Source organism: Bos javanicus, chromosome 6 (assembly GCF_032452875.1).
Source record: "Bos javanicus breed banteng chromosome 6, ARS-OSU_banteng_1.0, whole genome shotgun sequence".
NCBI classification, from domain to species: Eukaryota; Metazoa; Chordata; class Mammalia; order Artiodactyla; family Bovidae; genus Bos; species Bos javanicus.
In genome coordinates, this window is record NC_083873.1 from 64,868,644 (window position 1) to 65,012,822 (window position 144,179).

Sequence of the window (144,179 nt, forward strand, 5' to 3'; positions counted from 1 at the left end):
TCTGATGGAATCTTTAGGGTTCTCTATATATGGTATTATGCCTTCTGCAAGTAGTGAGAGTTTTGCTTCTTCTTTTCCAATCTGGATTTTTTTTTTATTTAATTTCCTTCTCTGATTGCTGTGGTTAGGACTTCCAAAACTATGTTGAATAATAGTGGCACCCTTATCTTGTTCCTGACCCAACAATTCCAATACTGGGCATATGCTCTGAGGAAATCATAATTGAAAGAGATATATATACCCAAATGTTCATTGCAGCACTATTTACAATAGCTAGGACATGGAAGCAATCTAGATGTCCATCAACAGATGAATGGATTAAGAAATTGTAGTTCATAAATACAGTGGAATATTACTCAGCCATAAAAAGGAATGCATTTGAGTTAGTTCTATTGAGGTGGATAAACCTAGAGCCTATTATACAGAGTGAAGTAAGTCAGAAGGAGTAAAACAAATATTGTATATTAACACATATATATGGAATCTAGAAAAACCGTACTGATGAACCTATGTTACTGATGAACCAGCAATGAAGACACAGATAGAGAACAGACTTGCAGACATGGTGGGGTAAGAAGAGGGTGGGATGAATAAAGAGAGTAGCACTGAAACATATACATTACCATATGTAAAATAGATCAGTTCAGTTCAGTCGCTCAGTCGTGTCCAACTCTTTGTGACCCCATGAATCACAGCACACCAGGCCTCCCTGTCCATCACCAACTCCCGGAGTTCACTCAAACTCATGTCCATCGAGTCGGTGATGCCATCCAGCCATCTCATCCTCTGTTGTCCCCTTCTCCTCTTGCCCCCAATCCCTCCCAGCATCAGAGTCTTTTCCAATGAGTCAACTCTTCACATGAGGTGGCCAAAGTATTGGAGTTTCAGCTTCAGCATCAGTTCATCCAATGAACACCCAGGACTGATCTCCTTTAGGATGGACTGGTTGAATCTCCTTGCAGTCCAAGGGACTCACAAGAGTCTTCTCCAACACCATAGTTCAAAAGCATCAATTCTTCAGTGCTCAGCTTTCTTCACAGTCTAACTCTCACATCCATATGTGACTACTGGAAAAACCATAGCCTTGACTAGATGGACATTTGTTGGCAAAATAATATCCCTGCTTTTAAATATGCTATTTAGGTTGGTCATAACTGTCCTTCCAAGGAGTAAGCGTCTTTTAGTTTCATGGCTGCAATCACCATCTGCCAGTGGGAATTTGTTGTATGACACATGGAGTTCAACCCTGGGCTCTGTTACAACCTAGAGGGATGGAATGAGGTGAGAGAGGGGAGGGAAGTTTAAGAGGGAGAGGATGTATGTATACTTATGGCTGAGTCATGTTAATGTATGGTAGAAACCAGAACAGTGTTGCAAAGAAATTATCCTCCAATTAAAAATAAATTTAAAGAAAAGAGTATAGGTTCTTTCTTTCCTTACTCATCCTTGAGAAGAGACAGGGAAGATGGGAGGGATTATGCACACAGTACAAATGGTTCTAATTCTTTTGTGATAGTCCTTAAAATCCAGAGTTTACATTATAAACACAGAACTTACAAGCAAAAAACTTGAACCTGACATGTGCCATGTTATCAGGGTCACCCAAGCTTATGGTTTCTAGTTAACCAAATGAAATGCTTACTATTGCTTATTCATATGGCATAAGCTTTTTTACTTGTCAGCTGAGAGTATTAATTTTAAAATGTGTAGCAAAAGAGTATTCTAATACTAATTATTAAGATTAATGTAAAGTGAGGTTTTCACAGTTTCAAAATTTTATTGAGAATAATCTTTTAAAAAGACAAGCCATAATGAAGACTTGAAATTTTTGCACAGTAATTTGAAGGTAAACAGTAAAAAATTAAAAATCTAAATCTTAATATGAATATAAACAATTTTTCAGTAGTGTACTTGAATCAGTATTCAGAGATTTGATTTATGGTAAATGATGAATATGTCATTATTAAAGTTACCTATTATGTAGTATTATATTAAAGATGCTTTCCTATTTAGTCAGAGTATAAAACTTTTAACACACTAATTTTTGTGACTATTGGAATTGTAAATTTTAATTATTGAAGTGCACATACTGAAAGGCAGAGAGAAAGCACATGAATAATGTGCAAAGTAAATCAAATATTTATTCCAATAAAATTATTCAGAAAGAGCTGTTCAGATTTTGATACTGTGAAAAATGTTAAAAGCAAGATAATACATTGGCAAAAACAGCTTTAATGAAGAAACATCCTTTATGCTGTCTAAAGGGGGAAAATATTACAATTACTTTAGTAGTTGCATTTATCACTTTTCTTGTACTTAAAGCATCATGTGTCAATTTTAGTGGTAGCAGCACTCTTCTCTCTGGATTAATCTACTTTATCTACTTCAGAAAACATTGAAATAATTATGAAGCATGCATTTGAATTAATAAAACAGATTCACAACAGTTTTTTAAGCAGATTAAAAAAAAAAAGATCATAGCTGTGATTAATGTCTCTGAGAGGAATTGAGACTGTAAAGTACAGCGAAGAGCAATGAATTGCATTATTGGATTGGCCAAAAACCTCATTCAGATTTTTCTGTAATATCTTATGGAAAAACTCACAAAAACCTTTTGGCCAATGCAGTATTTTTTAAAAATTAAGAAAACGCATTTAAAAACATGTGGTGCCTTTTAAATAGCCCAATAAAGTTATTTCAAAAAAAAGGGGCCAATTTCTTCTGTAAAGTGCCAGAGGGTAAATATTGAGGCTTTATGGACCACTTGATCTCTGGTACCTACTCAACTGGGCTTCCCACCTGCCAGTGCAGGAGACATATAAGGGCTGTGGGTTGACCGCTGGGTTGGAAAGGTCCCTTGGAGGAGGACAGCATGGCAACCTATTTCAGTATTCTTGAGAATCTCATAGACAGAGGAGCCTGGTGAGCTACAGCCCAAAGTTTTGCAAAGAGCTGGACACAACTGAAACTCTTAACACATATGCACACACACCACTACTCAATTCTGACAATACAGTGGAAAAACAGCCCCAGACAATACATAAATGAAGGGGTATGGCTGTGAACCAATAACTATTGCTGTGATAGAGAGCCACCTTCTTTTCTAAAAGGTAAATGTAGGCATAGCTCATTTTATTGTGCTTTGTCGATCTTGTGTTGTTTACAAATTGAAGATTGGTGGCAACCCTGGGTCAAACAAGTCTGTTGGTGCAAATTTGTCCAATTGCATTTGCTCATCCTATTTCTGTGACACGTTTGGGTAATTCTCTCAATATTTTGAAACTTTCCACTGTTTCTTTTGGTAATCTGTGATCAGTGATCTTTGCTGTTACTCTTATAATTATTTGGTGGTGCCACAAACCATCTCATATAAGGTGGCAAACTTGATTGTTGAAATGATAACAAAAAATTGAGAATATTACACAAACCTAGTTGACAAAGCAAAGGTAGGGTTTGAAAGATTAACTTCAATTTTGAATGATGAAGACGTCTTCTGTGTGTAAAAAGCTATCAAATAGTACTCCCTACCCTGCTTATTTAACTTATATGCAGAGTACATCATGAGGAACGCTGGGCTGGAAGAAGCACAAGCTGGAATCAAGATTGCTGGGAGAAATATCAATAACTTCAGATATGCAGATGACACCACCCTTATAGCAGAAAGCAAAGAGGAACTAAAAAGCCTCTTGATGAAAGTGAAAGAAGAGAGTGCAAAAGTTGGCTTAAAGCTCAACATTCAGAAAACGAAGATCATGGTATCTGGTCCCATCCCTTCATGGGAAATAGATGAGGAAACAGTGGAAACAGTGTCAGACTTCATTTTTCTGGGCTCCAAAATCACTGCAAATGGTGACTATAGCCATGAAATTCAAAGATGCTTACTCCTTGGAAGGAAAGTTATGACCAACCTAGACAGTATATTCAAAAGCAGAGACATTACTTTGCCGACAAAGGTCCGTCTAGTCAAGGTTATGGTTTTTTCAGTGGTCATGTATGGATGTGAGAGTTGGACTGTGAAGAAAGCTGAGCACCGAAGAATTGATGCTTTTGAAGTGTGGTGTTGGAGAAGACTCTTGAGAGTCCCTTGGACTGCAAGGAGATCCAATCAGTCCATCCTAAAGGAGATCAGTCCTGGGTGTTCACTGGAAGGACTTGATGCTGAAGCTGAAACTCCAATACTTTGGCCACCTCATGCGAAGAGTTGCCTCATTGGAAAAGACCCTGATGCTGGGAGGGATTGGGGGCAGGAGGAAAAGGGCACGACAGAGGCTGAGATGGCTGGATGGCATCACTGACTCAATGGACATGAGTTTGAGTGAAATCCGGGAGTTGGTGATGGACAAGGAGGCCTGGCGTGCTGCGATTCATGGGGTCACAAAGAGTCTGACACAACTGAGCGACTGAATTGAACTGAACTGAACTGAACTACAGAAATATAATTCTTGAAGAGTAAGTTGATATGGAGAACTCCATTTTTTGTCTTACTTTAAGAAATTGCTGCAGCCACCCAATCTTTATTACACCCACCAGTTCAGTCAGCGGCCATTAATATCTAAGTAAGACTCTCCACCAGGAAAAAGATTATGACTTGCTGAAGGCTCAGATGATGATTAGTATTTTTAAGCAATATTTTTAAGTTAAGGTATGTACCTTTTTAATAAACAAAACTATTGTACACTTAATAGACTACAGTGTAGTGTAAATATAAGCTCACTATTAACTGTATTGGGAAACCAAAAAGTTTATGTGGCTCATTTTATTGCAATATTCACTTTATTGCAGTGGTGTAAAACTGAACCCACAGTATCTCTGAGGCATGCTGTGCAGTCTGTATTATATTTGATTAGATATCAGGGTAATTTTTTAGAACACTTTTAGCACCTGTTTAAAATGTTTCGGCTGACATTACATCCATATTAGATAAAGATTATGTTCTTACTGAATAATATAGGATTTCTGTCCCTAAACACAATTGAGTAGATGTTTTTTTCTTAAGTTGAAATGCCTCTTTCGGAAAGCAATCTTGTTCTAATGTTGAAATGTGAACAATTATGTTGTCATCAGAGTAGTTCCTTGTAATTGAAAGAGAAGCATCTGTACAACTTAAGGTACATATGTTTCTTTAGGTATATGAGCTTAGAGAATGCATTTAACATATTGATCCTCAATTTTTCCATCTGTTACATATAGCTCTTTACTTTGAAGACTAGGCTATTCATATATAATGCACTTAAAGTTTTAGACACATGGCAAGTGCTCAGAAAACGCTAAAACCTCCCACATTTTATTCAGTTTTTTATAGAAACAGCATTGGACGTTAAGGAAGAATCACAAACTCCCCTCCTCCGTTTTTTAAAGTACTATATTTTAGTGGTAGAGAATTTTCCTTCACTAGCTGTTTCCTCGAATGAAATAATACATTTTCATATCAGGGTATTTGGAATGGCCTGGGTATTAATCCTAGCTAATACATATTGTTCTCATTGATTCATGTGGGGAATACTATCTGGCTGTTCTGATTAAGATGAAATCACAGGTTGTTAAAATAATCCAGAGATTCATTGTCTTTGCAGTGAGAATCATGCATAAACATTAACTATCTTTGCCTAAGCTTTTAGTTCATTTAGCTTAATTCATTTTCAGATCTCTGTGTCAAAGAGAAACTCTTAAATTTATTTCCTTAATTGGAAAAAATGTGAAATGACATTATCAGAAATTAACTTCTATGCTAAAATCATCGTTACAGATTCAGAACCAAAAAAGTGACCTATCTGTATGAAAACTGCAAAAAAGACACACTGTAAGAGAATGTAACTTTTTGTTTCATAATAAGTTACTGCATTTATTTGCACTTAGAATCATTAAAGGACAGAAGGCTGATAAACTGAGATACTTTTGGCACACACTCACAAAATGCTCCCCAAAATGATGTCAGAAGCTGACAACAGAAGCCATTGCAATCACAAGCCATAAAATTTTATTATACAAAGTGACTACGTATGTACACAAATAACTGTTATTACAGTGGTTTATCAAGATCCAAACCATTTATATTTAGATCATCTATATCTTAAAAGTCTTTTAATTAGTAACTCTTTTCAGCTTAACTGCATTATAGTTATCATAGGCTCATCTTAACTATTCACACAGATTCAAAGGTACCAGGTACATTCCATTATCCAACTATAATTTATTTTGAGACAAATACTTCAGAAATTGTTTGAGAATCAGAAATCAACTTCCTGGATTTGTCTGGTCACTCAGCCACCTATTTCTACTCACGCTTCTCCCTCCTTCCTCTCTTTGTCCAAATATAATATTTTTCCTTAGTTAGAGAGAAAGAAGAGAAAGTTACTTGAAGAGAAAGCCCTTTCAGTGAAGGAACAGATTTTTACAAAATAATAATAATTTGGACAGATTGTACTTCAGGAGATTATTCTTTTTTGTCATCCCTAATGTGGGAAAACCTTAGATCAGTAGGAAAAATAAGCATGTGATTAAAATGTTACAAGTAACAACAAGATCATAATACTTCCAAAATTACCTTGTAATGTTTTACTGTCAGTTTACACTCACATACCTACAATGCAATACAGGATCCCCTTTCCTACCCACAGCATGTCACTTAGTTAATATTGTCTGTTAATCACAGCTTCTTGTTTGCCTTTTTTTTCCTTTTATTTCAGGATCTATCTTTCCCCCTACTCCATTGAATTTCTATTCCTATTTCTATTTCTATTCTATTCATTCTCTCTCCTTCCATGTATTATAGTAGAAGCTTCCTAACTGGTTTTTCTTATTCTAAGCATCACACACCAGTAGGATGAAACTTTTATGATATTAATAATGATGCTTCTGTACTCATGTAACATCATAAACTCCTCAAGAATTGGTATCACCCAGTTCTGTTCAGTAGCTCAGTCATGTCTGACTCTTTGCAACCCAATAGACTGCAGCACGCCAGGCTCGTTTCACCCAGCCCTCTGAAATTGGTATTCTTGCCTCTCTATCATGGGGCTAGACCTATCTATCTAGCCTCATCTTTGCTTGTCCCTGTATGAATTTTAACCTTCAATTAAAACGAACTTTTATGTGTACCCAAATAAAAGCAAACTTTTATTTGATTCTGCTTCTTTATTCAAGATGTTTACTCAACTGGAAAATGTGTTCTCTATTAACCTCACCTATTGACATACTGAATTCTCAAACTCCCATTTCTAAGCACATATTCTCCAAGAAACTTTCTCAGAGTTACCCTCCCTCCCTTAGATTGTATAACTCATCTTCTGATGATATGATGATTTTCCTAAGAAAGTTCATTTTTATATTCCCTCTTGTACCTCATTACCTTATACATAGGAAGTGCTGCATAAATATTTGAATTAAGTTATGTTATTTTCAAAATGAAAACACAAGAAAAGCAGACCTGACCTTACATTGACTAGAGCAGTGTGGTCAATAGTGTCTGGAAACAACATTTAGAACATTTGTTAGAAGGTTGGGAATGGACTTTACTATGGTAAAGTAAAAGTAAAGCAAATGGACTTTACTATGGTAAAGTTTACTATGCTTTGTCAAGGGCTCTCCAGCAGCAAAAACCATGACGACCAAAAGAAACAATAGCAAATAAGTCTGGACTTTGTCTGGTGTGACAAAGGGAGTTACATAAATTTGATGATGTAAAGAAAAATAGCTTGGTCAGAAATTATTTTCAAAATGTTATTCTTGGGACAAATGCTAAATCATTAAAGGTCTATGGAACCACTTCACTTAAACTCCAGCACTAAGATCAATGAAATATTGTAATTGAAAATGTGGTATCTTGCTGAATTTTTCAAGAGTGAAAATAGGCACTGGTATAAAACTTTGGGGACTTCCCAGGTGGTTCAGTGGTAAAGAATCTGCCTGCCAATGCAGGAGACACAGCGGGCACAGGTATGGTCCCTGAATCAGACAGATCTGGAGGAAGAAGTGACAACCTGTTCCAGTATTCTTGCCTGAAAAATCTCATGGAGAGAGGAGCCTGGTGGGCTACAGCTGATGGGGTCATAAAGAGTCAGACATGACTGAATGACTGAGCAACAAAAAAATAAACCTATAATTTTATACATGCATTTATTTATTATGCATTTATTCATTTATTGGTAATCAATTTAAATTTTAAACTCAAACATATCATCTGATCTAAATCTCTTGCATAATCAAAGTACAAGATGCCTTTCTTCACAACACACTTGACTTGAATTACAATTTCACATCTTACAGTTAGGGGCCCTTGATGTGAGAGCCCTGTCAATCATTATTTTTGATGTTGAATCCTTGGAAAGGATGTAGCTCTCAATATGGGTCTTGTTATTAAGCTGAAATATAAGATATTTTATGATTAAATTTAATATCAGAATATGGGAAAACACTAAAGGGGGAAAAAACCTTGGGGATTGTTTCAATATTTACCCACATTTATTATGAAAAGTGAAATGTTAGTCACTCAGTCGTGTGTGACTCTGTGACCCCATCAACTGTAGGCTGCCAGTGTCCTATGTCCATGGAATACTCCAGGCAAGAATACTGAAGTGGGTTCAGTATATTTCATATACTGAAATACTGAAGCTATTCCCTTCTCCAGGGGATCTTCCCAACCCCTGCCTGCAATGGGGAATGAACCTGAGTCTACCTCATTGCAGGCAGATTCTTTACCATCTAAGCCACCTGCTGCTGCTGCTGCTGCTGCTAAGTTGCTTCAGTCGCGTCCGACTCTGTGCGACCCCATAGACGGCAGCCCACCAGGCTCCGCCATCTCTGGGATTCTCCTGGCAAGAACACTGGAGTGGGTTGCCATTTCCTTCTCCCCATATTTATTGTACTTTAAACTAAAGTTAATAAGTTTTAAAAACTCCTTAATGAAATCTATATCTTTAAAAGATGATGTATCCAATGAATTGTCTAATTTCTGCTTATATATACCTTCTATATAGCTAGATTTACTCTTGAATTATGCTCTTTCCCTACTGAATTCTCAGAAAATCTAAGTTTTTTTTTTTTTCAGAGATGACTTGAAATTTTAGGAATTTGATTTCAATTGAGTCTATCTATGCAATTCAAAAATAGATAAAATATTTTCATGCACTCATAAATCCAAGAGAATAAAATCATGCTAGTCACGATTTTCCTTTTCAATACTTCTAGATCCTGGTAACATATTTAGAGGATAGTGCTATGTGAATTAACACTTCTCCAAATTATTTTAAGTCCCTCTGGTCCAGTTATCCTTTCTCTATCTATATCTTTTTTTTTTTTTTCGGTGTATGTTATTCGGTGTATATTTAAACAGTCAGAAAACACAAGTACCAGTGAATCCAATAAAATCAAGATGTAACTCACATGGAGAAAGAGGAGGAATTATTTTTTAAGAAATCTTTCTTAAGATAATAAAAATAATACTTGAAAGAAGAGAGAAACAGGGATTAGACTGCATTTCCTTTTAAAGTAAGATCTACTTGATTTGTAAAAATAATCTAATTGTAACTTCTTTTCATTCTCATTTTTAGAAAGAATAAAATTTGTACACACTTCCCTTTCTGATCCGCATGTTTAAACAGAACTGCTCAGAATACCACTGGCTTTGAAAACAAATCAGATGTCTTGATGGTATATACAATGAATGTACATAGAAAAGCATGTCATATTTTTATCTAATTTTTATCATATTTTATTTTCTCTTATTCACAATGTGAAAATTGTTAATAGTGAAGTCGAGTTAATGGAACACAGTGAGAAAAGCAAAGTTGTTCATATTAATTTTTAAGAATTTTGAAGTATGGTCATGCTCAGATAGACTTGAAAGAAGAGCAGAATTAAAACTGCCCCCATGATAATGAGCAGGCCAGAGCTTAAAACATGGAAATACCCATGATACATTTTAATGAAATGATTTATTCTTCATTGGTACTTCATTTTTCATTTATCTTTAAATGAATGTTTACGTTAAGAATATCCTCAATATGCAATGTTATAAAAATGAAAGCATGAGCACTTTGTAAGTGAATATATACATGGCCAAAGTTTAATTTGGCTCTCCATTCAAAAAAAGCAGTGTCGGTGGATATTTGGGCAATATCACTTAATTCATGGTTACTTTTCCCCAAGATTTATAAGCAAAGTGAAAAAATTCAGATGTAGGCTGTTGATACAAAATGAAATATACTAGACTGAAAAAAAAACCCTATATATTCTCAAAACCTAAGTAATACCATGCCAGAGCATAATCATGTATTCACTAACCATGTGGTGTCAAGTGCCCAAGGGATAGCTTCCTCCACATACCATAAGATGGTCAGGACCATAAAACGCTTTGTCCTGATGGTTGCTGTTGACAATGGAAACAATTTTTAAAAGCTACCCTCAAGATCACTCTGGTGATTTTCCAAATGATTAGGTTACGGTGAATGAATAGGGAGTTCTTATAAATAACTGATATGCCAAACTAGTTACAGGAATATAATAATTAAAGCCTGAGTTTAACTTGCCTCTTAACAAAACAGACATTTGGAAACTATTAACCAACAGGCTCTAAACTATAGTAAGATTATTTTTGTTCCTGTCTCTCAGAATTGAGAGTTCCATACACTCATTTTCATTAGAGGTACCCCTAACAGAATTTCACCTTTAATATAATTTCTGTGCCTGCTCACATTTTATAAAAAAGAGAATGTCATTACAATTTGTAACAAACTCGTAAACCTGACCAAGTTGAAATTTAGGAACTGGAAAAGACGATATACAACACAGTCCTGAAACTGTGTTTCCAGAATATTACTGGTCTGACAAATGTTAATAGCATGTACTTAAGACAATATCCTTAAATTGAATTTCAAATCAATTTGCTGGATAATATTCTTTAGCCACATGAGTAAATACAAGCCCTGTTCCTCAATGTTTGTTGTTGTTAATTTAAGGAATATAACACTTTTGTAAAAGGTTAAGAAAAAGTCATAATTTCAAGGTTGGTAGATCTAAACATTTCAATATTAATTTCTTTGTTCTTCATAAATGCTATGAAACAAGAATAAAATGGTTAAATGTAATATTTTTCATTTATTTTCACCTTGTATTTAAGTGTCTTTGATAGTTTCCATCCTAGTTTGCAAGCCACCAAACCTAAATATTTCATCAGGAAATGAACTAGATTAAAGGTAAGCTAAAAACTGGCTTTTTCTTCTTTAAAAAATAAAAATTGTAAAATTAATTTGTTTGGAGGAGTAAAGCTTCTTAGAAATCAACCCAATGAAATCATGGTTCACTGTTTTCAACTAGTTCTATTCCAAACAAAGCATAAAAATAAAAAGCAAAAAAAAAAAAAAATCAAATTAACAATATTTTCTAGGCAAAAACAGATTACATAGTATTAGGCATTAGATTAGGCTACCATTACAAATGATTGATTAAACTTAAATAAAATTTGTAATAAATTATTCCATTTTTAAAATATGAATCACAGAACTCATAAATTCAAACTCCTAATAGGATATATGTAAAAATAAAGAAAATTAAAGTACAAATATACAATACTATTTTAATAGGCTGAATTTTGCAATAATCTGTTTTATATAAAGTACATTAAACTGAAAGCCACTACTTTATTTACCTATGAAAGCCATAAAATAGGTAAAATAACTATTCACATTTAAAACATTGGTTTCTCTGCATTTTAAATTCAAACTTCATGCAGTATTGAAGGACAGTAGATTATATTGGATTTAGTCAGACTTCTTTTTCATTTTTTCTAGTAAGTAGAATTTATAAGTAAAGATAGCCAACCCAATAAACCAGATTGAACAGGGCAAAAGCTGTTGGGAAAAATATTCGAGAATAAGAATCAATTTTGGCAATGCGTATGTGTATCCTCCCTTCCCTCCAAGATCCTGTTCTGCAGTCTTCAAAGCAACAGAAGAAGCTGGCACAATCTTTGCCCTCCAAACACTGGTAGCCATAATCATCTTCTCCTTGTGGCAGAGAAAGGCTATTCATTGGAATCAGAGTAGATCCAGGATGGAGTCCAGAGGACATCTGAGTAAGATAATAAATGAGTGTTGAGAAAAAAAATAGCCTAAAAAAGATCAATTTGTCCCCTCAAGGCAAACTCTAAGAGTGATATGCAGTAAAAAAAAAAAAAAAATCATATTTTTCAAAAATCAAACAAATATTCAATCCTAACATCTTTTTTAGACTATAATTTACTTTGTAGCATATACCAATATTATTTTATGGTCCAAAGATTTTGAGGGAAAAATACACTAAAAAATGAAATATATTTTTATACCTTTAAAAAGATGATCTACTAAATTATTATTGACCATGAATCTAATTCTAAAATGAGGATAAACTATATTTTCTATGATATTTTACAGTAAAATATTTATAATACTATAAACATCTGTTGGTTTGCTGTGGTTATATTCTATACTGTATTTTAGTCATAATGAAAACAAATAATAAAGATTCACAAGTTGGTATTGATTTTCTTATCACTTAATACCTGTATAGCATATGTTCCAATGTTAATCAGAGTGAAGGTGGTTAAAATACAAGATTGTTAGTATCTGATTTTGGTAAAGCAGAAAATTTTAAGAAGGTGTAAATGAATAAAAAATATTTGAGGTCTGGAGTTGTGGATAAGCACAAAGCATTGTGTTTGGGAGAAAGAACGTGCAGGAGTTAAAAACTCAGCTTGGAAACAACTGATATTCAAAATTTTGCTCATTCTACCAAAATTTGTCTCATTCCAGTCTTCCCCATAGCTGGGGAAGAATTATATTAATGAATGCTTAAATTAAATGGCAAATAAATTATGAATGAAAATTGCCATCTTTAGTAACCCTTATTCTTTAGGACATCCACGTATTTCAGGGGTTATTTTAGATGTGAATCTCACAATATAGTATAATCAGTGGTTTTATTTTATAAACACTGAATACAATGCTGAGATTATCACAATTGTTTTATCCTGATTTTCAATTCTAATGAGAATGTTTATAAAAAATTTTTCATCCTAAATTCTGAAATAAATCTCAAAACTATGAAAATTAAACACTGTATGAGAAAGATTTAGAAAATCAAGCACAAAAATGAGAATTTAAAAACATTTGGACTTATATTCAAACCCACTTTATTTCTAAAATAAACATAGAATCTGAACCAATAAACATTAAACATTCAGTAGATGCAAAAAAATAATCACATTTAATGATGTTTTAAAAAGATAAATCCATTACACAAGTTATACTATCCATATTAGAAAAAAACTGTGCAGCTCAAAGATAAACAATGCCCTAAAAACAAATAAATGTGTGACCGAACCTGTGCACATGCATCATGAACAACAGAGGCAATATATTATTATATGTTAATGATGATCTTCTGAGACTGTTACTTGGGTTTACTTGACTGGACTCCTAAATTTTAGAGGAGCACTAACTTATGTACAAAATTGAGATAAATTTGTATTAATTTTCTTATCACTTGATACTTAAATAGCATATGTTCCAATGTTAATAAGAGTGAAAGTGGGTAAAATATAAGATTGTTAGTATGCAATTTCAAGGCTATAAGACATAAAGCACATTCCCTTTATCACTCAGAACTGCCATAAATGGACACCGTGTGTTTGTTGGAAGATATCAATTTTGTATGAGAAGGATGATCAAACATAAAAGTGCACAAAAATGGAGGAAAACTGCAAATGTTTCACTTAAAATATGAACCAATCCCTGGTGGCCAAAATCATGGAGAACATCTATTGCAGAGACACTTCAGACTGATGGTTTTCTAGTTTCCTGCTATCTCCCTCAAAACACTACTAATCATAAATTGAAACTACACTTCATTGAATGATGAACATGACTTGAAGTGAATTTTGTATGTGCTAAGAAAAATAACTAAAGAGTTGATACAATATCAGTAAAATAAAATATTTGTGATATACAGATTTGTAATCTGGAACCACTGAAATATGAATTGGAAAAGTATAAACATATAAACTTTATTTATCTGAAGTACAACTGCATAGCCTACCTTATAATTTCTCAAATAAAGATCCTGATGTCCACCCAAAATAACAAACATTGAGAATATAAAATAGACCTGTTTAAATAATATAAAGAAAACAACAATCGAATAGAATTTTCTTTTACTTCAAATGATGTAGTTTTGAGAATATACCATCTTTTTGTTATTTCAAAAAAATCATTAAGAATATAGCTGAACTTAACATTTTGAGAAATCAATCCCATTCTATTAAAGATACATATGCATCTGGTTATATACTAAATACTCTATTGCTTATAGTTTAATCATATAGTTTAATATACAAATCATATAGTTAATATACAAAATATACTTTAAGCACCAAGGCCAATACTTTCTATTTAGATCATATACTACTACCATTGATAATATTTAGTATTAGCAATTAGCAGACATTGCAGACATTATTAGGTCATGTTATTGATATTATGAAATATTGACTAGTATCACTATTATTAATTTTTCATCAAAAAGTTACATATGAGAATACTTAGTTAATTATCAGTCAAAATTTCAAATATTATGAAACTATATTAGTGTTAAAATAGATGTGAGGTAGATTTTCGTCAGAGTTGTCAATCTTGGTACTTCAAGAATATAGAAGTTAATATAAATAATTATCAGAGGAAAGTAAAAAATAGAAAGTTAAAAAAATAAATAAATAAACCTAATTCTGAGGGTTGGGACCAAGGCTGATAAGCAGAGAACTGTATTTTCACTTGTACATTTATACATTGTTTGATTTGTTCATTTGTTTCAACCATACACAAGTAAGCTTCTTACTGTATTTCAGATTTCACCAATATCAAATAACCAGTCCTGGGAGCTTTGCCAAATACCATTATAGGAAAGAAAGTTTATAATTGGTGAAACTGTGTATTGATACAGCTTTTCATTATTTTTGTGCTCTAAAAGGTAGAGGATTGCTTATTTATAAAGATATGATATGTATTAGCTGAAGAATGGGCTGTGGGTTGTGTACTCTGGACAAAACAAATACACACACACAAGAATACCTTTCACACTGTATTTCCACTCTTATATTCTAGTGACATTCTCAGTAATATATTACATCTTGAACTTGTGCAGTAGTCTGTATCTCCTTGCTTCTTTGGTAATTCAAAAGTATTCCATGCTACTTACAATTGTCTTTCAAAAATACAGAAATAAATATGCCATCTTTTTGAAAACATTCATAGCTTATCAGTGCTGACAGGGCAAAATCTAAATTTCTTAACATTGTGCTGGAGATTTCAACATCTTGGCAATAAACAACTTTTCTATCCGCAACTTGGCTTAATTTCTTTCCTAAGATTCCTATTTTTAAACCAGCATTGTCCAGAAGTTTCTACTAGTTACATGTGGCTATTAAGCACTTGAAATGTGACCACTGCTACTAAGATTTAAATTTTTGGTTGTTTTTAGTTAATTTAAATCAACCTAGCTAGTGGTTATTGCATTAGACAAAGAGCTTGAGAAACACACCAGTCTACTTTTTATTCTTATATGTAAACCTCAACCTGGATTACATGGTTCCTTCTCTCAAAGGTTCTTACTAATTTGTTTCCTGAAAACTGCAATTTATTCTTCAGAGAACTACTTCAATGATGTCATGCTCTCTTTGTAGTTTTCTCTATCAAATTCCCACTTGGAAGAATTAGTTTACATACACTTTGAATAAATTATTTACAGTGAAATGAGAGAAGCCCACCCACTGCACTGTCACTCACAATGGTATAGCTCTTTCTCAACACCATGTGCTTGTTAGTGTTTCACAAACTACATTACATAATGTCTCAAGATTCGTTTTGTGCATGAGACAGGCAACTTAGTTTGGACTCTGTGGTGGCTATCTCTATTTCAGTATGAACATCTTCAAATATGCTTAACATATCTGTCGTAGAAAATATTTTGCTGCTGCAAAGGTATTTGAAACCAGTTATCTAACTTCTACTTCCTTACAGTGTCTTTGTTTACTTTCGATTTTTACATTGGACTGTTATTTGTACTGTATTTCTTATCTTCTGTTTATACTTCTAATTCATTTTTCCACAACTAGATTTACAGAGCCCTGAAAGCAGAGAACACATTCTGTCATTATTCTCTTTATAGTGTCTTGTCCATTCTTAGTCACTCAGTCGTGTCCAACTCTATGCAACTCCATGGATTGTAGCCCACAAGGCTTCTCTGTCCATGGAATTCTCCAGGCAAGAATACTGAAGTGGGTAACCAACCATTCCCTTATCCAGAGGATCTTCCTGACCCAGGGATCTAACTTGGGTTTCCTGCACAGCAGGGAGATTCTTACTTCAGAGCCACTAGGGAAGCCCATCTTGCCCACTGTTGGTGAAATAAACTTCAAACATTTAACATTTCCACCAACTAAGAGATTACAAATAAGAAAGTTCCATCCTCAAATGGGTATACCAGGCTCCTAAAATAGGTATAAAATAGTTTTCTGGTATTTTTATCATCAAAGGGCTGAATATTTGAGTTTTAAAATGAACAACTCTTTATTTGGATTGTTTATTACCATTGATTTTCTGAGATCTTTACCTCTTTCATAGGGGATCTTGATTCTATAATTCAATATATTTAGTATACTAGATTTAACTGAAAATGGATATTGATACAAACATACCTGAATCATATTCTCAATGAATAGAAATAAAATCCTATTAAAATATATTCAGTTCAGATGCTCAGTCGTGTCTGACTCTTTGTGACTCCAGGGACTCCAGCAGGCCAGGCTTCCCTACCGTCACCAACTCCTAGACATTGCTCAAACTCATGTTCATCCAGTCAGTGATGCCATCCAACCACCTCATCCTCTGTTGTCCCCTTCTCCTCCTGCCTCCAGTTTATCTCAGCATCAGGGTCTTTTCAAATGAGTCAGTTCTTCATACCAGGTGGCCAAAGTATTGGAGTTTCAGCTTCAACAACAGTCCTTTCAATGAATATTCAAGACTGATTTACTCTAGGATTAACTGGTTGGATCTCTTTTCCATCCAAGGGACTCTCAAGAAGCTTCAACACAATAGTTCAGTTCAGTCGCTCAGTCATGTCTGACTCTTTGTGACCCCATGAACTGCAGCATGCCAGGCCTCCCTGTCCATCACCAACTCCCGGAGTTCACTCAAACTCACCTCCATTGGGTCGGTGATGTCATCCAGCCATCTCATCCTGTGTCATCTCCTTCTCCTCCTGCCCCCAATCCCTCCCAGCATCAGAGTCTTTTCCAATGAGTCAACTCTTCGCATGAGTGGCCAAAGTACTGGAGTTTAGTTTTAGCATCACTCCTTCCAAAGAACACCCAGGACTGATCTCATTTAGAATGGACTGGTTGGATCTCCTTGCAGTCCAAGGGACTCTCAAGAGGCTTCTCCAACACCATAGTTCAAAAGCATCAATTCTTCAGCGCTCAGCTTTCTTCCCAGTCCAACTCTCACATCCATACATGACTACTGGAAAAACCATAGCCTTGACTAGACAGACCTTTGTTGGCAAAGTGATGTCTCTGCTTTTGAATATCCTATCTAGGTTGGTCATAACTTTCCTTCCAAGGAGTAAGCATCTTTTAATTTCATGGCTGCAATCACCATCTGCAGTGATTTTGGAGCCCAAAAAAATATACACAATCGTTACAAAGCATCAATTCTCTGGCGCTCAGCTTTCTTTATAGTCCAACTCTCCCATCCATACATGACTACTGCGGAAACCATAGCATTGACCTGGGTTCATGTACTGTTGAAGCCTGGCTTGGAAAATTTTGAGCATTAGTTTGCTAGCAAGTGAGACGAGCACAATCATGCAATAGTTTGAACATTCTTTGGCATTGCCCTTCTTTGGGATTGGAATGAAAACTGACCTTTTCCAGTCTTGTGGCCACTGCTGAGTTTTCCAAACTTGTGGCATACTGAGTGCAGCACTTTCACAGCATCATCTTTTAGGATTTGAAATAGCTCAACTGGAATTCCATCACCTCCCATAGCTTTGTTCGTAGTGATGCTTCCCAAAGCCCATTTGACTTCACATTCTAGGATGTCTGGCTCTAGATGTGTGATCACACCATCATGGTTATCTGGGTCTTGAAGATCTTTTTTGTATAATTCTTCTGTGTATTCTTGTCACCTCTTCTTAATATCTTCTTCTTCTGTTAGGTACATGCCATTTCTGTCCTTTATTGAGCCCATCTTTGCATGAATGTTCCCTTGGTATCTCTAATTTTCTTGAAGGGATCTCTAGTCTTTCCCATTCTATTGTTTTTCTCTATTTCTTTGCATTGATCATTAAGAAAGGCTTTCTAATCTCTCCTTGCTATTCTCTGGGACTCTGCATTCAAATGGGTATATCTTTCCTTTTCTCCTTTTCCTTTAGTGTCTCTTCTTTTCTCAGCTATAGTAATAAAGACCCCGTCAAAATGGAACTGACATTCACAATAAAAGATAAAGAAGAAAGAAATAAAGAAATACAGACATAAGAAAATGGTAGAAGGATGAAAAGAAGGATGAAAAGATAGAAGGAAGGAAGGTGGGGGATGGAGTAAAAGAAACAGAGAAGAGGTCCATTGTATAATATCACATGGAGAATAAGGTAGAAAGCATTTTTATTAACTTATACTTTTCTTAGAGAGATCATTGAAGCTAAAAATCTATTGTGTTCAAGTATCATCTCTTTCTCCTGGAGGAGGGCATGGCAACCCACTCCAGTATTCTTGCCTGGAGAGTCCATGGACAGAGGAGCCTGGATGGCTACAGTCCATAGGGTTGCAAAGAGTTGGACACAACTGAAGCAACTTAGTACTTACACATGCATCATCTCTTCCTAAGTAAAATAAATTGAACTTTTCAGGGATTCTCAGCTAAGCAGTCAAAGAGATCTCAAGAATGGCCTTGAGTATCATTGAAATAGACACGTTGACCTTTCAATGACTCTAGGCAAGATCTTTGGTCCTGGCCCATTGCCATGAATAATTTGGTGAAGGAAAGGAAATGCTTGGTTTTAAACTATTCACAATTTGGGGCCTATAAAATAAAGTAGAGTGTTGGCAGAACAGAGACATAGAGAATGAGAAAGGAAGATAAACTCACAAACTATTGAAACAGGTATAAAGGCAATGTGCTGCAAGATTTCTGGGTCTAGGCTTGCCTTTGATTCTCCTGGCTGGAACAGAAGAAAAACACAGATTCCACAAAGCCCTTAAATAGAACATTTTGAGACAACAGCAAACAGAGCTATCTATTCTTCATAAAAGTGTGTTCTGATTTACCTGATTAGCGAGACCATATGGTTGAACACTGAACTAGGCAGGGAGTCAGCTTTGATTAGTGATCCAGTTTTTCACTTAAAGTTTCATTTAGTATTGAAAGAGCGAATGAAGCATGTAACTGAACAGAAAGAAGATACTATAGAATTTTATTTTAGATAGCTCTAAATATATTTCTTCTCTAGGTAGTCAATTACATGTTTAACTTTTTGATATTTATAATTTAATGCTTTTAAGCACTCATTTATTTTTTATTCCCTACTATTTCAGCTTTAGTATTTAGCTTCTAGGGCTTGGTAATATATTGTAAATATTCAACATATAGATAATTTTTTTTCTTAAATAACTGTTCTAGAACAATACCTAGAACCTGGGTGTCCTTGATAAATATTTGATGAATGAACAATTATATGAACATCATAATTTTAAAGCTTGCACTCCAGTGTTTCAGCTTCCTGAGTGAGGCATCTGGTAAGGTGATTGAGAGCACATGACCTGGAGTCAAACTGTAGTTTGACTGTAGTCAAACTGACTACAATCTGTAGTCCTACAATAGCCTTAGACTATATTAGTATCTATATCACATATTCTTAGAATGAAATTCTAGAATCCTTGTGAGACTGTACATTGTTATCCTATAGTGTCAATTATTTTTATTTTAAACACTTTCATTTACAATGTTCAGAAATAAAATTGTCAAGGTAGTAATTGAGCATAGCTGTGGATGAGTAAATGATGAAATGGAAAATCCAGAGAGGATTCTTGGCTTGGATTAAAGGAAGAAAGTAGAAAACCTGTGTTTTTCTTTACTTAAAAAAATAGCAAATGGGTATTAAACTTGAAGTCATTGCCTCCTGATGCTTTGTCCATTCAGAGCCCATAGTTAATCTTATTAATAAGCTAAAATGACATCAGTTTGAGAGAATCACAGGCTAATTTTACCACGTAAATTCTGAAACATGTACCACCAACAATGTGTTCTTCTTCCTTGGAATATTGTGGAAATTTGGAAGCAAATACATAAGGCTTTGGTCCTTGGAGTACAACATAATATAATTTTAAAGCGTGGCAAAATTATATAAACAAACTGATGAAAAATGAGGGACAGGAGAAAAAGCATTATATCCTAGAACTTACAAATTTAGCACATAACCTGAAAAATCCCATGCTTCGTTATGTATCTGCTATGGTAGGCTTGGGCTTCCCAGGTATTGCTAGTGGTAAAGAACCCATCCACTAAAGCATGAGACACAAGAGACCCAGGTTCAATCCCTGGGTCAGGAAGATACCCTGGAGGAAGATTCCCCAGTCCAGTATTCTTGCCTGGAGAATCCTATGGACAGAGGAGCCTGGCTGGCTACAGTCCATACGGTTGCAAAGGGGCAGACACCACTGAAGCAACTTAGCACACAAGCATGCATGGTAAGTTTACAAGCTTGCCACTCATGCATAACTGTTTTATATACTTTTCAAGTATATTGCTATTATGGAACAAATCTGCTTGGAGAACATTTAGTGAAATTAGCAATGAAGTGTCTTATTTTTCAGAATCTTTTAAGAACAGACAACATAAAGGAAGGGTTACAAGCTTGACCTCTGGCACCAAAAAAGACCTGGGTTTGAGTCTTGGATTCTTCACTTTCTAAGGCTGTCTTTGTGCAAAGTATTTATTAGGTGCCTATGAGCATAAATGAAATCATGCATGTAAAATAGAGGAGTTCCTGGCACACTCAGTAAAAGTATTACTTTAAGGTTGTTATAATGCCATTATAAAAAGAAATTATAGTTAGTCATCCAATACTTAATTATTTTAGAGTCAGTAGAATTAATTCTAATTAACAAACTTGATGTTTTATAAGTTAAGGTAGACATATGCTTACGAAGGGGGAGTGAGAGAGTACAACTGTATCTGTACAAAAGCCAAACAGATATCTTTTCTCTGACATAGAAAGCTGTGTTTTTCAAACACAGTTGAATACCAACATTAAAGAGGGATATTAATCTCTAAAAATTAGGTTTGTGGGACAACCATATTAGAAATTAAAGTCCTATCACAAAAATAGATTCAAAGAAAGAGCTTAAATGAGGAGTTTTCTAGGGCAAAGGATTTACTGCTTGTGGAAAACTTCACAGCATAATAACCACTCTTTGCAGAGGTGATTCAAAAGTAATTTCTAGGGAAAAAATATAAGTATACTTCTGCTAGTAGGAAATATTAGGTACTCAGTTTCATTTTAGTATCTTTTGTCAGGGTACCTCTAGCATCTATATCAGTCTAAGAAAATATAACATGAGAACTCAAAAGAGTATCTCCAACAGTAAATTGTTTATAGAGATAATTTTTTTTTTCACATACCGAGGTCTTGATTTTTGGCTTTTTTTCTCTAGTAGTCTTAACTTTTTTGTTGCTGGTAAAATAATGCAAGGTGCCATACTCCATCAAAGCTGCAAAAACAAAAATGAAACAAACAGAAACAAAGAGATCCATCGCAGTCACATAAGAAACCTTAGGTAAGGACTTCCTGGCAATTGTACTCAGAGTTGTCATAGTCAGCACTGTGGTGATACCTGTGGAGGGAGCGAAGAAAAATAGATGATGAAAATGATCTTAGACCATTTTTGTTCTTCCATTTGATATGGCAATATTGTTTGCATAAATAAAAAATAGAAACAAAAAATATGATTATTCATGATTTACAGGGGAAAAAAATCTGGTAACCATAGCTACATTGTGTTCAGTGTGTTCTTGTATGACTGTTAATCATGTAAATTCTCTGGACTGAAAGTAGGTAACTCCGCATATCTGTCCTTGCCTTCTTCCAGAATAATAGACTATCCAATTTTCATCTGGCCTGTGCCTGCCCGGAAGTACACATTTATTTGCCAGCATCCTTTAGCTATGTGTGGCCATAGGCTGAAATGTAGCCAAGAAGAATCAAGTCAAGGGTGTAAACAAGGACCAAAAGATGTCCTTAGACATTAGAGAGATAGGAAATGCCCTTCTTGTCCTCTTTCTCGGTTGATTTCTGCTGGAATATGATGGCCAGACCATCAGAAGCCACGTTAGACCCCTGTCTAATTTAATCTACAGTGATTTAAGGTTTCCTGTCACACACAGTTCAAATTAATCCAAACTGCCATAACATTTTTATAACTTGTATTAAAACTATTTTTTTTAGTCTCACTAAAGAATACAGGCAAAATGATACCAAGTGACTATTTTTAAAAGACAAGAGTAAATCATATTTTGAAGAAGTCAACATATAAAATGAGGATGTCCCCCTGGACTGAAGCCCTGTGTGTGGATCTCTGAGGCTGTCTATTTCTCTTTATCCATGGCCTTCTTGTGTTCTTACCACTGCTCATTTTAGTCCCCCTTACAGATGCACATGCTCTACCTCCTCTTATCTAAACTACCTTACTTCTCATTCTTTGTCTCATGAAGCAGAGCACCATTAGTGGAACTGTTTTCTCTCCAAGAAGTACTAAATATAATGCCAGATGAATCTTAATTTGGGCAGTTATTTACACACTGGTAATATCTGGGTTGAAAAAAATAGCACCTCTTTTGTATGATGAAGTTAATAGCCAACTTTTTCTTTCGTGTCTACATTAAACCACACCTTAATAATTTCTTTCATATGCCCATCGTTTTATTTTTGTCATCACTTAGGATTGAAAAAAATTAAGGATGATACAGTTATGATGGATTGGAAGTCATGGAGACAAGTTAAGTTCAAATTCTGACACTCCCACCTATTAATTCTGTGGCCTCAGGGAAGTTTCTTAACTCATCTGTGTCCCTCAGCTAAAAAATTGACATGGAAATGTAATACATTTTGTTTAATATATTTATAAAAAATGTATTTACTTCACTTGGGTTTAAAGTAGATGTAAAATCTTTCTTCCCTTCTAATACTAGAGTTTAAATCTATAATTTCCCCCTCTAAGCAAGGCTTTAGCTGCATTTTAAAAATATTTATATGCTAATTTCTTACTAAAATTCAGTTTGAAATGTTTTCTAATTTCTCTTATTTAACCCAGGGGCTATCTAAAAGATCATTTTAAAAAATTCCAAATAAATGAGGCCATTATTAACCTATAAAAAGTTTTATTAATTTTTCATTTACTTTCATTTTGTTCAGAAAATATATTCTGGAAAATTTTAGGCTTTTGAATGTTGTCAATACCTTGGTTAATGTTTTGTATGCATTTGAACATGTTGTATATTCTGTAGTTAGGTACAGTGTTTTATAAATATCAATCAGGTAAAGTAGGTTGATTATTTCATTTAAATTTTATATATCTTAATTGATTTTTCCATGTAGTTATTCTGTAAATGAAAAAGAAAGGGTATTAAAATATCCAATTATTACTGTAGATTTTTTGTATTTCTCTCATTATTCCTGACAGTTTTTGCTTCAATTATTTTTAACCCAAAATTATAATTAAAGGATTTTCATATAGTAAGTGTGAAATAATCTCAGTGACTACCCCTCTTCTCTCTTCCTTGCTGAGTGCACTATTTTTTGTAATTTATTAAATCATAACATTCCTATGGTCAAAGGTAGATTTCCCAAGGTATCCCTTGCTTCCATTATTATGTCTCATTCCAAGTAGATTGATTTCATTATCAGTGATGAAATTAAATTTCACTTGACTAAAATACTATTACATATCTATTTCATGAAGTAAGGAAAACTATAGCAGAACTTAGCTTTTAGATATTTACCTATTTTATTTAGTGTTTATTATCACAGAGTTTAGCTTAAAAATAATATGGTGGATTTCCTATTAAAATATCTCTGAGTTCATGAAATTAAGAAAACATTTAGAATACCAGATATCCAACAGAGATTTCATTAGGTCTCTGCCACCTCCTCAGAGAGGACTAATCTAACTCCACAAGATAACATAGCAAATGAGTATCTACCCACATACCTTGTCATTCTCTAGCCATTTACTTTGATTTTTCTTTATAGCTGTTATTACTCACTGACATTTTATCATATGCTTTATACATGTGTACATCACTTTTGTACCCCGCTAAAACATAAATGTTTCCTGTTTTAACATGAACATTAGCACTTTATAACATATGTTCACTGTTAACATTGCAGCACCTAGAACACTACGTATTTCACATAAAGCAGTTGAAAAATTTTGTTAAAATGCAATGTTGAATAAATGAGCTGAGGAAATTGTCATTCAGTGACATATATATGCATGTATGCATATATAATTTTTAAAATATCCTTGCTCCTCCAACTACATAGGATTCACAATTTTAAGAGATATTTTCTAAGTAGACTTGACTATGGCTTATGTTTATAGTTGATACGGTAACATTATAAAATATGAATTCATGTAAAAATACAATTCCACAATTGTCTATTCTCTTTGACATTATGGCATAGGCTTTTGGCTTTGTAGAAACCTAAAGGTATAAAAAATACATCCAAATTATCTTTGGGAAAATATGAAAATAATGTTTAAAAACAACATACAATATTTACTATACTCAGTTGTTGTTGTTTAATTGCTAAGTCATGTCCTAACTCTTTGTGATCCTGTGGACTATAGCCCAACAGGATCCTCTGTCCATGGGATTTTCTAGGCAAGAATACTCAGAGTAGCATACAAAAAGAACCTAAAGTAATTTATTTACCTTGTAACATAAAATAATTTGAAATAATTACAGAAACAACATTCAGATATGGATGCATTGTCCCCAGCTGTATCTATACCTCTCTTTAGACCCTCTGAGAGTTGCAGTTCCAAGTACAGAACTAGGTACTTCCTATTTTATCTTGCTACTTTTATGTGATTTGAATTTTACAATTTTTTTTTACTATTTACTAAATGGAGTTATTTATTTACCAGCTGCAATAGAACCACAGGAAAACCTCTTTATTTTTGAAAATAGAAACTGTCCCAACTTTTTTTGTTTTTAAGACACGATTATCAGTAGTGAGATTCATGCACTATACTGATGTGGGGAAGTAATCAATTAATCAATAATTTATCTTTGTATATCTATATAAGAGTTTAGGTTATCATTTTCTTTTAAACAAAATGTATAGTAATTAGGGACATTTTCTTATGCCTAATTACTGATTACACTGATTATTGCAACAGATTGCCAAAGAAAGAAAGGAAAAGTTTCTTTTATCAAGTACTAAATACTAATTACCCTTTTAATCAATACAGGCAACTCTCAAAAGTTCACAGAATAATAACACATTTTATAGATAACAGAAGCCCAGAAACTTCTTGTCCCTGTCCTTTGGAACAGTTGAATATTCATTAGTACCATTGTAAGAGCAGGGGATTTAAAAGCCTTCTAAATACACGCTAGTCAATAAATACTGCCTATTAGTGATTCAGCTAAAAATAGTCTTGATGAAAAGTATTGACAATACTGACCACATTTAAGATGCATGGATTATGTATGATTGTCATGCATTAATTCTTATTTAGCTTTTATGCTTCCCTTGACCTCTATTAAAAACATTTCTGAGATTTCCATCTCTTTACAATTCTATTTCTTACTTGTTTACATATATTCACTTCAACATCACACTGCACTAGAGTTATCTGTCCATTTTTGTCTGACTGTAGTCAGAGGAATATTTCTAATATATTAAATTATAAACTTTTAGCACATTAAAAGTTGTATGACACTATGGCATAATATTACATCATACCTAATGATGTTCTTGCAGGTACTGCATCTTTATTGATCCAAAAAGATACCCAAGAAAGTACAACTGTCAGAATACATGGAATGTACGTCTGAATAGTGAAATATCCCATTCGTCTACTCAGGTCAAAGAAAATTGTCATGATAATATAGTCCCCTAGAAGGAAAAAAAATATTTTGGATATAAAATACAAATAAGTATAGGATTTCAAGCCATAGATTTAAATACAAATGCCACTTGATGCTAGCATTAGTCATTGATTTGTGTTCCTTTCTTACCAGAGATTGTGTGAGAGATTTCAGTTGTGTTCCGTAATCCTACAAATGCAAACTGATATAATCTCCAGTATTTAGGATCAGCCACTTCTACAGAAGGCTTTTTCCACTTATACTCAATTTCATTTTTAGGATATCCATCTAAGTAAAAATTAAAATTAAAAATATATACATTAGCAGATCCAAATCTGTTACTGTTGCAATACCAACATTATCAAAAGACAAATGTTTGGAAATTCTTTCTTATTTTTATATTTTGATATATAAAAATACTGCATAAAATTGGTGAGTATAGTATAAAGAATAATCCTAATGATTAAATAATGATAGTCCATGCTAATTACATTTAAATCAAGAAATAAAATCTTGCTAGCATTTAAGAAAAACCTTGCATCCACTCCAATAGTGTTTCCCCATTCAACAAGAGGTAACCACTGACCTGATTTATGTGATAATCCTCCCCTTGTGATTTTGGTTATATATATTTTTGATAAGCAGTTCTTAAAAATATAGTTTAGGTTCTTTTTGAACTCTGCTTGACTTTTGCCATGCTGGATGTATTATTTTATATCTTATTTATTATAATATAGTGTTTATATTCATCATTCATGCTATTTTATGTAGCAGTAGTAAATTTTTTCTGTTGTAAAGATGTGCCAAAATGTATTCATCCATTTTACTGTGTCCACACTTGTAATCTTTCCTGTTGGCTATTACTAACACTGCAGTTTACAATATTATTGTACATGTCTCACAAAACACATATATGCAAAAGTCTCTCTGGTACAAATACTTAGACATGAAATAGCTGGGTTGGGGATTACATATACTTCCCACTTTATGAGATAGTGTCAATCTCTTTTCCATAGAGAATATATTAACCTCATCTCTCACCAGGCAGAGTTTGAAAATGCATGTTGATCCATGTTCTCATTAAAGTTTATGTGGACAGGCTTCTTTATTTTCACTGTAGAGTGTTTTTTTTTTTTTTTTCCCTGAATACAAATGAAATCTAGAACAAATTTCACGTGCTTATTAGATTTTTGAGTTTGTTCTTTGGATCATTGCTTATTCAATTGCCCATTATTTTACTGTTTGGTTTTTTTTTTTTTTCCCTATCTTTTCTTGGTCTGAATTCTTATATATATTCTGGATACTAGACATTTGTTAGTTATCTGTGTTGAAAACATCTACCTTCTCTATAGCTGTCTAGAATGGAAGTGCATTCTTTTAAAAAATATATGCTTTTATTTTTGCTACATATCCTAGAAATACACAAGGTATTTTGGACCAAGTTAAGGAAATTTGGGAAAATCCCTGTTGGGTGGGCTTGTGATTAAATCCTCTCAAGGAGTTAATTCACTCAGGTATGCTGATTTAGACCTTAGTCAAATAAGACAGTGAAGTAGTTACTTAACCACTCTAAATTTCATGATTTTGAGTCTTAAAATGGGAACTATAATGACATCTTCTAAATATATTTGTTGTGAGATATTAGATGGATAAGGCTTAATTCTCTATTGGACTCATATAGAGTGTGTGAAAAAAAGATGGTTATAATTATTATGTTGATGTTAGTGACACCCAATTGCACTAACAGGGATAGAATATTCCCAGTAGAGACAATCAAAGCTAAAGAGATACTACACCAAGAATTTAGGCATGATATCTAGAGGAGAATATATCTTCAAATATTCCTGTATCAGCTACTCCTTGAATGTTCCTTTAATCAAGTCTTTGTTATTAATTGACTGTTTTATTCATTGAGAGGTCAATGCTAGAAAATCAAAGTAGTGAGACATGAGATTATGAATTAAAAAGGACATTTTAGTGAGATGAAAATTTTTAAAAGTCAAGAAAATCCTTAATAAAGGGCAATAAGAGATACATGGGAATGTTTAAAGTGAAGAAGCAGGATAAAGACTTATGAATACTTATAATCTACTGTAAATAAATTCTAGAAAATATCTTTAAAAATCAATTTTAAAATAGGAAAATAGAATTATATCATTCACAGACATAGGCAATATCATTTTTAAAGGTATTTTATGTGTTTTAAAGACTTGCTCAATTATATATGTAGAAAAATATTTTTATAAAAACACATGTGAGAATAAATGTTAATAAATATAAAATAAAACTGATATTGATATAGAAAGATTATAGCTATTTCCTTGCAACAAATATTCAGTTTGTGTACCTAAATTATTTCTCTCTAGAAATTTATCTTTGTTTCATTCATTCTTTTGAATGAAATAAACATTTCTTCCTTGACTTTTCCAACTCATTAAAGTCTTCTTAAATATTTGCTATTTATGTGGTAAAATTCTTCACCAGACCAATTAAATATATTTTCAAATACAATGTAATAAACTTAAATCTGGCCTCCTAGAAGATGAATAAAATTTCAATCAACTTTTTATTCATGGCACTGTAAAAATATTTGAATACAAATCTATCTTCAGTAGTCCTTTAGTTAATCAAAATAGGAAAAGGATTCAGATAGAATGAATATTTGTAAATAATAAGATATATATTCAATATGCATTTATTATCACTTTTGAAAGTAAGAAATAAATGTTATTTATAAATTTAAGACAGTTAAACATAATTTAAACTTCTGATAATTGTATAAATCACGGTTTATCTCACATCATTTTACATTTTTAAATAAAAAGGGTCATAGACTATAAAGTTCTATGAAAATATCAAGCATTTTATCACTTACAACTTGAAAATTCCAATGGACATGAATGTTCATCCATAGGAAAGTTATGAAGCTGAAGATAACATTCTGCATTAATTGTCAGTCTATTTAGATGGAAAAACAAATATTAAATAATGAGAAATAATTTCAGGTATTAAAAATATTTTCTTTAATTTTAAAACATAATTTTGTCCTACAATAATGGACTGTGATACAATATAAAATAATATTAATTCTGAAGTCTCAAATCTTAAGTAGTAATATTATAACATTCTTAAATGGTTAATAAAATTCTGACATTTTTCTCTCCAGCCAACTAACTTGCCTCAATTAGCCCAAGTGTGGTTTCTGAGTTTGTGATTAAAATTTTATACTTCAGAATCTCAACAAACACACAGGCATACATACACAGGCAGATTAACAGAGTGTATTCAGTTAAGTATGGTAATTTTTTTTCTTTGGATCATAAACACCTTTCCATTAAAGGGATGATTTATAATGAGTCAATATGTTCAAGACAATGAATTAAATAAACCTGAATCTTACCTATTAACCCTCATTCAATCCTCTGTTAGGGATGTTTTACTACACCACTGAAAATCAAAGTATTTTAAAGTGTTATAGCAGGGTGGACTCCTAAAGAAAATCTTTGTCAATCGTTTGCCTTATAGGTTTAAAAATATAGTGTTTATGCCACAGCCTTTTCTGCTTCAAAACAGGGAAATCGAGGAGTTTTTCCTCTTTGCTTTCAGTCCTATTCACATACTGGTAATGCCAAGCTTAAACAAGTGTTTCCACAATATTTCACCTTTTTAAATTTTAGTGTATGAAAGAAGCTTCATATTTATTACTTTGCAACTTTGAAAAAGGGAAATTTATGCGCTTCAAATATTAATATGGAAACTAAATTAGAGCAACTACAAGTTGTTTTTTTTTTTTTTAACAGTAATACCTTAGAGTATATAGAACTCGTCCATCATTCCATATTCGAAGAAGACGATTAGGAGTTGTTATCCAATGAGCATCAGATTTTCTTGAGTTTCTGAAGAAAGTGTCAGGAATCCAAATTTTCCCAACCATATTACTGTTAAGCATGAGCACTTTCATGGTACTATTGAATTTTAGACGACTATCAAACCAGGTTTGGGCAAAAATTATATCTATTGTGTATTCCTAAAAGATAAAAAGAGAGTAATGATTCATGATAGTAAAGCTTCTATTTTAGTCATTCTCTTCAGAAGTTTGAATTTTTATATTTTAAAATTTCTGTAAGTAAATAGCACTTGAACTCAATCTTTTCATAGAAAAGTGTATGCCATTATCTTAACCTTTCTTTTTCATTGTTTACATGAGTCATGTAAAACAAAATCCAAGATTTCTAGCAATAACTGCTGTCCAGTGTCGCTTCACACACTTTTTGTAAATTGTATTCAACATTTTATAATATGGTTATTAATATAAAGGTCAATCACTTTCATGTTAACAACTATATAAAAATTTCGTGATATTTATGAGTGATTAAGTCACACAAAAAGGCACACACTAAAATATAAAAATTCAAGCACTCACCAAATTATCTAACACCATCAGATTATCCTTTGTCCAGAAAACCAATTTCAGTCATTTAGATTCAAATGTTTTAAAGCAAACACACTCTCTTTTTCTCTCTCTCTTTCACACATACACACACACACACACAGAAATTCATTAAGCACTTATAATATGCTAAGTATTGTGTTGAGTTCTGCAAGTATCAAAAATTGAGAGAGAGAGAGAAATAGAGTTTTGCGTGTATCAGGGCTTCCCTGATAGCCCAGTTGGTAAAGAATCCACCTGCAATGCAGGAGACCCTGGTTCAATTCCTAGGTCAGGAAGATCTGCTGGAGAAGGGATAGGCTACCCACTCCAGTATTCTTGGGTTTTCCTTGTGGCTCAGCTGGTAAAGAATCCACCTGCAATGGGGGAGACATGGGTTCTGATCCCTGGGTTGGGAAGATCCCCTGGAGAAGGGAAAGGCTTCCCACTCCAGTATTTTGGCCTGGAGAATTCCATGGACTGTATAGTCCATGGGGTTGCAAAGAGTCAGACACGAATGAGCGACTTTCACTTCCAAGTATCATGTCATTAAATCCTTACTACAGTCCTATGAAATAATTACTACTATAATATTTATTTTAAGGAATGTTTATTAATAGAAACTGGAGAAGGCAATGGCACCCCACTCCAGTACTCTTGCCTGGAAAATCCCATGGACAGAGGAGCCTGTTGGGCTGCAGTCCATGGGGTCGCTAAGAGTCTGACACGACTGAGCGACTTCACTTTCACTTTTCAATTTCATGGGTGGAGAAGGAACTGGCAACCCACTCCATTGTTCTTGCCTGGAGAATCCCAGGGACAGGGGAGCCTGGTGGGCTCCCGTCTACGGGATCGCACAGAGTCAGACACGACTGAAGCAACTTAGCATTAATAGAGACATAAAATAATTCTCCCTACATCACAGAGTAGATGGTATGAAAACTGAGGCATTGTTAAGTTGAATCCCAAATCCACATACATAGCAACCACATATAATGGTCATCATAGTGAGGCCTGATGGGTGCCATAATTAGAGGAAAGCCTCTGTTCATAATCAGAAAGACTGTAAATAGGAAATTGCATGGTTATGAGAAAATTCTTAGAAGTAGGTGCTTAGGTATAACCTACCTTTGTATCCTAACAGTTATGCCTACCATATTATAAAAGTAAAAAATAATTTGATAAAATTAATGAATAAGAATGCATAACCAATGCTATTGAGAAAGGAAAATAGGTGTATGTATGTGTGAAACTTTAATGTTAGAAGGTTAGGAAAAGAGTAAACCGAAAAGTATGAAGTTTTATATGAGTCATTTGAGGTGGGAGAGATTACTTGCTCACTCTTGATGTAATGCTAGCTCTTGTCCAAACTTACCCAGAAAGAAATATTTAATGTAATAAATAGAAGTATGCTTGAGAGTTTGACTAATGAAATAAAAATCTTTAAATGGTAGAGAGAATTGAACAGCAGAAACTGCTTAAGATAAAGTAAGAGGCTAACATACCCCACCAGGATTATGGATTAGCAAAGATACAACATTGGTTGGTAGAGGAAACCTTAAGCTACTTAGTAGGTATATTGGCTGCAGTATTCCTAATGAACAGGACATTAAAAATGACACTTGAGAACTAGCTTGTATAGGGCTGGGAAACAGCCCAGCAAACAGTTGTGGATCCTGCTTTTCAGCTGGCAGTTCCTTCTTTAGCAGACCTGTTTGTAACTGTGCTAATCACTGTTGGATGAGTTATGACTTCCAAAGGGTCAAATTTCCTCAAGCAGAGATTTTTGGGAAAATGGGAAGATTTTTTTCTGCTCACAATTCCCTCAATCTAGGTTCGAGAAGAGAAAGATACAGAGCATGTGTCTTGATAATCCATCCTTCCTAAACTTTTTGCAGAGGTTAATACTTCCAAGCTGTTTTAAATTACTAATCCTTAATAAATGCTTCACTGAGATAAGAAGTTATTCAAGCCTGTGCCATTTTATACATAATTGAAAAATCCCATTTTATTTGCTCATTTGTATTAGTGTAGTTTCAAGAAAATGATCAAACCGTGTTCTTGTACTTCATGTTCCTATTTACAGGTTATAATTATCTACATAATAACTAAGCAAAAGAAACATGAAAAGGAACTTCCAGTCACTCAGAACAACAAGGAGAATAGTTTCTAGGATAAACATTTCAAGATGAGGAGCAGTGCATTTAGCATTTCAGATCATATGTACATTGTGAAACTTTGCCTCCTTGCAGTTAGCCCAGAAAATAGCATTAGTGGGTAAAGGTGAAGAAGTGAGCCATCTTGACTTCTAACTCAATCAATCAAACCATAATTGATGAAAGTGAGTGTCATGCCCTTTTCCCACTTCACTGTCAGCTTGCAATTACGTGCTGTGTCTAAAACTTAAATGCACAGGTTAACTCAGTATCTTTTTTTAGTAATGAAATTAACATCACGCAAAATGCAGACCTAAATAATTAACTTAGGTGCATAATTACATCATGAAATTGGGTTGATTCTCATCTGATCTTAGGAACCTGGCATTGATCTCTCCCTAAGCTATTGATTCACATGGCCAAAACAGTAAAATAGATCAGTGGTTAGCAGTGAATCAGATACTAAGGCTACAAACATGTAAAGAAAAGGTACAAGTGTAGCTAATCACCAGCACAAATAGCTTTAGTGATGCAAGTTCATAGGATTCTTCCCCACTTTGCTCAATTATTATAAAAGCACCAACTTCTTGATACTGTCACAAGATAAGAAAAAGACTTGGTATTCCTTTCTTCAAATGAAAAAGAAAAAAAGGTTTTGTCAGATACTTAAATCATTGAAGTCAGTCATCAATACATTGACGGATATTATGACATAAATCCTCCATTCAGTTACCAACTGGGTTCTATTTTTATGTCTGTAAATTTAGATTGCCAAAAGTACATAATGCCATGTATATTCATCAAATAACTTTTTAACAAATATTTTTCAGTGTTCAAGTTACTTCTATATTGTTCTCAGTTTACAAAGATGAATGTGAAGTTTTTCCGTTATGTATATTTACATAATAAAATTGGAAATTAATACTACTTAGGAGAGACAGAATTAAAGAGAAATAAAAACAAAAGAGATTATTTTCAGCTAGGAGAAATTAATAAAGACTTCACGATGAAAATTTTATTTAACCTGAATTGACTTTCAAACAGTTGCAAACTAACATTAGAGATTTTTGTCTCTAAAACAAAAGTTAATTATGCTGTCCAAGTTCAAGTACTAACACAAACATAGAATCAGAGAATTTCTGATGTATCAATATGCTTCTAGAATAGCACTCTTCGCAGTATCATCGGAAGTGCTGGCTTCCAGTGTTTACTTATCACAAAATAGAGTTCTCTATGCAGATAAAACCAAAGCCTGTTGCAGGACTTGCACAACTTCTCCTAGAGAGATTTGTCATGATTTCTGTTACAGCAAAATGTTAAAAGTGGAGACTTTTAACAAGATTTATCTACTTCAGATTTTATTTAAATTGATGTGAGTTAAAATCCATTGCCCATGGGAAACCTAAGGCTTTCATACATTATTTAAAAGCCTTTGGACTGAAAAAATAAATAAGTAAAATATATATATATATATATATAACACAACTAAGGAATAGGACATTCGCTTTAACTGTATGCTGCTGCTACTGCTGCTAAGTTGCTTCAGTCGTGTCCGACTCTGTGTGACCCCACAGACGGAAGCCCACCAGGCTCTCCCGCCCCTGGGATTCTCTAGGCAAGAACACTGGAGTGGGTTGCCATTTCCTTCTCCAATGCATGAAAGTGAAAAGTGAAAAGGAAGTCGCTCAGTTGTGTCCGACTCTTAGTGACCCCATGAACTACAGCCTACCAGGCTCCTCCATCCATGGGATTTTCCAGGCAAGAGTACTGGAGTGGGGTGCCATTGCCTTCTCCACTTTAACTGTATACATAATTTTAAACACTTTTAAGATAAACTACTACAAATACATCAAATGTGTGTTATAGTGAGAACTTACGATGTAATCTAAAGAATACTGGTTGAATGGAGACAAGAAATCATGTCAGCTCCCAATTCTGAGTTCCTAGAGTAGGAAGCTGATTAAGTCCTTTATTCTTTTTCAATGGAAAAATGAGGGCACTACATAAAATTATCATTCTTATCTTTCCTAGCTCTAAGTTTCAGTGATCATATTCTAAACATAAGAATAAAGGCCCTGTCGACATTGTAGCACCCAGTGACTTATCCTTATAAAAATACTTCTGATTTAAGATATTGAGAGAGTCAATTCCTATGTGGTTGATAAGAATTCCAGGGTCCCCAAGGAGGAGATTTTTCTTTTTTCTTTTTTCTCTACATTCCTCAGTGTTAGTCACATAAAACTTCATTTTCTTTAAGCCCAGAACTGATGATTACACAACAAACAACTCAGTTTAAACTCTGCACTAGGAATTATATAACAACAATGAATCCTGCTTGAGAGTGATTTCTCTTTCCTGAAAACCTTCTGACTAATTCTGATACCTTCACTTCAGTTCAGTCAGATAGTTCAGTCCCTTGCTCGTGTCTGACTCATTGCAACCCCATGAATTGCAGCACACCAGGCCTCCCTGTCCATCACCATCTCCCAGAGTTCACTCAGACTCACGTCCATCGAATCAGTGATGCCATTCAGCCATCTCATCCTCTGTCGTCCCCTTTTCCTCCTGCCCCCAATCCCTCCCAATTCAGAGTCTTTTTCAATGAGTCAACTCTTTGCATGAGGTGGCCAAAGTACTGGGGTTTCAGCTTTAGCATCATTCCTTCCAAAGAAATCCCAGGGCTGATCTCCTTTAGGATGGACTGGTTGGATCTCCTTGCAGTCCAAAGGACTCTCAAGAGGCTTCTCCAACACCACAGTTCAAAAGCATCAATTATTCGGTGCTCAGCTTTCTTCACAGTCCAACTGTCACATTCATACATGACCACTGAAAAAACCATAGCCTTGACTAGACAGACCTTTGTTGGCAAAGTAATGTCTCTGCTTTTGAATATGCTATCTAGGTTGGTCATAACTTTTCTTCCAAGGAGTAAGCGTCTTTTAATTTCATGGCTGCAGACATCATCTGCAGTGGCACTTCAGTTCAGTTCAGTTCACCCTTTGTGACTCCAAGAATCGCAGTACATCAGGCCTCCCTGTCCATCACGCACTGCCAGAGTCCACACAAAACCATGTCCCTTGAGAAGGTGATGCAATCCAACCATCTATCCTCTGTCATCCCCTTCTCCTCCAGCCCTCAACCTTTCCGAGCATCAGGGTCTTTTCCAAAGAGTCAGCTATTCATATCAGGTGGCTGAACTATTGGAGTTTCAGCTTCAACATCAGTCTTTCCAATGAACACCCAGGACTGATCTCCTTTAGGATGGACTGGTTGGATCTCCATGCAGTCCAAGAGACTCTCAAGAGTCTTCTCCAACACCACAGTTCAAAAGCTTCAATCTTCTGTGCTCAGCTTTCTTTATAGTCCAACTGTAACATCCATACATGACCACTGGAAAAACCATAGCCTTGACTACATGGACCTTTGTTGGCAAAGTAATGTCTCTGCTTTTTAATATGCTGTATAGGTTAGTCATAACTTTCCTTCCAAGGAGTAAGTGTCTTTTAATTTCATGGTGGAAGTCACCATCTGCAATGATTTTGGAGCCCAGAAAAATAAAGTCTGACACTGTTTCCACTGTTTCCCTATTTATTTCCCATGAAGTGATGGCACCGGATGCTATGATCTTAGTTTTCTGAATGTTGAGCTTTAAGCCAACTTTTCACTCTCCTCTTTCACTTTTATCAAGAGGCCTCTTTAGTTCATCTTTGCTTTCTGCCATAAAGGTTGTGTCATCTGCATATCTGAGGTTATTGATATTTCTCCCAGAAATCTTGATTCCAGCTTGTCCTTCCTCAAGCCAAGTGTTTCTCATGATGTACTCTGCATATAAGTTAAATAACTAGGGTGACAATATATAGCCTTGATGTACTCCTTTTCCTATTTGGAATCAGTCGAATGTTCCATGTCCAGTTCTAACTGTTGCTTCCTGACTTGCACACAGATTTCTCAAGAGGCAGGTCAGGTGGTCTGGTATTCCCATCTCTTTAAGAATTTTCCACAGTTTATTGTGATCCACACAGTCAAAGACTTTGGCATAGTCAAAAGCAGAAGCAAATGTTTTTTCTGGAACTCTCTTGCTTTTTTGATGATCCAGTGGATGTTGGCAATTTGATCTCTGGTTCCTCTGCCTTTTCTAAAACCAGCTTGAACATCTGGATGTTCACAGTTCACGTATTGCAGAAGGCTGGCTTGGAGAATTTTGAGCATTACTTTACTAGCGTGTGAGATAAGTGCAATTGTGCAGTAGTTTGAAAATTCTTCGGCATTGCCTTTCTTTGGGATTGGAATGAAAATTGAACTTTTCCAGTCCTGTGGCTACTGCTGAGTTTTCCAAATTTGCTGGCATATTGAGTGCAGTACTTTCATAGCATCATCTTTCAGGATTTGAAATAGCTCAACTGGAATTCCAATACCTTCAAAAGTTGTGTTCACAGTGATGCTTCCTAAGGCCTACTTGACTTCACATTCTAGGATGTCTGGCTCAAGGTGAGTGATCACACCCTTGTGATTATCCAGGCATGAAGATCCTTTTCTACTGTTCTTCTGTGTATTCTTGCCAACTCTTCTTAATATCTTCTGCTTCTGTTAGGTCCCACAATTTCTGTCCTTTACTGAGCCCATCTTTGCATAAAATGTTCCCTTGGTAACTCTCATTTTCTTGACGAGATCTCGAGTCTTTCCCATTCTGTTGTTTTCCTCTATTTCTTTGTATTGATCGCTGAGAAAGTCTTTCTTATCTTTCCTTGCTATTCTTTCGAACTCTGAATTCAAATAGGTATATCTCCTTTTCTCCTTTGCTTTTCATGTCCCTTCTTTTCACAGCTATTTGTAAGTCCTCCTCACAGCCATTTTGCTTTTTTGCATTTCTTTTTCTTGGGGATGGTCTTGATTCCTGTCTCCTGTACAATGTCACGAACGTCCGTCCATAGTTCATCAGGCACTCTGTCTACCAGATCTAGTCCCTTAAATCTTTCTCACTTCCACTGTATAGTCATAAGAGATTTGATTTAGGTCATTCCTGAATGGTCTAGTGGTTTTCTCCACTTTCTTCAGTTTCACTCTGAATTTGGTAATAGGGAATTCATGATCTGAGCCACAGTCAGCACCCGGTCTTGTTTTTGCTGACTGTATAGAGCTTCTCCATGTTTGCCTGCAAAGAATATAACCAATATGATTTCAGTGTCAACCATCTGGTAATGTCCATGTGTAGAGTCTTCTCTTGTGTTGTTGGAAGAGGGTGTTTTCTATGACTAGTGCGTTCCCTTAGCAAAACTCTATTAGCCTTTGCCCTGCTTCATTCCGTATTCCAAGACCAAATCTGCCTGTTACTCCAGGTGTTTCTTGACTTCCTACTTTTGCATTCCCATCCCCTATAATGAAAAGGACATCTTTTTTGGGTGTTAGTTCTAGTAGGTTTGTAGGCCTTCATAGAACTGTTCAACTTCAGCTTCTTCAGCATTACTGGTCAGGGCATACACTTGGATTACCGTGATATTGAATGATTTGCCTTGGAAATGAACAGAGAACATTCTGTCGTTTTTGAGATTGCATCCAAGTACTGCATTTCGGAGTCTTTTGTTGACTATGATGGCTACTTCATTTCTTCTTAAGGGATTCCTGCTCACAGTACTGTAGATGTAATGGTCATCTGAGTTAAATTCACCCATTCCAGTCCATCTTGTTTCGCTGATTCCTAGAATGACGATGTTCACTCTTGTCATCTGTTTGACCACTTCCAATTTGCCTTGATTCATGAACCTAACATTCCAGATTCCTATGCAATATTGCTCTTTACAGCATCAAACCTTGCTTCTATCACCAGTCCCATCCCCAACTGGGCGTTGTTTTTGCTTTGGCTCCATCCTTTCTTTCTTTCTGGAGTTATTTCTCCACTGATCTCCAGTAGCATATTGTGCACCTACCGACCTGGGGAGTTCATCTTTCAGTGTCCTACCTTTTTGCCTTTTCATACTGTTTATGGGGTTCTCAGGGCAAGAATATTGAAGCGGTTTGCCATTCCCTTCTCCAGTAGACCACATTCTGTCAGACCTCTCCACCATGACCCATCTGTCTTGGGTGGCCTGACACAGCACGGCTTAGTTTCATTGAGTTAGACAAGGCTGTGGTCCATGTGATCAGATTGGCTAGTTGTCTGTGATTGTGGTTCAGTCTGTCTGCCCTCTGATGCCCTCTCTCAGTGCCTACCATCTTACTTGGTTTTCTCTTACCTTGGACGTATCTCTTAATGTATATTATGGGAGTAGGTCTGGTCAGTACAATTCAGTCACTAAGTCCTGTCTGACTCTTTGAAACCCCATGGACTGCAGCACTCCTGGCCTCCCTGTCCGTCACCAACTCCCAGAGTTTACTCAAACCCATGTCCATTGAGTCAATGATGCCATCCAACCATCTCATCCTTTGTCATCCCCTTCTTCTCCCAGCTACAATCTTTCTGAGCATCAGGGTCTTTTCAAATGAGTTAGTCCTTCACATCATGTGGTCAAAGTATTGGAGTTTCAGCTTCAACATCAGTCCTTCCAATGAATATTCAGGACTGATTTCCTTTAGGATGGACTGGTTGGATCTCCTTGCTGTCCAAGGGACTCTCAAGAGTCTTCACCAACACCACAGTTCAAAAGCATCAATTCTTCAGTGCTCAGCTTTCTTTATAGTCCACCTTTCACATCCATACATGACAACTGGAAAAAACATTGTTTTGACTAGACGGATCTTTGTTGGCAAAGTAATGCCTCTGCTTTTTAACATGCTGTATAGGTTGGTCATAACTTTCCTTCCAAGGAGTAAGCATCTTTTAACTTCGTGGCTGCAGTCACCATCTGCAGAGATTTTGGAGCCCAAAAAAACAAACTCTGCCACTGTTCCACTGTTTCTCCATCTATTTGCCATGAACTGATGGGACTGGATGCCATGATCATAGTTTTCTGAATGTTGATCTTTAAGCCAACTTTTTCACTCTCCTCTTTCACGTTCATCAAGAGGCCCTTTAGTTCCTCTTACTTTCTGCCATAAGGGTGGTTCCATCTGCATAGCTGAGGTTATTGATATTTCTCCCCAGCGACCTTGATTCCAGTTTGTGCTTCATCCAGCCCAGTGTTTCTCATGATATACTCTGCATATAAGTTAAGTAAGCAAGGTGACAACATACAGCCTTGACGTTACTCCTTTCCCAATTTGGAACCAGTCTATTTTTCCCTGGCCAGATCTAACTGTTGCTTCCTGACCTGCATATGGATTTCTCAGGAGGAAGGTCAAGTGATCTGGTATTCCCATCTCTTTCAAAATTTTCCACAGTTTATTGTGATCCACACAGTCAAAGGCTTTGTCATAGTCAATAAAGGAGAAATAGATGTTTTTCTGGAACTCTCTTGCTTTTTGGATGACCCAGCGGATGTTGGCAACTGGATCTCTGGTTCCTCTGCCTTTTCTAAATCCAGCTTGAACATCTGGAAGTTCACCATTCACGTACTGTTGAAGCCTGACTTGGAGAATTTTTAGCATTACTTTACTAGCGTGTGATGAGTGCAATTGTACAGGAGTTTGAGCATTCTTTGGCATTGCCTTTCTTTGGGATTGCAATGAAGACTGACCTTTTCCAGTCCTGTGGCCACTGCTGAGTTTTCCAAATTTGCTGGCATATTGAGTGCAGCACTTTCACAGCATCATCTTTCAGGATTTGAAATAGCTCAACTAGAGTTCCATCACCTCCACTAGCTTTGCTTGTAGTGAGCTTCCTAAGGCCCACTTGACTTCACATTCCAGGATATCTGCCTCTAGGTGAGTGACCACACCATCATGATTATCCGGGCATGAAGATGTTTTTTTGTACAGTTCTTCTGTGTATTCTATTCACCTCTTTTTAATATCTTCTGCTTCTGTTAGGTCCATACCATTATGGCAGAGACATTACTTTGTTGAATAAGGTCCATATAGTCAAATTTGTGGTTTTTCTGGTAGTCATGTGTGGATGTGAGGGTTGGACCATAAAGAAAGCTAAGTATCAAGGAATTGATGCTTTTGATCTGTGGTGTTGGAGAAGACTTTTGAGAGTCCCCTGGACTGCAAGGAGATCCAACCAGTCCATCATAAAGGAAATTAGTCCTGAATATTCACTGCAAGGACTGATGCTGAAGCTGAGGCTCCAATACTTTCACCACCTGATGTGAAGAACTGATTCATTGGAAAACACTCTGATGCTGGGAAAGGTTGAAGGCATGAGGTAAAGAGGCAACAGAGGATGAGATGGTTGAAGGGCATCACCAACTTGATGGGCATGAATTTTAGCAAGCTCCTGGAGTTGGTGATGGACAGGAAAGCCTGGTGTGCTGCAGTCCACAGGGTTGCAAAGAGTCAGACATTACTGAGTGACTGAAGTGAACTGAATTGAATCTTCTAAAATGGTGAAATATTATCCCTTTGAAGTGATCTTTAGTCCATGATAAATCATCATCTTATGTGCTAAAATGCTTTTTCCTATTCATTGTTTTTCTGTTTTTTAAAAAATATTATTAGCAACATATTACTATTTGTCACTCTCCTCATATAAATAAATTTTATATTAAGAAATGAAACAATCAAAGTGGTTGCTTAATAACTTTGAATTCATCACTGAAAACCCTTGGTAGGTACCATATAACTCAATTTAAATAAAGAGGTGAAAACTGTAGATTCAAAAGGTATAACTGTATTAACTATAACATTTGACAAATGAAACAGGGCCTTAAATTAGCTAGGTAGGAAGCAAAACTAAAAACCAGATTTTAACGACATTTTGACAGAACTTTCCCCCTAATCCTAACCTGAGGCCAGAACTGTCAAGCAGTACTAGCCCATTATAGAACATTCTATATCTATTAGTACATAAAGGACTCAAAATTATAACTAAGCTGGGAGGCAAATCATTAAAAAAGAATTCAACATTAGACACCTCCAAAGACTAACCACAGTATTAGAAAATGAATTATTAAATATATATTTAATATAGGAGGCAATATTTAATATTTTTAAACAGGAATTAACTGTAATAATCAGAGAAGGCAATGGCACCCCACTCCAGTACTCTTGCCTGGAAAATCCCATGGATGGAGGGGCCTGGTGGGCTGCAGTCCATGGGGTCGCTAGAGTCAGACACTACTGAGCGACTTCACTTTCACTTTTTACTTTCATGCATTGGAGAAGGAAATGGCAACCCACTCCAGTGTTCTTGCCTGGAGAATCCCAGGGACAGGGGAGCCTGGTGGGCTGCCGTCTATGGGGTCGCACAGAGTCAGACACTTCTGAAGTGACTTAGCAGCAAGTGTAATAATAGCCATGATATAATACATGGAAAGATACCATGTTATAGTAAAAATATGCATAATAATATAGTATTTGGGGAAACCATGTATATAAAGTTATTAAAATGTTAAAATAGTAGCTAACAGTGGTGACCACTGTATAATGATAATCCATGATATTATTCAAAAATAGTTTAGAAAATATGGCATAGGATCACCATTTGCAAGTTAAAATATGTATGGATTTATAACAGAATTTTTCCTGACCCTTCGTCCTCTGTATTTATCTAATCCTCCCCACTAGGTTTTATGCTTCTCCAAAGAAGGCTATATATTTTCTAACTCAGTAATCAATGTATCAACTGTCACAATAGAAGTGTTACATAAATAAAAGACAAATAAGATCATAGAATAAAAATTTTTAAGTGTTTTTTAACATTAAGAAATAGTATAAATTATTTTAATAATTTTTGCAGGTTTAGTTGTCAATTTAATTTCTTTATTATAAGAACTCTAACTTCCTATTCTTGGAGCAAATGAGCATTCTGGATCAAAGCAGCACAGAGATGAAAATAACACTTATCTATTTATAATTTTTAATTTTATTTCTGTTAGTGTTGAGTCAAAAGTTACCTAAAATAGAGCCAGTGAAAAGAAATTGACTTTAAAGGATATAATGAAAAAATAAATCTTAATGTAATATGCAAAAAAAGAAATAAAAACTATGGTAGCAAGCTTTAAAATGTTGCACAAATGAAACAAGTAAACTTAATGTGTTGCTGTTTTATAATTCCTAAAAGTAATATAGCTGGCAAGGAGTGACTATTTCCTGTTAATACAGTAAAAGTAAAACATGGAGTTAATTTAATATTTAGAAGCTATGTTTAAATCTTTATTTCCTTAAATCTGGAAGCATCAGTAACAAAAAAAGAGAAGAAAGGAAGGAGAGGAATGGGAAGGAAAAGAGTAGAGAGGAAGAAACCCCAAGAAAGAGGGGCAGAAAGAGACAAAGACAGAGAAATGGAAGAACTTATGAACATTGGGTAGAGAAGGAAATGGCAACCCACTCCAGTATTCTTGCCTAGAGAATCCTGTGGATGGAGGAGCCTGGCAGGCCGCTGCCCATAGGGTCGCAAAGAGTCAGACACAACTGGAGTGACTTAGCATGCATGCATGCATTGGAGAAGGAAATGGTGACCCACTCCAGTATTCTTGCATGGAGACTCCCAGGGACAGAGGAGCCTGGTGGGCTGCTGTCTATGGGGTCGCACAGAGTCGGACACAACTAAAGCGACTTAGCAGCAGTAGCAGCAAGAACATCACGACCAATTGTATGAACCATGCTAAAGAAATGTGCTCCTTGAAAGAAATTCATGATTCATGAAGAAAAAACTTCTCCCCAAGCACCAGCTTTCTCAGTATATTTGGAATGGTTAAACAAAAGTTATATGTCTAGGGATTTAATGATAAAAATTGAGTTTGATAAAATAAGGTAAAATTTTAAAAAAATCTTAAAAGTCAGTTCTCACCATTCTCAAATGAATTATTTAAATATACCTTACCCTCTAACTATACCTCATTGGCTTCCCAGGTGGCTCAGTGGTAAAAAAAAAAAAAAAAAAAAAAAAAATCTGTGCTAATTCAGAAGCCGAAGGAGACACCTGTTTATTCCTGTGTCAGGAAGATCCCCTGGAGAAGGAAATGGCAACCCACTCTAGTATTCTTGCCTGGAAAATCCCATGGACAGAGGAGCCTGGCAATGCTACAGTCCATGGGGTCACAAAGAGTTGGACTTGACTTAGTGACTAAACCACCACCATCTATATGGTGGCTCAGTGGTAAAGAATCTGCCTACAATGCAGGAAGCCGCAGGAACCAGGGTTCTATCTTTGGGTTGGAAAGATCCTCTTGAGGAGGGCATGTCAACAAACTTGAGTATTCTTGCCTGGAGAATCCCAGGGACAGAAGGGCCTGGCAAGCTACAGTCCATGGGGTCACAAAGAGTCAGACACGACTGAAGAGACTTAGCATGCACTCAGGCACCTTCTATACAGACATTTGATGCTTGCCCATTCTGCTTAAATGATAGAACAAAACTTCTTTACTAAAAAAATCTCTTATCCACCTTATTTCATTTCCATGCAATAATAATTAATGTTTATAACTTTTGTAAGTTCACCTATGCTTTAAGATTATTTATACTTTTATAGGGAACAGTTGAACTTTCCTTTTCTGGAAAAAAAAACCTGAAAGGGGGCATTATTGTTAAATATTTCTATACTGGCAAGAAAGAAAACAACTTGTCTTTTGCTAAATACAATAAATCCTATTTGTGTACTGCTCAGATCCTGATGCTGGGAAAGACTGAAGGTGGGAGGAAAGGGGGATGACAGAGGATGAGATGGTTGGATGGCATCACCGACTCCATGGACATGAGTTTGAGTAAACTCTGGTAGTTGGTGATGGACAGGGGAGGCCTGGCATGCTGCAGTCCAGGGGATCACAAAGACTGAGGGACTGAACTGAACTTCCCTGTGTTGTCACTCCAGCAGGTAGTTACTCTGGAATCTAGCCCAGCTGGTGCCCTGGCTTCTTTCTAATTTGCCCTCTTTATAACTGGTGCCTTCATTCTTCAGCCCTGTCTCCAGTACCATAACCAATAAAAATTTCAAGGCTGAAGAATCTATCCAGCTTAGGAACCATAGTCTCAGATCATGTGACCTATGACCCTGGCATTTACAATGATATAAAGTTAAATTCTATAGACATGATTTGGGATCTTGTTCTTGAGAAGTTTTTTTATCACTGTTTTTCTCTCTGATCTGACACTTTCAAAGTACCTATACTGATAATCTCTTAATATTGGGCTGTATAAGGGTGTTGCTGCTACTGCTGCTAAGTCTCGTCATTCGTGTCCAACTCTGTGTGACCCCATGGATGGCAGCCCACCAGGCTCCCCCGTCCCTGGGATTCTCCAGGCAAGAATACTGGAGCGGGTTGCCATTTCCTTCTCCAATGCATGAAAGTGAAAAGTGAAAGTGAAGTCGCTCAGTTGTGTCTGACTCTTAGCGACTCCATGGACTTCAGCCTACCAGGCTCCTCCGTCCATGGGATTTTCCAGGCAAGAGTGCTGGAGTAGATTGCTATTTCCTTCTCCAGGGGATCTTCCCGACCCAGGAATCGAACCTGAGTCTCCCGCATTGCAGGCAGACGCTTTACCGTCTGAGCCACCAGGTAAACCCACGTCCAAACTATAGCTGTAATTTTCAATGATTACTGTTCTGTACTTACTCCCCTTGTGTTGCTGCTGCTGCTGCTGCTAAGTCACTTCAGTCGTGTCCCACTCTGTGCGACTCCATAGACGGCAGCCCACCAGGCTTCCCGGTCCCTGGGATTCTCCAGGCAAGAACGCTGGAGTGGGTTTGCCATTTCCTTCTCCAAGGCATAAAAGTGAAAAGTGAAAGTGAAGTCGCTCAGTCGTGTCCGACTCTAGCGACCCCATGGACTGCAGCCTACCAGGCTTCTCCGTCCATGGGATCTTCCAGGCAAAAGTACTAGAGTGGGGTGCCATTGCTAGATACCCATTATATCATCTTGGATTCACTGGAGCTTTCACTGATTTTTATTCAGGGAATTCCCATAACCCTTGGCTGTTATATGTGCTACCAGAGGATAACTGCAATTGTTTAATTACCCTGAGATATTTACTCAAAAGAGTGACAACACATAATCTCCTCAAAACTTGAAAAATTAAGAGGATGAAATACTTTAATTTCAGTCTAATAACCTCTATTAACATTTTGTGCCTTCATTTTTTATTGTTTTTTTTTTTTCTGTTTACATTTAGATAGTTTTAATTAGAGCATGCATAGTTGAATGGCCTCTTTCCAAGTTTTTTTTTTTTTTTTTTTTTCAATTCTGATTAGTTGCATCTGTTACTCACTTTGCACTAAAATTTTCAAAATAAAAATTATGGGACAATCTATTTATCGACTAATTTATTCACTCTTTTAACATGCAATTATTGAATATCCAATGTTTGACAGTGACACCAGGATTGAAGCCATTAACCTAACCTTGAATTTAAAAAAAAAGAAAAGAAAGATACATATGATCGTAGAATGATACTGTTTTAGGTCTTATCAATAATCTACAGATACTATTTTATGCAGCCAAGTTTGAAAAAAAAAAAGCATTTTGTACCAAACCATATTTTATTTCATTTGAAAAAGTAAAATTATTAAACTTATATAGTAGCTTTGATTCTTATCAGTACCTTAAGTTGTTTATGTAGTTAAGAGGGGGAAAAGACTTGCTTGCTTAATTCTATTCAAGTCAAAGCAATTCTATTCATTTTATAATAACTGAATTCTAATGTTCCTGCATTGTTTAGTTAAAATAGTTTTCTCTGTAAACTGTTCCTTCGTTCCTAGTATGACATGCTTCTGTTTTAATAAACACTATTAAATATTCTAGTTTTTTTCTTATATGTGCTTTAGTATCACCAATTTTAATAGTAATTTCATTTAATTAGCTTTAAAAAAAAAAAAACTATCACTGTCCAAGGTTACAAGTGTGTGATTTGCCCCACTGGAAACTAAATATTTAATACTATGAAACTTTTATGCAAGAATATCATCACAGAAGTCTCTTGATAGCTATTCATGTGAAAGTATTTCTGGAATACTAATTCAGTCTTGAATTCTACTTCTTTTTAATAACCTCATTTTTTCTTTAATGAATTCATTCAAATTGAAGACAAAGGGCTCAAATAAAAAATACACAATGCAGGAAAATTTAGACTTCCACATCCCTAAATGGGTTTACCTAAGTATTAGTAGAGACTGAATATTTTAAGATTCTTTTAAAGAGAAAATTAACATCTTAGTAAGGCATTACTTTATAAAATCTTATATTTGCATAATGTTAAATTAATACACACAGCTATATAAACTTCTTTATCTTTATGAAAACCAAGTGGTTGTATACAAATTTGTTTGGAGTTAGAAGGAAAACTAAAACACTTTCAAATTTTACCTTCCCTTGCTTTATCTTCATTTTCTTGTCAACTTATCAGTTTAATTTGCTATCTCAGCTTCATCTTACAGGTCCTTAAATGTATATATTCCTCAAGGTCTGATATTGTTTCTTTTTCCTTCTCTCTTTACTTTCAGACCTTCCAATTCCTCAGAGGTTTAGCTAATCCCTGACAAATATTTGCATCAACCCTTTACCCTGAGAGCTGGCTCCAATTTTCAGATTATCAAATTCAACTTATCCACAGCCAGTTCATATTCATTTGCATTGAGGCAACAAAGATGTCCATTATTGTGTGGAGAGAATCCTGCCACTATGGTGATCAATATAGGCACTGTGAAAGTTAATGACAAACACATGAACATCATGTTGACTAAGAGAAAAACCAATCATGACTGTAATACTATAGGACAAAGTAGACACTGATAACTGTTAGGTATATAATGATGGTTATTCAGGTATAATAAAGGGCTTCCCCATTGGCTCAGTGGTAAAGAATAGCTTGCCCATATAGGAGGTGCAGGTTCGATCCCTGGGTCAGGAATATCCCCCTCAAGTAAGACATAGCAACCCACTCTAGTATTCTTGTCTCGGAAATCCCATGGACAGAGGAGCCTGGCGGGCTACAGTCCATGGAGCCACAGAAGAGTCAGACAGGACAATGACTAAACAATAACATTCAATTATAAAATGGTTAAGACTAGAATAAAGGGACAATTTGTTGTAATAATGAATAAATGAAGTTGGGGAGAAAAATCATCAAAGCCTTAGAAAATTATCTTTGCATAGTATTATGCACTGAATTCGGAGAAGGCAATGGCACCCCACTCCAGTACTCTTGCCTGGAAAATCCCATGGACAGAGGAGCCTGGTAGCCTGCAGTCCATGGGGTTGTGAAGAGTCGGACACAGCTGAGCGACTTCCCTTTCATTTTTCACTTTCATGCATTGGAGAAGGAAATGGCAACCCACTCCAGTGTTCTTGCCTGGAGAATCCCGGGGACGGGGGAGCCTGGTGGGCTGCCATCTATGGGGTCGCACAGTCAGACATGACTGAAGCGACTTAGCAGCAGCTGCAGCATGCACTGAATGGTGTCCTCCCACAATTTATATGCTGAAGGCCTAACCCCCCAATACGTTAGGGTATGACTGTTTTGGGAGACAGGGCTTTTAAGGAGATGATTAAGTTAAAATGAGGTTGTTAGGGTGGACCTGAATCCAATCTGACTGCTGTTCTTATAATAAGGGAAAGTTTGGATATTTGGATGAAACTTGGATGAAAATTTGGATACACAAAGAGCACAAGGGAAGTGGATGCACTGAAGAAAGCCTATGTGATTCAGCAAAAAGGCGGATATATGCAAACCAAGGAGAGAAGTCTTAGAAAAAAGTAAAGTTGCTGACACCTTGATTTAGCTTTTGTCCTTCAGAACTTGAGACATAAGTGTCTATAGTTAGAGCCATCCAGTCTCTGATACTTTATTACGGCAGCCTGGGAGGCTAACATGGGTGTCCATCAAAGGAGATGAAAATAACACATGATAGAACCCATTGAAAAGCAACAAGTAGTCTGACTCAGAAATGGGATTATTAGGGTTCGGATCAGTACATTTTCAATCTACTTTAAATAATGTCTATGGGTTGTATTGTAGGTGTTAATTATGTCTTTTTAATGGTAAGGAAAACTATTCACTCTACATGTAAGAGATAAAGCATAGTTACACACTTTTATTAATTTTCAGCCTAAATGACCTTCCCTTGGCATTTTTTCATATTCTCTCTCTTGCCCATAGTTCTCTTACACTCTCTTCCCTCTCTACCACCAACTTCTTATCTCATTCTCTTCTAAGTCAAGTTTCTTAAAATAGTAGTTACAGTGTAAGTCAATTTTCTCAAAATAGTAGTTCATAAAATTAACCTGCATTCCCACTTAATCTCCATCATCTTGAAATCAGCATATGATTTCATGTCTGTGAACCTGTATTTCAGGGCTCTGTGCCAAGAAGTTGGGTATGAGACCAATTATGAGGCTGGAGCAGACATATGATTCAGCTCTTATTCTTTTCTTACTTTCAGCATTCCTCTGAATTTTATCTGAGAGAATCAGTACCATCTAGCCAATACCAGTAGGCCCAATTTAATTCATTTATCATTGGATTCTCATGTACATAGACAATTGTTTATTAATTCCTTCTTCTTCATCCTCTTTTCTTCCTCAGATACTTTAATACCATCTTCTCCCTGCTTCTCTTACCCACTGACTTTTCTGAGTATGTCCCTTTTCTGCACTTCTCTGTTTTTCCACATGTAGTTTATACACGTTGGCCTCAATTTACCATCTGATTGTCAGATCTGTGTTCTTCTTAATATGTATCTCCCTTGGATCACTTCTCAAGGCTTCAAGCTATATCTTATACTGCTTATTCTTCTTCCTTTCTCAATTTATATCTATTTCCAAATCATCTCCAAATCAACTTATTCCCTGAACTTAAAATCCAAATGCTGGACAGTTCCTCCTGAATGTGCCTTTAGCATTTGAGGGCATATGTGACTATATTCCCAATCTCAAAAGATGACTCTGCTGTCCACAAAGTCATCTCTATACCTTAGAGTCAGCCTATGCACAACCGGAAAATCACTTCACCTTTTCACCCCGAACTCATTCAGAATTAGCTCTCAGAAGTTGCTCACATATTCATTCTATTGCTGTGGTATGTACTCAAGAACTTTATGCAAATAATAATTTTTAATATCACAACTCACCATATTTATGGGATCAACTGGTCCAATGCTGTTTACATAAACATCAGTTTCAATTACTGTGGGCCTCACTGCAAAATACCAATACAAAGAATGTTCAAAGATATAATCAGAGGTGGTATTAAATCTTATTTAAATAAGTCTTTACTAATCATTAATACTTTATCATTTTAGTTATAAAACATTTTGCACTATGAAATGAAGGAGCATGATTCATTATATAAACACAACCATCTTTTAAGTCAATTATGTAACTAAAAAAGACCATTTTTGACTAAAAATATTTCAGCGCATAGCCTAAAAATGTTAAAACTGTTCAAACCTTCCATGAAAATTAATAAAGTTAATTCAGTTAAAGTTGTTAGATGACTTACTCTGCAACAGTTATAGAATTTAGGACCAGATGGATTTTAGAGCCTAAATACTGTTACGTAAGCCTGTGCATGTGCACATGTTCAGTCGCTTCAGTCATGTCTGGTTCTTTGCAACTGCATGCACTGTAGCCTGCCAGGCTCCTCTGTCCATGGTATTCTCCAGGCAAGAGGGAGTGGGTTGCCATGCTGCCGGGAGCCGGCATATTGCATATTGAGTGCATATTGCATATTGAGTGCAGCACTTTTCACAGCATCATCTTTCAGGATCTGGAATAGCTCAACTGGAATTCTATCACTGCCGGTAGCCAGCGTGAGGAACTCCGCCCATGACAAAGGTCATGAGGAAGGAGGCTCGGCATAAGCAAAGGCGGGATCGAGCTTCAGGAGTCCCCCTGGAAATTCTCGAGCAGAGTCTGCCTACTTTCTGCTTTGTGCTTTCACCTACACCTCTGACTTTACGGGGGGCTGTCCCCCACTACCTCTCTGAAAAAGAGTTAGCTTACAGCTCCAGTTAATAATTCCTGGGTGTGACAGTGTTTAACCTACAAACTCCTTTGGAAATCCTCTAGCCTGCCTGAATAGGTTTTTCCGGCCACATGTGATTGTTCAGAGCCTCCCAACTGTGAGAGGCAGGAGATGTTCTAAACTGTCTAAACACAGATTCTTTTGAGTAGTTAAAAGATTGATTAGAAATTGTATTGGTGAAGGATTTTCACTTGTTGGGCCAATGTTTGCTGCTAAGTTTCCATATCCCTTACCTGCTGTGTCCCTGGCAGTGTATTGATTAATATAATTGGTGTAAGTAGTAGCTTTAATGTTTGTAACCTGGGACCCTTGAGTTAATTCTTTTTCTTGTTATAGCCCACCATACCTTTGCTCTGTAGGAATGCAACTTTATCTAATGCTTTTGGAGGGTGGCTCCTGACCAATCACCTTTAGAGAAAAATAAGTTTTCTGAAGAAAGGGTCTTAAAATGTTAACAGGCCTCCGGGCCAGAAGATGATGCAAATCACCTAAGCTTTTGCATATAATAAGTTTGCAGGAAGAAAGCCTGGCTTGCTGCAAGACTCTACCCCTTCCCCGATTATCCTCTATGCATAACTTAAGGTATAAAAACTACTTTGGAAAATAAAGTGCGGGGCCTTGTTCACCAAAACTTGGTCTCACCATGTCGTTCTTTCTCTTACCTTCTGGCTGAATTATTCAGCCTCTTTTCTACACTGAATTTCCTCACTGAGCTATCCTTATTTCAGCCTCTTTTCTTCACTGAATTTTACTGAGCTATCCTCATTCTATTACTCTTTATATCCTTAATTAACATTTAATTAAGCAATTGTTTCCTGATCTTCCCCTACCCCGTCTCTCCTTCGAATACCCTGGATCAGCCGGGGCTGGTCCCCGGCACCATGCCCTCTTTCAGGGGATCTTCCCGACCCAAGGATCAAACCCATGTCTCCTGCATGACAGGTGAATTCTTTACTGCCAAGCCACCCGGGAAACCTGTTAATCTATTTAGTGCATATCAGTGGTGTGCTAGCAAATGTTACCAAGCTTACTCTTAGAGATGAGTAAAAAGCCCTGATTTGTATCTTTTGCTGATTTCAATGTTGCAAATACTCCCACAATAACTGATGTAGAGATACCACTGTGAAGTCACTGAGTGCAGAGTGGGGACAATATGTCATTAGTGGCTATTGTGAGCCAGTATAAACCAGTCCCAGCAATACTAGAATTTGAAGCACAGTTATGATGATCAAAGGAGGTGATGAATGTAAAGCATCTACCTCTAGGTCTGATTCTTATCAGGAGCATAATCAGTGTATATACACCCCCTTCTTCCCTTGTTAACAATATTCCTTTGGATTGTTTACAGTTGGCTCCAAGGAAAGGTGTATTTTCATCTAATTCTCAGAGTATACTATATAGCCACCACTGTGAACTTCATCTGTACGCAGCCATTTGTGCTTTCTGAGTTAGTCTTTAAATGTCTATAGTCTTATATTCTATCAAAATGTGTAGCATGGTTCAGCCTTTTAAACATTTACTGAATTATATGGTTAACTAATACACTCTATAGTAAATATTTTGTGATTGCTAAATAGTGATTGTGATTTAGGCTTTCTGCCTTTGTCAGGTATTTTTGGCTTCCTATAATGAGATTTACCATAGTAATGATAATTTATATTCATGAGATTTTTTTGTTTACTATGAAAAACATTTTCACATAGTTTATTTTTATTCCCTACTCCCCTAAAGGTTCATTTATTGATTCCACAAATACTTGTTGAGGAATACATGTAAGGGTTTCATAAGTGGACAAGAAGGGAACAAACGTTGTGAGAAAAAATCTATAATAGATCTCAAAGAGATTTACATAGAGATAATGCAAAAGCAGAAAAACCACCTTATACATTAAAAGTTTCTAAAGTAAGCATGTTTCTAGTAATATTTATTCAGTCATCCTTTCTGGATAACTTTATGTGATTTCCCTTTCTGGCCCAGTGTTTATCATTCTTACAATGCAAACACTATATTAGACCTGGCAGGATGAATCTTCTTAATATGTAGCTGAGTCTGCCTGTCTGATTCCCTTGCCTGTCCAAAATCTCCCTGTCTTGGTAACCTACTCTGGCAGAGCCTCCAGGCTGGTAAGCTTCCATGGAAAACTTAAGGCATTTTGAGAAACAGTGCTTATATTATTTTAAAACCATATTTATTTTTAATCTTTGAAATTATAAATAGTTTCAGCAGGCAAAACTACAGGTTTCGGTACTTGAGTGCTCAGTTGCTCAGTCCCACTCTTTACATCTGACTCTGTGACACCATGGACTGTAGCCTGCCAGGCTCCTCTCTCCCTGGGATTTTCCAGGCAAGACTACTGTAGGGGGTTGCAGTTTCCTCCTCCAGGTGTAGGCTTCTAGATTTACACAATACATGACAATGTAATTGGATCTACTAACCAACAATTAGATTTCTTAAATAAAAGTAGGTCTTGTAAAGTAGAGAAGGTTTTATAGCTTAACTGGTGACTTCTAAATGAGTTCTTTCAATCAGCTGCCATTTATTTTTGACTAGCTATGAGTTGTAAATGTTCCCTGGTGGCTCAGAGGATAAAGCATCGGCCTGCCATGTGGGAGACTCAGGTTTGATCCAGGGGTTTGATCCCTGGGTTGGGAAGATCCCCTGGAGAAGGAAATGGCAACCCACTCCAGTATTCTTGCCTGGAGAATCCCATGGATAGAGGAGCCTGGCGGGCTACAGTCCACGGGGTCACAAAAAATATCATGTTATTAAGCTAATTATAACTATATTCAGAGTGGTTTTATGCAAGTCAATTAATAACAAGACAATAGGTTTATTAGTTTCATTTGCAAGTACATTTTTTACTAGTTATAAGCAATTAAGTGCAGTGAACATGTCTTATTTGATTAGATTTTTGGTTCACCTGATAAACCAACAAACACTGAATACCTGCTCTTTATTGCATGATACTTGGGGCTGAACTTAGTCTATACCAAGAACTAAATGATTCTTGAGGACATTATTGGGCTTCCCTGATAGCTCAGTTGTAAAGATTCCACCTGCAGTGCAGGAGACCTAGATTCAATTTCTGGGTTGGGAAGATTCCCTAGAGAAGGGAAAGGCTATCCACTCCAGTATTCTGGCCTGGAGAATTCCATTGACTACACAGTCCATGGGCTCACAAAGAGTCAGACACGAATGAACAACTTTCACTTTCACTTTCAATAATTAAAAATGTGAGCATCTTTTCATCCACCTGTTGACCAGCTATATGTATTCTTTGGAAAAATGTCTATATACGTCTTCTGCCTATTTTTGGATTGGGTTACTTGTTTTTTTCAATATCGAGTTGTAGACACTGTTTGTATATTTTGGATATTAACTCCCCATTGGTCACATCATTGCCCGTATTTTCTCCTATTCCATAGTTTGTCTTTTTGTTTTGTCGGTGATTTCCTTTGCTGTGCAGAAGCTTTTAAATTTAATTAGGTACCAATTGTTTATATTTTGCTATTATTTATTTTTCCTCAGGGCACTAATCTAAGAAAATATTGCTACAATTTACGTCAGAGAATGTTTTGCCTATGTTCTCTTCCAGGAGTTTTATGTTGTCATGGTTTTCATTTAGGTCTTTAAGCCATTTTGAGTTAATTTTTCTGTATGGTATGAGGGAGTGTTCTAATTTCACTGATTTATAAGTAGTTGTCGAGCTTTTTTCAATACCAGTTTTTGAAGAGACTTAAGTCATTTAATATATATATACTCTGAGATGAAAAGATAAAATGCTACTTTGCACTGTACATTTTGTTGTTGCTGTTCAGTTGTTAAGTCCTGTCCGACTCTGTGACCCCATGCACTGCAGCACGCCAGACTTTCCTGTCCTTCACTGTCTCCCAAAGTTTGCTCAAACATGTGCCCATTGAGTCACTCAACCATCTCATACTCTGTCACCCCTTCTCCTCTTGCCTTCAATCTTTCCTAGCCTCAAGGTCTTTTCCAGTGAGTCAGCTCTTCATACCAGGTGGCCAAAGTATCAGAACTTCAGCTTCAACATCAATCCTTCCAATGAATATTCAGTGTTGATTTCCTTTAGGATTGACTGGTTAAATCTCCTTACTGTCCAAGGAACTCTCAAGAGTCTTCTTGAATGCCACAGTTTGAAAGCATCAGTTCTTCTGTGCATACATGACTACTGGAAAAACCATACATGACTATATGGACCACCCAACATCCATACATGACTACTGGAAAAACCATAACTTTGACTATATGGACCACTGTCAGCAAAGTGATATCTCTGCTTTTTAATATGCTGTCTAGGTTGTCATAGCTTTCCTTCCAAAAGAAAGTGTCTTTTAATTTAATGGTTGCAGTCACCATCCAAAGGAATTTTGGAGACTGAGAAGAGAAAATCTGTCACTATTTCTACTTTTTCCCCATCAATTTGCCATGAAGTTATGGGATGGGATGTCATGATCTTAGTTTTTTTGAATACTGAGTTTTAAGCCAGCTTTTCCACTCTCTTTTTTAACCCCCATCAAGAGGCTCTATATTTAAATAAAAGTTAATTAAGTAAGCTTGAATTTAAATGTACTTGCTTAGCCATACTAACATAATTCAATACTCAGTAGTCAATAACCATTTTCAAATATTCAATACTCATAAATATAAGGCTATTATTAATATATATGACATATAATTAATACATATAAATTTAATTATTGAGAGTGTCTTATTAGAGGAAAAAACACTGATCTCTAATTCTGAATAAATGTCTCTTTAGGCAGAAGGCTGAGCAACTTATCCCTGGGCTTATACCTAATCAGGGGTAAAGAAAAAGAGGACTGGTAAGATTTAAGGAAAGAGAAGCAGTGGAGTCTTTACACACTCATACTTTAGAATGGCTCAGTTCAGTTCAGTTGCTCAGTCATGTCCGACTCTTTGCAATCACATGGACTGCAGCACTCCAGACTTCCCTGTCCATAACCAACTCTTGGAGCTTGCTAAAACTCATGTCCATTGAGACAGTGATGCCATTCAACCATCTCATCCTCCGTCATACCCTTCTCCTCCCGCTCTCAGACTTTCTGAGCATCAGGGTCTTTGCAAATGAGTCAGTTCTTCGCATCAGGAGGCCAAAATATTGGAGTTTTAGCTTCAGCATCAGTACTTCCAATGAATATTCATGACTGATTTCCTTTAGGATTGACTGGTTTGAGCTCCTTGCCATCCAAGGGACTCTCAAGATTCTTCTCCAACACCACAGTTCAAAAGCATCAATTCTTAGGGGCTTAGCTTTTTTATACTCCAACTCTCACATCCATACATGACTATTGGAAAAAACATAGTTTTGACTAGATGGACCTTGGTTGGCAAAGTAATGTCTCTACTTTTTAATATGCTGTATAGGTTGGTCATAACTTTCCTTCCAAGGAGCAAGCATCTTTTAATTTCATGGCTGCAATCACCATCTGCAGTGATTCTGGAGCCCCCCAAAATAAACTCTGTTACCATTTCATCATTTCCCCATCTAATTCCCATGAAGTGATGGGACCAGATGCCATGATCTTAGTTTTCTGAATGTTGAAATTTAAGCCAATTTTCACTCTCCTTTTTCACTTTCATCAAGAGGCTCTTTAGTTGTTCTTTACTTTCTGCCCAGAGAAGGCAATAGCAACCCACTCCAGTACTCTTGCCTGGAAAATCCCATGGGCGGAGGGGCCTGATAGGCTGCAGTCCATGGGGTCGCAAAAAGTTGGACACGACTGAGCGAATTCACTTTCACTTTTCACTTTCATGCATTGGAGAAGGAAATGGCAACCCTCTCCAGTGTTCTTGCTTGGAGAATCCCAGGGATGAAGGAGCCTGGTGGGCTGTGTCTAAGGGGTCGCACAGAGTCAGACATGACTGAAGCGACTTAGCAGCAGCAGCACTTTCTGCCATAAGGGTGGTGTTATCTGCATATCTGAGGTTACTGATATTTCTCTGAGAAATCTTGATTCCAGCTTGTGCTTCATCCTGCTCAGTTTTTCTCATGATGTACACTGCATATATGATAAATAAGCAGGGTGACAATATACAGCTTTGATGTATTCCTTTCCCGATTTGGAACCAGTCTGTTGTTCCATGTCCAGTTTTAACTGTTGCTTTCTGACCTGCATACAGATTTCTCAGGAGGAATGTCGGATGGTCTGATATTTCTATCTCTTTAAGATTTTTCAACAGTTTTCTGTGATTCACACAGTCAGACTTTGGCATACTCAATAAAGCAGAAATAGATATTTTTCTGGAACTCTCTTGCTTTTTTGATGATCCAACGGATGTAGGCAATTTGATCTCTGGTTCCTCTGCCTTTTCTAAATGCAGCTTGAACACCTGGAAATTCACAATCCATGTACTGTTGAAGCCTGGCTTGGAGAATTTTGATCATTACTTCACTAGCGTGTGACATGAGTGCAATTGTGTGGTAGTTTGAACATTCTTTGGCATTGCCTTTCTTTGGGATTGGACTGACAACTGACCCTTTCCAGTTTGTGGCCACTGCTGAGTTTTCCAAATTTGTTGGCATATTGAGTGCAGCACTTTCACAGCATCATCTTTTAGGATTTGAAATAGCTCAACTGGAATTCCATCACCTTCACTAGCTTTGTTCATAGTGATGCTTCCTATGGCCCACTTGACCTCACATTCCAGGATGTCTGGCTGTAGGTGAGTGATCACACCATCGTGATTATCTGGGTCATGAAGATCTTTTTTGTACAGTTGTTCTGTGTATTCTTGCCACCTCTTCTTAATATCTTCTGCTTCTGTTAGGTCCATACAATTTCTGTCCTTTATTGTGCTCATCTTTGCATGAAATATTCCCTTGGAATCTCTAATTTTCTTGAAGAGATCTCTAGTCTTTCTCATTCTATTGTTTTCTTCTATTTCTTTGCATTGACCACTGAAGGGGCTTTTTTATCTCTTCTTGCTATTCTTTGGAACTCTGCATTCAAATGGGTATATCTTTCCTTTTCTCCTTTGCCTTCACTTCTCTCCTTTTCTCAGCTATTTGTAATGCCTCCTCAGACAGACATTTTGCCTTTTTGTATTTCTTTTTCTTGGGGATGGTCTTGATCACTGCCTCCTGTACAATGTCACAAACCTCCATCCATAGATCTTCAGGAACTTTGTCTATCAGATCTAATTCCTTGAATCTATTTGTCACTTCAACTGTATATTCATAATGGGTTTGATTTAGGTCATACCTTATTGGTCTAGTGGTTTCCCCTACTTTTTCAATTTAAGTCTGAATTTTGCAGTAACAAATTTGTGATCTGGGCCACAGTCTGCTCCCGGTCCTGTTTTTGCTGACTTTATACAGCTTCTCCATGTTTGGCTGCAAAGAATATAATCAATGTGATTTCAGTATTGACCATCTGGTGATGTCCATGTGTAGAATCTTCTCTTGTGTTGTTGGAAGAGGGTGTCTAGGATATTTTATTTTCTTATGGGTACCATTCACATAAAAGGAAAATACCTGGACCAGAGACAGCTTGCAGTTTTTTGGCCACTAGCAGTACATATATCCAGACTAAATTGTTGATGAAAGTAGGTAACACAGGTGAAAGATATAGAGAAGCATCCTCAATTCCAAGTCAAGGAAATGAGCAATTTAAAATGCCTATGAACAACAGCAAAAGCATTCCTATACTCCTACCTATAAAATAGTCATTATGTATATGTTTGCTTCTCAACTTAAAAATGCAGATGTGAGTTCTATGCTATTCTTTGATCACTCTTCCCCTTGGTATATATGTTCTGTCATTGTACAGCAATAGTGTCTAAACAAAATACAGTGGCTTAGAACTTGTACCTGCCCCACAGGGAATTAAATCAGACAATCCATAATCAACTTTCCCTCAAGGCATGTACTAATTCCTAAATTGTGTATGTGCACATGTGATGCTGAGGAAACAAATATTAAATCAGCTTCTGAACTCTAAATTAATATGTAGAGATCTCAGCTATTTAGAGAAGTCTAGGGCCACCAAGGAGAGGGAATCCTAGTACAACTCTCAGGCTATAAGTTGAGAAATTTCAAATGACTGTGCTCTAGGAGAAATAAAAGTTTTACAAAATGAAATACACCAATTTTGGCCAAATGAACTCACCCTGACTACACAAGCAAAATTACATCAACTTTGCAGGAAATAACATCATCTAGAATATCTATTGTTTTAAATATGTCATCACATTCAATAAAAAATTAACACACATTTCATGAAACAGAAGTAAATCACCTTTAACCAAGACATAAAATTTTCAAAAATTTTTGAAAGGTACACAAATAACAAATTATTGTGATTATCAGAGACTTTAATACAACTATGAGAAAATTGATGAGATGATGTCAAATTTGATAAAATGCCTAAAGTTGATTTAAAAGTTACTAATGTTTAAAAGTGATTTTCAACAGAAATAATCAAAGAAAATGGAGTAATGTGTATAAATTTTGAAAAGGCAATAATAGCCATTCTGGGGTTTTGCATACATTGAAAATATGATTAAAAACTGAAGAGCACACAAAAGTATCTTCATATAAAAACTGAAGTAAATTTTTGCCAGGAGATTTACACCAAAAGAAATACTACAGGGCATATGTTTCTAAATGGAAATACAGTACTGAAAAGAGGAAAGAATATCAGAAAGAGTAATTTCTTGATTAAAGTTAATTGTTGTTCAACATTTAAAAATAATAGTTTCTTTTAGTATTTCAAAATATAGACTGAAAATATGTGAATGTAATAGCAAAACAAATAAGGACTAGAGTTTATGTAGTAAATGGCTTTTGAGGTCCTTAAATCATGCTAAAGTTACTAATGTATGAGTAAATCTAATAAAGAAGGCATATTTTAATCACTAAAATTGATAAACAATTGTACATATAATAAGATAATGTAAAAAGAAAATTAAATTATAACTAGATGATGAATTCAAAAGAGGGAGTGAACTGAGGGAAAATAAAATCTGGATAAAATTGATCGTACAACAACAAAAAAAACAGAGCCAATATATTGGAAACCATGCAACCCCTCACTCACCACCAACCAAATATACACCACCCACAACAACAAATCCATTCAAAGTTGAGGTTTTGCTCTACTGACATAAGAAATAACGATAAACTAGTAATCTTGCAAAACACTCATAAACATCAAAAAGAAATAGGAAAACAGCAAGGAAAGGATCCATACTAAAATGTTGAAGAAATAAGAAATCAAGATCCAATGCAAATTAACTGTGGAAAATCCCCTCAATACACGTAAGCAGGAAGTTAAAAAAAAAAAAAAAAACAGGTACACACAGTCAAGCAGTCACTCTGGGATAAGAAAAACTTCCTTGTATCATAAATTCAGAAACTAAAAATGTGCCATTCCCCCAACACAAACATGAACATAGGAAGAGATGAATAGGAAATTTATTGAACTTAGGAAAGAAATGGAATACAATATTATAAGATAGAAAAATAAATAAATAAACTAAAAATAATGAATAAAAAACAAGGAAAATATCAAGAGAATATAAATGAATTAAAGAGAGAATTCAAAGAGAATGAAAGAAAATAGAAAGCTATGATTAACACGCCTGTAATTGTAGCTTAAAAAGAAAACCAAAACAGTCAAAGAAAATCAATATTCAACACTATAATGCAATAAATAAATAAATCTATTAAATCTATCCAGATTTAATCTATCCAGAAAGAAAACCTGAAATTGCATTTTAAAAAGACATTGATTACCCAGAAAAAAAATGTTACCTAAAATGAAAAACTCTAAGATACATCTTAACGAAAGTATTCAGCTGAAAGACAAAGAAAAAATCCATAAAGTCCTCTAGCTTTCATAAAACAGAGATTGAATCAATAACCAGGGCAAGAAAATTGTATTGGCATTAGATTTTCTCAAAAATGACACTACAACTCAACTTCAAAAAAAATAAACCTAATTAAAAAACAGGCAGAGAAACTGAATAGATGTTTTTCCAAAGAAGACACACATATGAAAAAATGTCCAGCATCACTAATATCAAGGAAATACAAATCAAAACCACATTGAGTTATCACCTCATGTCTGCAAGAGGGCTTTATCAAAATGACGAGAAATAACAAGTGCTGGTGTGAATGTAGAGAAAAAGAAGCCCTAGTGTATTGTTGTAAGTGTGTGTGCTCAGTCACTCAATCATGTCTAACTCTTTGTGGTCCCATGGACTGTAACCCACCAGCCTCCTCCGTCCATGGAATTTCCAGGCAGGAATACTGGAGCGAGTTGCCATTTCCTACCCCAGGGGATGTTCCCAACCCAAACTTTGAACCCGTGTCTCTTGTGTCTCTAGCATTGGTGATAGGTTCTTTACCACTAGCACCATCTGGAAAACCCAGGGAACTATTTGTAGGAATGTAAATTGGTAGAGTCACTTTACAGGAAATAGTCTGGAGGGTGTTTAAAAAATTAAAGATAGTTATTCTACCCACTTTTTAATTGGGTTGTTCATTTTTGATGCTGAGTTATATGAGATGGTTCAGTCAGATAATTTGCAAATATTTTTTTTTTCCTATTTAGTAGTTTTTCATTTTGTTTTTGATTTCCTTTGCTGTGCAGAAGTTTTAAGTTTAATTAGGCCTCATATGTTTAGTTTTTCTTTTATTTCCTTTGTTTTAGGAGACAGATCTGAAAAAATCTTGCTATGATTTATGTCAAAGACTAATATACTTGTGTTTTCCTCTAGGAGTTTTATAGTTTCCCATCTTACATTTAGGCATTTAATCCATTTGGAGACGTTCAACATCACTAGCCATGTTGCCATTTGCAACAATATGGGTAGGTTTTGAGGGTATTATGCTAAGTGAAACAAGTCAGAGTAAAACAAAGTAAATTTAATCTCATATGTGTAATCTAAAAAACAGGCAAACAACCCCTCCCCCCCCCGCCCCCACCAAATGCAGACTAATAGATACAGAAAACAGTTAATTGGTAGAAAGGAGAGTGGTGGGTTAGGGACAAAATAGGTGAAAGGGATTAAGAGGTACAAACCTACATTTATAGAATGAATGGGTATATAATATAAAGCATAAAAAATATGATCAATGATAGTTTTATATTTTATGGGACCAGACAATTACTAAATGTATCATGGTGACCATTTCATAATGTAAAGAAATGCCAACCACAAAGTAGTACACTTGACACAATATTGTACCTCAAATATATATATATATATTTAAAAGAGACACACGAAGCACATCAACTCTGAAACAGTCTAATAAAAGAAAACTCAGTGAAAGAAAGCCTGAACGAAGAATATTATATGCAGCCAATGTGTCCTTCAAGCACTGGGTCAATGAAAAAGAGTTTTCAATGTAGAAAAACTTCTAAAAATATATACTAGATCGAAGAGAACTGGGAAAATAGCAGAAGAAAAAAATGCTAATGATGAGCCTTTTAACACATATCCATGCAGATCAAATACTAAAACAAAGACTGAGACAAGGATGTGAGACTATTTACAGTTGTTATATGTTGTTGTAAAGCAGAAAATATGTTAACTAAAAATAATAAAGCATTGGAGAGGAAAAATTAAAACCTAGAAAAAGCTTGCTGTTTCATGGATAATAGGTGGGAGTTAAATTATACCAAAATCATCTGATATTGGAAAGATCAAAGACTTTAAAAAAGGGGACTAAGCCCATTAGGAAAGTTAAAACTATAAAGGTAAAGTAGAACAAAAATATAAAGGTTTGAAAATACTAAAATATAAACATTATCAATTAAAGTGCAAATAATCCAATCTCATATAGAAAGACAGTAACTATGACTAAAATGTTATGAAAGAATTGAGGACAAACCTATCAGTCATATTGACAAATATAATGGAATCAAATGATCTGTTAAAAGAAAAAAACCAAATTGTCTTTATCTTGGACTACAGAACAAGACCTAATGACATGGTGCATATAAGGGACATAGCTAAAACAAAGTGATCAACAGAGGCAAAATTAATGAAGACAAAAAGATACAGGCAAGTGGAAACAGTAAGAATACTAGGATTAGCAATATCTTGATATCAGATAAAGGAAAATGTAAGTCAAAAAGCCTTGTGATCTGCTATGCTCAGTCATGTCTGACTCTTTGAGAGCCCATGGACTGTAGCCCATCAGGCTCCTCTGTCCATGGGATTTTCCAGGCAAGAATACTAGAGCAGGTTGCCATTTCCTCCTCCAGGGAATCTTCCCAACCCAGGCACTGAACCCATGTCTCTTGTGTCTGTTGCAGTGGCAGGCAGTTTTTATTCTTTACCACTGAGCCATCAGGGAACCCCAAAAAAACGTTATAGGTGTGACAAATAGCTGACAAGTAAGTTCTCTTTTTAATGTTTAAATCCACAAGTCAGTATGAAGCTATAACACAAAATTTTTCTACACTAAATAAAATGCAACCACCTTTGCTTCTCTGGTGGCTCAGCAGTAAAAGAATCTGCCTGCAATTCAGGAGATGCAGGTTCAATCTAGAAGGGTCTGGAAGGGCCCCTGGAAAAGGAAATGGCAACCCTTCCCAGTATTCTTGCCTGCAAAATCCCATGGACAGAAACTTAGTGGATTACAGTCCATGAAGTCACAAAAGAGTCAGACACAATGACTAAACAAAAACAAACAACATTTATGAGGTAAAATATACAGGGAAGAAGAAGAAAAAAAAAAGGAAACACAAATAGTAACACATCAAAACTTAAAGAGGGAAAATAAATCATTAAATTTCAAGCTCAAAAAATACAATACAAAATAAAATAAACAAAATAAAATGAAAGTTATAATAAAGACAGAGTAGGAATTATGAGATAGTTAATAGAAAACACTAGAATGCATTTGCTATTATTATAAATGGAAATCCTGAAAAAATCCCACTACTCATAATTTTCATGATTAGAAAAAATGGGGTAATAATACAAAATATGAAGTAGGAAATAACAAATGGGAACTAAACATTGAAGCAGAGAAAAAAAATGATCAAAAGATTAACTATTTCCAAATAGCACAAGACCTGGATGAATTTATATGGAATTCTACCAAATTTCCAAGAGTCAGACAATGCCAACACCTGGACAAAGAAAGTGTTAGACCTTTGTTGAGCATCTTTTCACATGCCTCTTTGCCATCTGTATGTCTTCCTTGGAGAAATGTCTATTTAGGTCTGCCATTTTTTTGATTGGGTTGTTTGCTTGTTTTATATTGAGCTCCATGAGCTGTTCATATATTTTGGAAATTAATCCCTTGTTAGTAAATTCATTTGCAAATATATTCTCCAACTCTGAGGGATGTTTTTTCATTTTGTTTATGGTTTACTTTGCTGTGTCAAAGCTTTTAAGTTTAATTAGGCCCTATTCAACATCATTGTTTACTAGAGAAATACAAATCAAAACTATAATGAGGTATCATCTCACCCCAGTCAGAATGGCCATCATCAAAAAATCTACAAACAATAAGTGCTGGGGAGGGTGTGGAAACAAGGGCATATACACTGTTGGTGGGAATATAAATTGATACAGCCACTGCAGAGAACAGCATGGAAGCTCCTTTAAAAACTCAGAGGGTAACAGGCAGGAAGGCCAGGGGTCTCCAAATGGAGGAAATAGGCTGCAAGTGTCAGACATTTTTATCTCTCTTAATCAGCAGGAGGAAACAAACTAGCGAAATTTTTTTCCTTCTCTATACAAATTTAAAAGGAGGTTTCTCTTAAAATACTATGTTGCCATAATGACCCCTGGTTTCACCTGAAGTTAACTATTCTCAAACCTTGAGTTAACCAATGCATTTCTCTTATGGAAATGTTTGTCTTAAGCTATGTTAATGTACTACGCATTTACCCCAAACTCTGTCTTCAAGTCAGGTTCCTCCTAATGGCTCAGAACCTACTTGACAAACCAGTATGTTATACTCAGATATTGTTCCCCTAATCTATGTAAACAAAACTATTTTTATGGTAATCTGCCCTTCTACAAGATTCAAGTCAATCATTTTATGGCCCGAGATGAATCATCTGGTGCCAAGATTATCCCAAAATGCATTTTATGGATGAGGGGCCTGGTGCCATTCTGAGTTTTAAGACATTCCTTTCTTTCATTAACAGACTGCTAGTCACTATATAACATCCAGTTGAAGACTAGCAGGGGGGTACTATTTCTGCCTCCTTCTGATGCTTATGTCAGAAGCTTTCTCTATCTCCTTTATACTTTAATAAAACTTTATTACACAAAAGCTCTGAGTGATCAAGCCTCGTCTCTGGCCCAAGATTGAATTCTTCTCCTCCAGAGGCCAAGAATCCTGGCGTCTTTTCGTTCAGCAACAACCTTTCAAATCTGAAATAGAGCTACCATACGATCCAGCAGTCCCACCCCTGGGTGGATATCTGGAGGAAAGCATGATTTGAAAAGATTCATGTAGCCCAATGTTCTTTTCATTTTTGTTTAGTTGCCAGATCATGTCTGACTCTTTTCTGACCCCATGGACTGTAGCCTGCCAGGCTCCTCTGTCTGTGGGATTTTCTGGGCAAGAATAACTGGAGTGGGTTGTCATTTCCTTCTCCAGGGGATCTTCCCAACCTAGGGATTGAACCTGCATCTCCTGCATGCATTTCCTGCATTGCAGATGGATTCTTTTAATGCTAAGCCACCAGGGAAACCCAACCCCAATGTTTAGTGCAGCACTATTTACAACAGCTAGGACAAGGAAGCAGTCTAAATGTCCATCAACAGGGCGAATGGATAAAGAAGATATGGTACATATGTCTCTTTCAATTCTGGTTTCCTCAGTGTGTATGCCCAGCAGTGGGATTGCTGGATCATAAGGCAGTTCTACTTCCAGTTTTTTAAGGAATCTCCACACTGTTCTCCATAGTGGCTGTACTAGTTTGCATTCCCACCAACAGTGTAAGAGGGTTCCCTTTTCTTCACACCCTCTCCAGCATTTATTGCTTGTAGACTTTTGGATCGCAGCCATTCTGACTGGCGTGAAATGGTACCTCATTAATCACAGCACTGTTTATAATAGCCAGGACATGGAAGCAACCTAGATGTCCATCAGCAGATGAATGGATAAGAAAGCTATGGTACATATACACAATGGAGTATTACTCAGCCATTAAAAAGAATACATTTGAATCAGTTCTAATGAGGTGGATGAAACTGGAGCCTATTATACAGAGTGAAGTAAGCCAGAAAGAAAAACACCAATACAGTATACTAACACATATATATGGAATTTAGAAAGATGGCAACAATAACCCTGTCTACGAGACAGCAAAAGAGACACTGATGTATAGAACAGTCTTTTGGACTTTGTGGGAGAGGGAGAGGGTGGGATGATTTGGGAGAAGGGCATTGAAATATGTATAATATCATATATGAAACAAGTCACCAGTCCAGGTTCAATGCACGATACTGGATGCTTGGGGCTGGTGCACTGGGACGACCCAGAGGGATGGTATGGGGAGGAAGGAGGGAGGAAGGTTCAGGATGGGAAACACACGTATGCCTGTGGGGGATTCATTTCGATATATGGCAGAACCAATACAATACTGTAAAGTTTAAAAATAAAATAAAAAAAGAAGATATGGTACATATATACAATAGAATATTCCTCAGCCATAAAAAATAAATAAATAAAACCATCTGCAGCAACATGGATGAATCTAAAGATTGTTATACTCAGTGAAGTAAGTCTGACAGAAGGAAATAAAGATTATATGATATCGCTTATATATGGAATCTAAAAAAAATGTACAAATGAACCTATTCACAAATAGAAATAGAGTCACTGATGTAGACAACAAACTGATGGTTCCCAAGAGGGAAGCAGGTGGGAGGGAGGGAGGGATAAATTGGAAAAAATTGAAATTCACATATATACACTACTATCTATAAAATAGATAACTAATAAGAATCTAATAAATAGCACAGAGAACTCTACTCAATACTCTGCAATGACCTATATGGAAATAGATCTAAAAAAGCATGGATATATGTATACATACAACTGACACACTTTGCTGTACAGCAGAAATTAACACAACATTATAAATCAACTATACTCAAATAAAAATTAATTTTAAAAAGTGCTAGACCTTTGAGAATGAAGGAAAATACCCTTTCTTGAAACAAATGTAAAAGGGTAACAAAACATATGAAAACGTTACTCAAAAATAAAATGGAAAATGAATATCACTTATAAATACCAATGCAAAATACTAAATAATATATTAGTAAGCAGAATCCAACACCTTGATAAGTGTCTTAGTCCAGAATTCAAACATCTTTATCTTTAGTAAGATCAGTATCTTACTAAAATATCAATATTTAGTAAGAATTTGTAAGAAAGTAAGAATTAGTAAGAAACTATTGATCCAGAATTCAAATAGTTTCAATTACTATTATATACCATACTAATAGATTTAAGGAGGGTAAAACTCAAACTTATGTCCATAAATGTTGAAAAAGACTGAAAAATTTCAACACTGATTCTTGATTTTAAAACTAAATCAAGTGAATCAAGGGATAAGTTCTTAATGTGACTATTCATATAAAGGAATACTTGAATCATTTCCCTAAGAATGAGAACAAGGAAAAGTTATCCATTATCTCCATTATTATTTATTATATTAGACTATGAGACATTGTAATGTTTTTAGACAAGAGAATTCAATTAGTTTCATATGAATTGGTAAAGAAAAAAGATTTTTTTGCATATGGTATGATAGTAAAATTTTGAAAAGAAATAATGCTTAAACTAATAAAAATTGATTAAGCTAAAAGGATATAAAATAAACATTCATAAATCAATAGCACTAAAATACAAAAACAATAATCAGAGGATATTATGTTTGAGGAACTATCATTTACAGAAGAAAAACTTAAATGTTTAGGATTCAATTTAACAAATGTGACAAAAATCAATGACTAAATCTTAAAACATTCCAGAGAGATAGAAAATAAGCATGAAGATTTAGAAAGACAGCCCATGTTCCTGTTTTAAATGACTCAATATTATAAAGATGCTAGTTCTCCCAAAGTTAATTCATAAGTTTGACAGAATCTCAATAAAAATACCAACAAATCTTTTTCAAGTGAAACTAAACTTGTTGTTGTTCCTATATACAGGAATAAACCTCATTCATATATATATATATATGTGTATATATATATATATATATATATATATATATATTTATATAAAGACACACAATAGCCAGGAAAACTTAAAAGGAAAAACAAACTAAAGTGAAAATATGAGGTGGGGCTAGCTTTAGGTCAGGCATTAAAATACTTTAAAGGCATTACAAGTACCAAAATACTGTTGAATCTCTACTGTTAATGTAGTGTAGTGGCAAATAAATAGAAAAACAAGTAAGAAAATGGAATAGAAAGGTCATAAATAACCAAAATACGTAAGAAAATACAATATACAGTTGACATCTCACATAATGGAAGCAAAGATTGACTTTTTAATAAATCATGCTGAGTCAACAGAAAAGCCATTTGAAAAAGATAAAAATTAGATTCATACTTTACACCATTCACAGGATAAAGTTCGAGTGCATTAGGGAATTAAATGAAATAAAACCATACAAATGCTTAAAGTAAACATAGTTGGATTCCATTCAAAGTGGAATATAATCAGTAACACTGAAACCAAACTGGTAAAAAATGGGTAACATAACAACACTGAATGGGGATAGGGAAGAACAGAACTAAGTAATTTTGGGGAACAGTGTTTTCATTACAGACTTCAAAGATAAATACAAAACTAATTGTATACGAATGCTTTATTCATGTTAGTTAATTTTTAATAGACCTATTAAAATTATAGAACAACTTTATGTATTTATTAGAATTGAACAAATAAGAAAATATACAATGGGAAGATGAGAACCAGGTACCTATTTGTTGGAAAAAAGAAGTTACAAATAAGGAAAAGTGAAAGGTTTGGATTCATGGTTCATAATACATGTACATATGGATATACACAGGAATGTGTGAATGTGTAGGTAGAACATATATTTTCTCCATCTGTCCAATGAAGTCAAGAAGCAATGACCCTCAATATTAATGAATATACCAAGGACCCTTGTAGGGGTGTCTGACATGGGCGACCCCATGGACTTATACAGTCCATGGAATTCTCCAGGCCAGAGTACTGGAATGGGTAGCCTTTCCCTTCTCCAGGGGATCTTCCCAACCCAGGAATCCAACCAGGGTCTCTTGTATTGCAGGCAGATTCTTTACTAACTGAGCTATCAGGGAATCTTCCTTCATAGCTCAGTTGGTAAAGAATATGCCTGCAAAACAGGAGATCCAGGTTTGATTCCTGAGTTTGGAAGATTCCCTGGAGAAGGAAGAGGCTACCCACTCCAGTACTCTTGCCTGGAGAATGGTATGGACAGACGAGCCTGGCAAGCTACAGTCCATGGGATCGTGAGAGTCGGATGACTTAGTAACTAAACCACTACCACCACCAAGAACCCAGATTTTGGTTTCTAAATATCATTCTACAAAAAGTGGAATCAGGGTCTTCTGTAATGAGTCGGCTCTTTGCATCAGATGGCCAAAGTATTGGAGCTTCACCTTCAGCATCAGTCCTTCTAATGAATATTCAAGGTTGATTTCACTAAGGATTGAATGGTTTGATCTCCTTGCAGTTCAAGAAACTCTAAAGAGTCTTCCCTAGCACCACAATTCAAAAGCAGCAATTCTTTGGTGTTCAGCCTTCATTAGGGGGCTTCACTCATTGCTCAGTTGGTAAAGCTGGTAAATCAGCCTGCAATAAAGGGGATCAGGGTTCGATTTCCAGGCAGGTAAGACCTCCTGGAGAAGGAAATGGCAACTCACTCCAGTATTCTTGCCTGGAGAATCCCATGGAGAGAGGAGTCTGGCAGGCTACAGTCCATGCGGTCACAAGAGTCAAACATGACTTAGCGACTAAACCACCACAGCCTTATTTATGGTTCTACTCTTTCATCCATACATGACTACTGGAAAACGCATAACTTTGACTATAGGGACCTTTGTTAATAAAGTGAGGTCTCTGCTTTTAATAAACTGTCTAGGTTTCTCATAGCTTTTCTTCCAAGGAGCAAGCGTCTTTTAAATTTGTAGCTGCAGTCACCATTTACAGTGATTTTGGAGCCCAAGAAAATAAAATCTGTCACTACTTCCACATTTTCTCCTTCTATTTGCTGTGAAGTGATGGGACCAGATACCATGATCTTAATTTTTTGAGTGTTGAGTTTTAAGCCAGCATTTTCACTCTCCTCTTTCACCCTCATCAGGACACTCTCTGCTTTCTGCCATTTGAGTGGCACTATCTGCATAGCTAAGGTTCTGATATTTCTCCCAGCAATCTTGACTTCACTTTGTGATTCATCCAGCCCAGCATTTCACATGATGTATTCTGCATGTAAGTTAAACAGGGTGACAATACACAGCTTTGTCATACTCCTTTCACAATTTTGAACCAGTAAGTTGATGCATGTAAGGTTCTAACTATTGCTTCAGGCTTCACAGGAGACAGGTAGGGTGGTCTGTTATTCCCATCTCTTTAAGAATCTTCCAGTTTGTTGTGACCCACATAGTCAAAGGATTTAACATAGTTAATGAAGTAGAAGTAGATGTTTTTCTATAAATCCTCTGCTTTTTCTATAATCCAATGAGTGTTGGCAATTTGATCTCTAGTTCCTCTGCCTTTTCTAAATCCATCTTGTACATCTAGAAATTCTTGGTTCATGTACTGCTGAAGCCTAGCTTGAAGGTTTTTTAGCATAACATTATTAGTATGTGAAATAAACACAATTTTATGGTAGTTTGAACATTTTTTGGCACTGCCTTTCTTTGAGATTGGAATGAAAACTGACCTTGTCCAGTCCTGTGCCCACTGCTGAGTTTTCCAAATTTGCTGACATATTGAAAGTAGCACTTAAACAGTGTCATCTTTTAGGATTTTAAATAGCTCAGCTTGAATTCTATCACGTCACTGGCTTTGTTCATAGCAATGTTTCATAAGGTCCAGTTAAGTTCACATTCCAGGATGTGTGGCTCTAGGTAACTGAACACACCATAGTGGTTATCCGGGTCATTAAGACATTTTTGTATAGTTCTTTTGTATATTCTTGCCACCTCTTCTTAATTGTTTCTGCTTCTGTTAGGTCTTTACTGTTTCTGTTCTTTATTGTGCCCATTCTTGTAGGAAATGTTTCCTTGATATCTCAAATTTTCTTGAAGAGGTCTCTACTCTTTCCCATTCTATTGTTTTCCTCTACTTCTTTGCATTGTTCATTTAAGAAGGTCTTCTTTTCTTTCATGTTGTTCTCTTGAATTCTGCATTCATTCAGGTATATCCTTCCCTTTTCCCCTGCTTTTCGCTTCTCTTCTTTCCTCAGCTATTTGTAAAGCCTCCTTAGACAACCACTTTGCTGTCTTGAATTTCTTTTCCTTTGGGACTGTTTTGATCTACCAGATCTAATCTCTCTATCAGATCTAATCCCTTGAATCTATTTGTCAGTTCCACTGTATAACTGTAAGGCCTTTGATTTAGATCATACCCGACTGGCCTAGTGATTTTTCCTACTTTCTTCAATTTAAGTTTGAATTTTGCAATAAGGAACTGATGATCTGAGCCACAGTCAGTTCCCAGTCTTGTTTTTGCTGATTGTATAGTGCTTCTCCATCTTCGGTTGCAAAGTTTATAATCAATCTGATTTCAGTATAGACCATCAGGTGATGTCCATGTATAGATTTGTCTCTTGGGTTGTTGGAAAAGGGTGTTTGCTGTGACCAGTGCATCTCTTGGCAAAACTCTGTTAGCCTTTGCCCTGGTTCATTTTGTGAGCACACGTGCAGAAAAGCACAAAATATCAGTCTGTGGTATTCTTGGCAAAAATGCATAAGCACAATTTAATAATGAAGATATCAGACAAATTGAGTGGTTTACTCTGGCTAATATACTTTAAAGTTATCAAGTTCATGTACCAAAGAGAAAACTGAGAAACTATGTCAGATTGGAGGAGAGTATGGAGACATGAGAACAAAATGCAATGTGTGATCTTGGTTAGGGTTCTGAACTAGAAAAAAGGGTCATTAGTGAAGTATCCAGCATAATTTGAATAGGTCTATAGATTAGTTAATATTATTGTATTGATACTACTAGTTCGTTGATTTAGGTAATGGTTCTATGATTACATAAATGTTAACAGTACATTTAAAGGTTTATGGGAATTCCATGCATAGATAGCATTTTGTTGTTGAGTCACTTAGTCATGTCTGATTCTTTGCAACCCCATGAACTGTACCCCTCCAGGTTCCTCTGTGAATGGGATTTTCCAGGCAAGAATACTAGAATGGATTGCCATTTCCTTCTCGAGGCAATCTTCCTGACCCAGACATTGAACCCACATTTCCTCTATATGCAGGAGAATTCTTTCTACTGCTGAGCCACCAGGGAAGCCCATATAGTATTTTACTAAGTCTAAATTCTATTTTGAAATGAAATATTTAAATCAATGTAGGAACACAGGAAATTAAATAAACAAAAAATAAATTAACATAATAAACAAAATAGTGACATTTAAGAAATTTGACAAAGCCAATATTTGATTTTATGACAACTGATAAAAAGTTTTAAGTCCTTCAAGATTTATTCATAAGTGAAAGAACAGTTTATCAATATGAGTGATAAAGGGGAAAAATCCTTAGTGCTAAAAATCACTAAAAATATCACAAAAGCTTTATGAAACAATTTAACATTAGTAAATTTAAATTCCTTGAAAGCCCACCAAAACTGATTATTGAAGTAATGGAACTGTTAAAAATTTTTCCTAAAATGCAAACTCTAGGTCAACATGATTTTACCAAATAATCTTTTCAAATTTCTAAAAGAAACAGTATCCATTTTAAATAACTCTTTCAGTGAAGAGAAAAATGGGGAACCATAACTCATTTGTAGATGCTAGCATAATCTTGACTCTATAACTGAAAAAAAATTTTTTTAAGCAAAATAACTAATTTTCTTCCTGAACATATATATAAAATTCTAAAATAAAATATTATCAAATTGAATCTAGTGATATATTAAATATCTTACCATGTAACAACCAAGTGACATATAAGCATGCAAATTTGGTTGATGTTTTAAAAATCAGTCAAATTTATAAAACAAATGGTAAGTAGAATAAACAGCAAAATATGATCAATATGATTGCTTCGAAAGATGCACAGAAATCATTTTAAACATTAGGGAGGAAGAAAGAGCCCTAGCAAATTTTTGAAAATGAAGTAAAAATTCATTAGTTGAAAAATGGACACTATTTGCAAAGTAGTCATTATTTGTAATAATCACCATTCAATAAATAAAGTTGATAAATTCAGCAAGGCTGCTGAGGCTACAATAGATAGCAAAATGTCTATCATATTTCCATATGCTGCTAATAAACACTTACAAAATAAAATTTAAAAAAAATTTATGCTTATATAAAAACTCCAAATATAGATAATTAAATCTAACAAAATATGTTCAGAACTTCTTTCAGAAAACATTAATAAAAATAGAATACCTATAGAAGGATATATGATGATCATGAATTTGGTTTGGAAAAATTCAATATGGTAACATCTCAATTTCCCTATATTGATCATAGATTGAATACAATTTCAATAAAAATTTTTGCTGACTTATTAATGTATTTTGCTCCTTTGTTTTAAATTGTCACAGGAGAAACAGAAGTTAATCATGTTATAAGAGGTATACAAAAATGCACAGAACTGAGACTAACAATTTTGACAAAGAAGAACAAAGTTGGATTACCTACGCTAAATATACTCTCAAGGCTTATAATTCTACATTATCTAATACAGTGCAGCAGTACTTTACAGAATTAGAACTCTTAGTTACATTTGAAATATTCTGTTTAATGAAATATCTCAGCATTTCATCAAAACTTTGATGGCTATTTTATCAAAACTTTGCCATTTCACCCTTTGTTGTAGCAGTTGTAAAATAATGACATAAAAAATATTTAGATATCTTTCTTCCCACATCAAACTGTGAATCTTTTGAAGCAGTACCAGTCCAACTAATAACTGTCAAACCTAGCAGTTTATAACATTTGTCAGAAAATCAAAAAATATGAGATATGATTAAAGTAACATCAGCAAGTGTGGCTTTCATAGGCACTAAAATCCCAGAATGATTACTCAAACTTACCTCCTATATCTGGGCGAAGTTTATTGTCATAGCCTTGAAGCAAGGAGTTGAGAATTTGTGTTATATCTCCTTCGTGAATCTTTGGTGCCAAGACCCAAGTTTTGTTCACTGTTAAGTCCTCATCATCTTCATCATCTGCTTTATCAACACTAAGGAATTCAAAGAAAAATTTGTATGATAGTTCAGTCAAAGAAGGATTTTAAAAAATAGTTTAAGGTTGCTATAATTGTATATGGGAGTAATAAGAGGTGAAAAAAAGCATTAGAAATATCTTATACTAAGTAAGCCTAATACCTAATACCTTCATCATATGAACTGTCCTGTTTCAATAATATTCAAAAATGAAGAAATCAATACAAGGAATAATCATGTATATTAATATAATAAAATTTTCCCATCCCACAACTGTTATTTACAATGACAGAGATCATGCAGATAATAGTGTAAGTAGTGGCCCTAGATTTGTGCAGATCACAATCTGTAGAGTCATATACAGTGATTCTAAACCAGACAGTAAAATAAAAATTAAAAGGTAAATATATATAGGAAAAGTTACAATAATTAGTCTAGTAAATGTATTTAAAATGCAAGTATAAAAAAGAAGACAAGGAAAGATGAGTGAAATAGAGTTCAAAGAATAAAAGGAAGAAGTATTAAATACATCTGGTCACAGCAAACACCCTCTTCCAACAACACAAGAGAAGACTCTATACATGGACATCACCACATGGTCAACCGAAATCAGATTGATTATATTCTTTCCAGCCAAACATGCAGAAGCTCTATAGAGTCAGCAAAAACAAGACCAGGAGCTGACTGTGGCTCAGATCTTGAATTCCTTATTGCTAAATTCAGACTTAAATTGAAGAAAGTAGGGAAAACCACTAGACCATTCAGGTATGATCTAAAGCAAATCCCTTAATATCATACAATGGAAGTGACAACCCTTATGATTATACAGTGAAAGTGACAAATAGATTCAAGGAATTAGATCTGATAGACAGAGTGCCTGAAGAACTATGGACAGAGATTCATAACATTGTACAGGAGACAGTGATCAAGATCATCCCCAGGAAAAAGAAACGCAAAAAGGCAAAATGGTTGTCAGAGGAGGCCTTACAAATAGCTATGAAAGAAGAGAAACAAAAGGCAAAGGGGAAAAGGAAAGAAATACCCATTTGAATGCAGAGTTCCAAAGAATAGCAAGGAGAGATAAGAAAGCCCTTCTCAATGATCAATGCAAAGAACAGAGGAAAACAATAGAATGGGAAACACTAGAGATCTCTGCAAGAAAATTAGATATACCAAGGGAACATTTCATGCAAAGATGGGCAAAATAAAGGACAGAAATGGTATGGACCTAATAGAAGCAGACAATATTAAGAAGAGGTGACAAGAATACACAGAAGAACTGTACAAAAAAGATCTTCACGACCCAGATAATCACGATGGTGTGATCACTCACCAGAGCCAGGCATCCTGGAATGAGAAGTAAAGTGGACCTTAGGAAGGGTCACTATGAACGAAGCTAGTGGAGGTGATGGAATTCCAGTTGAGCTATTTCAAACCCTAAAAGGTGATGCTGTGAAAGTGCTGCACTCAATATACCAGCAAATTTGGAAAACTCAGCAGTAGCCACAGGACTGGAAAAGGTCAGTTTTCATTCCAATCCCAAAGAAAGGCAATGCCAAAGAATGCTCAAACTACCACACAATTGCACTCATCTCACATGCTAGCAAAGTAATGCTCAAAATTTTCCAAGCCAGGCTTCAACAGTATGTGAACTGTGAACTTCCAGATGTTCAAGGTGGATTTAGAAAAGGCACAGGAACCAGAAATCAAATTGCCAACATCTGCTGGATCATCGAAAAAGCGAGAGAGCTCCAGAAAAAATATCTACTTTTGCTTTATTGACTATGCCAAAGCTTTTGACTGTGTGGATCACAACAAAGTGTGGAAAATTCTGAAAGAGATGGGAATACCAGACCACCTTACCTGCCTCCTGAGAAATCTGTATGCAGGTCAAGAATCAACAGTTAGAACTGGACATGGAAAAACAGACAGTTCCAAATTGGGAAAAGAGTCCATCAAGGCTGCATATTGTCACTCTACTTATTTAACTTATATGCAGAGTACATTATGAGAAATGGTGGACTGGATGAGGCACAGGCTGGAATCAAGACTGTTGGGATAAATCTCAATAATGTCAGATACGTAGATGACACCACCTTTATGGCAGAAAGTGAAGAAGAACTAAAGAGCCCCTTAGTGAAAGTGAAAGAGGAGAGTGAAAAAGTTGACTTAAAGCTCAACAATCAGAAAACTAAGATCATGGCATCCGGTCCCATCACTTCATGGCAAATAGCCAGTGAAACAATGGGAACATTGGCAGACTTTATTTTGGGGGGCTCCAAAATCACTGCAGATGGTGACTATAGCCATGAAATTAAAAGACACTTGCTCCTTGGAAGAAAATCTATGACCAACCTAGACAGCATATTAAAAAGCAGAGACATTACTTTGCCAACAAAGGTCCATCTAGTCAAAGCTATGGTTTTTCCAATAGTCATGTTGGACTATAAAGAAAGCTGAGCACCAAAGAATTGATGATTTTGAACTGTGGTGTTGGAGACGGCTCTTGAGAGTCCCTTGGACAGTGAGGAGATCCAACCAGTCTATCCTAAAGGAAATCAATCATGAATATTTATTGGAAGGACTGATGCTGAAGCTGAAACTCTAATACTTTGGCCACCTGATACGAAGAACTGACTCATTTGAAAAGACCGTGATGCTGGAAAAGATTGATGGTTGGAGGAGAAGGGGATAATAGAGGATGAGATGGTTTGATGGCATCACTGACTTAATGGTATGAGTTTGAGTAAGCTCTAGGAGTTGGTGTTGGACAGGGAAGACTGGAGTACTGCTGTCCATGGGGTTGCAAACAGTCAGACCCAACTGAGTGACTGAACTGACCAAACTGATGCTTCTTCCTTCTAAGTCAGAAGAACCCAGACCCCAGACATTTATTCCAACAATTTGGTTGAAAATTGTGTTTTCAAATCATTAAGTGAATGACTCACTCTTCATATATACGTGATTGAAAACTCTGATTATCAAATTTTAGGACTAGAATTTAGACTTTAGGGATCAAATAACCCACTGCCTTTATTTTATAAAGAGGAAACTGAAGTTTGTAGGGAACTAAAGAAAGCACAAACTCATTTGTTTGCAAAACTGAAACTCAAACCCTGGTCCTACAGCTAATGCTTCCTGTTAACCTGTGTGTTTAACAAGCATAAAGTTTCAACTTACTTATGAATTATATTAGAAACATATTGTGGTAGTAATATGTGTGTGTGAGTGGGTGGGTGTGTGTGTGAGCTCAGTCTCTCAGTTATGTCCAACTGTCTGTGACTCCCTGGACTCTAGCCACTAGGCTCCTCTGTCTATGGAATTTTCCAGGCAAAAATACTTGAGTGGGTGGCCATTTCCTACTCCAGGGGATATTCCCAACACAGGGATTGAGCCCAAATCTCTTGCATCTCCTGCACTGGCAGGTAGATTCTTTACCACTGTGCCACCTGGGAAGCCTCAGTTGTAATATATTTATCTTTGAAAAGTCAAAGTCACTCACTTGTGTCCTACTCTTTGCCAGTCCATGGTATAGTCCATGAAATTCTCCTGATCAGAATACTGGAGTGTGTAGCCGTTCCCTTCTCTAGGGAATCTTCCCAGCACAGGGATCTAACCCAGCTCTCCCACATTGCAGACAGATTCTTTACCATCTCTGAGTGAAATCATCCTAGACTTACACTCATCTTTAGTAAATCTTAGTCCCCAGTGAAAATATATATATATATATAAACTTTTATTGGTAAAATTAGGTAAATCTATAATACATTATTTACTTATATATGTTTCAGAGATGGGCTTTCCTCCCATAATAGATATTGAAGTTTATCATAATAGCTTTAGTTGTCATTTCTACACTATTCATTCAGCTGTCTTTTGCTGTGGACCTAAACATCTTAGCTAATGCAGTCCTTAACTCTTTTATCATTTTTTCCAGTTTTATTGATACATAATTGACTTACAACATGGTATATATTTAAGGTATACAACACGACGATTTGATCTATGTATACAGCAAGATGACTACCACAGTAAGTTTAGTTAACATTCACCCTTTTTATCCTTTAAACAGTATAAATTAACATTGTAAATAAAAACTTAACCTTTGAAATATGTGTGCCTCATTTCATCTTCACAGTTATTATATTGATAGTTATTAACAGATAATGGGATGTATTAGTCTTCTCAATATTTCTCATCTTCTTCCTGTCAGATAATTATAGTTTTCACTTCACTGGCTTCTAACTTGGTTATGTGACCTGAGTTCTCCTTTCTCAAAGAGAATTATACATCCCTGACCCACTAAACTCAAGTTTGGCTCAGCAGTTTGTTTTGGCTAATGGAATATGTAACGTGTGCCACTGCCAAGCAGAAGATCTAATGTCAATGCATGTTCACCATATCTCTCTTGTCCTTCTGTGAAAAGACTCAGACACACTCAGAGGCTACTACTCCATGACTTGTCTATCAGAGTAAAGGCAACCTGAACAGAGCCACAGTTGACCTACAATGGACACGTGGCCTGAGTGAGAAATAAACATTTAGAATTGTAAGTCACTAAGATTTGGGAGTAGTTTATTACTAGAGTATATAATTTTATCCCTTTTGTAAGCTACTGAGACTTGGGGGGTCTCAGTATACAAATTATTATATATTATATTATATACTGTATTATATTGTATACTGTATATATTATGTGCTGTATATTATATACTGTAATATATTATATTATATACTGTATTATATTATATACTATATATTACCACAGTATACAAATTTTATACTCCTGGTATATTAACAGATTTTTAATGTTCATTCATAATTATTTTGCTGTATTTAACTTAAAGAGTATATACTACTGAAATACAGTTACATGATTTCCTTCAAATAATTTATTTTCTCTCAATAAAAGGTATATATATGTACATAGATACATTCATTTATGAACTAAGGAGTCGAAAACACTGAAGTATTAGGAATCCGTGCTGGTATGTCCTCCAGCAAAATTTTATGAAATTAGAATTGCTGAGATATTGTCAATAACCAAAACTTTAGGGCATACATCTATCTTTAAAACCCGGTTTTATAAAAATAAAAAATTTGATGGATAGAGAAGATCATTACACATATAAGAACTTGATTTTTCTTTGCAGTATGATTGTAGTCAAAAGGATGTTCCCAGAAAACATAAAAGCTTTGCCTAATTTTTAGGGCAACAAAATCTTTGTAATCCCAAAAGTACATGCTCACACTGATGTATATTTCCATTTTCCCAGAAAGCTCAGAGGTAATATGAAAATTTACCTCAAAGATATTACAAAGCTAACTTCCCTCACTTTTGGCAATAACAGAAAGGAATTTTCATTATATTAATAGCTTATTATTCTACATTTTCTTCTACATTTTCTAAATTGCCTTCAGAATATTAACTACTTTAATATTATATTGGTATTATTTTGTGGATTAAAAAACACTTGTAATAAGTTAAACATAGTTTGTATAGCATATCAATGTCTCACTGTCTTTCATAGGCTGGAAGATCTGTAACATTTACGTATGTCGAGTGAACATTCATTTGGGGGAAATAAGTAGTATTTTCTTAGGAAATTTCCCTGGGAATTTCTAGACTCATTCTCAAGCACTTCTTTTAAATAATGTGAATAAATATAATTTTATAATTACTGGAAATACATAGACTCCTCAGTATATAATTTTATAATTTGTTTATTTTAATGAGTGATGTTTTCATTTTTATTAACAACTGTTGAGGGCCAGTAATGCACCATTAAGTTCCTATTATGTTTTCAGAACTGTGTGTAAGGTTTCTTCCATATTAAGTTATGTTATTTAACACAGAGTAGCCCTATTAAATAAATATTACTATTCCTATTTTACAAATGAGAAAAAATAGATATACAGAATTTCCAGGACCCACACTATTAAACAATAGAGGCAGAATTTGAAACAAGATTGATGTAGTTTGAAGGCTCATTTTCTCTTTGAAGTTTCCATGGTATCCTATCATTAAACAATCCAGTGTGGTTGAATTTTGAGTCTTCTAATTTATAAGAACACACCACTTGTGGTAAATAGTTAGCAAGTGCATTAGGATTGTGCATGTGTAGGATGCTTAGTCTCTGCCTTGAGTTCTGAGAAGTTAGAATGATAATTTCAAAGAATCACACATGCTCTCTCTGATGAAAAAGATTTTCTAACAGGTATGCTTAATCTTCAATCCAATGCTTTCATTCTTTTATAGCAGAAATAACAAGTGCTACAAACATGTTAACTACAGAAAACATAAAGACAAATAAAACTGTATTACTGATCTAAATGATCTTCTTGTTATTGTTTAGTCACTAAGTCGTGTCCAATTTTTTGGAACCCCATGGACTGTAGCCCACCAGGCTCCTCTGTCCGTGAGATTTTCAAGGCGAGAATACCAGAGTGGGTTGCCATTTCCTCCTCCAGGGGATCTTCCCAACCCAGGGATCGAACCTGAGTCTCCCACACTGGCAGGAAGATTCTTTATCACTGATCCACCAGGGAAACCCCTAAATGACATTATTTTCTATTAAAGGAGATAATTATTCAAACAATCGGGCTTCTGTGGTAGCTCAGCTGGTAGAGAATCTGCCTGCAATGCACTGCAGTATTCTTGGGCTTCCCTGTGGCTCAGACAGTAAAAATCTACATGTAACGCAAGAGATCTAGGTTCAATCCCTGGGTCAAGAAGATCCCCTGGAGGAGGGCATGGCAACCCACTCCAGTATTCTTGCCTGGAGAATCCCCATGGACAGAGGAGCTTGGGAGGTTACAGTCCATGGTGTCTCAAAGAGTCAGACATGACTGAGCAATCAAGCACAGCACAGCACATTCAAACAATACAGAAAACCATTATATACAAAGATGCTTATCACAGTGTTATGTATAGTAGCACAAACTTTAAACAGTAAGATCATGTTTAAGTAAATTATTATATGCCTATAGCGTCTAAATGGATTTATCCATTCAATTAGTGATTGTGAAGTGTCTTGTAAAAATATAAAATTATTTTCATAATTGAATGTTATATACAAAGTAACACATAATAATTTGCGTTTATCAAACCCTAGGTATAAAATAGCTAGAATATTTAACAAGAAAGTAGCATAATGAATATATTAAGTGTTCTACACTCATGGAGCTATAGAACATTTAATTTTTTCTGTATATTAATAGTATACTGCTATAATTTTGTACTATAAATACATGAAAAGCAGTTCATTTGACATTAATACCTACCTAAAAATGAACTGCCTCTTCCTATACACCAGATAATGCCCTGAAATAAATTTCTAATCATAAAAATTAAATAATTAAATAGAGGCTTTTATGGAGAGAAGTAGAGCTTTATACTCTGCCAGGAAAATGAATATGGCAGCCCTAAAATGTTGCCACTTGGCTTTCCTGGGATGGGAATATGGTTTACTGACAGCCCAGGTGCCAGTTCTCTGGACCAGCACTGTGTCTGCACCAGATCCAAGCTCCCCCAGGCAGCTTTCAGGCAATAACTCCACACTGTGGCAATGGTTGGAGAAGGCAATGGCACCCCACTCCAGTACTCTTGCCTAGAAAATCCCATGGACAGAAGAGCCTGGTAGACTGCAGTCCATAGTGTTACGAAGAGTCGGACACGACTGAGCAACTTCACTCTCACTTTTCACTTTCATGCATTGGAGAAGGAAATGGCAACCCATTCCAGTGTTCTTGCCTGGAGAATCCCAGGGATGGGGGAGCCTGATGGGCTGCCGTCTACGGGGTCGCATAGAGTCGAACACGACTAAAGCGACTTAGCAGCAGCAGCAGTGGCAATTGTAGTACAGACCCATTCCTGCAGGACGAGGGACCTCTCTACAGGGCAACTTTGGCTGGATGAATCCAGAAGGCCTGACTGCCTTTGTTGAGAGGGCACTCTATTCTGAGACTCTTTTGAATCAAACATCTTCTTTGCCCTATACTTTCATAGGGGTCAGATCTCCATTATTATCTGAAGGCTCTCTCTGCTTATTTCTACTTCCTCTCCTTTACCCTGCTGGGCATTTCTCTCAAAAATCTCTTACATGTCTAATCCCATCTTGGCATCTGCTTCTCTGAGGCTTTTGCTTCTCACATTCCTTAATTGACCCTTGTGATCAGTTACTAAAGAAAGTTTTTTGAGTCACCTGCATCAATATTGGGCTTCCCTGACAGCTCAGTTGGTAAAGAATCCACCTGCAATGCAGGAGACCCTGTTTTGATTCCTGGATTGGGAAAATCCACTGAGAAGGGATAGGCTACCCACTCCAGTATTTTTGGGCTTCCCTGTCGCTCAGTTGGTAAAGAATCAGTCTGTATTTATGTATTACTGAGCTATTTTAATACATTTACAAGTCTGATTATAGTAAATATATAGTAAATGATTCGATGTAAAAATACTTTAATGAGTATATTACTCTTCCTAATACAATAAGTAAAAGTTTAAACTTATGATAACTAAGAGATAAGTTAACTATAGACAATATATGCTAATGCATATAATTATGAAAGAGTTCATCTCTACAGCTAGAAATATATATATATATATATATATAAAACAAGTCAATCAATCAATATAATTTTTCATAAATAGGGTAAACATTCATCAAGATTTGCCCAGGACAATCCTGATTTATACCTGTTGTCCTAGAATAATTATAAATAGTACCCTCTTTTACTCACAGAAAGCCTTATTTCAATTATAAATTGTATAGCCACCCTGTATATAGTTCATATAAAGTTGACTTCAATACAGGTATCCTTGTTCTGACACCTGGGGAAGACCCTTCCATTAATCTGTTAAGACAGTGCAGATGAAACTCAAAAGCCAGGCCTCATCGGTAAACTGAGCTCATGACAAATTAGTGCTTTTTTATAAACATCAGATACATTTCCATAAGTCAACTGACAGATTCCAGGGAAGAAATATAATGTTCTAATGCTTCTAAGTAGACTATATCTTAAAGTCAAAGCTTACAGGAGCTAACTTTTAGAGTATTTATAGGCGCCGATTTTAATTTAAAAGTCAGAAAAAATAAAATTTTAAAAATTCAATTATTTTTCTTCTTTTTGCCTTTATATTCTCATCACATTTCTTTAGTATACAGTTCTTTTTAGGGTAGTGATGCTGACTCATTTTCATTGTTCCTAAATGTTGGTAGGGAAGCAAAATAAGTAAGAGTGATAGATAACAATGTTACAGATTTGAACCTTCAGAGGTGAAATGACAGTCCACTCAATTCTGTGATTATCTAATAAGCACAAACGAATTTGGGACCCATCACTTAAGGCACTAGAGAGGAATGCTTTGGAAATCTGAAGAGGTAGAAGGGAAGCATGCCTAGAGTATTAAGTAAGTGTATTCCACCCTGTGCTTTCAGCCTATTCAGTGCTTAACTCTACCATAAATTAATCACACTGCATCTTATTCAACTACTTTATTTGTTTATGGTGCTCTATAAGCTCCTTGAAAGCCGGGGCTAAGCTTTTCAATATGAAAACATTGTTGCTTAGCCTGACATATAATGTACACAATAAAAAAAAATTAACTAAATAAATGAATAATAATGTAAAGAATATTAGAAATCATCTTGATGTTCATAGGTAAAATTATAGTGAATAAAGAAAATAAATAACTAAGAACTGTAAATATTGGCCTTAATCAGAGAATTCATTATTGTTCAGTTCAGTACAGTCACTCAGTCATGTCCGACACTTTGCAACCCCATGGACTGCAGCACACCAGGCTTCCCAGTCCATTACCAACTCCCGGAGCTTACTCAAACTCATGTCTACCATGTCGGTGATGCCATTCAACGATCTCATCCTCTGTTGTCCCCTTCTCCGCCTGCCTTCAATCTTTCCCAGCATCAGGGTCTTTTCCAATGAGTCGGTTCTTTGCATCAGGTGTCCAAAGTATTGGAGTTTCAGGTTCAGCATCAGTCCTTCCAATAAATATTCAGGACTGATTTCCTTTAGGATGGACTGGTTGGATCTCCTTGCAGTCCAAGGGACTCTCAAGAGTCTTCTCCAACACCACAGTTCAAAAGCATTAATTCTTTGGTGCTCAGCTTTCTTTAGAGTCCACCTCTCACATCCATACATGACTACTGGAAAAACCATACCTTTGACTAGACGGACCTTTGTTGGTAAAGCAATGAAAAATGTCTCTGCTTTTTAATATGCTGTCTAGGTTGGTCATAGCTTCACTTCCATGGAGCAAGCATCTTTTAATTTCATGGCTGCAGTCATTTTGCAGTGATTTTGGAGCCCCCCAAAATAAAGTCTGTCACTGTTTCCACTGTTTCCCCATCTATTTGCCATGAAGTGATGGGACTGGATGCCATGATCTTAGTTTTCTGAATTTTGAGTTTTAAGCCAACCTTTTCACTCTCCTTTTTCACTTTCATCAAGAGGCTCTTTAGTTCTTCTTTGCTTCTTGCCATAAGGGTGTCATCTGCATATCTGAGGTTATTGATATTTCTCCCAGAAATCTTGATTCCAGCTTGTGCTTTTTCCAGGCCAGCATTTCACATGATGCACTCTGCATATATGTTAAATAAGCAGGGTGACAATATACAACCTGATGTACTCATTTCCTGATTTGGAAACAGTCTGTGGTTCCATGTCCAGTTCTAACTGTTGCTTCTTGACCTGCATACATTATTGTAATTTTTACCTAATATAAAATTAATTTTAAAAACACAGTAGCTTTCTCATCCTAGTACTAATCTATCATAAAGTTCAGAAAAAACAATTCAATACAATCTAAAAAATAATTATAAAAAATATAGCAAGAAAGGTGTACATCTTATGTGAGGAAACTAAAAAACTAATTGAAGCATATAAGAATAGAAAAAATAAATGCAAAGCAAATATTTTGGCTATAAAACAGTCATATTAATATATAATTCTCAAAATAGTTTATAAATCTAAGAAATCTATATTTTAAAAATTTTGTTGATGTATTGCAGAAACTAAACCAATATTATAAAGCAATTAGCCTTCAATTAAAAATAAATTAACAAAAAGAAAGCTTCCTATGTAAAATGTTAAAATCATTATACTGTAATTAATCCTCAATATGAGAATTACAAGAAATTTTTGAAAAATAGATTGTGAGATGAAATTTGCCTTGCCAGAATAAAGAGAAAAATAGTAAAGGTACTGTAATTAAAACCATATTGTGGTAATACATAAAGAAATCAGTGAGAACGAAATCAAACATTCAAAGTGATATACCAAATGTCCAGAAATTCTGTGTATGATAAATGTGACTAGTCAGCTTAGAAATGAGAGCATGAATAATTCAGTAAATGCCTGTTAAAACATTTAGAAAAAATAAATTACTACTTACATAATAAATTACTAATATACCCAGGTGGGGCTAGTGGTAAAGAACCCACCTGCCAATGCAGGAGAAACAAGAGATGTGGTTAGATCCCTGGATCTGGAAGATCCCTGTAGAAGGAAATGGCCACCCATTCCAGTATTCTTGCCTGGGAAATCCCATAGACAGAGGGGCCTGGAGGGCTATAGTCCATAGGGTCGCAAAGAGTCAGAAGCAACTGAAGCGACTCAGCATGCATACTAAATATCAAAATATAATAAAGTATAAAACAATTAAAGAAAATATCAAAAATATGTATTTTCTAACTTTTTGGGGTAAGGAGTTCTTTCTACACAACATGTTGTCAAACCAGGAGAATAAAAAAACTGACAAAAAAAAATAAATTATGGAGGACATTAGACAGAATTCAGACAAAAACTAGAGATGAAGGATAAAAACAAAGATATTTACAACATAACTTGTACAGGAATTTCAGAGGGAAGAGAAGACTAATAAATATATGAAATTATGCTAATATTTACTGGTAGCAAGGGAAAATAAGTTTAAACCATGGCAAATTTTAGCCATAATACTGGCAAAACATTAAAAGTTTTGGTACTAGTATATTCAGTACTAGCAATAATACAGATAAATGGCATTTTTATAACCATTTCTGTTCAGTCACTCAGTCATGTTTGACTCTTTGTGACCACATGGACTGAAGCACACCGGGTTTCCCCATCCTTCACTATCTCCTGGAGTTTCCTCAAACTCAGGTCCATTGAGTTGATGATGCCATAAATAGAATAAACTACTCTAAGAACAAATTGGGTAACTTGGAAACACTGATGAAGTAATAAAATTAAAACACGAGAATCCCATGGACAGAGGAGCCTGTGCAGGCAATAGTGCATAGAGTTGGAGGCATGGAGTCAAACATGACTAAAGTGACAACACACATGCAAGCACATGTGTATATATGAACACAGTGATAAAAAAGCCATGTTCCCTGGAAGGAAAACTATGACCAACCTAGACAGCATATTCAAAAGCAGAGACATTACTCTGCCAACAAAGGTCTGTATAGTCAAACCTATGGTTTTTCCAGTGGTCATGTATGGATGTGAGAGTTGGACCGTAAAGAAAGCTGAGCACCAAAGAATTGATGCTTTTGAACTGTGGTGTTGGAGAAGACTCTTGAGAGTCTCTTGGACTGAAAGAGACCAAACTAGTCAATCCTAAAAGAAATCAGTCCTAAATAGTCATTGGAAGGATTGATGGTGAAGCTGAAACTCCAGCACTTTGGCCACCTGATGCAAAGAAGTGATTCATTGGAAAAGACTCTGAAGCTGGGAAAGATTGAAGGCAGGAGGAGAAGGGGATGACAAAGGATGAGATGGTTGGATGGCATCACCAACTCAATGGACATGAGTTTGAGGAAGCTCTAGGAGTTGGTGCTGGACAGGAAAGCTGGGGTGCTGCAGTCCACAGGGTCGCAAAAAGTTGGGACACGACTGAGCAACTGAACTGAACTGAGATACATAGTCCCTCATTTTAATGATGATGTGGTATTCTATGTTACAGAAGTATCATAATTTATTCAGTTAGTCCATAAACAGTGAAAAGGAACTAAAAAGCCTCTTGATAAAGGTGAAGGATGAGAGCAAAAAAGCCAGCTAAAAACTAAATATTAAAAAAACTAAGATCACAGCATCTGGCTGTGATTCACTTCAGTCAGTTCAGTTCAGTCGCTCAGTTGTATCCGACTCTTTGCAACCACAGGAATCACAGCACAACAGGCCTCCCTGTCCATCACCAACTCCCGGAGTTCACTCAGACTCACGTCCATTGAGTCAGTGATGCCATCCAGCCATCTCATTCTCTGTCATCCCCTTCTTCTCCTTCCCCCAATCCATCCCAGCATCAGAGTCTTTTCCAATGAGTCAACTCTTCACATGAGGTGGCCAAAGTACTGGAGTTTCAGCTTTAGCATCAGTCCTTCCAAAGAAATCCCAGGGCTGATCTCCTTCAGAATGGACTGGTTGGATCTCCTTGCAGTCCAAGGGACTCTCAAGAGTCTTCTCCAACACCACAGTTTAAAAGCATCAATTCTTCAGCGCTCAGCTTTCTTCACAGTCCAACTCTCACATCCATACATGGCCACTGGAAAAACCATAGCCTTGACTAGACAGACTTTGTTGGCAAAGTAATGTCTCTGCTTTTGAATATGCTATCTAGGTTGGTCATAACTTTCCTTCCAAGGAGCAAGTGTCTCTTATTTCATGGCAAATAGAGGGGGAAAAGGTGGAAGTAGTGACAGATTTCTTCTTCCTGGGCTCTAAAATCACTGTGAATTGTGACTGCAGCCATGAAGTCAGAAGACATTTTCTTCTTGACAGGAAAGCTATGACAAACCTAGACAGTGTGTTGAAAAGCAGAGACATTACTCTGCCGACAAAGACTGTAGTCAAGGCTATAGTCTTCCCAGTGGTCATGTATGGTTGTGAAAGCTGGACAGTAAAGAAGGCAGAGCAATGAAAAATTGATGCCTTTGAACTATGGTGCTGGAGAAGACTCTTGAGAGTCCCTTTGACAGCAAGGAGATCAAATCAATCAATCTTAAGGGAAATCAACCCTGAATACTCATTGGAAGGACTGATGCTGAAGATGAAATTCCAGTATTTTGGTCATCTGATGCAAACAGCTGACCAATTGGGAAAATTCCTGATGCTGGGAAAGACTGAGGACAGACAGAGAAGACAGTATCAGAGGATGAGATGGCTGGATGGAATCACCGATGCAATGGGCATGAATTTGGGCAAATTTTGGGAGATGGTGAGGGACAGGGAGGTCTGGTATGCTGAAATCCATGGGGCTGCAAAAATTCAGAATGACTGGGCTTCTGAACAACAACAACAACTACTAAGTATATATATAAATCTAGAAAAATATCTTTGATATTAGTTGTGTGACAAAAACAAGTGTTAGATTTCATTTGTAAAAAAAATGTACACACAAATGTGTATACACATACTTGTTTAAACTTACAGAAAAATCTGGAGGCATAGGCTTTAAATGGCTAAGTAATTTTGAGAAGTAGAAACGTAATAAGTATTATTCTATTATTATTAACATTACATGGTCAAAAACATTATGACACTAGGGAAAAAAGTTTTATTTTTTCCATGTACTTCAATAACATATAGGAGAAGGAAATGGCAACCCACTCCAGTATTCTCGCCTGGAGAATCCCAGGGACAGAGGAGCCTGGTGGGCTGCTGTCTATGGGGTTGCACAGAGTCAGACACGACTGAAGCAACTTAGCAGCAGCAACAACATATATGTATATCACTAAGAGATTATTTAAATTATTTAAGAAAATAAAGAAAAATAAATTCTAATTATTTGTGGTAAAAAACTTAAAATATTTTATGTCCACAGAATAGAATAGAAATTGGATTAAATATTAGTGATTCTACAATTTGAGATGTGGAATATTAGTCTAGAAGAAAAAATAAAATATGATATCTTTATCCACTGTGAACTTTATGTGACTTTCTTGATAAAGTAGGATACATAGAATCTGTCAAACTACATTAAGGTTAAGAAATTAATGACCATAGAGACTGCTTGGGCACACGGTGCTTCATTCTTAGTTTCAAAAAGGAGTATAACAAATTCCTAAATCTAGTAGAACATAATTTGATCTGATTAGACTAGATATAGGAATGTAGAGTTATAATAGTTAATAAGAAAAGGGAAAGACTCATATCAGAATATATTTTTAAAAAATTAATTAGTATAGTGACATATATTTAGAAAGAAAACAAAAAGAGAAAATTACAAAATAAAGCAGCTTATTTTTTCTTAACATCTTTGCTCATAGTTATGAAATTCTCATGGTTTAGTGATTGATCCAAAAATACTAATAATAAAACAATGTTTTATGCAAGTTTTTGGATTTTTTATTTGCTTTGTTTGACACACCAATTCTATTTTCTTGAAACAGAGTTTATAAAATTGTGAACCATGATTCCAAAGAATAATATTTAGGGGGGATTATAAATGTTTTTTGAGCCTGTTTCCAAGTGAATATTTTTTTGAGGAAGGGAAATAAACCATAATTTTCTTCAGTCTATTAAAAAATTACTGCTGGATTGAAAGTATATTAAAATGAACACCAAATTTTTCATTATTTCATTTTATATTCATAGAACACAACACAACATAAATTAGAAACAATATAACTCTTCATGACATTCACATTCTCTAAGTCTTTGATGCTCAGATAAATTATATAAGACTGCTAAAATTTTTGCAAAATTGAGGCATAATATTGAGGGTTATTAAATTATAAAAGATATGAAAAGATCTTTAAATGGAAGAAATAAATGGGAATTTTTCTTCTGAATGCAAAAAGGTATACTTTTTCCTAAGTCTTGAGATCGTAAAGTAAGAGGTAAAATATTTTCACTGACATAAGTATCTTCTCAGAACTTTCACTTTAAAAGGGAGAGAATACAAATGAGTAGAACAGAAACAACAAAACACTCTCATCAACTACAGTTATGACAATCTGAAGGTTTTCAGAAAGAATTGTTACTAAGGAAATGACAGGAACAAATGTACACTCATAAGTCACCTGCACAGAGTAAGAAATCAGTTTAAAGAACACAGATGTCTGATTAAAACTTAATCTAACCAATAGAGCTACCTTGTTTCAGTCAATATGACTCTTTAGTAGAAAAGTAATCCTTGCTCAAAACCCTCTACGACATGTGTTGGAAAATTATTCTGATAGTTATACACATCTAGGATGACTGATGGAGAAGGCAATGGCACCCCACTCCAGTACTCTTGCCTGGAAAATCCCACGGACAGAGGAGCCTGGTAGGCTGCAGTCCATGGGGTTGCTAAGAGTCAGACACAACTGAGCGACTTCACTTTCACTTTTCACTTCCATGCATTGGAGAAGGAAATGGCAACCCACTCCAGCATTCTTCCTGGAGAATCCCAGGGACAGGGGAGCCTGGTGGGCTGCCGTCTATGGGGTTGCACAGAATCGGACACAACTGAAGCGACTTAGCAGCAGCAATAACAAGATGACTGAGAGGTGAATGACGTGCCTTTATTAAAGCAGTTCTCAAATTCTGCAAGCACGAATCATGGTCCTAGTAACATACCCAAAGATTAACTTGTTTTCCAGAACCCTATTGTCTTATAGTTAAGTAGCGAACCAAATCATACCCTGATCATAACAATGTTAAAATTTTATATTAAACCTAATTTTCTAATCATAAGCCTTCTGATATGCCCATCCACCTACAGGTTGAAGTTCAGGGTCTATGTTAACTTTCTTTCTATATCCCTGTGTTACTCAAAATATTTGTCTAAAAGTAAGGAGAAATGTTAAATCTCCAAATGGATTGTATTTAGGAGAAAAGGATTCCTACAGTTCAGAAATTTACTATTTAACTAAATTATATAGATTTTAACAGAATGTTAGAAAGTGAAAGTCACTCAGTTGTGTCCGACTGTTTGTGACCCCATGGACTATACAGTCCATGGAATTTTCTAGGCCAGAATACTGGAGTGGGTAGCCCTTCTCCTCTCCAGGGTATCTTCCCTACCCAGGGATAGAACCCAGGTCTCCTGCATTGTGGGCAGATTCTTTACCAGCTGAGCCATAAGGGAAGCCCAAGAATACTAGAGTGGGTAGCCTTTCCCTTCTCCAGCAGATCTTCCCCACCCAGGAATTGAACCAGGGTCTCCTGCAGTACAGGAGGATTCTTTATCAACTGACCTGTCAGGGAAGCACTGCCATTTTAATGAAACACATTAAATGATCAAAGTAAATAATATCCTGGGAATATAGTCTTCAAAAGGCTCACCAAAATGTGAGGCCATATCTCTGGCCACAGAATATAATGTTCTCTCTCTATGTATATTTTTTACTAACACTAACGCTGTCATATGAACTTATGCATATGACAGCTAAGAATATTAGTCTTTTCCTAGAGTTGCAACTGATGCCAGTCTCCTTGATATTTCCTTATAGCTCATCTAGAATTCTGAGGAAGAGTTATAGTATTTTACTGTTTTTGCTTTTATATTGACAGACCATCTCAACACTAACTACTAGAATTTAAGTCCACTGAAGATCATGGCATCCAGTCCCACCACTTCATGGGAAATAGATGGGGAAACAGTGGAAACAGTGTCAGACTTTATTTTTCTGGGCTCCAAAATCACTACAGATGGTGACTGCAGCCATGAAATTAAAAGATGCTTACTCCTTGGAAGGAAAGTTATGACCAACCTACATAGCATATTCAAAAGCAGAGACATTACTTTGACAACAAAGGTTTGTCTAGTCAAGGCTATGGTTTTTTCTGGGGTCATGTATGGATGTGAGAGTTGGACTGTGAAGAAGGCTGAACGCCGAAGAATTGCTGCTTTTGAACTGTGGTGTTGGAGAAGACTCTTTAGAGTCCCTTGGACTGCAAGGAGATCCAACCAGTCCATTCTGAAAGAGATCAGCCCTGGGATTTCTTTGGAAGGACTGATGCTAAAGCTGAAACTCCAGTACTTTAGCCACCTCATGCGAAGAGTTGACTCATTGGAAAAGACTCTGATGCTGGGAGGGATTGGGGGAAGGAGGAGAAGGGGACGACAGAGGATGAGATGGCTGGAAGGCATCACTGACTCGATGAATGTAAGTCTGAGTGAACTCCAGGAGTTGATGATGGACAGGGAGGCCTGGCGTGCTGCGATTCATGGGGTGGCAAAGAGTCAGACATGACTGAGCGACTGATCTGATCTGATCTGGGGGTGGGGCTGTGCCTTCTTTGTCCAGCACATATACTATCACATATATGTCCTGTCTACAATATACAAACACTACTAAAAGACTATGTCTTGCTTACCACTGTATCCCAATTCCCAGACTCTGATTAATAAATATTAGGCACTGAGTAAATATTTGTTGAATGAATGCTAATGTTTAATAACTGATTACAAAATTAATAGCTAAGACTCTTTCCTGAAACATGGGGCTTCAGTTGGCTAAACTATTTTAGTACCGATAGAATTAGATCCTGAGCTATTTAAAAAGAAGAAAACCATAGATTTCATCTCCTGCTAACAAGTTTCTGCTAAAAGTCTAATGATAAGGCATCCATTACTTTGTTAGAAGACTTTTGTATGGATGAAAAATCTGTCTTCACATAGCTTTCACTACTTAGTTATGGATTGTTTATAACATCTATGATTAGTAAATTCAAGCATGATTTTCTCTGGGATCCTTAAGAATATAAGATGCCTCAATACAAGTTTCCTGAATTCCAAATTCTCACTTTTAATTCTTTATCCAGTGGGGTTTTTTTCTAGATCAAGAAGCCCAGTTTGTTGAAGTTTTTTTTCCCTAAAATAATTAATCCAGCACTGCACATAATATTCTAGATTATGTTTCAGGTACACAGTGGATAGTGTACCTACTGTGCTTCTCTCAATCACACTCAAGTGTCTCCTCCCCTCTCTTCTCTTCTCTCTGCTCCTCTCTTTTTCTCTACTTTCCCTTCCTCATCCTTTCCCTCCCTCCCTTGCTTTCCTCATCCACAGTTATGTTAATGGGTTTGATTTACATGGCATTTGTAATCTTAGAGGAAAGGTGATTAAAAATTCAGGTTCTGTGCAGAGAGCACATGGATCTGAGTCATGGATTCAGCATTATCAGCAAGATGATCTTTGCTGTTGTTTATTTAGCTGCTCTACTATGTATTATTTTGGGCTTCCCTGATAGCTCCATTGGTAAAAAGAATCCGCCTGCAATGCCGAAGACCTGGGTTCATCCCTGGGTTGAGAAGATCCCCTGGAGAAGGGATAGGCTACCCACTTCAGTATCCTGGCCTGAAGAATTCCATGGACTATACAGTCCATGGGGCCGCAAAGAGTCAGACACGACTGAGTGACTTTCACTTTCTTTCTATGTATTATTTAGTGCCTACTCTGTATTATTTAGGGGGGCCCCCAAATCACTGCAGATGGTTACTGCAGCCACAAAATTAAAAGACCCTTGTTCCTTGGAAGAAAAACTATGACCAACCTAGATAGCATATTAAAAAGCAAAGACATTATTTTTCAAACAAAGGTCTGTCTAGTCAGAGCTATGGTTTTTCCAGTAGTCATGTATGGATGTGAGAGATGGACCATAAAGAAAGCTAAGCACTGAAGAATTGATGCTTTTGAACTGTGGTGTTGGAGAAGAAGTTTGAGAGTCCCTTAGACTGCAAGGAGATCCAACCAGTGAATCCTAAAGGAAATCAGTCCTGAATATTCATTGAAAGGACTGATGCTGAGGCTGAAACTACAATCCTTTGTCCACCTGATGCAAAGAACTGACTCACTGGAAAAGTCTCTGATGCTGGGAAAGATTGAAGGTGGCAGGAGAAGAGGATGACAGGATGAGATGGTTGGATGGCTTCACCAACTCGATGGACATGAGTCTGAGAAAGCTCTGGGAATTGGTGTTGGACAGGGAATGGATGCAGGGTGTGCTGCAGTCCATGGAGTTGCAAAAAGTTGGACATGACTAAGTGACTGAACTGAACTGAACTGAACTGAATTTAGCTATGTAGTTGTGTCAAACTCTTTTGTGAACCCATGGACTGTAGCTAGCCAGGCTTCTCTCTCCATGGGATTTTCCAAGCAAGAATACTGGAGTGGGTTGCTATTTCCTCCTTCAGGGAATCTTTCAGACACAGGATCCATCCTATGTCACCAGCATTGCAGGAGGATTGTTTACCACTGAGATATCTGGCATCTTTAGTGAGTTCCTAAAAATTGATGTGCCCTGATTTTTCCATCTGTAAATTTGGGAGAATAATGGTATCTAATCTTTATTTTCCCTTCATGCTTGATTGTAGTTCCACTAAGTAACATTCTAGGTTGAACTGTCTCTTTATTTTGGAGACATTTCCCCCATGGTTTTCTGGTATTGTCAATGAGTAATCTTATGGTGTTCTAATTTTCTTGCCTTGACTGTGATATTTTCTATTAGTACCCTCCAGCCTTAAAAAATAAGCAGGGTAACAATATACAGCCTTGACATATTCCTTTTCCTATTTGGAACCAGTCTGTTGTTCCATGTCCAGTTCTAACTGTTGCTTCCTGACCTGCATACCAGTTTCTCAAGAGGCAGGTCAGGTGGTCTGGTATTCCCATCTCTTTCAGAATTTTCCACAGTTTATTGTGAGCCACACAGTCAAAGGCTTTGGCATAGTCAATAAAGCAGAAATAGATGTTTTTCTGGGACTCTCTTGCTTTTTACATGATCCAGAAGATGTTGGCAATTTGATCTCTGGTTCCTCTGCCTTTTCTAAAACCAGCTTGAACATCTGGAAGTTCACGGTTCACGTATTGCTGAAGCCTGGCTTGGAGAATTTTGAGCATTATGAAACTCCAATACTTTGGCCACCTCATGCAAACAGTTGACTCATTGGAAAAGACTCTGATGCTGGGAGGGATTGGGGGCAGGAGGAAAAGGGGATGACAGAGGATGAGATGGCAGGATGGCATCACCGACTCGATGGACATGAGTTTGAGTGAACTCTGAGAGCTGGTAATGGACAGGGAGGCCTGGCGTGCTGCAATTCATGGGGTCGCAAATAGTCAGACATGACTGAGCAACTGAACTGAAAACCTTAAAAATTTAGACCCCTCTGTTTATCTTTGTAGTTAAGGTATATTTCCTTATTCTGACTACAAGAGGTTTCCCTTTGAGTAATATCATAAATCTCAGCCTTAGCAGTGAGTATAACAGTAGTACTCATGTAAAACACTGGACACAAGTACTGTCCATATGTTTAGTACTCATGTCTAGTTTATTCACCACTGTAAACCAGCAAGTTGTACTGTGTAGAACACAGCTGGTATTCAGTAAATATTTGTTGAATGAAAGACTGATATTTCTCATAATTTAAAACTGAAAATCTGAAAGTGTTAGTCACTCAGTAGTGTCCTACTTTGTGATCCCATGAACTGTAGCCCATCAGGCTCCTGTCTGTTGAATTCTCCAGGCAACAATATTGGAGTGGATAGCCATTCCATTCTCCAGCGGATCTTCCCCACCCAGTCTCCTGAAATTCAGGTGGATTCTTTACCATCTCAGCCATCAGGGACGTTTCTGATGGCTTTATGGTATCTCTAATTCAAAAGAGATTTAATAATATGAAAAGTAGTTTCATAGTTCAGTTCATTTTAAGATATTTAATAATAATGCACAATAATTCAAAGAGCTTGACTTTAACTAGAATAAATAATTCTAGAGTTACTGTGATTCTGAGAATATCTGTTATGTCATTTGAGTTAAAAATTTAGGTGACATTACTTTGCACAAATTTTCTTTCTTGGTCTTGAAACAAGCTTGAAACGTAGATGTCATTTCTGCTTTTCACAAATGAGGACTCTGCCTCAAAGATTTGTCTGAAATCACCCTAGTGGGAAGGGGTGTAGCTGAAACTAGTGTTATATCTAATGATCAGGTCCAGGATTCTCAGTTGGTAGCATGCATATATGTGAATTAATCTCTAGAGGCCTGTGGCTGTCATTTTATCATATTTTGATAATATCTCAAGAGCCGATTTTTTTTTTCAGTTTTCCACCCTGCTTTGCCTCCTCTTGTTTGGGACCCCATCATCATTATTATTTTCTTATATAAATCTTAATCACCTGTATATAAATATAAAACACCAGATATGTCTATTTCATTTTTAAATGAAAAATCAGACATTTCCTTTTGTTGCTTAACCAAAAATGTGTCTCATACTATATAATGGGATAAAAGGGAAGAAGAGTATACTTGAAAGACTCTATAAACAGGGGATTTATTAATTATGCATTTGCATTTTAGCTTCAAAATTATTTTGTCTCTCATTTCTTCTTAAAATATCTAATTGTTATAGAACATTATTAGTCATTTTGTCTGTAAGTTTGCACCCATATTTTATTAGAGAATGAAGCAAAAAATCTAAATGTCTAAAGAAAAACCATGTATTATCATCTCCACAAAATATATTACTAAAATTATTTGAAAATAATATATTTTAAAAGCAATTATACTTGAATATTGTCATTTAGGCAAATGATTGCTATATTGTAGGATTATTGATTTAAGAAATTGTTTTTAAAAATAAAAATGAGTTCTCTTCCTTGAGCTCTCTCAAAATATAACTTCTTAGTCAAAGCTCACTAAATTAGTTTAGAACAGCCAAAATCTCACACCACTTTTTCAATTCTTTTACAAAGTCTGATCAAAATGAGGTTGTTTTCAACATTACAAATAAGACAACTCAAGCTTGAGAAATTTTAACCAACTTGCCAAGATGCCACAGAGCCTCACTGAGAATAAAACACAGGAACTGTGACTTCAGGTTTTAGCTACAACAACAGGATCGGTTTTCATAATTCAGCAATATAAAAATCAATAAAATGTCTCTTCTTTATACTCTTGATGGAAACTAATGAGGAAACAAGCTACTATCTCTGATTAGATACAGAAAAATAATGGCTTCCAATTTGGTAAATTCCAAAATAGGTGACTTTGAAGATTTAATTTAGAAACTGGCATCAGACATCAAAATTCTTAGAAAGAACCATCTGTGGTTAGCTTTAGGAAGGTCTCTCAAAAAAGGAAACAGCAAGAATAAAATATGAACATAAGTGGTTTATACATGTCTACATCAATTATCTTCAACTAAATATTAAAAGGATGAAAAGTTCATCACAACTGTAGCGACTTTGAAAAGTGAATACATACATTCTCATCATTAAGACCCCAAGAGCTAATTACAACAGCAACATATAGCTTTATTTTTTTTTTTACTATGTATTTATTCACTGGCCAGAAAAATTTATATTCTGTTTGGTACTATGATAAAATAATTCATCTACTTTAGCTGTTAACACATTTGTCTCTCTCTCACTTATCCATAATGGCAAAAAAAGTACATGACATTCCCAATTAAAATTTCCCTCTTGAAAACTCCTAAGAAAAGCCAATGACACGACTACTGAGTTATTTTCTTTCGGTTCAATTCTTGGACATACTGTATATGAAAACTTGAAGAAATCATAAATGATCTACTACTCTCCTTCATTTCCTAAATGAAGACACTGTGTTCAGAGAAATTAAGGACTCTTGACACATAGAATCATGTCTCCAGACTGCCAGAGTCCATCTCTGTCTACACTACCACAAAACTCTCTATTTCTGAGCAGCTTGAAAGAGAGTTCTGTAACCTTGATAATGCAAATATCCTCAAGAAGAAAATATATTATTTAAAACCAAACATCTCTTTAGAAAGACAGTATGCCCTTTAGTAAGCAGCTTGTCTATTAGGTTGCAAAAGAAACTTGCACTTGGAGTGATAAAGGAGCATACAGGTTGCTATTTTAGAAAACCACTGGGAAATCTGTTTTTACTTATGAGAACACAGATTCATTTGCAATATTATGAAGATGCAGGAGAGCACTGATACATGGCCTACCAAGGTATCTTTCATAATTTTATAATAGATTCAAAGAAATAAACCAATATGACACACTTAAATATAAGAAGTTATTAATTACGTAGTATGTTTGTGCCCATACAGAACATGTATGTTTCTAAGGGAAAACTAAAACCGTAATATTTAAAAAACAATGTCAAACATATTCTGGCAAGACTCGTATTACTTAGCATACTTTATTCTCTGTTTTTGGAGAGAAAATACAGTTGTTCTATAGGCCAGTAGTGGCAAAAAAAAAAAAAAAAAAAGCACTCTAGCTATATGCTAAAAATAATCGTCATCATAATAAATTTTAGCAATGATGCAAGTAGTTATAAAGGCATGTTTCCATCTCTATAGTGATTACATTTTACTCTTGAGTTCTAAACACTGCCCCCCCCCTTCCTTTTCTGTCATACACATGCGCGCGCGCACACACACACACACACACGCACACATGCATTCCAGGACATTCACATCAACATAATACTTTCATTTACTTGTACACAGCCAATTAAAATAAAAATCATTCAAAACTGACTCAATAAATTATACACAATTAATTTCTAACAAATATAACACACTTGCCACCCTGATGGATTTTTTTAGCCATATTTATGATCTTTCTTGACTAAAACTTTGCTTATTTGTTTAGAATAACAAAAAAGAAAAGATAAGGGAAAGAGCAATATTAGTGTATAGAAAAGCATCATACATCCCATGCTGTGTAACAAGTTTCTAAAATAACTTTGTCTTTAAAATGAAGAATCATTCAGAAAGTTCATCAGTGGCATTCATTCACTAAATGCAGTTACAAAATCATTTCTCCTCCCCTCCCTACTTCCAGTAACTGAGTCTTTCCTAGTTTCCACTGCGCTTCAAGTCAAAACCAACTGAGCTAATTTCGGTGCTTCACACATAGGCTCATTTCATTCTAACAGAAAATGAGTAGATCTAATAAAAAAAAAAATAAACTGATGGTAAAATATCCCAAATGTGCCCGGGGAAAAGCAAATTATTTAACCCAGAATGATTTCTAAAGAGAAACGAGGAGGGAGTGGGTAGATAACAGAGAATAGTTTGAAGTCCTTGAATTTACTCACCAGTTTCCCAGATGCACGGTCAGTAACAGGAACATCAACCTCACCCCTCTCCTTTGATTCCACAGAAGAAAAGGGGAGAAGAGAAGAGCTTTCCAAGAACCCATTGGGATCGCTTTTTCTTAGTTCTCCAGCCAGGACTTTTCCTCCCACCTCAGCTGCAGACTGGTGAGTACAGAAAGGAGACTGTGGAAAGGCTGTACACCTCCCAACCAGGTAGGATGCGACTCCCAGCGGAATTGAGCAAAGCGAGCCAATCAGACCGAGAGGATGCTGGTAGAAATTAGCTGAAAAAAAGTTGGGCCAATCAACAGCCCAAGGAGGCGGAGCTTCCCCTACTAGAAATCGAGCCCAGTAGGGAAAAGGGCTCTTTTCTTCCTAAAAGAAAAACAAACCTCTTCTCCCTGGCAGCCTCAGAGAAACAGTTGAGTGGCTCTGACAGATTTCCCTCCCTAGGGAAAGGCGGCTTCCTCCTAGCCTTCCCTCCTGACCGACTCTATTTCGGGAGTCTCCTCTCCCGCGTTTGGATTCTGAATCTGTCTTCCAAGAGGGATCCGTGGGGAGCTTGCCATGCCTAATTGGTTTTCCCCAGGCTCGCGAAGGTTCTGCTAATTTTGGTAATTACTGTTGTTACTTTGCGAGGGGCGGTGTCTCATTTCTTTGCAGACCCAGCACCTGGCATAATGCCCCACACAAATATGTTCTCGGGAGGTGTTGAAATATATAACTGTATGAGTGAATGAGCCAGCTGGGTGCATTCCTCGTAATCACGTTTCCTACCCACCCCACTTCCGTTGCAGTTACAAGTGAGAGGATTTGCCTTCTCCTCGCTCTGGGCACCAAATGATACTAAGGAACAATACCAGGCAAAAATTATCTCATTTTACAAAAACATAAACAAAAATCCGATTTTAGAGAGATTATTTCAGTCCTAGGAGCTGTAGATCGAATACATGTGTAATCCTTGTTCTCCCCTTTGCGTTTGTTGAGCTCCAGTGTTTGGTACCTAACTTCAGAGGCTCTGCTTTGAGTTTGCAGCAGAGCCCAACAGTTGCTATGGCAACTAGAAAGCCTCTGGCAGCCTGAACAACTGTACAGGCTGACAGTGGTGGCGGTGGAAGCAGGCTCGCTCTGCCCAGCCATCTTCCTCCTCTATGCCCTCCCAGATCGCTGCTTCCCGCAAAACCCGTGGGGTTGGAGCCTTTGGCTGTGTCCTTAATCATCTCACAACTACCTGGAACTGACCAGATTCAAGGGTGAACTGCAATTTACCATGGAGTTACCTTAGAGTATTTGTCACCCCAGCAAATAGTTCAAGGTAGTGGTAACAATGTGTATAAGTATCTGTTGCTACCCTAGCTTCTGAAATCACTTAAAGGAACTGGATGGGGTAACAAGGTTACAGATATTTTCTTGCCCAGAATAACAGATGGTGAAAAAAAAAGGGCTTTTCTCCTCTCTCTTTGGTTCTCGTCTCTTTAGTCTTCTCTGAATATAGGTATTGACTTCCTTATTTTTCTTCTACCCATTAATTACTAAGCATTATTCTCTTTCATCAAACCACATTAGTCAAGGTACCTCATACTAAATAATTTGAATAACAATAGTTTCATTATAATAAATTTTGAGAAGAATTGAATACAGTTAAAGGTTGATTTCAAAAGGAATCTGGGTAGTAGTTGTTTTTCTGGCCAATTAAGAACGCACTTTGCATAGCTGTTTAACTGTTTCATTGGGTGTACACACTAATTCACTGCTCTGGTTAGCCAGCAAACTTAGGAATGAATTTATTAGAAGTATGTGGTGAATAACAAATACTTGTCTAGGTACTCTTTGCATTTTTCAAAGATTAGGTAAGTTTTCTGCATATAATCAATATGATATCAATTTAACAATATGATATTACATATATTTATACAACGGTAGTTGAAAGTTCTCCCATCAAAAATTTTACTCTTATTGTTCTAATGCATAACTGAAAGATGCTGAGAGCCATTACAAAATATTAATGGAGAGGAAAGGTGAAGGATATATCCTTAGGCTACTATACATTGTTTATTGTTGTAAAAGATAAAGGACTGGAATAATTTCCAAACTGGGAAATTTTCTGTATTTTCTGAAATACACATTTTTGCCAATTTGGGGCTGAAATATTTCAAATTTATTTAAATCCTTTCTTTCAAACAATGTCATGTGACTTTTTATTCCTATGTCTCTTCCTTTGATTTTTCTTTTCCTTTTTGTAACATTTGTCTTCTGGGAAAGGGATCCTATTCTGCTGTCATAGTTAATTATAACTCCCTGTAAACTATGTTAGAGGGATGTGTGCCCTCCAGAACCTGATTTTGTATATCAGCCATGTCTTGACCCTGACAGTCTGTCTCATTTGATTTACTGAATCAGTTGTGTGTGTGTGTGTGTGTGTGTGTGTGTGCGTGCGTGCGGTGGGAGTTGGGGATGACACACAGTGTGAGCTCTGAAAAAAGCCAAGAAGGAAAACGGTGCTCATCAAACCAACCATAGTGTGTCATAGAGGAGCCTTATGGAGAAACAGATTAGGTGTTTTACACAAATCTAGATTAGAAGGCCAGAAGCTGCTATAGGGAAGAATCTAGACAAAACTCTCTGTCTTCCGTTAAGGCCGTGGTTTCCAAACCTGGGCATCTTTACCTCATAAGACATGTATCAGTGTCTGGAGACATCTTCAGTTGTCACAGCTTGGAGGGCGGAGTGAGCTACGGGCATTGAGTGAGCAGAGTCCAGAGTTGCTACCACACGTGGTAAAATGCAAAAGAGAGCCATCCCACAGCAAAGAATTATTGCGTTCAAACAGTCAATAGTACCAAAGATGAGAAGCCCTGCATTATGTATAAAAATAGAAAGAGTAGACTCATTCCCTTGCAGCTGATGATTTCCTAATATTATCATTGAAATCATCATACCCCTTCTCCTTCCTTTGATGTGCATGTTAACCCGCTTTAGTCAAGGCCAACTTTTTGCAACTGCATGGACTGCAGCCTGACAGCCCCCTCTGGGCATGGGATTCTCCAGGCAAGAATACTGAAGTGGGTTGCCATGCCCTCCTCCAGGGGATCTTCCCAACCCAGGGATCAAACCTACATCTCTCAGGTCTCCTACATTGGCAAGCAAATTCTTTACCACTGGTGCCACCTGGGAAGCCCTTCTTTTGACCAGCTGAGCCATAACCATTATTCATTAATCTCATATCTAGTTGTAATGACTATAAACTGATATTTCACAGCAATTTTTAAAAATGTATCCAAATATTAGACTAAAATGAATATTTGTACATTAGAATAAAATGTTTGGAGTATCTACTTACAATGTGAAGACATGGGCTTCTACCCAGACCAAATGAATTAGAATTTTTAGCAAGAATCTCTGGAGCTTCTTATGTGTCAAAATGTTTGAAAAACATAATCTGATAATCATCCCACAAAATGACTAGTGAGACAGTGACCTGATTATGAATGTGCAATTCTGGCCCTAGGAAAGCTAGATTTCCAAATGATTCACCTGTCTGTTGTTAATATGTTCATTGAAATATTTGTGAATAAATTTTGATGTCAGACACTGTACCTGACATTAAGAATACAGTAGTGAATAAGACTTACAACTTCTTGCCTTGCTTTCTTCATCTATAAAAAGGTGATAAGAATTTTTAGTCTATTGAGTTGTTTTAAAGATCAAATGGATGAACACAAGGGGATTGCTTTGAACAGTATGTGGATAATAGAGATTACTCAAAAAATGTTATTTGTCACTGTCATTTACTTGTTGAGAGTGGATTTCAAATATAATTTGCTTACTCCAGCAGTTGGTATAGAATCTGGCACAAAGCAGTATTCCTAGAATTTTCAGTCTTAGGGGACTATGGAGAAGATCAGAAGAACACTGATGTTCTCATCCTACCCTCAACATTGTCCTGAAAACTGGCTTCTCCAGAGCAAGAAGACAATTGGAGTCATGTCCAGTTCTCCTGATAACACTTTTCTTCTGATGGCCACAAATTCTATACAGTTAAAACTGTAATTGTAGCTTCCTAAACTTATCATTCAATATCATAATTTTGTGTTTGTTTTGTCCTGTCATATGCTATTCCTTCAGCTTATGGGGCCCTTCCTTCTTCTTCATCTCTCATTATTCTTCGAGAATGTTTAAGTGTTATTTTTCTCCAGGGAGTCTTTATTGATTGTTCACTACTTGCTAGTCTGTGGTACAGTTCTGTCATCCAATAATAGTTAATGTTAATTGAGTGTTTGCTGTGTCACCAGGCATTATTCTTAATGGTTCTGCATTATAGATGTATATAATACTCTCACAGCTTAAAGTAACCATTTCATATTTGTATCACAGAACATAACACATTTTTCTAAATGTGCCAAAGCTATCTGTATTTCTATCCAAATTATTAATTCTGTGTTTTTAGATTTTACATATAAAAGATTTCTAGTACTTCCTAGACCTGTTATTATATATATATTTAATATTATTGTAGTTTATCTATCTTTAGTATCATATATCTATTCTATCAGTACATTTCTCTCCTTAGAATTTAACTCCATGAAGTCAAAGATTTCATTTGTGTTCATCACTCACTCCTTTTGTCCAAAGCAATGGCTAGTAAGTAGTAGGTACTTGATAAATATCTATAGAATGAAAATAAGTGTTCAGAGAATAAATAAACACATGCATGGCTTTAATCCTTCTATAAATTTCTGGAGCCATTATGGGACCTCTTTCAACAGCATAGGTTCCAAGTGCCCATCTCTAATTAGACAAAATCCAGAGCTTGTTGCTTGACTTATTCCTTCTTATCACACCATGGGAATTAATTATTTTTCTCATTTACATATTGCCATGATAAATCTTAACACACTCAGGCACTTTAATTTATGCAATAAGATTATTATTTAAATCAAACAGAAGAGAGGGCCAGCATACAGAAATTTCACAAAACTGAAAGTACACACCCTTTCTTTGTCAATCTGTTCAATCTCCTTAATCCTGTACCTGGCCTCTGAAGTACAGCCAAGAGAGGAAATACTGATCATTGGTGGCAGGTAGCCATGGATTTAAAGCTTCTAAATCCATCCCATTTTTTGGTTTATATATTGTAGTTTCCAATAACCTTTTGCCACTGGTTATCACTATTCTTTCTCGTATCTTCCATGCTTTCTTTTCTAGCTGATTTCCTCTCAGTATGCAAATATGTCCGTAAAAGTGAAAGTGAAAGTCACTCAGTTGTGTCCGACTCTTTGCCACCCTATGGACTATACAGTCCATGGAATTCTCCAGGCTAGAATACTGGAGTGGGTAGCCAGCCTTTCCCTTCTCCAGGGTATCTTCCCAACCCAGGAAGTTGAACCCAGGTCTCCTACATTGCAGGCAGATTATTTATCAACTGAGCCGCAAGGGAAGTCCAAATACGTCCATGTAGACCATTAAACTTTGTACATGTACTACATTAACCTTATTACCTCCTCTGTTTTTTATGCCTATTCCTTACTCCCACTAATAACCATTCTTCTCTATTTTGTCACCACGCATTCACTCACCAAGCTTTGTGGTCTGGCCTCTGCGCCATGACACTGATGGCTCCAGGTTGCTAAATTCAGTAGAAGTTTCCCACATTCACCTTGTATTTCATTTCCATTGGATCCAGTTTATTCTCTTTCTCAAAACACTTGGCATCATGATACCATGCTTTCCTGGTTTGTTTGTTTTTTACATCCTTTAGCTGATTTATTTTAGGCTTCTTTGCATGCTTATTCTACCTGACCCCAATATTTCTGAGTTCCTCAAATATGAGTTCAACTTCTTTTCTTTTTTGCATCACACTTTCACATTGAGTAAACTCATCTATTTCCCAAGCTATTTATATAATTTTAAAACCTGAAGTGTATCCCCTCAAATTTAAAATCCAATAATTTCTATTGGGCCATAGATACATATATCAAATCAATCCCAGCCAGGTAGTCAAATGAGAAACCTCACATTTTTTCTAGATATGTGTATTGTCTAACCTGTCATTAATACTTCAATATTTGCAAAGCATATTTCCAGTCGCACGTGAGTGTGTGCTAAGTCACTTCAGCCGTGTCCAACTCTTTGCAACCCTATGAACTGAGCCTGCCATGCTCCTCTATCCATGGGGATTCTCCAGGCAAGAATACTGGAGTGGGTTGCCATGCCCTCTTCCAGGGGATCGTCCCTATTCAAGGATCAAACCCACCTTTCTTACATCTCCTGCATTAGCAGGCAGATTCTTTGCCACCAGCACCACCTAGGAAGCCTGTATCTCCCATCAACCAATGTAAATAGATTGCAGTGGCCATGGTCTCATATATAAAATAGCCTGGGTTCAAACTCAAGATCCTCTACTACTAATTGTGTAAGAATAGGAAGTTTACTCATTTTTCAGTGTCTTAATTTGCATTAGATTGATGTGAAAATTAAGTTAGTCAATTTGCATAAGGCTCTTAGAATAATGCTTGGCATATAGTAAGTGCTCAATCTTAACAATTATTACTATTGCTATTGTTATTATCATAATCCAACTAGTTCTCCTGCCAATTAATCCAAGCAGCCATCATCAGTTACATGGACTAAGTGCCTACCATTTTCAACCTTGCCTACTCCTAAATTACTCATTATATAACTAGCTGAATGGTAATTTTAAAGTAGAAATCTGATAATGTTTTTCTTATACATTCAGTGATTTTCCTGTTGTACTTAGGACAAAAGGCAAAGTTTTATCCTGGACTTTGAGACCCTCCAGCTTCTGGTCCCTACATCTCTCCCCTGCACCATCTTTTCAGTTCTTCCCTTCTCTCAACGTGTTCCTACCAGAATGAACTTACTTTTTTGTTTTTCCCATTGCCAAAACTCACTGTTAATTTTGGGCTTTACAAATGTTTTCCCTTTATCTTGGTCACTCCACCTCACACTTCACCCTATATCTGGCTATTCCATTACCCTCTTTTCAGTCTCAGCTTAAATGGCACATTCTCAAAGAAGCCCCAATTTCCAAATTTAAATTATGTCCTCTGTTATGCCATCTAGTAGCATTCAGTACTTTTCCTTTCTGACACTTGAAGTATAACTCACTGATTTATTTAATTCAAGAAATAGTCATAGAGCACCAAAGTTTTAAGCATTGTTTGATATATTTAAGGTTTTATGCATCCTTTGATATAGTGAATATATCATAATGAATAAAACAGAGATTCATGCTGTCATGGAGCTTACATTTTATTGAGCTTTAATAAATGAATGATATATTTTTCATTCTTAAATATATTTTTCACAATCAATTATTTTTGACTCTTTAAAAAAATTATTTTTAATTGGAGAATAATTGCTTTACAATGTTGTGTTGGTTTCTGCTGTAAAACAACCTGAACCAGCTATAACTATATAATCATCCCCTCCCTCTTGAGCCCCTCTCCCACCCTCTTCCCCATCTCACCCCTCTAGGTTGCCAGAGAACACTGAGCTGAGCTCCCTGTGTTTTATAGCAACTTCCCACTAGCTGTCTATTTCTCCCATGGTAGTGTGTTTATGTCCATGCTACTCTCTAAATTCGTCCCATCCCCTCCCTCTACCCCACTCCGCCAGGGATCACCTATTTGCAGGGCAGGAACTTAGGCACACAGACGTAGAGGATGGGCTGGTGGTCACAGCAGGGGAAATGAAAGGGTGGGACACATTGAGAGAGTAGCACTGAAATACATAAATTCCCTTTTGTTTAATTTTTACCTCTTATCTACACTGTAGCTCCTTGATGACAAGAGATTTTGGCTTTTTTTTTTCCCCTTTTATACATCGTCCCCAATGTCTGTGATTCTGCCCCCATCATATCCATTTGTTGAATGAAGAAATGAAGTACATTTCTACATTCACTGTCTCTAAAACTTTGAGCAGCATACTTCATTTCTGTAAGCTTACATTTATTCTCTATTAAAATAAATGTACAGGATATCAATATGAAGTTTTCAGAGTTGATGCACTAGTATTAGATAATACAAAAATGCCGAGCACATAATAGACCTCAATATACGGCTAAGATTTGGAATCAGGAGAGTAAACTCTTGTTAACATCATAAAGTATATGATTAAATTACACTTGTAAAAATAAGGTGTGTAGAGTCACCTTCAGTCAGTTCAGTCACTCAGTCATGTCCGACTCTTTGCAACCTCATGAACCGCAGCACGCCAGGCCTCCCTGTCCATCACCAACTCCTGGAGTCCACCCAAACCCATGTCCATTGAGTAGGTGATGTCATCCAACCATCTCATCCTCTGTCGTCCCCTTCTCCTCCTGCCCTCAATCTTTCCCACCTTCAGGGTCTTTTCAAATGAGTCAGCTCTTCGCATCAGGAGTCAGCTTACATAAATTTAAATCCTGTCTACACTAATTATTTTTGTGACTTTTGGCAAAACACAACATCTCTCTGAACCTCAGATTTCTCAATTACAAAGTGAAAATGAAAACCCCTAAAAAATTGGTATGAAGATCAAATACAATAATCTTATTATAACTTTTAATAAACAATTAAATAATGTAGAAATATTAGTTATGTTACTAATAATATCAGACAACAGTAGTATCACTGTTATTCTTTGATGATCAGTACCAAATGACAGTAATTAAAGAAGATATGACAAAGAAATGTGAAATGACAAAGAAATGTCAAGAGTTCACCATTTTTTAATCCTCACAGTTTTCAATTATTCCAATTATTATTGGAATTCTTTATTTGGACATCTTAATTTATTAAAATCCTGAAACATTTCTGTGAGACAGTTACTATTGTAATTCCTTTATTTTACAGATAAGGAAATTGATCTAGTAGATTTAGTACCTATTCATGTCAGACAGCAAGTAATTGACAGAATTCGGATTTGAATCCAGGGAGTCAGCATTCAGAGCCCACATTTGAACTACTATGTGATATTGTCTTCAGCATGACAGATGAATCATGATTTCTTCTTTAAAGAAGATAATTTATATATCTGCCATGACACCCTTTCCCACCTCAGGTCAACCAACACTGTTATTTTAGTGACTATGTACAAGGGCATCACTGTCATGAAAACCTTCTATATTTTACTTTAAAGGCCCACCCATAAAAATGTCGAAGGTGGGAAAGAGCTTTTGAAGAATGACGCTTAAGCAGCCATGATTCAAAGGAATACAGTCCTGTTCAGCTTATGAGACACTTACAGGAAGAGATCCAGGACTTGGAGATATATCAAAGCCTGACATTTAATGAAAACCTTAAAGGTCTTGATGAAGCTTTATTATATCAATTACTCATTCACCTTGTATATAGCCCAATATATTTTATTTTAAAAATGTCTTGCTAGCAGGACTGGCATTGAAATAGTAGCCCCGAGGGCATCTCTGAATGTGTCCTTATCTAGTACTTAACTCGCTACTCATCTAGTTAATAGCCTACAATATGTCTATTTATGTGGTTTTGACTAGCAGCTAAAGAATCATATAGTTTCATATGGCCACTATAGTCCACAGAGAGAGAACCTCCTTCTGCTTGCATATTTACTCCCTTATTTGTCTCACAGTAACTCTTGGTCCAACGAAGCATGCAGTGATTATATGTTAGTATCAGAAAACCATTTTTAGTCCTCAAATCTCCTTTTAGACCCATGAACAGATGCCATGCGTACCAAAAGAATTGTTCCTAATCACTCTGGGGAGCCTTTGTGAGAATAAATTCTAAGCCGACTAGATCAGAGTAGAAGAATTATAATGCTGAATTGTCAACATGTGTTGCAATAGGTACATTCACTAAGTGAAGATTCTGGATTCTATATGTTTAATCAAAAGTGTTTCTAACGTTGGCTTCAATGGTTGACTGATCCTTTACCCAAAAGTAACAAGTTATGAAGTTAAAATATCCATGGTACTGGAAAGCAGGTATCCAGAATTTTTAGAAGAGCTTTCTCTGGTGGCTCAGATGGTAAAGAATCTGTGTGCAATTCAGGACACCCAGGTTCTATCCCTGGGTTGGGAAGATCACCTGGAGAAGAGAATGGCAACCCACTCCTGTATTTTTGCCTGAAGAATTCTACGGACAAAGGAGCCTGGCCGGCAACAGACAGTCCATGGGGTCACAAAGACTCAGACACAACCGAGTGACTAATGCTTTCACTTTCACAAAGTTTTTAGAAGAAATGGACTTTAGCATATGGATTTGTCCAGCTTACCAGCTCCAATATAATGGCCTCTAAATTTGTCCAAGCATACTCCCTTAATTTTAATGTATTCACTGGGGAAGTTCCAGCCACCTTGAACCTCTTGGGTGTCTCTTACATGTAGGCCAGATAATAGTGGGAAATGCTGCCATCAAACTGGATTCCCCATTTCAGTGGGGTTAATGGGAGCTCAGGGATTCTATGTATTCAATGGGCTTGATAGAATTCTAGAATGTCAGGGGCCTAGTGAAAACACTTATAGTCAGGGTTAAGGTGGGCATCAGTACAGAAATATATACCAGAGGCAACATGATAATCAACCTGGTTTGATCCACAGAGACCTTTCCTGTTGTTGCTGTTTAGTCGCTAAGTTTTGTCTGACTTTTTGTGACCCAAAGAACTGTAGCCTACCAGGATTTTGTCCATGGAATTTTCCAGGCAAGAATACTGGACAATTCCATTTACCATTGCAACGAAAAGAATAAAATATTAGGAATATATCTACCTAAAGAAACTAAAGACCTATATATAGAAAACTATAAAACACTGGTGAAAGAAATCAAAGAGGACTCTAATAGATGGAGAAATATGCCATGTTCATGGATTGGAAGAATCAGTATAGTGAAAATGAGTATACTACCCAAAGCAATTTATAGATTCAATGCAATCCCTATCAAGCTACCAACAGTATTCTTCACAGAGCTAGAACAAATAATTTCACAATTTATATGGAAATACAAAAAACCTCGAATAGCCAAAGCAATCTTGAGGAAGAAAAATGGAACTGGAAGAATCAACCTGCCTGACTTCAGGCTCTACTACAAAGCCACAGTCATCAAGACAGTATGGTACTGGCACAAAGACAGAAATATAGATCAATGGAACAAAATAGAAAGCCCAGAGATAAATCCACGCACCTATGGATACCTTATCTTTGACAAAGGAGGCAGGAATATACAATGGATTAAAGACAATCTCTTTAACAAGTGGTGCTGGGAAAACTGGTCAACCACTTGCAAAAGAATGAAACTAGAACACTTTCTAACACCATACACAAAAATAAACTCAAAATGGATTAAAGATCTAAATGTAAGACCAGAAACCATAAAACTCCTAGAGGAGAACATAGGCAAAACACTCTCCGACATACATCACAGCAGGATCCTCTATGACCCACCTCCCAGAATATTGGAAATAAAAGCAAAAATAAACAAATGGGATCTAATTAAACTTAAAAGCTTCTAAACAACAAAGGAAATTATAAGCAAGGTGAAAAGACAGCCTTCAGAATGGGAGAAAATAATAGCAAATGAAGAAACCAACAAACAACTAATCTCAAAAATATACAAGCAACTCCTACAGCTCAATTCCAGAAAAATAAACGACCCAATCAAAAAATGGACCAAAGAACTAAATAGACATTTCTCCAAAGAAGACACACAGATGGCTAACAAACACATGAAAAGATGCTCAACATCACTCATTATCAGAGAAATGCAAATCAAAACCACTATGAGGTACCATTTCACGCCAGTCAGAATGGCTGCGATCCAAAAGTCTACAAGCAATAAATGCTGGAGAGGGTGAGGAGAAAAGGGAACCCTCTTACACTGTTGGTGGGAATGCAAACTAGTACAGACACTATGGAGAACAGTGTGGAGATTCCTTAAAAAACCAGAAATAGAACTGCCTTATGATCCAGCAATCCCACTGCTGGACATACACACTGAGGAAACCAGAATTGAAAGAGACATGTGTACCCCAATGTTCATCACAGCACGGTTTATAATAGCCAGGACATGGAAGCAACCTAAATGTCCATCAGCAGATGAATGGATAAGAAAGCTGTGGTACATATACACAATGGAATATTGCTCAGCCATTAAAAAGAATACATTTGAATCAGTTCTAATGAGGTGGATGAAACTGGAGCCTAGTATACAGAGTGAAGTAAGCCAGAAAGAAAAACACCAGTACAGTATTCTAACACATATATATGGAATTTAGAAAGATGGTAATGATAACCCTATATGTGAGACAGCAAAAGAGACACAGATGTATAGAACAGTCTTTTGGACTCTGTGAGAGAGGGAGAGGGTGGGATGATTTGGGAGAAGGGCACTGAAACATGTATAATATCATATATGAAACGAGTCTCCAGTCCAGGTTCGATGCACGATACTGGATGCTTGGAGCTGGTGCACTGGGACGACCCAGAGGGATGGTATGGAGAGGGAAGAGGGAGGAGGGTTCAGGATGGGGAACACATGTAGACCTGTGGTGGATTCATTTTGATATATGGCAAAACCAATACAATATCGTAAAGTTAAAAAAAAAAAAAAGAATGCTGGAGTGGGTGGCCATTTCCTTCTCCAGAGTATCTTCCTGACCTAGGGATCGAACCCATGTCTTCTGCTTGGCAGGCGTGTTCTTTACCACTGAGCCACCTGGAAAGCTCCACAGAGATCTGTACTGTTAGCTAAATGGTATCGGTGTCCTTGGAACTGAAGTAGATGATCAGCCTATAGAATCTTATTGATTTGTATAATCAAAAAGTCACTAGGTCCAGTGAAGATGTGATGTGAATTATCACAAAAGAGTTCAAGTCCCTCAAACCAGTTTCTAGTTTTGAATCTAGGGCCTCTTAATGAAGGGGAGGTGAGATTTGCTTAAAGAAGTTTATAGATACACATACAAAAATTAATTCTATAAATTTATGTCCTGGCCTTCCTCAAAGAAGTCCTGCCACCGTTTATCAGAGTGACTATAGAAGCTGAATAACCAGATTCCTTGAGACTATAAGGCCCTCGTTCTAACTTACAGCAATTACTGGAGACCCCAAATGCCACCATGGTCCAAGGTAGCCACAGTAGGCATCAATAGATATAAGATCATTTATAGTTTGGGATACTCCCAAAATAGACCTACGTGCACCTTAACATATCATGTGGTTTTTTTCCCAGTTATACATAGTTGGGAGGCACATACTTAGCAACTGGTAGAATATTGGAGAAGGCAATGGCACCCCACTCCAGTACTCTTGCCTGGAAAATCCCATGGATGGAGGAGCCTGGTGGGCTGCAGACCATGGGGTCACTAAGAGTAGGACATGACTGAGCGACTTCACTTTCACTTTCATGCATTGGAGAAGGAAATGGCAACCCCCTCCAGTATTCTTGCCTGGAGAATCCCAGGGATAGGGGAGCCTGTTGGGCTGCCGTCTATGAGGTCGCACAGAGTCGGACATGACTGAAGCGACTTAGCAGCAGCAGCAGCAGAACAGTGGATTAATTCTGTGACCTGTGGGGAACAAGCTCAATTAAAAGTCACAGAACAATGCAATACCACATCTCTGCCACATCAAAGACATAAAAGAAGACAGAGTGGTGCTTCTTACTAAATAGAAATTTAGCTTATCTGTTTGGCTTATTCACAAAGCAAATGGATATAAGAGAAAAGAGTGGATTAGCAAAAATCTAATTGGGTAATGATTCCAATTTCAGCTCTTTTCCTAGATGTGATTTTATTGCTGGAGTGAATCTTCTCATAACTGGTGTGTAGAAAATAGATCAGTGGTGAAACTCAGTAGAAGTTACCAGAGAGTCAGAATACACTGTTGCTGACTCACCTCAGGGCCAAATCAAACATCCAGCCCAGTGACATAACCTAGTCAAAAGAGAGCTTCTGTGTGTGCTAGTTGCCCAGTCATGCCTGACTATTTGTGACCCCATGGACTGTAGCTTGCTAGGATCTTCTGTCCATGGAATTCTCCAGACAAGAATACTGGAGTGGGTAGCCATTCCCATCATCAGGGCATCTTCCTGACCCAGGTATCAAACCTAGCACTCCTGAATTGCAGGCAGTTTCCTTACCATCTGAGCCACCAGGGAAGCCCTTATTGTATAAGACATCATATTTTTTCATTAAATTGAAGACACCATTCTGACTGGATCTGGTGAACAAGAAGGAACTACTCTAGACACCTTGGTAAGCCACATGCATACTAAAATGTGGGAAAAGAACTCCACAAAAATGAGGGGCCTTATTTACACCTTGATGAAATTACTAGGGGTTCAATGACCTGGGCATGGAGATATTCCTGTGAAGGTGAAGGAAAACTTCATGCATAAGGTCCTTTCTATTATGAAAGAAGGAACATACTGTCTCTTTGGATTTTAGAAGCAACATATCCCTTGTTTAGGTTTATTTCTCCAGCCCATTTACCAAGTAACTTTAGAGTATCTGTTTTTATTAAGGATTTTATTATTTTTACTAGGACTTAAAAACATAGAAAACTCTGCAATAGATTTAGACTACTGCACAAGAGCCTCTACCACTTGAGCCAAAAGTGAATGCTAATCCAATTATGTCTGAAAGGATTTTAGTAGATAGGGATACTGTATGGCATTTATGAACAGACTTCTGTTGGTGAAACACAAAGCAGACTTTTAAAATTTTAGAGCAAAGCTGTACCATCCTCTTCAGATTAATATTCTCCTTTGAAGAGATAAATTCTGGCTTGCTACAGGTCTCTAATAGAGATTGAACACTTACCATAAGCCACCAAGTTACCCTACAAGCTGAGTTACCCTTCATGAACTGGTACTGTCAGCATGGACAGAAGTCCACAGTCAAATGATAGCAACACATAAGAGATCAGGCTTGAATGAGGCCTGAAGGCATAGATTAAGACATACAAGCAAATGGCTAAGATGTCTATGCCCCCTACTCCCTAGCTCCTTTGTGTTCCTCTCAGTCTTCATGCTCAGCCTCACTTTGTTGTTTTTATTCAGTCACTAAGTTATGACCAACTCTGTAACCCCGTGGACTGCAATACACCAAGCTTCCCTGTCCTTCACTATCTCCTAGAGCTTGTTCAAACTAATGTCCATTGAGTCAGTGATGCCATCTGGCCATCTCATCCTCAGTCGTGCCCTTCACCTCCTGCCCTCAATCTTTCCCAGCATCAAGATATTTTTCAATGAGTCAGTTCTTCACATCAGGTGGCCAAGTACTGGAGCTTCAGCTTCAGCTTTAGTCCTTCAAATGAATATTCAGGGTTGACCTTCCTCAGGATGACTGGTTTGATCACCGTGCGATCCAAGGGACATGTAAGAGTTGTTCTGCAGCACCAAAATTCAGAATTATCATTTTTTGTGTGTGTGCTCAGCCTTCTTTACAGTCAAACTTTCATCTGTACATGACTACTGGGAAAACCATAGCTTAGATTATATGGACCTTTGTCAGCAAAGTGATGTCTCTGCTTTTTAATATACTGTCTAGGTTTGTCAATAGCTTTCTTCCAAGGTGCACATGTCTTTAAAATTTCCTGGCTGCAGTAACCATCCACAGTGATTTTGGAGCCCAAGAAAATAAATCTGTCACTGTTTCCACTTTTTCCCCTTCTATTTGCCATGAAATGACAGGACAGGATGCCATGATCTTAGTGTTTTGAATGTTGAGGTTTAGGCCAGATTTTTCACTCTTCTTTCACCTTTATCAAGAGGCTCTTTAGTTCCTCTTCATTTTCTGCCTATCTCAGGTTGTTAATATTTCTCCTGGAAATCTTGATTCCAGCTTAATTAACATCCCTTGTGATTAGAGAAATGAAAATCAAAACTACAATGAGGTATCACCTCACAAGGTTCAGATGGCCATTATCAAGAAATCTACAAACAATAAATGCTGGAGAGGATGTGGAGAAAAGGTCACCCTCTTGCACTGCTGAGAATGTAAATTAATATAGCCATTATGGAGAAAAGTATGTTGATTTCTTTAAAACTAGGAATAAAACTACCATATGACCCAGAAATCCTACTACTGGGCATATACCCAGAGAAAACTACAGTTCTAAAAGACACATCTACCCCAGTGTTTATTGCAGGACTCTTTATAATACCAGGACATGGAAGAAACTAGATGTCCACTGACAAATGAATGGATAAAGAAGTTGTGGTATATATGTACAATGGGATATTACTCAGCAATAAAATACGTGAATTCAAGTCAGTTCTAGTGAGATGGATGAACCTAGACCCTATTATACAGAATGAAGTAAATCAGAAAAGGAAAAACCAATATCGTATGTTAACTCATATACATGGAATCTAGAAAAATGGTACTGATGAACCTATTTGTAGGGCAGCAATAGAGATGCAGATATAGAGAACAGGCTTGTGGACACTGTAGCAGAAGGAGATTATGGGACGAATTGAGAGAGTAGTACTAAAACATATACATTACCCTATGTAAAATACCCAGTTGGAATTGGCTGAATGATGCAGGGAGCTCAGTATGGTATTCTGTGACAGCCTAGAGGGTTAGGATTGGGTAGGAGGTAGGAAAGAGGTTCAAGAGAGAAGGGGTATATTTATACCTATGACTGGTTCATGTTGATGTATGGCAGAAACCAACCCAATGCAATTATCCTCCAATTAAAAATAAATAAATTTTAATAAAAGAAAAAATAATCTTCACCTAGAGTTTCATTAAGCATTTCCTATGAGTAGTAAATAGAGACTGAAAAAAAAATCAGGCCTTATTTACAAATGATTCGGTAGAATTGGCACCCCAAAGTAGATAACTTCAGCTTAACAAAGTATTATTCCATATCCTCCCAAATAAATTGAAAAAATCTTTTTCCAGGAGGCAGAACATTGAGTAGTAAATAGTTTTGTTGGATTTTTTTAAAATAAGAGATTGTTAGGAATAGAATCTACATCGATATATAGGTTGTGTAAAGTCAGAGACATGGAAGAGCCATATTTGGAATCAGTGACAAGAAGAATGGGGAAGAGATATTTGAATAGATCTCTCTGAAGGAACAGAATATCAAGTTATTTTTCATTCCATCTGTGATTCTCACCAAAGATACCCTCAGCAGAATAAGTCCTTTATATTCACATGAACAAATGTTGTGCTATATGACTACCCGCTTTCTCTAACCATCCATGTTCTTACAGACTATAATCTTACACAAAGTGATGAAAGTTACACATAGATTCAATAAATAACATAGATTCACTGAGAATGGTCTGACTTGGAAATTTTCCAACCAGTCAATATCAGATGCTAATACTTAGCTCCAAACATTATACCATTCCTTGAGGGCATTAATTAGCCACCCAGCAGCAAGTGGATTGAATTGGACCCTACCATGGATGCCATTTCCTTCAGCAAGTTAACCTGAGTTTCAAGATTGGAAGTTGTGAGAAACACCCTAGTTTCCAGTTTTTCTTCACTCTTCATCCCTTTGCAGCCAGCTTTCTTCCAAAATTTCTATCCCTGCTGACTTATAGCCATTTTTTACCCACCACCACCCATGACATTCTATAGCAGTCTGACTTATTTTGAACAAAAATAAAGGGTGCTCTGAGAGAAGTACAAATTACAAAGTCTCCAAGAATATTAATGTCTAAATATTTGAGAATAAACATGGGCTAATGTGTTATCCACCCAGTCCATTCTAAAGGAGATCAGCCCTGGGTGTTCTTTGGAAGGAATGATGCTAAAGCTGAAACTCCAGTACTTTGGCCACCTCATGCGAAGAGTTGACTCATTGGAAAAGACTCTGATGCTGGGAGGGATCGGGGGCAGGAGGAAAAGGGGAAGAAAGAGGATGAGATGGCTGGATGGCATCACCAACTCGATGGACGTGAGTTTGAGTGAATTCCAGGAGATGGTGATGGACAGGGAGGCCTGGTGTGCTGCGGTTCATGGGGTCGCAAAGAGTCGGACACGACTGAGCAACTGAACTGAACTGAACTGAACTTAATGTGTTATCACTATGTAAAACATATTTTTAAATTAAATTTTTATCAACAGACCCCACATACACACAATCATCAGATATTGCCATATATTTTCTGTATTTCTATACTGTATATGTGTTCCATTTTAGCCATTAGTATTTCATATTATAGTGTTTGTCATAATACCATATGGCAAATTATCTGTAGCAAAGACTCTTTTGTCTGTGCTTCTAATAATACCTAGCAACAGTAAGTACACTAGTTGTTGGATGAAAAAGTAAATTTATAAATTATCTTTCAGTCAGTCTATCTATCTAGGTAACTAGCTATAGAAATAAGACTAGCATTTACGTCAAGAAAGCATAATGAAGAATTGAAGACTTGTCATAAATTTGAGTGCATGGGATGGGATGTCAGGGTTAATGCAGGGAGATATTTCTTAGTAGAAATTGAGATGGTACAAGGGTCTGGTACAAGTTAAGTCTTTCAGAATTGTGATATATTGCATTTTTATTGATTCAAACAAAAGTTAGAAGTTAATCAGGTGAATTGTATTACATCTCATGGGTAAAAGAGAAGAATATATTTGTCTGGATATCAAAGGTTTTGATAAAGAACAAGAGTATGGACAATTAATCTCTGAAACAAATTATGAGACACAGAAATGAGGAATAAAAAAGCAAATAATGTCAAACAAAATATTTTACAAATGGAGTAGATGAAGAGAAGGAAGCATCTACAAATTTGCATAACACGTATACATAATAATGTAAGTATACCCACTCCAGTATCCTTGGGCTTCCCTTATGGCTCATCTGGTAAAGAATCTGCCTGCAATGCAGGAGACCTGGGTTTGATCCCTGGGTTGGGAAGATCCCCTGGAGAAGGAAAGGCTACCCACTCCAGTATTCTGGCCAGAAGAATTCCATGGATTATAGTCCATGGGGTAGCAAAGAGTCGGACACAACTGAGCAACTTTCACTTTCACTTTCCCCAAGATTAAATATTTGGTTAATACAGCTGATTCCTAGAAGTCTTTATAGCATTTTCTGCCATATTTTCACATCAGAAGAATTATGAGCATCAGTGTGCTATTCTCTGAAAATGAATTTTTTTTTAGTATTACTATATTGTTTCTTCAAATTCAGTAGTTCACTTGGTAAAGATTTCTTCATTATTGCTAAATTTTTTTAATTGAAGTTGCTCAATCGTGTCCGACTCTTTGCGATCCCATGGACTGTAGCCTACCAGTCTCCTCCGTCCATGGGATTTTCCAGGCAAGAGTACTGAGTTGGTTGCCATTTCCTTCTCTTGGGGATCTTCCTGACCCAGGGATCGACCCCAGGTTTCCTGCATTGTAGACAGATGCTTTACCATTATTTTGTCATTATTGCTAAAGACATCCATAAATATATTTCCAAAAATAAATAATCCTTAATTATTTATAAATAATCCATATTTAATCCATAAATAATCTTTCCCAGAACAAATGTTTGAAATAGTTATGAAGGCATGGAATTAACTGCCATTGTCTTTAGGAACGAATTTGTTATCAATATTTTTTTTCCACTGAGAAAGTTTAACTTAAAGAACATGTTAGATAATTTCATTCCTTTACAAACATTGAAAAATAGCACAGGACTTAGTAAGTTTGGAACCACATTTCCAAACTAGGCTATTGAACAGAAAGACCTAGTGGAGGCTTTAAAAATAGAAATTTCACCACCCTATACCACATGATTCAGTTTCACTAGGTAAAATCCTGAAATTTATATTTTTAACAAACTTCTCAAGAGATAGTAATACTGACGCAAAGGATATATAGACCTGCATTGAAACCACTGATACCATATACAATTGCAAAATGTGGTCAATACATATTTGCTCACTGAATATATAAATGACCAACTTTGCAGCTTGGCTAAATGTATCACATTCCTAGGGATGTTAAAATATTTCCCACAGCTTAACAAGTATTTATAAGCCAACATCATGGTGATCCTTCTCTTAGGGTTTGGTAACTTCTAAATGAAAAGATGAATGGGATTCATTGTCTTTGAACTCCATTTTACATAAATAATATGTATGTATTTTTTTCTCTAAGAAGAAGCTCCATTTCATTCTCACTGATTCAGCAAATATTTGACTATCAATAAGGGATTCTTTCTTCCATCTCCCAAAGGTTAAGAACCATTGCCCTAAATTACTCATATTGCTGTTGATTTGCATGCATGCTAAAATCTTTCCTCTAGGCTCACAACCAACATCATTTGAATGTTAAACAAAGTGCAATTACCAAGAATCCATATGCCCTTAGAATAAAAAGGGAAGAGTATGATCAGGAAACAAGGCCAAATAACATAATTTTTTCCACAGTAATTTACATGTAGAATAGCCTCAGAGGTTTAAGCTTTTCATATTAGAATTCAAGACAGAAATCCTTGCTCTGAGATAACTTCATCAACCCTCTCTATAGCTCAACTGGCTACATTGGAGGAACTTGCCTCTGACAGACATGGTAAATGGTCATGGCTTTGAAGTCCTCAGGGTACATACTGTTTCAGTCTGTTTAGTAGCTGTAGTCTGTGTGGATTTAAAGTTGGTTAGTCAACCAAACAAGGACACTACAGATTTAATTGATCAATGTCACCCTGAAAGAAAATTAAAAAGTATGTTTTGCAAGGTAATGAAAAATATGAAGCTAGGAGAGAAAGCTTTCATATCTACTGCATGACAGAATTTAGCTTTGGGAAATCTTGACACAGTTAAAATCTAACAGAAACAAGTATAAAGAACATTGCTTATATCTCATGATTATTGAGATATATGTTACAAGTGTTAAAATTTACCCTGCTTAGGAGTTTGATTCTGTAGGTTTTGACACTGTCACTATGAAGTGACAGTAAAATATTCCCACTATCCCAAAAGTTTCACCATGTTCCTCTGTAGTCAATCTATCTCATACCCAGTCCTGGCAATCACTGTCTTGATACCTGTCTCTATACTTGGCCTTTTCCAGAATGTCATATAAACAGAATCTTGAAGAATGCAATCTTACATTTCTGTGTCTTTCATTTAGCATAATAAATTTGAGATCCTTCCTTATTAGAAGTTATCAATATTCTGCTTCTTTTATTTGGGAAAAATATGTAACTGTATGGATGGTCCAAGATTTATTTATTCATTCACCAGTTGATATATAAATTTTCTTTTTTCCAGCTCCTCTATAAGCCTTTGTATACAGTCTTTTGTGGACATATGTCTTTATTCTTTTTGTTAGATGCCTGGGGTGGGGATTACTGGGTTGCATATGCTACATACTAAATTATATTATATAACATAGATACATTTTATACATTGTATAAAAACAACTAAATTGTGCTCTAAAGCAAATGACTGCACCATTTGCTTTCCTGGAAGGAGTGTATGACAGTTGCTCAGCGTTCGTGTCTGCACTAGATATTGACATTTTTAGCCATGCTAATATATGCATAATGAAATCTCATTTTGGTCTTTATTTGCATTTTCCTAAAAAATAGGGATGTTGAACCTCTTGAAAGTGCTTGTTTGCTATCCAAATCTCTTTTATGGTTAAGAGTCTGTTCAAAAGATTTTTTCCCATTTTTTAATGGATTTATTTTTGTTACTATTATTACAATTGAATTGTGAGAATTTATATGATTTTTAATGGATATGTGACTTGTAAATACTTTATTCAATCTTTAATTTGTCTTTTTATTTTCTTCAATGTGTATAAAAGACCAAAGTTTGTAATTTTGATTAAATACTGATATCAGTTTGATTTCTTTTATGGATTATACTTTGCATGATAAAGAAATTTTTTCTTAATCCAAGCTCAGAAAGATTTTCTCTTATGACTTCTAAAGCTCTGTAGTTGTAGGTTCTGTGTTTAATTCTATGATCCAATTAGTGTAGATTTTTATGCCTTGTGCAAAGTATACATAAAAGTCTCCTTCTGTTCATACAAATACCCAACTGGTACATCACAACTTGTTGAGATGACTATTCCTTCTTAACATTGTATAACCTTGTCAACTTTTTTTTGAAAATTAATTACTAACATATATGTAAACCTATTTCTGTACACTGTTATGGTTCAATGATCCTTTTGCCTATATCACACTATCTGGATTACAATAGATTTGTTGAAAAAGTCTTCAAATCAGATATTGGAAGTTCTGTTACTTCTTGTCTTCAAAATTGTTTTGACTTTTAGGTTCTTTGTGCTGTGCTTAGTCGCTCAGTCGTGTCCGACTCTTTGCAACCCCGTGGACTGTAGCCACCAGGCTCCTTTGTTCATGAAGATTCTCGAGGCAAGAATACTGGAGTGGGTTGCTATGCTCTCCTCCAGGGGATCTTCCTGACGCAGGGATCGAACCCAGGTCTCCCACGCTGCAGGCAGATTCTTTACCGTCTGAGCCACCTGGGAAAACCTTAGGTTCTTTACCAGTCCATAAATATTTTAAAACAAGCTTATCAATCTGTAACAAAACAAAAAGTCAAAAATACCACTGGGATTGTGTTTGATATTGTTTTGGATCCACAAATCAATTTGGGGATAATTGATATGTTAATAATATTGGGTCTTCCAAATCAACTTTCCATGTATTTAGGTTTTCTTTGATTTCTCTCATTGATGTCTTAGTTTTCATCATATTCATCTTTTATACACTTTGACAAATTTTTCCCTTTTAGTGCTTCACATTTTTGATCCCACTGTAAATAATACTTTAAGTTTTTTGTTTGTTTTCAGCTGCTTGCTGCAAGCATAATTTTTGTTTCCTCATTTAGTTTTTATTTTTAAAATCTTGACTACATTCGGTTAAAATTACTCCTGTAGATGTCACTTTACATGATATTTTAAGTAATAAAACTTAAAATTCAATTTAAATACGTTATCACCTATATACATAAAAATTATTTTTAATGTACCCAAGTACATCAAAGTATGAATAAAATAAGTTTTAGTTATTTCTTTCTCATCTCTGTACTTTTAGATTTTGTTTGTTTGTTTTGTTTGCCTTATTTTTCAGTTAAGACTTTTATTATGAGTATTAATGGTTACAGAGTACATCACTGCCTTATTCTCCATCTTAGCAGGAATTAATTCTCAATATTGTATCTATAATATCAACTGCAATTGTTTGGTAAATACCTTTAACCAGGTTGAGATTGTTTTCTTTTGTTCCTCCTTTGCTAACAGTTTTTATCATAAATGTCAAATTATTTTTGAAAAGGCAAGGAATGGAGTATTTGTAAAAGCCTCTGGAGAGTGTAGTTTTGCCAACTCCATGACTTATACATAGCTCAGCTGGTAAAGAATCCACCTGCAATGCAGGAAACACCAGTTCAATTCCTGGGTTGGGAAGATCCCCCGGAGAAGGGATAGGATGCCCACTCCAGTATTCTTGACTAACCAAACCTGTCAATCCAAAGGGAATCAATCCTGAATATTCATTGGAAGGACTGATGCTGAAGCTGAAGCTCTAATATTTGGCCAGCTGATGTGAAGAGCTGACTCATTAGAAAATACCCTGATTGCTGGGGAAAGGTTGAAGGCAGGAAGAGAAGGGGATGACAGAAGATGAAATGGTTCAATGGAATCACCAACTCAGTGGACATGAGTATGAGCAAGCTCTGGGAGATGGTGAAGGACAGGGAAGCCTGGAATGCTGCAGTCCATGGGGGTCACAAAGAGTTGGACATAACTGAGTGACTCAACAATAGCAATGTTACACCAATTCACAAAGAGTTTAAGAAAATTAAAACAGTTTATATAATTCCAATTATGCACTCTCGTCCATTCTGTTATTTTTCTCATAATATTACTTTTATATATAAGGCCCACATTATATTTGTTCACTTTTACTTTAGAGAATCAAATATATTTTAAAATATTAACAATAAGAAGGTATGCAATTTCTATCTGCATGTATTTTAAAAATTTTATTTCCCATATTCTTTTTGCTTTACCTAGATTCAAGTTTCTATCTGGTATAATATTTCTTAACATGGTCTGAAAAATTTCTTAACATGATCTGCTGGCAGTGAAAAATGATCTTTATTTCATTTATTTTTTGTAAGATATATTCTTTGGATGTAAAATTCTGCTTTGGGTGTTTTTATTTTTCACCCTGTGGTTTGAAGATGTAAAACTGTCTTCTGACTTGCATAATTTCTGATCAATAAGATTATTTTTAAATTTTTTGGTGTGTAATGTTTTCTTTTTAGTCTGATTATATTAAAAATTTAAAATACTTTCCCACATATTTTGACTATGATGTATCTAAGTGGATAGTTTTTTGTTTATTTCTCTTTGAATATATACACATTAAGATTCTACAGGCATCTTGATCATTATATCTTCAAATATTTCTTCCCCATCCCAATTTTCTCTTCTCCTTCCAGAGCATTTATTATACATGTACTTGACTATTCCATGTTGTTTATCTACTCTTCAGTTCAGTTCAGTTCAGTTGCTTAGTCGTGTCCAGCTCTTTGCGACCCCATGAATCGCAGCATGCCAGGCCTCCCTGTCCATCACCAACTCCCAGAGCTCACTCAGACTCATATCCATCGAGTCAGTGATGCCATCCAGCCATCTCATCCTCTGTCGTCCCCTTCTCCTCCTGCCCTCAATCCCTCCCAGCATCAGAGTCTTTTCCAATGAGTCAACTCTTTGCTTTCAATCTTTCCCAGTGTCAGGGTCTTTTCCAGTGAGTCAGTTCTTCACATCAGGTGGCCAAAGTACTGGAGTTTCAGCTTCAGCATCAGTCCTTCCAATGAATATTCATGAATGATTTCCTTTATGATTGACTGGTTTAATCTTACAGTCCAAGAGACTCTCAAGAGTCTTCTCCAACACCACAGTTCAAAAGCATCAATTCTTTGGTGCTCACATTTTATGTCACATTTAATGTTGATATAAAGTAAGGAGTAGAGAACCAGACTTGTTTTTGTTTGTTTGTTTGTTTGTTTTTAGTGTTTCTGCTCCTCTTTTAACTTTAGTCATTTTGGCACACCTGCACCATAGATAGGCTTTTTCTACATGCCCTTGCCCTCCATTAAGTGTCAGACCATCGTTGCTTGTTACTTAATGCTTGAACTGTGTGAGATGTGGGGACAGTAATTTGCTTTTGCCTTGGTTCAGCCTGAGCCATGGAGAAGGCAATGGCACCCCACCACAGCACTCTTGCCTGGGAAATCCCATGGACGGAGGAGCCTGGTAGGCTACAGTCCATGGGGTCGCTAAGAGTCGAGCATGACTGAGCGACTTCACTTTCAATTTTCACTTTCATGCTTTGGAGAAGGATATGGCAACCCACTCCAGTGTTCTTGCCTGGAGACTCCCAGGGACAGAGGAGCCTGGTGGGCTGCCGTCTATGGGGTCACACGCAGTTGGACATGACTGATGTGATTTAGCAGCAGCAGCAGCCTGAGCCATAGACTAACCCACTGTTGGCAGACTTAGAAATAGGACTTTCTTTGCATTTATTCTCTTTTCCCTCATGGCAGTGAAGCTCTTCTTTATGTCTTCATTAGTCTTGGGTGAAAGTTTCTAGAATATTCTGAATAACAATCAGTTCAAATTAAAAAATATATTGTTTAAAATATTTGTATATATAAAGTTGTCAAAATTCAGAAATAAGTCAAAACTGGTAAAATCAATTATAGTTGCCATTAGGTAGTAAATTCCATAAAATTGATAATAGCTGACATTAAATGAACAATTATACTTTTTAGTAAGATCTATGTTGTCTTTTTGCATATATTTAGTATTTCATTTAATCCCTAAAATAAATCTTCCACTTTAATATTATTATATTTATTTTATAGATAGAGTAATAAAAACTCAGAGAAGTTAAAAACTGGCCCAGTGTTACACAGCTACTAAGTGGCAGAGCTGGTATTTAAATCCCAGATCTTACCAACTCCAAAACCCTGCTGCTTTCCACTGTACATCAAAAGAATTTAAGTAGCTGCTTAATGCTAAAAGCATATTTGCTTCATTTAACTAATGTGATGCTAGCAAAACATCAAAGAAGGAAATTGGAGATTGGATACCAATGGTAAAAAAAGCATTGATTTGTTTAATCATAAAGGAATCTTGGGACTCAAATATCTAAAATAAATAAAATGACTTTTCTCACCTAAATATAAAAATATCCTCTCAATGTTTTTCTCTTCATTCTAATTTAGTAGATGCATGGGTTTATTGACAGTAATTTATGATTATAAATTAAACTCAGGGTATCAGAACCTATTAATGAAGAAATCAGTCTCACAAGCCTCAGCAAGTGTTTTTTTATCATAGTGTCTCATTAAAAAGATCATAGGCTTACTCAAAGACAAGATTAAATAATTGTGATGTTATAGAAATGAACATAATTAATCAGATATAGAAGTACAAGCAGCAAAGGTGACTACCAAGAAATATTCAGTTCAGTTCAGTCAGTTGCTCAGTTGTGTCCAACTCTTTGCAACCCCATGAATCGCAGCACGCCAGGCCTCCCTGTCCATCACCAATTCCCGGAGTTTACACAGATTCATGTCCATCGAGTCAGTGATGCCATCCAGCCATCTCATCCTCTGTCGTCCCCTTCTCCTCCTGCCCCCAATCCCTCCTAGCAACAGGGTCCTTTCCAGTGAGTCAACTCTTCGCATGAGGTGGCCAAAGTATTAGAGTTTCAGGTTCAGCATCAATCCTTCCGATGAACATACAGGATTGATCTCCTTTAGGATGGACTGGTTGGATCTCCTTACAGTCCAAGGGACTCTCAAGATTCTTCTCCAATACCTCAAAAGCATCAATTCTTCACTGAGAAATATTAGAAACTAAGAATCATTCATATAAGCAGTATAAGCCATGGTCTCTGAAGCTTAAAGTTACTCTTTGATAATAAAATAGATGCTTATTATTATCTCATATATATTTGATTTAGAATGATGTATAACACAAAGTAAATAAGTGTTCTGTCAATTTGTGACCTCATTTCCTGATAAGACATAATTTCCAGTTAGAGGACATGGTCTCCTGTGAAGTTGGCAGTAAATTCTGATAATTTAAACTCCATAGTTTGAGCTTCATCTCATGTATGACCATGTGATATTGACAACTAAATAAGTAAAAAGTTGGATCCTGAGTTACTGTTGATGATGAGTCACTGAAAGTATCATCAATGCAAATGAGGGCTCTGTTTATAGTTGAACAGAGGAACTCTTGTAGCCAAAGAAATTGAAAGTAGAACTGTCTTTAGTCACCAGGTGGAAGAACATTGATACTTTGGGAAAACATGAATTCATTGGAGACTCCAGAGATACCATAATTCAGACTAGAGATAGACATCAGTCATTGCAGTTGGTCCATAGGGGGCAGAGGGGCAAGGACGTGAAGAAAAAATTTTATAACAAAGGCCATGAAGTAAAATGTGAGATTCCCAAAACAGACCAGAAGATGTGGAAAAACAGCTTCTACTTTTATAAACATTAAAGGTTAAATGTTATAGACTGTTACTTAAAAAAGAGAAACTAGAAATTAATGATAAAAGCCACCTTCCTTTAGAGTTCATTATGTATAAGTATAGTATAGGTAATTCTACGTAGTTTTCAAAAGTGAGTGTAAATTTAGTTATACATAATAAATCCTTTAACTTCTAAATTTTATGAGTTAAATGAAGAAGTGAAGTGAAGTAAAAGTCACTAAGTCTTATCTGACTCTTTGCAAACCCATGGACTACAGTCCATGGAATTCTCCAGACCAGAAAACTGGAGTAGGTGGCCTTTCCTTTCTCCAAGGGATCTTCCCAACCCAGGGCTTGAATACAGGTGTCCGACATTGCTGGTGGATTTTTTTACCAGCTGAGCCACAAGGGAAGCCCAAGTTAAATGAAAACACTTTAGTATTGTTTCATATTGATATAAGAAACATATGAATGTTTTCTAAACTTTAGAATTAAGATTTTGGTACTTAGAATGAACAGAATGAGAAATAAAAGGCCTTTCTCAAACACTCCTGCCTTAAGTCTTAATAGTGTTTGGATATGATATACCTCACAGTAGCATTTACTCCTGTATTCTGAAAACTGTATTTACTGTTTGTCTCCTAAGTAAATTGAGATTTCAGAGGGAAAGAAATCATGCATTACCCATCTTCATGCCTCCAGTGCCTAATATATGTATGGAATAAAGGAGAGGCATAGTATGTTTATTGAAATAAACTGAATTAAGTAGAATAAATAAAGACTAATGTAGAGAGAAGAGATGTGCCATTACATTAAGAGGACTGGTGTGTGGATTAGAAAGGAACTTAAATGGTGAGCCTGGCGTTAATTAAATGATGTTTAAAGGATTGAGTTCTTTCAGTGCAGATCTTGAACTATATCAATTATTTGTAAACATTTGGGTTTTGTTTTGGTTTTATTTGTAGTCCTATTCTCAGATGAATACTTATCACAAATGCCAATTACAAAAAAAACTAAAAATAAATATGAACTGGATAAATCAGGGATGCAGGTTATGGAACCCTGCTTGGTTCTTCCACTGCTGTTTGTTCTTATCCCATAGCATCCAACAACAGGAATCATTAATCAATCTCCTAAAAGTGTTTTGTAAACTCAGCCTCTGTTCACCAAAGCCGTATAGAAATGTGGAGACAGTTTTGGGTGAAATAGAAAAGAGTGGCTTTGATTGCTTTGCTCAGCAAAGGGGACCACAGTGGGCTGAAGCCCTCAAAACTACACCCCACTGGAGGGTGTAGTGAAGAGTTTTATCATGTTCAAGAAGCGGGATGTTATCAACTTGTGAACAATTCTTGGATTGATTAACATCAAAATGTAGTTTCAAGCATCATGGACCTCTGGTTTCAACCAGTCTATGTACTTATGGTCACAATTTTCATCTGGAGTTGGTCTGCTTCCTGTAAAAACAACTTAGGAATGTGTGTCAGGCCTTTATCTATATCTCTTAGGGAACTGTGTGTTTGGTAATTCTGCTATGTGACAGAATTATAGTCTAAATTGTTGCCAGTTCCCCAGCCCAACAGCTACTCTTTGTTTCTACATCTTTGTATTTCCCAATCATTAATTCTTGAGTCAACATTTTACTTCAAAAGACAAGGACACAGGGACTTTTACGCAGTTCCAAGAGTTGAAAAAAGTGGAGTTTGAAAGCCAACAATTTGACTATGTGATCTTTAAGAAAGGAGTAGGTATAAAAAACACTATGCATATAAATGTGTATTTGTAAATAATAAAATATGTATGTGTAATACATAAAATATATAACATAAAATATAAAGTAAAAATATAAAAATAAAACTGATAAATATAATAAAATAGTGTTTCATAGTTAAGCTAACATACCATCACCATACCCAGCTCTTGTCATGCCTGTCTTGCTATGATTGAACCATTGTCAAGACTTTCCTATAAAAACAATTAAAATTATCAAGGAGTTAGGATTAAAAGGGTTTCTCTACTTGTCTTTAAACAAATTTGTTCTTGTTCTTACAATTCTGCATGACTCCTTTTAATATACTTTCTTTATAATATATAAAAGAGCTGTAACTGCTAAAGATGTATATAAAAGAACAAGGTGACTCAGTGTCCTTTTTGAGGACTCTTTCTCAAGTGTGATTCATCTTGAATTCCATATTTTACTCCTCAGTTGTTTGGTGAAAAACAATTTCTCTAATCTAATTAAATTATTGCCATTCTCATGAATTTGATGAGTGCAAAATGATATAGTAAATATTTTCTATTAATTACATCTTTAAAATATAAATGAAAAATTATTTTTAAATTGCTATAACAAGTTTATCATTATTTAAATTGGTGTAGGTTATGTTTTACTTTGTAAATATCAAAGTAATCTGATAATTACTTTGTCATCTTGGCTTGAATATGATCATACATATTTCATATTTTCTTTGTCTCTATTAATGCTCTTTATGCTAATACTTTGTTCTGATTAATATATTTTAAAAAGTGCCTAAGTTTTTATGAAAATGCAAGATACAAATTCTTCTAAAATTATTCACTGCCAAGAAAATAGAATAATATCTCTGTTGTGTGCTTCAAACCTACATTTAAAACCCAACATAGGTTTTATAATTTATACTTGTAGATAGAAACAATTATTTTGATTTTTTCATATATTCCTTTTATTCTTATATATTCAGTATGAGAACATTTGTGTAGAAGATTAAGCAAAGAAGTCTTTGCTTTTATGGAGGCTAGTTATATAACATGCAGAAAACAAAAATTCTATTAACAATAATACCTTAAGTTTCTTGAGTGTTTAACTTCCTCCAGTCTCTGTTCTAATATATTTAAATATGTTAAACAGAAGAGAGTTTAGGAACAGACTCACAGCTAAGCCACTTGGTAATGACTCTATGAACTTCTGTCACATCAGGAAAGTGAAGGATCAAGAAGCTGCTTCTGCAATCATTAGCTCCAAAAGCACATAATTGGTTTGCAGTTATAATAAAGATTAGGACACTCCCTTCAGAATACTGGAATCAGGGTCCTATCATTAATCCTTCAGTAGCAAAAAATAAAATAAGAGTCTTTTTAACTCCTCTAACCCCAGTTAGCTCATTTCAAAATTCAAAGTTTATACTAATTCATCTGATTGACAAAGCTGAACTCAAATCCAAGATCCTAGATTCTAAGAAATCTGTGAAATACTTCCAGCAGAAAATTGGAATAGGAGTTCAAGTGAGCCAATCTATTAAATCCAACAACCACAAATATTATTTTTGTGTGCTAAGATTGTTAATCGTTTTACAACTTGAGATTGGTTATTTTAAGAATTGCATTCGGTAAGTGTTGTGAGAGGGCATAGAGGACAGACACACTGAAACCATAATCACAGAAAACTAGTCAATCTAATCACACAGACCACAGCCTGTCTACCTCAATGAAACTAAGCCATGCCCTGTGGGGCCACCCAAGACGAGCGGGTCATGGTGGAGAGGTCTGACAGAATGTGGTCCACTGGAGAAGGGAATGGCAAACCACTTCAGTATTCTTGCCTTGAGAACCCCATGAACAGTATGAAAAGGCAAAATGATAGGATACTGAAAGAGGAACTCCCCAGGTCAGTAGGTCCCCAATATGCTACTGGAGATCAGTGGAGAAATAACTCCAGAAAGAATGAAGGGATGGAGCCAAAACAAAAACAATATCCAGTTGTGGATGTGACTGGTAATAGAATCAAGGTCCAATGTTGTAAAGAGCAATATTGCATAGGAACCTGAAATGTCAGGTCCATGAATCAAGGCAAATTGGAAGTGGTCAAACAGGAGATGGCAAGAATAAATGTCAACATTCTAGGAATCAGCGAACTGAAATGGACTGGAATGGGTGAATTTAACTCAGATGACCATTATATCTACTACTACGGGCAGGAATCCCTTAGAAGAAATGCAGTAGCCATCATGGTCAACAAAAGAGTCCGAAATGCAGTACTTGGATGCGATCTCAAAAACGACAGAATGATCTCTGTTCGTTTCCAAGGCAAAGCATTCAATATCACAGTAACCCAAGTCTATGCCCCAACCAGTAATGCTGAAGAAGCTGAAGTTGAACGGGTCTCTGAAGACCTACAAGACCTTTTAGAACTAACACCCAAAAAAGATGTCCTTTTCATTATAGGGGACTGGAATGCAAAAATAGGAAGTCAAGAAACACCTGGAGTAACAGGCAAATTTGGCCTTGGAATATGGAATGAAGCAGGGCAAAGGCTAATAGAGTTTTGCAAAGAGAATGCACTGGTCATAGCAAACACCCTCTTCCAACAACACAAGAGAAGACTCTACACATGGACATCACCAGATGGTAAACACTGAAATCAGATTGATTATATTCTTTGCAGCCAAAGATGGAGAAGCTGTATACAATCAGTAAAAACAAGACCAGGAGCTGACTGTGGCTCAGATCATGAACTCCTTATTGCAAAATTCAGACTTAAGTTGAAGAAAGTAGGGAAGACCACTAGACCATTCAGGTATGACCTAAATCAAATCCCTTATGATTATACAATGGAAGTGAGAAATAGATTTAAGGAACTAGATCTGATAGATAGAGTGCCTGATGAACTGTAGACTGAGGTTAGTGACATTGAACAGGAGACAGGGATCAAGACCATCCCCATGGAAAAGAAATGCAAAAAAGCCAAATGGCTGTCTGCGGAGGCCTTACAAATAGCTGTGAAAAGAAGAGAAGTGAAAAGCAACTGAGAAAAGGAAAGATATAAGCATCTGAATGCAGAGTTCAAAAGAATAGCAAGAAGAGATAAGAAAGCCTTCCTCAGCAATCAATGCAAAGAAATAGAGGAAAACAACAGAATGGGAAATACTAGAGATCTCTTCAAGAAAATCAGAGATACCAAGGGAACATTTCATCCAAAGATGGGCTTGATAAAGGACAGAAATGGTATGGACCTAACAGAAGCAGAAGATATTAAGAAGAGGTGGCAAGAATACACAGAATTGTACAAAAAAGAGCTTCATGACCCAGATAAACACGATGGTGTGATCACTCACCTAGAGCCAGACATCCTGGAATGTGAAGGCAAGTGGGCCTTAGAAAGCATCACTATGAACAAAGCTAGTAGAAGTGATGAAATTCCAGTTGAGCTCTTTCAAATCCTGAAAGATGATGCTGTGAAAGTGCTGCACTCAATATGCCAGCCAATTTGGAAAACTCAGCAGTGGCCACAGGACTGGAAAAGGTCAGTTTTCATTCCAATCCCAAAGAAAGGAAATGCCAAAGAATGCTCCAACTACCGCACAATTGCACTCATCTCATACGCTAGTAAAGTAATGCTCAAAATTCTCCAAACCAGGCTTCAGCAATACTTGAACTGTGAACTTCCAGATGTTCAAGCTGGTTTTAGAAAAGGCAGAAAACCAGAGATCAAATTGCCAACATCCTTGGATCATCAAAAAAGCAAGAGAGTTCCAGAAAAACATCTATTTCTGCTTTATTGACTATGCCAAAGTCTTTGACTGTGTGGATCACAATAAACTGTGGAAAATTCTGAAAGAGATGGGAATACCAGACCTCCTGACCTGCCTCTTGAAAAACCTATATGCAGGTCAGGAAGCAACAGTTAGAACTGGACATGAAACAACAGACTGATTCCAAATAGGAAAAGGAGTATGTCAAGGCTGTATATTGTCACCTTGCTTATTTAACTTATATGCAGAGTACATCATGAGAAATGCTGAGTTGGAGGAAGCACAAGCTGGAATCAAGATTGCCAGGAGAAATACCAATAACCTCAGATATGCAGATGACACCACCCTTATGACAGAAAGTGAAGATGAACTAAAAAGCCTCTTGATGAAAGTGAAAGAGGAGAGTGAAAAAGTTGAATTAAAGCTCAACATTCAGAAAACTAAGATTATGGCATCTGGTCCCATCACTTCATTGGAAATAGATGGGAAACGGTGGAAGCAGTGTCAGATTTTATTTTTTTGGGCTCCAAAATCACTGCAGATGGTGAATGCAACCATGAAATTAAAAGATGCTTACTCGTTGGAAGAAAAGTTATGACCAACCTAGATAGGATATTCAAAAGCAGAGACATTACTTTGCTAACAAAGGTCTGTCTAGTCAAGGCTATGGTTTTTCCATTGGTCATGTATGGATGTGAGAGTTGGACTGTGAAGAAGGCTGAGTGCCAAAGAATTGATGCTTTTGAATTGTGGTTTTGGAGAAGACTCTTGAGAGTCCCTTGGACTGCAAGGAGATCCAACCAGTCCATTCTAAAGGAAATCAGCCCTGGGTGTTCTTTGGAAGGAATGATGCTAAAGCTGAAACTCCAGTACTTTGGCCACCTCATGTGAAGCATTGACTCATTGGAAAAGACTCTGATGCTGGGAGGGACTGGGGGCAGGAGAAGGGGACGACAGAGGATGAGATGGCTGGATGGCGTCATTGACTCAATGGACATGAATTTGAGTAAGCTCTGTGAGTTGGTGATGGACAGGGAGGCCTGACGTGCTGCGATTCATGGGGTCGCAAAGAGTCGGACACTACTGAGCGACTGAACTGAACTGAAGCCAAATTAAGGAAACAATTCCATTCAGCATTTCAATGAGAAGAATAAAATACTTAGGAATAAATCTCCCTAAAGAAACAAAAATCTTATATGTAGAAAACTATAAAGCACGGTGAAAGAAATCAAAGATGACACAAATAAATGGAAAAATATACCATGTTCATGGATTGGAAGAATCAATATAGTGAAAATGAGAATACTGCCCAAAGTAGTGTATAGATTCAATGCAATCCCTATCAAGCTACCAACGGTATTTTTCAAAGAACTAGAACAAATAATTTCACAGTTTTTATGGAAATGCAAAAAAACCTTGAATAGCCAAAGCATCTTGAGAAAAGAATGGAACTAGAGGAATCAACCTGCCTGACTTCAGACTATACTACAAAGCTACAGTCATCAAGAGAGTATGGCACTGGCACCATGACAGAAATATAGATCAATGGAACAAAACAGAAAGCCCAGAGATAAATCTACACACCTATGGGCACATTATCTTTGACAAAGGAGGCAAGAATATATAATGGAGAAAAGACAATCTCTTTTACATGTGGTACTGGGTAAACTGGTCAACCACTTGTAAAAGAATAAAACTAGAACACTTTCTAACACTATACACAAAAATAAACTCAAAATGGAATAAAGATCTAAATGTAAGACCAGAAACTATAAAATTCCTAGAGGAAAACATAGGCAAAACACTCTCTGACATACATCACAGCAGGATCCTCTATGACCCACCTCCCAGAGTAATGGAAATAAATACAAAAATAAACAAATGGGATCTAATTAAACTTAAAAGATTTTGTACAATGAAGAAAACTATAAGCAAAGTGAAAAGACAGCCTTCGAAATGGGAGAAAAAAATAGCAAATGAAGCAACTTACAATTAATGTCAAAAATACACAAGCAACCCCTGCAGCTCTATTTCTGAAAAATAAACAACCCAATCAAAAAATGGGCCAAAGAACTAAACAGACATTTCTCCAAAGAAGACACACAGCTGGGTAACAAACACATGAAAAGATGCTCAACGTCACTCATTATCAGAGAAATGCAAATCAATGAGGTACCATCTCATGCTGGTCAGAATGGCTGCTATCAAAAACTCTACAAAATATAAATGCTGGAGAGGGTGCAGAGAAAAGGGAACCCTCTTACACTGTCGGTGGGAATGCAAACTAGTATAGCCACTATGGCTCAGAGGTTAACGCATCTGCCTGGAATGCAGGGGACCCAGGTTTGATCCCTGGGTTGGGAAGACTCCCTGGAGAAGGAAATGGCAACCCACTCCAGTATTCTTGCCTGGAGAATCCCATGGAGGGAGGAGCCTGGTGGGCTACAGTCCACGGAGCTGCAAAGGGTCGGACACAACTTAGCGACTTCACGACACCATGACAACAGCCACTATGGAGAACAGTGTGGAGATTCCTTTAAAAACTGAAAATAGAAGGCCATATGACCCAGCAATCCCACTGCTGGGCATACACACCAAGGAAACCAGAATTGAAAGAGACATGTGTACACCAATGTTCATCACAGCACTGTTTACAATAGCTAGGACATGGCAGCAACCTAAATGCCCACTGGCAGACGAATGAATACGAAAGCTGTGGTACATACACACAGTGGAATGTTACACAGCTATTAAAAAGAATGCATCTGAATCAGTTCTAATGAGGTGGATGAAACTGGAGCCTATTGTGCAGAGTGAAGTAAGTCAGAGAAGAACACCAATACAGTATATTAACACATATATGTGGAATTTATAAAGATGGTAATGATGACCCTTTATTCAAGATAGCAAAGAGACACAGATGTAAAGAACAGACTTTTGGACTCCGGGAGAAGGCGAGGGTGGGATGATTTGAGAGAATAGCATCAAAACATGTATATCACCGTATGTGAAATGGATTCCCAGTCCAGGTTCAATGCATGAGACGGGATGCTCGGGGCTGGTGCACTGGGATGACCCTGAGGGATGGGGTGGGGAGGGAGGAGAGACGGGGGGTTCAGGATGGGGAACACATGTACACCCATGGCTGATTCATGTCAATGTTGGCAGAAACCACTACAATATTGTGGAGTAATTAGCCTCCACTTAAAATAAATTAATTAATATATATAGAAAAAGAAAAGAGCAATGTTTGACAGTAAATAAAACTGTGTGATGCGTTATAAAAAAAATAAGAATTGCATTTAGACAGATTGAGAAAACCTGTATCTCTCCTCCAAACCTATCACCATGATTTGGTGTAAATGCTATTTTTGTTAAAGGAAAACTTTTAATAGCCCTGGAAAACAAAAGTGCATCATAAATAGGCCATGTATTTTGAAAAACTTCTAGGAGATAAATAATATTTAGGATTATAATGATAAAGAAAGATTGAAGAAAGCCCACCACAATGTAAAATATGTATAAGAGCAAGTCAGTGAAAGGTTATTGTAATTTCATGATAGTTTAAAATTAGCAATGAGAAATAAGTAATCAAGAGGCACTCCTCAGTTAATTCTCAGTGTCTTAATTAATAATACACATTCTCCTGAAGTTAAATTTATTACAATAGCACAGCTGTTTATAATAGTTTATAATATTATGGCAGCAGGGGATTGCTATTTAGATACCTATATAAATAATTCTGCATTTTCATTCAGTAAAAAATTCAATTTTTTTTCTTTTTTTAGAATTGGAGTATATTTAATAGACCTAAGGAAAAGGACCAAAATTAATGATCAAAATAACTGAACTCAAAAGAAACAGAATTCACCAAAGAAAATTCTGAGTACGAGAAATTCTCAGAGCAGTTCTGGGGAAAAATTAAACCATGATAAACAAGGCTATTGTAAGAGAGGAGAAGATACTAAACAGCACAACACCCTTGGTATTTTAAAATGTAAACTAAGTAAGTCTAAATTTGGCCAAAAATAAAATTCATTGTCTAAAAGGGAAAATCAGAGAACTCTTCAGTACCTAAAAGATCAGTCTACAGGAGATATTTAGACATTTATGTAATGTGTTCTCTTTAAGATGAGAACAAAGAAAATGGAAGAGGAGAAATGTGTGGCCTTTTTGCTCATTGCCCTTATTTATCTTTTAAGAGGATAATTTCCCTAAAACTAGTCCTCAGATTGAAAGAGGCTATCAAATTCTGAGGAAAAATTAGTTCATTCTTTCCTTAACTCTGACCAGTAAACTGGCAAAATTATAAAAATCTTAAGATAAAATTTAAAAGCTTTGAGAGGGAAAGAAAATAGTATCTCTAAAGGAATAATAATAAAATTGCATTACCTTTCTCTTTTCCAATACTAGACACTAGAAATACAATAATTTCTTTAAATATCTGAATGAAATTTATTTTCAACTCAGAGTTGTATTCACTGTAATACTTAAAATCTGGAAAATGAACAGTTTTTTTGAAGTCAAAAATTACTCACCAAATAATGATTGGTAGTTAGTCAGTTTGTCATTTGGAGAGTTTTGAAAGAATTTTATGAGAATAAAAGGCAGAATTTTTTACAAATGTATTTAAATAAAGAGATAGATGTATAATACAATAAACATTAGCTAAAAAATAAAATGGCTAAAGCAATATTGAAAATCTAAATTGTTTATTTCATAGTGAAAGACATTAAGATATTGATCAGTCCATATATTTTAAAAGTTAATGATTATAAGATGAAGTCTAGAACTGATTAATGTGATAATATTCTATGACAGTATGACTGATTTCATGAACAAATTTCAAGATCAATTATCCTTCTTGAATAATGATGAAAAATTCCATGATAATCTTGATAGATAATGAAAAAGCATTCAAAAAATTTAACATGCATTTGTGATTATAAATGACTAATAATAAATTTTTATGTTAAAACAAATTTTAGTTAATAAGATATAGCTATCAGAAATCTATCAAAAACTTCAAACTTAATGGTGAAATATTAGTTACATTTTCAATTATAGTCAAGGACTAGACAAGAATGACCCTACTATTCAATATTATATTACTAATTTTTTATTGACTTTGTTTTTTAGAGGTATTTAAGATTCACAGCAAAATTGAGGGGGCAACTGAAAGTACTTTGATAAATAACACTCACATATTGTATCTTTTGAAAAGGAAGCATTCTAACTGCCATTGTTGCTGCTGCTGCTGCTAAGTTGCTTCAGTTGTGTGACCCCCATAGATGGCAGCCCACCACGCTCCTCTGTCCCTGGGAGTCTCCAGGCAAGAACACTGGAGTGGGTTGCCATTTCCTTCTCCAGTGCATGAAAGTGAAAAGTGAAAGTGAAGTCGCTCAGTTGTGTCCGACCCTCAGTGACCCCATGGACTGCAGCCTTCCAGGCTCCTCTGTCCATGGGATTTTCCAGGCAAGAATACTGGAATGGGGTGCCATTGCCTTCTCTGCTGTCATTAATATATCACAAAAGTCGGATATGTAACCTCCATAAAAGCAAGGATTATTTTGTCTTCAGAGACTAGAAATTGCATTGCACCTGAAAGAGAAAGTTGTTCAGTCATGTGCGATTCTTTGCAACCCCATGGATTATACAGTCCATGGAACTCTCCAGGCCAGAACACTGGAGTGGGTTGCTGTTCTCTTCTCCAGGGGATTTTCCCAACCCAGGGATTGAACACAGGTCTCCTGCATTGCAAGTGGATTCTTTACAGTCTGAGAGACCAGGGAAGCCATGGTAGATACTTAATACCTAAGTAATAAAGTGCCTCAGATATGCAGATGATACCACCCTTATGACAGAAAGTGAAGAGGAACTAAAAAGCCTCTTGATGAAAGTGAAAGAGGAGAGTGAAAAAGTTGGCTTAAAGCTCAACATTCAGAAAACAAAGAACATGGCATCTGGTCCCATCACTTCATGGGAAATAGACGGGGAAACAGTCGAAACAGTGTCGGACTTTATTTTTCTGGGCTCCAAAATCACTGCAGATGGTGACTGCAGCCATGAAATTAAAAGACGCTTACTCCTTGGAAGAAAAGTTATGAGCAACCTAGATAGCATATTGAAAAGCAGACACGTTACTTTGCCAACAAAGGTCCGTCTAGTCAAGGCTATGGTTTTTCCAGTGGTCATGCATGGATGTGAGAGTTGGACTGTGAAGAAAGCTGAGTGCCGAAGAATTGATGCTTTTGAAATGTGTGTGATGTTGGAGAAGACTCTTGAGAGTCACTTGGACTGCAAGGAGATCCAACCAGTCCATTCTAAAGGAGATCAGCCCTGGGTGTTCTTTGGAAGGAATGATGCTAAACTGAAACTCCAGTACTTTGGCCACCTCATGAGAAGAGTTGACTCACTGGAAAAGACTCTGATGCTGGGAGGGATTGGGGGCAGGATAAAAAGGGGACGACAGAGGATGAGATGGCTGGATGGCATCACCGACCCGATGGATGTGAGTTTGAGTGAACTCCGGGAGTGGGTGATGGACAGGGAGGCCTGGCGTGCTGTGATTCATGGGGTTGCAAAGAGTTGGACATGACTGAGCTACTGAACTGAACTGAATAAAGTGCCAGACAAAATAAAGATTGATAACATTCTTATGCAGTGTATGGAAAATTAAACCAAAATAATAGTAACAAACTTATGGAAAATCTAGATATAAAACTTGTAACTGTGTAGAATCCATTTAAAGCAATTCTGACATTTTTATTAAGAACGTAAAAGAAAACAAGGATAAATTTATAAAATTTCATATTATGAAATAGGAAATGTTATAATGTTTATAATATAAAGATATGAATATTTATAAACATTATTAAGCTTAATATAAAAAGGAAAATGACAGACTGTAAGAAAATAATTGAATATATTGAATCATTAGTAGCAAAATGTATAGAGTTAATTTTTTAAAAAAATAAGTCAATGAATTAGGACAATTCACCAAATAAATAGCCAAAAAGTATACAGAAATAATCTCCCAAGTTGAAAAGTAGTAATAAAAGGAAGGAAATGTAAATTACAACAGCAGTGAATATTATGTCTTACAATTTAGAATGGAAAAACTACTTTAAAATTTGTTAATACTCTTCAGTGGTGAAGGCGTGGGAAAGAGTTCCAGCATGGGACTTCAGGGTAATTATGTCAAATGTCATGTAGCAAGTTTAGAAATGTGTACAAAAAAGTGGGAGGGGAGAAATAATGACAGGCAACAAACATGGATCAGAGAGATGGTTGAGTGTGGGCAGCAGTGGGGACTAGATATGCCTAGAACAATGAAAACAGACAAAACTCAAAAAAAATGCATAAAAGAAAGAGGCTAAAAGGTGCAGTGAACAGGATTAACTTTTTTCCTAAATAGACAATATTGTACATTCCATGGAAAGAGCTTGTTGATCAAAGTGAAAGAAGAGAGTGAAAAAACTGGCTTAAAACTCAACATTAAAATAACTAAGATCATGGCATTTGTTCCCATCACTTCATGGCAAATAGATGGGGAAATAATGGAAACAGTGACAGACTTTATTTTCTTGGGCTCCAAAATCACTGAAGATGGTGACTGTAGTCATGAAATCAAAAGACACTTGCTCCTTGGAAGAGAAGCTATGACAAGCCTAGACAACATATTAAAAAGCAGAGACATTACTTTGCCAACAAATGTCCATCTAGACAAAGCTATGGTTTTTCCAGTTGTCATATATGGATGTGGGAATTGGACTATAAAGAAAGCTGAGCGCCAAACAATTGATGCTTTTGAACTGTGGTGTTGGAGAAGACTCTTGAGAGTCCCTTGGGCTGCAAGGAGATCCAACCAGTCAATCCTAAAACAAAAAATCAACCCGAATATTCATTGAAAGGACTGATGCTGAATCTGAAACTCCAATACTTTGGCCACCTGATGCAAAGAACTGACTCATTTGAAAAGACCCTGATGCTGGGAAAGATTGAAGGCAGGAGGAGAAGGGGACGACAGAGGATGAGATGGTTGGACAGCATCACTGACTCAATGGATATGAATTTGAGCAAGCGCCAAGAGTTGGTGATGGACAGGGAAGTCTGGTATGCTGCAGTCCATGGGATTGCAAAGAGTTGGACATGACTGAGTGACTGAACTAAACTGAATACAGTTTAATTGAAAAATGGTAATATGTCACAGGGACACAGGAGAAAATAGCCTTCCCTTTTTAGATAGCATTAGGATGACAGACTTACAAAAATAATAGAAGTAAAAAATCAACCTAAAACTAAAAGGGATAATCTAAGGCTAAGGATGTCCTGAATAAAAGAACACGATAATGACAGTCAAGGGAACTGGAAGCCACTTAAATGAGATCCATGCCTGAGATTGATCTATGAAAGATAATTCATAGAAATTATGAGTGTTTAAAGTTGAGAAATAAGAAATATTTTGAAAACACATAAAAATATTAATGTTTACATTATAGAATGGCACACACATATGTATACACTGAAATTATATATATATATATGTATTGTGTGTGTGTGTATATATATATATATATATGAAAGCTTTGTATTAAAAAAAGAGAGTTTTCCCATTAAAGATGTTTATGAAAACAAAAGAGAGAAAGAAAGAGCAAGAATGAGATTTTCAGAGAACCAGATCCAAATACAATAGTTATTTGTATCATAAAAGCAATAACTTGACAAGTCCAGGTGTTGGCAGTCAGTCTTCTCCACACCATCTGGCATTTATTTAGTACACAACTTTAAGGGCTGATTCTACCATTTATAAATGTAGAAATTCAATAAGCTTTCTCCAGGTACTATTCACACAGTGTAGTGACAAGTGTTTTCTGTGGATCAGATTGTCCCTATAATTTTAGTGCATGAATGCATGCTTAGTCATTCAGTCTTGTCTGACTCTTTGCAACCCTACCCATTATAGCCTGCCAGGTTCCTCTGTCCAGGGAATTCTCCATGAAAGAATACTGTGATGCCATTTCCTCTTCTAGGGAATTTTAGGGCAAGTGGAAGTATTTGAAACCACATTCCATTTGTAATTTTGCATATTATCAGTATACAATTGTTGCTGACACTGCCTTTTTATTTTAATATTTGTCATTGGAGATGAGTTGTGCCAGTAGCAAATGTGGAGATCTTTTATAGTAATATCCCTGGTGGCTCAGATTGTAAATAATCCGCCTCCAATGCAGGAGACATGTGTTTGATCCCTGATCAGGAAGATCCTGTAGAGAAGGGAATGGCTACCCACTCCAGTATTCTTACCTGGAGAACACCATGGACAAAGGAGTCTGGTGGGCTACAGCCCACGGGGTCACAGAGAGTCAAACATGACTGAGCAACTAACATCATTCTATTTTTAAAAAAGGGCAAAAAGCAGAATTGAAATCAAGCACAATAAGGGATGGTTTTTGAACAATCAGCTTGCTGCTTGTCTCATTTGTCTTCAGTAACAATACTCAGTACTTGACTGGAGACCTGTTGTTATTTGATACACAAGCCACCAGCTCTAGATTTGGGAGATGACATGAAAGAGCATTTACAGTTGAACAATAAGACAGGGGAGTCTAATCATAGAAGCTTTGTGGACTGGATGGGACTGGAGGAAGGTTAGCAGAGAGGATCTGCTGTACAATATAGAAATTTGATCTGGTATAAGAAGCAAAAGTTAGGTTTTTAAATACTGGGAATAGCAGGAATTCAATCTGGAAATTCTAAAATGTAACAGCATCATGACTGAACACTTTCTGGAATAGATAAAATTTGTTTTTTTGTTTAATTTAGTTTAGTTTAGTTGTGTGTGTGTGTGTGTGTGTGTGTGTGTACTGGGCAAGGGAGAATCTGGGGTTTAAACTCACTGTGATTCACAAGGGGTGGATCCTGTCCTTGGTTAAAGCCAGTCGAAGGGAGATAATAGAATAAATACCCTCCCTGAAAGCATTTGCTATTGTTAGATTTAGTTCTAAACTTTTTTTTAATAAAAACAACTTTAATTTGTTCTTGTTAACTCTCTATAAGTCTCAAAATCAGGTCTATCTTCCTGGTACCAAACATATTACAAATATTAATCTGAAATGCTATGTCTTAAAGGTGATCTGCAAGAAAGAAAAAAGCTATGCGGACATGTGTAGAATTCACATTTTAACCTCTAGTACTTAATAAACGAAGACAGTTATCTTTCTTCTTTCCATTTGTCTCTCAGATTCTTAGAGAAGTGAAAAGACTAAATTTCTGCTCATACAATATCTGAGACTGAGCAGAATTCTTAATTCTGCTGTTTTCTGCTTCCAACTTTATTTAACCCAATGTGTGATTTTAACTCACTATACACTGGGGAAAAGTTGGCTTGAAATTTTTTATGTCTCTTGAATTTTGTGAATTCTCCTGGTCTTTTCCAATTTTTATGTCTAAGTTTACAACTACATCTCTCTATGTTTCATTAACATGAAGTTTCCATTTGCTCACTGACAAATGCAATCTTTCACCACTTTATCTTTTGTTTGCTCTGACAGAAGAAAACGTAATTCATTTTTAAACCACATTTCTCTTTTAAAAGATATTTTTGATACCCTTTTTATTCTCCTCAATCTTGGGATAATATTATCATACTAAAATGGAAGTCACCTTGCTCCAATGATGATTTATAAATATCAAAACTGAAGTCTGAGCATTGGAAAGGAAAGACTACTTCTCTTATTTAACTATTTAGTTTTCCCTCAAAGGGATCTTGAGAACTGCTAATAACTTCTGCATATTCAGAAGTATAAAATCTTTGGCTTTTTAAAAAAATATCAGGACATATTTAGTAATCTTGTTTCTCACTTTTGAGGGTAATTCTCATATTCTCACATAAATCTTTGCTAAGGTGACAATTTTCAATGTTCTTTGTTTAAAAAGTAAATTAAGTGTATCAATTTTTAGAATCAAATTAATAAAGAACCATTAAATGTCATCAATATTTTGGGAGGAAAGGAAGCATGCTTACTTTCTATGAGTTTAAACTTTAGTTTAAATCAACCTGTGGACGCAATGCAAAGGAGTTAATTCATATTAATATACAATGAATAATAAATACCAAGTGAGGTTTATAGGATGAAATTTATTTAAGGTTTAGTGAGGAAACCAATTGCTTAAGATGGAACTGCACTGGAAAGACAAGCACTTCCTGAAATACTGATCAGCAACTGACCACTCTAATGAAATAGACATAATTGGCTCATATGACTTGGATACCGGGCTTTCCAGGTGACTCAGTGGTAAAGAACTGCCTGCCAATGCAGGAGCTGCAAGAGAATCAGGTTAAATCACTGGGTTGGGAAGATCCCCTAAACTATCTACAGCAACCTACTCCAGTATTCTTGCCTGGAAAATCCCATGGACAGAGGGGCCTGGTAGGCTGCAGTTAATGGGGTGGCAAAAGTCAGACATGACTGATCGACTAAGCACGTACTTGGATATAGAAATATGAAAGAGATTTGAAGATAGCCTTAGGGATGCTGACTCCTGGTGTTATTACACTTGTTTTGTTTCATTCGTACAGAGACAAGAGTTTTACTCTAATGATTTAATACAGATGTAAAAGGAAGCTTCAGCTTCAGCATCAGTCTTTCCAATGAATATTCAGGGATGATTTCCTTTAGAATTGACTGGTTTGACTGGAACTCTCTAGAGCCTTCTCCAGTACCACAGTTTCAAAACAATTCTTTGGCTCAGCCTGCTTTGTGGTCCAACTCTCATGTCCATACATGACTACTGGAAAAATCGTATTTAAGAGCCAAAGAAAAAAGAAAACCCTATAGACAGCCTACTATGGCCCTGTACTGTACTAGATGTACAGTTATTAGCAGATGGAATTCTTTCAATGACTGTGAAGTAGATTTAAATTAACATAGTCATAATTCACAATGAGTATTTATTTTTAGGTATGATAGCACAATGCAGCATATGTCTAGCTTTTTTAAA

At 36.2% G+C, this 144,179-nt stretch overlaps 1 protein-coding gene across 1 annotated transcript; it reads right to left on the minus strand.

The window, feature by feature from the left end:
- Positions 1–5,811: 5,811 nt before the first annotated feature.
- Positions 5,812–100,339, minus strand: GABRG1 (gamma-aminobutyric acid type A receptor subunit gamma1). The gene is made up of 9 exons (XM_061420062.1): positions 99,201–100,339; positions 74,035–74,183; positions 49,861–49,928; positions 29,987–30,207; positions 29,056–29,138; positions 26,331–26,468; positions 26,056–26,208; positions 21,705–21,916; positions 5,812–12,066 (listed from the first exon to the last, which is right to left on the minus strand). Exons 1-9 carry the CDS (start codon positions 99,302–99,304, stop codon positions 11,797–11,799), a joined length of 1,398 nt encoding a protein of 465 aa, XP_061276046.1. The 5' UTR covers positions 99,305–100,339; the 3' UTR covers positions 5,812–11,796.
- Positions 100,340–144,179: the final 43,840 nt, after the last annotated feature.

Bases quoted from the DNA above. Each gene is read 5' to 3' on its own strand.
- GABRG1 (XM_061420062.1), bottom strand. From the start codon at position 99,304: ATGGGTTCTTGGAAAGCTCTTCTCTTCTCCCCTTTTCTTCTGTGGAAT. The intron at 74,184-99,200 runs GTGAGTAAATTC...TGAATTCCTTAG, and splicing joins ACCGTGCATCTGGGAAACTG to TGTTGATAAAGCAGATGATG. The intron at 21,917-26,055 runs GTATGATGTAAT...CTCCCTCCACAG, and splicing joins ACCTGCAAGAACATCATTAG to GTATCACCACAGTGCTGACT.